At 32.6% G+C, this 140,256-nt stretch overlaps 18 protein-coding genes across 29 annotated transcripts in view; 8 read left to right on the forward strand and 10 right to left on the reverse strand.

The window, feature by feature from the left end:
* Positions 1-960: 960 nt before the first annotated feature.
* LOC101250586 (palmitoyl-monogalactosyldiacylglycerol delta-7 desaturase, chloroplastic) lies at positions 961-3,621 on the reverse strand. Its single transcript, XM_004235906.5, has 5 exons — positions 2,741-3,621; positions 2,514-2,654; positions 2,289-2,429; positions 1,389-1,495; positions 961-1,302 (listed from the first exon to the last, which is right to left on the reverse strand). The coding sequence occupies exons 1-5, from the start codon at positions 3,311-3,313 to the stop codon at positions 1,101-1,103; spliced, it is 1,164 nt and encodes a 387-aa protein (XP_004235954.1). The 5' UTR covers positions 3,314-3,621; the 3' UTR covers positions 961-1,100.
* Positions 3,622-8,907: 5,286 nt separating this feature from the next.
* On the reverse strand, positions 8,908-11,878 carry LOC101250289 (phosphatidylcholine:diacylglycerol cholinephosphotransferase 1). The gene is made up of 3 exons (XM_004235905.5): positions 11,060-11,878; positions 10,783-10,920; positions 8,908-9,460 (listed from the first exon to the last, which is right to left on the reverse strand). The coding sequence occupies exons 1-3, from the start codon at positions 11,444-11,446 to the stop codon at positions 9,104-9,106; spliced, it is 882 nt and encodes a 293-aa protein (XP_004235953.1). The 5' UTR covers positions 11,447-11,878; the 3' UTR covers positions 8,908-9,103.
* Positions 11,879-13,900: 2,022 nt separating this feature from the next.
* Positions 13,901-23,968, reverse strand: LOC101250003 (topless-related protein 4). Of its 4 annotated transcripts, none has more exons than XM_010320456.4 (26): positions 23,734-23,968; positions 23,466-23,621; positions 23,185-23,364; positions 22,944-23,057; positions 21,568-21,726; positions 21,269-21,446; positions 21,021-21,141; positions 20,752-20,867; positions 20,340-20,508; positions 20,130-20,239; positions 19,973-20,042; positions 19,427-19,500; positions 19,228-19,323; positions 19,046-19,141; positions 18,320-18,447; positions 18,002-18,236; positions 17,751-17,915; positions 17,578-17,676; positions 17,293-17,436; positions 16,684-16,794; positions 16,373-16,552; positions 16,141-16,269; positions 15,944-16,039; positions 14,976-15,164; positions 14,549-14,709; positions 13,901-14,411 (listed from the first exon to the last, which is right to left on the reverse strand). In XM_010320456.4, exons 2-26 carry the CDS (start codon positions 23,543-23,545, stop codon positions 14,219-14,221), a joined length of 3,393 nt encoding a protein of 1,130 aa, XP_010318758.1. In that variant the 5' UTR covers positions 23,546-23,621; positions 23,734-23,968; the 3' UTR covers positions 13,901-14,218. The 4 variants fall into 4 exon arrangements, with proteins under 4 accessions (XP_010318758.1, XP_004235952.1, XP_010318757.1 ...); XM_004235904.5 differs by having other exon boundaries at positions 13,901-14,417; XM_010320455.4 differs by having other exon boundaries at positions 13,901-14,417; positions 23,466-23,579; positions 23,734-23,950.
* Positions 23,969-30,541: 6,573 nt separating this feature from the next.
* Positions 30,542-35,423, reverse strand: LOC101249718 (PTI1-like tyrosine-protein kinase At3g15890). Its single transcript, XM_004235903.4, has 4 exons — positions 34,881-35,423; positions 34,468-34,615; positions 31,568-31,830; positions 30,542-31,429 (listed from the first exon to the last, which is right to left on the reverse strand). The coding sequence occupies exons 1-4, from the start codon at positions 34,922-34,924 to the stop codon at positions 30,781-30,783; spliced, it is 1,104 nt and encodes a 367-aa protein (XP_004235951.1). The 5' UTR covers positions 34,925-35,423; the 3' UTR covers positions 30,542-30,780.
* Positions 35,424-39,361: 3,938 nt separating this feature from the next.
* Positions 39,362-40,729, forward strand: LOC101256080 (uncharacterized). Of its 2 annotated transcripts, none has more exons than XM_010320453.4 (3): positions 39,362-39,521; positions 39,599-39,756; positions 39,901-40,729. In XM_010320453.4, exons 1-3 carry the CDS (start codon positions 39,493-39,495, stop codon positions 40,623-40,625), a joined length of 912 nt encoding a protein of 303 aa, XP_010318755.1. In that variant the 5' UTR covers positions 39,362-39,492; the 3' UTR covers positions 40,626-40,729. The 2 variants fall into 2 exon arrangements, with proteins under 2 accessions (XP_010318755.1, XP_004236461.1); XM_004236413.5 differs by having other exon boundaries at positions 39,366-39,521; positions 39,904-40,729.
* An 817-nt stretch (positions 40,730-41,546) lies between these two features.
* On the forward strand, positions 41,547-45,379 carry LOC101249446 (uncharacterized). The gene is made up of 5 exons (XM_004235902.5): positions 41,547-42,321; positions 42,460-42,580; positions 43,335-43,555; positions 43,850-44,023; positions 45,012-45,379. Exons 1-5 carry the CDS (start codon positions 42,142-42,144, stop codon positions 45,096-45,098), a joined length of 783 nt encoding a protein of 260 aa, XP_004235950.1. The 5' UTR covers positions 41,547-42,141; the 3' UTR covers positions 45,099-45,379.
* Positions 45,380-56,778, forward strand: LOC101249164 (uncharacterized). The gene is made up of 11 exons (XM_004235901.5): positions 45,380-46,267; positions 46,818-46,886; positions 47,265-47,357; positions 48,518-48,636; positions 49,397-49,592; positions 51,054-51,229; positions 52,691-52,820; positions 53,409-53,569; positions 54,701-54,792; positions 55,955-56,063; positions 56,437-56,778. The coding sequence occupies exons 1-11, from the start codon at positions 45,962-45,964 to the stop codon at positions 56,480-56,482; spliced, it is 1,497 nt and encodes a 498-aa protein (XP_004235949.1). The 5' UTR covers positions 45,380-45,961; the 3' UTR covers positions 56,483-56,778.
* Positions 56,779-57,075: 297 nt separating this feature from the next.
* On the reverse strand, positions 57,076-57,848 carry LOC101248862 (uncharacterized). Its single transcript, XM_004235900.5, has 2 exons — positions 57,500-57,848; positions 57,076-57,431 (listed from the first exon to the last, which is right to left on the reverse strand). Exons 1-2 carry the CDS (start codon positions 57,725-57,727, stop codon positions 57,237-57,239), a joined length of 423 nt encoding a protein of 140 aa, XP_004235948.1. The 5' UTR covers positions 57,728-57,848; the 3' UTR covers positions 57,076-57,236.
* LOC101255783 (PX domain-containing protein EREL1) lies at positions 57,715-73,328 on the reverse strand. 5 transcript variants are annotated; one of them, XM_069295609.1, is made up of 7 exons: positions 72,884-73,328; positions 72,218-72,328; positions 71,796-71,894; positions 71,542-71,628; positions 71,265-71,373; positions 70,451-71,106; positions 57,715-57,848 (listed from the first exon to the last, which is right to left on the reverse strand). In XM_069295609.1, the coding sequence occupies exons 1-7, from the start codon at positions 73,154-73,156 to the stop codon at positions 57,780-57,782; spliced, it is 1,404 nt and encodes a 467-aa protein (XP_069151710.1). In that variant the 5' UTR covers positions 73,157-73,328; the 3' UTR covers positions 57,715-57,779. The 5 variants fall into 5 exon arrangements, with proteins under 5 accessions (XP_069151710.1, XP_069151711.1, XP_069151712.1 ...); XM_069295610.1 differs by lacking the exon at positions 57,715-57,848 and adding an exon at positions 65,984-66,225; XM_069295611.1 differs by lacking the exon at positions 57,715-57,848 and adding an exon at positions 66,695-66,933.
* SRP54 (signal recognition particle protein 3) lies at positions 58,370-65,765 on the forward strand. Its single transcript, NM_001329960.1, has 9 exons — positions 58,370-58,691; positions 59,279-59,378; positions 59,552-59,705; positions 60,359-60,509; positions 60,573-60,721; positions 61,466-61,566; positions 61,665-61,822; positions 65,056-65,170; positions 65,272-65,765. The coding sequence occupies exons 1-9, from the start codon at positions 58,461-58,463 to the stop codon at positions 65,601-65,603; spliced, it is 1,491 nt and encodes a 496-aa protein (NP_001316889.1). The 5' UTR covers positions 58,370-58,460; the 3' UTR covers positions 65,604-65,765.
* A 1,352-nt stretch (positions 73,329-74,680) lies between the features above and the next one.
* On the forward strand, positions 74,681-78,510 carry LOC104646641 (zinc finger BED domain-containing protein DAYSLEEPER-like). The gene is made up of 2 exons (XM_019213104.3): positions 74,681-74,946; positions 76,341-78,510. Exon 2 carries the CDS (start codon positions 76,354-76,356, stop codon positions 78,385-78,387), a length of 2,034 nt encoding a protein of 677 aa, XP_019068649.1. The 5' UTR covers positions 74,681-74,946; positions 76,341-76,353; the 3' UTR covers positions 78,388-78,510.
* Positions 78,511-78,669: 159 nt separating this feature from the next.
* Positions 78,670-83,257, forward strand: LOC101254586 (putative pentatricopeptide repeat-containing protein At3g15930). Its single transcript, XM_004236410.5, has 3 exons — positions 78,670-81,223; positions 81,309-81,389; positions 81,548-83,257. The coding sequence occupies exon 1, from the start codon at positions 78,670-78,672 to the stop codon at positions 80,926-80,928; it is 2,259 nt and encodes a 752-aa protein (XP_004236458.1). The 3' UTR covers positions 80,929-81,223; positions 81,309-81,389; positions 81,548-83,257.
* LOC101248001 (putative cyclic nucleotide-gated ion channel 8) lies at positions 81,879-88,119 on the reverse strand. Of its 4 annotated transcripts, none has more exons than XM_019213102.3 (8): positions 87,856-88,119; positions 86,923-87,059; positions 86,012-86,579; positions 85,105-85,317; positions 84,096-84,397; positions 83,493-83,604; positions 82,869-83,105; positions 81,879-82,741 (listed from the first exon to the last, which is right to left on the reverse strand). In XM_019213102.3, exons 2-8 carry the CDS (start codon positions 86,976-86,978, stop codon positions 82,157-82,159), a joined length of 2,073 nt encoding a protein of 690 aa, XP_019068647.1. In that variant the 5' UTR covers positions 86,979-87,059; positions 87,856-88,119; the 3' UTR covers positions 81,879-82,156. The 4 variants fall into 4 exon arrangements, with proteins under 4 accessions (XP_019068647.1, XP_019068648.1, XP_019068645.1 ...); XM_019213103.2 differs by having other exon boundaries at positions 86,207-86,579; positions 86,923-87,064; XM_019213100.2 differs by having other exon boundaries at positions 86,923-87,064.
* Positions 88,120-91,274: 3,155 nt separating this feature from the next.
* LOC101247709 (probable N-acetyltransferase HLS1) lies at positions 91,275-93,315 on the reverse strand. The gene is made up of 3 exons (XM_004235896.5): positions 93,027-93,315; positions 92,791-92,939; positions 91,275-92,279 (listed from the first exon to the last, which is right to left on the reverse strand). Exons 1-3 carry the CDS (start codon positions 93,246-93,248, stop codon positions 91,418-91,420), a joined length of 1,233 nt encoding a protein of 410 aa, XP_004235944.1. The 5' UTR covers positions 93,249-93,315; the 3' UTR covers positions 91,275-91,417.
* Positions 93,316-98,999: 5,684 nt separating this feature from the next.
* Positions 99,000-101,750, reverse strand: LOC101247416 (photosynthetic NDH subunit of subcomplex B 1, chloroplastic). The gene is made up of 6 exons (XM_004235895.5): positions 101,042-101,750; positions 100,391-100,581; positions 99,995-100,252; positions 99,736-99,841; positions 99,396-99,481; positions 99,000-99,299 (listed from the first exon to the last, which is right to left on the reverse strand). Exons 1-6 carry the CDS (start codon positions 101,624-101,626, stop codon positions 99,134-99,136), a joined length of 1,392 nt encoding a protein of 463 aa, XP_004235943.1. The 5' UTR covers positions 101,627-101,750; the 3' UTR covers positions 99,000-99,133.
* A 2,795-nt stretch (positions 101,751-104,545) lies between these two features.
* On the forward strand, positions 104,546-111,290 carry LOC101247118 (uncharacterized). The gene is made up of 5 exons (XM_004235894.5): positions 104,546-105,389; positions 109,357-109,414; positions 109,508-109,591; positions 109,702-109,843; positions 110,768-111,290. Exons 1-5 carry the CDS (start codon positions 104,861-104,863, stop codon positions 111,140-111,142), a joined length of 1,188 nt encoding a protein of 395 aa, XP_004235942.1. The 5' UTR covers positions 104,546-104,860; the 3' UTR covers positions 111,143-111,290.
* Positions 111,291-112,240: 950 nt separating this feature from the next.
* On the reverse strand, positions 112,241-114,670 carry LOC101246812 (probable WRKY transcription factor 40). The gene is made up of 5 exons (NM_001316915.1): positions 114,519-114,670; positions 114,378-114,440; positions 113,910-114,278; positions 113,482-113,598; positions 112,241-112,973 (listed from the first exon to the last, which is right to left on the reverse strand). The coding sequence occupies exons 1-5, from the start codon at positions 114,591-114,593 to the stop codon at positions 112,545-112,547; spliced, it is 1,053 nt and encodes a 350-aa protein (NP_001303844.1). The 5' UTR covers positions 114,594-114,670; the 3' UTR covers positions 112,241-112,544.
* A 22,998-nt stretch (positions 114,671-137,668) lies between these two features.
* LOC101246519 (metal transporter Nramp1) overlaps positions 137,669-140,256 on the forward strand; it is a 9,019-nt gene continuing 6,431 nt past the window's right edge. The window contains exons 1-6 of the mRNA XM_004235892.5: positions 137,669-137,792; positions 138,169-138,291; positions 139,669-139,747; positions 139,832-139,872; positions 139,968-140,046; positions 140,133-140,237. Coding sequence (XP_004235940.2) covers positions 138,178-138,291; positions 139,669-139,747; positions 139,832-139,872; positions 139,968-140,046; positions 140,133-140,237 — 418 coding nt within the window. The 5' untranslated portion in view covers positions 137,669-137,792; positions 138,169-138,177. The remainder of the gene's footprint in view (positions 137,793-138,168; positions 138,292-139,668; positions 139,748-139,831; positions 139,873-139,967; positions 140,047-140,132; positions 140,238-140,256) is intronic.

A 140,256-nucleotide genomic window follows, 5' to 3' on the forward strand; every position in this document is an offset into this window, starting at 1 on the left:
GCATATGTTTTGTGATTGTCTCTTTGGTTTGTAGCCTATCATTATAACATATTATGATTTTCATTATATAGAAGGAAATAATCTTGAGTTTGATATTCTAATTCTATGAGAGAAATCAAGCATATGTTTTGTGATTGTCTCTTTGGTTTGTAGCCTATCATTATAATATATTATGATTTTTATCATATATATATATAAAGAAATAATCTTGAGTTTGATATTCTAATTACGTGGAAATAACTTCAATCACAACTAGTACATATATTGAAGAATTGAATTCTTACTTATTTTGAGTTTCAAAATAAAAACTCATACCTAATACAAATAGAAACTATTTGGAGCAACATCATAAGAAAAATAAATTTATCGGTTTGAAAATATTGAGATAGAAATAAAAAAAGTAATTTATGAATTTTGTCGTTCGATATATCTGTAGTTTGATTCCTTGCAGAGAGATATGTTTGGCTCAAAGTTTAAACAAAGCATCAGTTCAATCTGGTGAGAGTTTGTCTTGCAATTAATTTAAATGGGCCTATCTTCCAAGTTTGTTCTTCGTTTTAATTGGCTGAAATCAATTCTTTGTAAATAGGCCCAACCCTCATTCCATTGACTATATATATTTTTCATTGTTTTAGACTTGTCCACATTTAATGAGAAAAATATTTTTACACATTCTATGAAAAGTATATTCTTGCTCACATTTTATGACATGTACTACACTATATTTTTTCTCATTATTTGGGGAAAATAAATATATTTTTCAACTTGTTTGGACTTTTTGTATCATACGATAACAACAAACCTAGTTGGACATAAACTTACAATTCCTCTTTGTTTCGTGTCAATTTTCACCCATTTTCATTTATTTCCCCCCGTAACAAGAGCTAACAATTTGAATGCAGCAAGGCTTCAGTGTTGCAATAAGTTCAACGGAGAATCTATATGCAAAGTAGTAGCAAATTGAGCAAATGTAGCTTTCATTCCAAAGTAGTTACAAAATGGAGGAGCAGAAGAAAGAAGCTTCACCCGTGTGCTCGACGTAGTTACAACAATTAGTCACTCAAGAATCTAAATTTCTCGTGATACATATAGTGTTTACCCTAACTGTCAGCTAATGCCAGCCTCTGTTTATGAGTATCAGTTGGTAACTTGACATCAGTGGCCAATCCAATAGCTTGAAGAAATCGTACTACATACCAAGTCATGTCAAGTTGCCACCATTTTAATCCATGCCTGGCTGAATACTCAAACGCGTGGTGGTTGTTGTGCCAACCTTCTCCAAATGCAAGCAATGCCACCCACCTATATTATACAAAATTGAGTCCCCAAAAATGGACAAAAAGAAAAGAAGCAACAAGACAAATAAATTTTAAAACTTTTATACTTACCAGTTGTTCCTTGATAAGTCACCAGTATTCCACGCCTGCTTTCCCCATACATGGCATGCTGAATTTACTAGCCAAGTTATGTGGTATACCCACACAATTCTCACCCCCTGCACACGCAGTGAGTTTAGCAGTTGAATTTTCAGAATCTCATTGCACCAAATGCATAGAACTCAGAATTTTGCCTATGTTACTATCGGATAATCACCCAAATACTAGTTTTAAGTTTGATTTCTGATAGCCATGCTGATCAATTCCTTAAAAGGTACTAGAACTATTTCTTTTACCCTCGAAGGACATCACTATCATCAAACATCAATCAATTGCCAGTGAGATCCAAAGGACATGTTGTATGGAACAGCAACAAATTAGCACTTGATTTTGTCCAGTAGTTCGTTAAGAAAACAAAAGACCCTACCAACTGATAACACAACAACTTTCTTCCACAAAATTGGCTTACAACTTGAGTTAGGCCGGGAAAAAGATCCAAAACCATTAGGAGATTTGACACATGCAGAAACAGTAGTCTATAATGAGAGATGCAACTACAGTTTTCTTCCACAAAATTGATTCACAACTTGCCATTGGGAGATTTGACGCATAAAGAAAATACAATACACAAAATCGGGGCACAACTTGAGTTAAGAGGGTGGACATATACAAACACATTTGGAGATTTTAACAGATAACAAAGCTTGCTTAGTAATATCTTACATACCCAAGCTGTAAACTGTATTTCCTCATCTGTATACATGATATTTGAATCTTTATGGTAGTTTTACGTGGAAAAAATGTAATTTTTATCAACCAATTCTTCCTTTTACCCCAATTAATAGTTTTCCCAAAATGTTAAAAAGGGAAAATGAAAGCTTTCTCCATGAAACTAAGAAAAGTTCCACTTACCATGCCCCAAACAATGTAAGGGAATCCTCCCATTGCATACAACAGAGCTCCAAGGGCGACTGGATGGATCACATAAGTATCACGAATGAATTGATAGAAACCTTGCTTCTCCAAATCCCCCACATTATTGGGCTTCCCACACTACACATAAATAGAACATCAATACTCAAAAGAATTCTTTCCATTTCATAAGTAGGCAAATAGATTATAGAATGAAAGACATACCCTCTCAGTAAGGGTGTTGGTATCAAACATCCAACTCATATGACTGAACCAAAATCCTTCATAAGGACTGTGAGGGTCTTTCTCTGAATCACAAAACTGATGGTGGTACCTATGAGTACTCACCCAATCAATTGGATGTCCCTACAATAGACACATTGTAAATTCAAAAGCCAAATACAAGAAAATAAGAAAACAATACTTGTAATAATGGGGTTTTATTGAATTACCTGAAGTGCTTGGACACCACAATAGGCAAAAAAGTATTCAAGCCATTTGGGAAGTTTGAAACTTCTATGAGAGAGGTTTCTGTGAAAAGAAAGTGTAATACCGAGAAGTCCAGTGATTACATATAACCCAAATGCAATCCCAAGAGCAGCGTAATTGAAAGTAAAGGGTGCAAATAGACAGAGCAAATGCATAGACACCACCACCGCAGCTGAGGCCATATCCATTGAATTCCATTTCCTTCCCCAAAGCACATCCCTAGGCCGGGTCACGACTACATCAGAAAGAAGAATCCTCTTAAAGTTCGATTCTCTTTCATTTTCTGATACAGGCTGCGTCACTGCTGCATTCACGATTGGCATTAGCATTACTCTTCTGCTAAATCTAACTTTTCCTTCCAGTCCATAACAATTCCACTTGTTAACAACGCCAATTTTTGTTGTCATTGAAGTACAAGACAAGGAATTTACATTTTTCGTTGTTTGAGTGCTTCTCCCCTGTCTATGAACTGCTCGGGGAAGCGGCGAAAATGGGTAAGGCTTGGACTTAGAGGGCGGTGGTGATAAGAGGGCCATTGTTGGGCTTTTGGCAATTGTTTTGGTTTGTGGTTTGCTTGGTTTATAAAGTAAGATTGAGTTAATGGTGGAGATTTAACGTCAAGTAGAAGGGGGGTGGGGAGTCTAAGTTGGGCAAAGAAGGTGATAAGGCGGTGGGGCATTTGAAATTTGGGAATCGAGTTAGTGAGAGGCCCTGCTTTGGCTGTAGATTTTTTGGGACCAGGGCTTGACGCCTACCTGGCTACGTCTGTGAACTATGATTTTTTGGGCCATTTCCCCCCTCCTTTAATTTTGTCAGAGATTTTACGAACTGCAAAGCCAGAGTTGGTCTTTGCTTTGGGTTTGTGTGGTTCTGTTTTTATACACCTCTCACAGTGTCCTTATTCATTCTGAAGTCTCTCTCCATTTGAAGTTTGAACGAACTAGAACTGGCCAAAGTTATCGGATTCAAATTATTACAATCTGTTACTCGTTCTTATCTATTAGTAAGTAATAATGCCACATTAATATTTTATTTACTTTTCTTAATGATTTAATTCTAAAAATAAAAGTTTTTAAGGAATTTTCGTGATTTGTGTATGAATTAATGTACTTTCATATGGAATTCGTAGTAGCAGTTTACAGGAACGGATTATAGTTGCTTCAATACTGAATATCTAGGAATTAGTCACTTGTTTATGATGAGTGACTTTGATTTAATTAAAAGCATTTTAGGTATTTCTGAGGTTCAAAAAGTTTACGTAGGGGGAAAAGAAAAATTTTGATATAGATTATTTGAAAGTTCAAAGTTTAAAGGGTAAAAAATAAAAGTTAAAATTTTTAAAGAAGTACATTAATTATTTTTTTTTAACTAAAAGGGTGTTTTCATAGTATTAAGTCTGTTAATTGCTCAAAATAGCTGACCTAAATATCCTGCATGGGTAGCAAATCGCTTTAATTGCAACGTTTTTATTTAATTTTTTTTTAATATCAATGCCCAAACAGCGATTTAAGTGAAAAATTATTATAATTTTTAAATCACTGCAAAGCGTGAAATCTTGGTCTTTATTTAAATAAATTTTATTAAAATATTGTTGGCAATTATTTTTTAAAAATTCATTTTAAATGTTGGTAATCAATTTTAAAAAATAATTATATACATTTTTTAAAAAAAAATTGGCACTGATTTTTTTTTACCAAGCAGCGATTTTTTATTTAAAAAAAATCACAAAAATAGTTGCTCAGAAAAAAATTTCACTAAAACGCTAATTTTTATTATTTAAAAAAATATATAAATGCTGCATTGCAGTGATTTAAAAAAATGGATTTTTTATTAAAAAAATCATTTAGTGAAAACTTTACTAAAAATTGTAATGCATTTTTTATTTTGATAAATCAAAAAAGAAAAATCACTAAAATTAAAACGACTTTTTAAAAAATAATTGGCAACCATATTCTTAAAATTTTTTTTTACTAGAAGCGATTTTTAAATAAAAAGATTTTTTTTTTATAATAGAACTGCTGATTTTAATTATTTTTTAAAAAAATCATCAACATTAAATAATTTTTTCAAAAATAATTGGCAGCTATACTTTTTTTAAAATATCGTATTTTAATAGCTGCCAAAGGCAATGATCCAAAAAAAAATTCACATAAATCGCTGGCGAGGCAAAGAGAAAAAAATTCCACTAGAATTGGTAGCGATTTTATATAAATTAAAAAAAAAAGAAGAAAAAAGATATAAACAAAATCGCTGGTAGGACAGCGATTTGATTTGACGCCGTGAAAATAAAATTATTTTTGACACAGCGATTTAACTCTTTTGGTTAAAAAAAATTTAATATATCCCTTTGAATTGTTTATCAAATTGTTACTTCAAAAGTAAAATTACTTTTTTCTCTTCTTAAATATATTAAAATACTATTTAATATTAAGTGGGATCAACAAAATAAAAAAAATTATACTTTTAAATACTTATTATATAAGAAAATGTGACATTCTTTTTAAACTGATCAAAAATAAATGGTATCACACTCAGTTGACAGAAAAAGTACTTGTTTTGCATAGTTTCTGCCTAAGTTATTTTTACTCTTTTCAAAGTGATTCATAAATGCTGCACAATAAACATGGACGACTAATTGATGTATTTTACGTAATCTGATTGTTGTAAAATTATCAGTAAGTTAATTAAACTTTAACACTGATATAATTTAGCATAATACTCTGTATTTTGTGCTTCCGCCACGTGGCTAGGTGTTTAGTAGACACATCACAACAATTGTTGGTTGGGAATTTATTTAGTTGGTAGGTAAAATTAAATTAGTTGGGAACTTGTCATGTTGACGAACAAGTCAGTAATTTATAAAGTAATAAAAGGAAAAAACTAAAGGCAGAACCAATTGTCTCAATTTAGGATTACAAGGCACTTGTTTGTTTTGTAGTGTAGCTCTTAAATTGTTTTTTTCGTTAAATTATTAGGTTAAAAGTGTCATTCTTGTTAATGAAAGTTGTTAAATGTCATCTGAATATTACATTGCACGGTGATAGGATTTCATTGCCACATAAATAAAAAAATAAAATTAAAAATATTTTTTAAAAATAAGTTTTAAATTTAGTTTTGCAACAACAAATATGTAATTTGAACTTGGAGGAAAATGAGTTGATTTGGAAGGAAATCATTTTCTTTTAATTTTGAAAAAAATGACAGTTGATTTTGAAAATATATCCCAAAACTTTTAATCTAACCAAACATGAGAAAATTGAAGAATATCTTTTGAAAAATATTTTTCTTCTTACCAAAAACAACGTAAAGAAAGACTAATTTGTGAGAATAGTGTATCAATCCGTACCATTAAATGTTGGGCAACTTTCACATATAACAAATAAAAAATTCATATTTGTATGCTATAGCAAAATTTGAATAATTGCGCTCCATAGCAAACATAAAAACTGTATAATTCGCTATACATATACAACTGAAGCAAATTGTATAAAACGAAGTGTATAAAACAAGAAAGAGAAAGACACTTGGGCAGAGAACTGTATAAAAACGAATTGTATTATTATAAGTGTATAAAACGATTCATATACGATTTGAATTTGTATAAAATGAGAAAGAAAGAAAGACAAAAGAGGCTTGACAAGGAATATACAATTGAATCGAATTGTATAAAACGAGAAAGTGAGAAATTAGATACAATTTGAAAGTTGTATAAAACGAGAAAGAGAGAAAGACAAGAAACTGGGCAGAGAGTATTTTTATTGTATAATTATAGGTGTATAGAACGAAAATATATGTACTTGCATGTGTATACACAAACATAATTTATACATTTCGCTTTTGTTTGTATAAGTGAGAAAGGCGAGGGTGGCGAGCGAGATTTGGGAGAGTGGCGAGCGAAATCTGAAAGAGGGGAGAGAGGGAACAAAAATATATGTATTTATACAATTTTCTCTGCTTTATACAATTATAAACAATTTTCTATACACTTGTGTTTGTATAAAAAGTGAGGAAGCGAGCGAGAGATTGGAGGAAAGTGGTGAGCGAGATATTTGGGAGAGAGGCGCCTAGCAATATTTTGCCAACATTTACTATGGAGCACAATTAAATCAAACCCTAGCTACTCCATTTATTTTAGGTTATTAAATGTTTAAAGAATTAGTGATGATATGTTCTTGGACGGAGAAGACCTTATCAACCCATGCTAATAATGTGCTATTAATGTTGTTTGTGAACGCCGCAATCCACCTTAATTATTACTTTATGTATCATTCAAGGTCCATATCCATATCATGGGCTTCAAAGTCTTAATCCAACTATCAACAAATTTAAATGATTATGGAAAGAAGACTTCAATTCTTCAAAATCCATTAAAATGGACGTTTACAAAGAAAAGACCAAGATTCAAGATATCCAAAAGCTCAAAGTAAGTAAATTGGACGGTGGGTTGTGATTGAATAATTGAGATTTTTTCACTCTTGATAAGAGGTTTTAAATTTAAGAATTAGAAAAAGAAAAATATTCACAACTCTCAAAAAATGAACTCTGCAATATAAAAATTAAATTAAATATAAATATCAAACACCGAATGATGAAAAAAAAAAGCAAAGGAGAGACTTTAGCCGTGATTATAGTCCCAACTCGTGATGGTGAGATCAGTTGAGTCCACAAGAATCACGAGTGTGGTTCTTTTTTGCGATGGTAGAGTTGCCACATTTTATAATTCGGCCTAATCAATTTAATGAATAGTACGATGACTAATTATGTTTTGTATCATGACTTAATTGCTTATTTTTTTAGGATATTTTTAGTCCTAATCGTCTTTAATGCGTAGTTCAATAATTGAATTGCTAATGAGAAGATTACTTGAGTTGAGCAAGTGCTTATTCTAGTACATCATTTGGTACTACACATCTTTTTCTTTCCTTCTCCTTTTGCACTATTTTGGATTTATAAGACCTTAAATATTTTTAGGGTATATTATCCAGTCAAAATTTAAATAAATAATTACTTTAACTTATTCAAAGAAAATAGTCTTAAATAACAAAATATGGTGAAAGAGAGACCCAAGTCCAAACGCTTTCATAATTTCGATTTTCATACATGCTGCTAACGTGATTAAAAAGAGCAAGAAAAACACGCAACGTGTTTCCTTTTAATTATTTTTGGGTGGGCGGTGGCCGGTGGGTAAAGACTTATACATGTGTTATAACTTGGTTGTAACTTATATGGAAAATGTTCGAAGAATATTTTAATATTGATTAAAATTGTTATTACGATATTAAATAGTATATTTTGAAGGTATATATATATATATTTATGTGAATATATTATTATTTATAATTATATAATATTTATGATATCCACGTAGATACATATTTACCTTTAAGATACACTATTAAATAGTGTATGTGATAAAGGGTCATTTCCAAATTTAGTATTATTACAACAATTGGATCAAAGTTCAAATATATATTTTAGATCTTTTTCCCTAACTTATATGTCCTTGTAACTTAAGTCATATGTTCACTTGTTAAATATTTTTTAATTTAATTTATAGGTATATACTTATTATTTTTGATAAATGAAGAAAGCACAATTTTTCTTCTTCCTAAAATATCTCCAATTAAATTATATTGAGTTAATTTCTTTGAAAGTTATAATGAGTAAATACACGTGAGACCCCTATCATTAATAGAGATAAAATTGTAAACTTATTATATTGAATATTTTTTTCTTATTTATGCTTATTAATTTTTCTATTCCCCCTCTTCAATTTTACTTTCCTATTATTTTTAAAATAGATTTTTACTTTATCATTTTTAACATATTATTAAAAGCAAATAATAGATCATCTTTTTCACATATAATAATTTTAGCATTAATTAGTAAATGGTTATATCAATCATTATTATTTGTTAAAGTAGGTGGGAAATCAAGAGTTAGACGACTAAAAATGAAGAGAAAAGTAATTGAAATAAAGGTGTGCACAAAAGCCTCAGTTGCAATCGCAAAGAACCTAATTGAAATATAGGTGCTCGAAAAAACAACGACTTCACAAGCCAGAGTCGTCTTTAGTTACATGTCAAGATAAAATCCACCCTACATTAGGAGAATGAATAAAAAAGGGATCTAAAGAAAGCTGCTTACATTAAAATTAAAAGCATGGTGAGTTTGGTGGGGTGAGTGGGAAGCTGCAGTTGCAGTTTACAAAGTACCTAAATTGGAACAGAAGTGCACTAAGATAAAGACCCTACAATTGGACCAACCCAAACTTATCTTTACATTTCGACCTAAAATCCACCATCACACATTTGAGTGGATACATTTTAATCTGAAGATACACTTTGGTATTTCACTCCGTTTTCATGCTTAGGAGAGTATTCCACACCAATACCATTAGTGGCAGATAGTTTTGTCCTAGTCTCCACATAGTTTCCTGCCATAGAATCAAACAAAATGCCAGCGCCAATACCAACAGCCAAATCAATAGTGTAATGGCCCCTAGTGCTTAGTAACCTCACAACTTGCAATACATTCAATGCGTCAAATACTCTAGCCATTTCCCATCTCTGCATACGTTTCATATCCAGCGAAGCAATCACCGAGGCCGCAACATGCCCTGAATAAAACAAGAAAAACGACACATTCCCTACTGGGAAATCCACCCCTGACCCCAAGAAATCCTACAATTCAGAAAGCGATATATCACTGCATTTTTCGACATTTTGTATTGATACCATTAAATTGAATCATACATTCAAATAATTCAGAACATGGAGGTTTAATGGTAGAGAATGACACTCTACACTAGTCACTAGTCAGTTTCAAATGTGGGTGGTGCTTATGTAATACAAGCAGGAGGTTTTGACCAAACTAAGTCATTATATAAAGTCATTCACCAAAATAATATGTTTTTCTAAAATTTTATAAAACTAGTATAAACGTATTCCACTGTAACGTTTTAGGATATATTTTATTTTTTAAAAGTTGATAGCGTCAGATTGATATACGTTACTCACAGTAACATTTTACTCCTAAAACATTACTCATAGTAACGTTTTAGGAGTAAAACGTTACTGAAAATAATGTTTTAGGAGTAAAACGTTACTTACAGTAAAACGTACATCAACCTAATGCTGTTAGTTTTTAAAAAATAAAATATATCCTAAAACGTTACCGTGAAATACGTTTATACTAATTTTGTAAAATTTTAGAAAAATATATTATTTTGATAAATTGTTTTATATAATGGCTTAGTTTGGTTAAAAATTCATACAAGCAGTATTATAACATTTATCGCATTAAATTAGTTAGCTGGGACAAGTCCAAGCTATTTGTTAGACAGCTATTTATGCTAAAATATGCCCCCCAGCCCCCACTATGACTTGATGGAAAAAAAATTATAGTATTAAACAGCATTTATTCAACTTTAACATTTCTGTTATATTATATAGAATATTGATTGAAAGGCCGATTTTACTTGTCCATTTAGCAAATTAATTACTCATTTTCTTCCAATACTACTCAGATTAAATTAAATTTTCAAAGCTTATTTGTAAATATTTCTCATGTAAGTTAATACGTACCAAGTAAAATGACGGGGAGCCTTCTATGAGCACGAGGCTACACAAAAGTTTAAGATAGTCCCATCCATACAAGTATTTAAGTCAAATGAATGGTTAGCTTGTGATCTACGCGAATAAAGCGGAAATAACACATTTATATTTAAATTTGTGTAAAATAAAACAAATAAATACAAATGTCCAATATGAAAATTTGTGACAAGTAGAATTTGTGTATATTTATTTAATTTTATAAAAAAAAATAAAATTAAATAACATAATATAAAATAAGACTAAGTTAAAAAGGATATATTCATGTATTATATGAATTTGGTATTCAATAACTTTCTTTTAGAAGTTTTAAAAGCAAAAGGCATCTAGCTGTAAAGAAAGAGCTTGTATACAGGATGGATTATTAATAGAAAAAAGGGAAAGTAAAATACCTCCGGCAACGGCAATTGTGTAGCATACCCGAGAATCCCTCTGAATGTGAACATAAACAGCGCCGATATTGTCGCTCGAGGCCGTCCTTCAATTAGAAAAGTCCCCAAAATGTACGCCGTTTGCATCGCCACAAACACCTAAATTAAACTCAAATCGTGAAAAAAAATATTTGATTAATGCTAAAATTTATCGATAAAAACTGCAGATCCAGTTCATAACTAGATCGGGAACACCGACATGCACCGATTTGGTGATGTGCGTAGTAGCGTAGCGTACCGTGTTTAGGCCAGCAAAGAGAGTGTTGAGAGCGGGTTTAGCAGCAAGCAATCGATTAAGAGGAACTGTAACAATAAATCCGAGATCGAAAGGCGGAGCAGAAGCTGGAATCATATGAAGCGTATATTCCACTCCCATGAAAAACAACAGTGAAGCAGCGAAGATACACGGTATTGGATGGTACTTCACTACACCGAATACATCCTCCATCCTCCACTTCATGAAATACGCATTACCTAACCACCATCCATAACCACCAACCTCCGTTCCCGTTGCCGATGCCGATTTCTTCTTCATTTCTGTAACGTCAACTTTCCTTTCAGTGGTATTCCTTTTGCTGAGAGTAGAGGAAGAACTATTCCGACTATGAAATGTGTCTCCGTTCATTGTCGCCGGAAACGGAGAAAAACATGGTGAATGTGGATCTAGTGAATGTATATATATATATGTATAAGAGGATCAAGTGACGGATTTTACGAAGGTCGTTGTCGTTGATATTTAATTTGGGGATGATACGTATATCAGAGAAATCGTTTTCGTTTTAATTACAAGTGTTGAAAATGCAGGACAATCGGCATACCAACTTTTCGACTAAAGTGCCAAATAAAACAAACACTTTCCGGGTAGTTTGGTAATTTGCTATATAATAAACTACCGATTAATACTTTTTAAAAAATAAATAAAATAATCACAAGTTGAATAGATTAACGTGGATAACTTTCACATATAATAAATAAAAAATTAATATTTGTATGCTATAGCAAAATTAGCATAATTGTGCTCCATAGCAAATATATAACTGTATAATTCGCTATACATGTATAACTCTATAATTCGCTGGCCTAAATTGTATAATTCGTTGGTCTCACTATACATATATAATTGTATGTTTTGATGGCCTAAATTGTATAATTCGATGGCCTATTTCACTGCAATTATATAATGTGCAATTGTATAATTTGCTGGCCTATTTCACTGCAATTGTATAATGCGCAATTGTATAATTCACTGGCCTATTTCGCCGCAATTTGCTTTCCATACAATTGAATCGAGGTAAAATGTTTGTATATTGTATAATTATAAGTGTATAAGAAGAAGATATATATTTTTCTTTCGCTTTATACAAAAAACATAAACATAATTTATACACTTCTGTTGTATTATAAAGCAAGAAAAAATTGTATTTCACTGCAATTGTATAATTCGCTGGTCTTTTTCGCTGCAATATTTGTATAAAATTTGCATTTGTATATAATTGAATCAAAGTAAAATGTTTGTAAATTGTATAATTAAATGTATAGCACGAAGATATATATTTTTGCATGTGTATATACAATTTTCTCTCGCTTTATACTAAACAAAAACACAATTTATACATTTCTGTTGTATAAAGTGAGAGAAACTACCAGAGGAAGAGTGGCGAGCGAAAATAGGAAAGTGGCGAACGAGAGTTTCAGGAAAGAGGCGACTGTCGAACTTTGGCAAACGTTTGCTATGAAACGCAATTAAATTAAACAGTAATTATTTCATTTATTTTAGGTTATTAGTTGTGAGCTGTTTTAATATTCGTGGACTCTAAAGTAGGGATGAATATTTTAGTATACAGTATAACAAATTAATCTGATCCGACGCCTTTAATTTAATTTTAAATTCATCTAACACATTGTCCCCTACTCATAAAAAAATTCTTTAAGAAAAAATTGAAGAATATTCAAATATATATATATATATATATATATTATCACAATTTTGTCACAATCCCAAATAAATGAAGATTCGGCATATGAATGAAAATATATCAATCTAAAAATTCAGAGAAATAAAATTCTACTTTTTTACTCTTTTAAAGAAAGATATTACAGAGTCTTAGTCAAAAACTCGTTTGTATAAAATTTTATTCTTTCAATATCTCACTGTAAATGCAGGTTAAAAATTTGATAAATTACTTCTTGTTTTTCTAGAACACTTTTAAATAGATTACAATAGAAAACAACAAATATCTCGAACCAAATGAAATAGTAATTTTTTTTATTGATTATAAATATAAATTAATCTAGAGAGTAGACACTGAGGTCCCTAGCATTTATTAAAACAAGATGGAACACATTACTTGTAGTATATTATACCAAGGAATTAACTATACAATACCTTCGAACTTGATTGTTATTATTTAATTCGTTTCTACATTTTTGTCTCCAGTCTTTTTCCGATATGTTGGGCGTTGGCACAATGCATTAACAATCATGTGACCGTGAGGCATAACTAAGGGATTTCCTTTGAGTTTACGTGAACTCATGTTTTCCTCTCTAAATCAAATATAGTATTTTCATATTTGTAAAACTAAGATACTTAGATATAAGAGTAGTTAACCTACACTTTAAGTACACATTATATATGTGATGGTTAGGTGCCTCTTTTATGTGAGGCTAGAAAGTGTCCAACTAAGTTGATCCAAAAAGGCAAGGAGTAAATCATGTGGGGCGTTTCAATTTTTAACCAGCAGAACCATAGTTGCCCACTTTGAGATGTGGTGCTGAAACAGGCCAAGTAGAAAGGACACAAAATTAACAAGACATAAGTAGGCTCCATGAAAAACTTGTTAAATTCTAGACATATGATTTAATGCATTTGGGTAACTCGAGCATATATGCGTACATCTTACGATATGTATAAGAGTCGGAAGAACTTCTGCTCATAATTGTAAGGGTCATCTACTCATCTACAAGGAAGAACAAAAATACAGCCTATAAATAACAAGTCTCCCATTAGCTTTGATCAGATCATTGTTTCGTTAGCACGTGTGCGCGCTTGAGAGAGAGAGAGAGAGAAAGAGAGAGAGAGTAAAATCAACTGGCTTGCTTGAGCTTTCGATAATTACACTGCCATAGTTTAGTGCTTGGACAGAAACAACTTAAAACAGGCAAAATTTCTCAAGAGGTTGAACTGAATCCCTAATCTACCTATAATTATCAACATTTTGTCTTTTTCTTTGAATCCTTCCTTTAACTGAATAACTGATCTTCCATACCGTCTCAGCTTCCACAGGAGACACTGCCACTTCTTATCACTGACGTCAAGAGGTTGTATCCTAGATCTGAAAATCTACAGCTCCCCCGAAAATATAGCACAGGAGCATTTGCATCAGAGAGACCACTGCCGCTACCTTGATGCTTGATCAAGACCAGTGGCAGCAGAGCTCATGCCAGGGGCAACACCATTTTCATTTGGAGGTGGTGTGCCCCATTTACCTTCCGACTCTAGAGGCTCAAGCACATAAACTCCGCCATCAGTAAGTCCTACTGCGCATTGGTTTGATTCAGATGGATGAGCAGCAACGACAAGTGGATATACTCTGGAGCTGTCAAGTACATTGTCAGGCAACTAGGAGACAGACATGAGAGAATATGAAACTACACCTAGTTTTAGTCCCCTATTGTCCCTGATATGATTCATACCTTTGGAAAAAAATTAGAATACAAAGATGCATACCTTGGGTTAGAAGGCAAGTAGGCGGCAGGATTCACCCGACACCTCAGCTTGAGTGCTGCAGCGGTAAAGATACTCACACTTCCATCATCAAAACTTGCAAAAATTGATTGGCTATCACACGAATACGTCGCATCAGTAACTGCAAAATTTGGTGAAACCCACTGCAAGAAACCAAACTTTATGTGAGTTCAACAGCCTCCTTTCCTTCCCTTGATCAGACAAACATACAAAAGACTAAAAACAATATTTTTGACTAGTTTTAACAATAACTCCTAGTTTGTGTGATTTGGGGTCTATTTATATGAAAAATCAAAGTACCATCTCCCACCATGCAATAATATAATGCTTGCCAAATAAACACAGGACACAACATTATCGTAACCCACCAAGAGCAAAGCACCAGGTAAACAAGATATGTCTTACAAACCTGCTTCACGCATTCAAGCTTTGATGCTTCATATATTGCTATCTGTGTTTCATGAACAACCAACAAATGCGTCTGATCTTGATGGAACTGAACCCGTGTCTGAGCAAGAGGATTTATTGCTCTACCAGAGGGGATCTGCAAAAACTTGCTGGCTTTCTTCTCCCATCCATCCATGCTCCAAACACATAGCTGAAGAATGTAAATGGTAAGAAACCAAGATAAAGAGAGATACAGGATGGAAATTCTTTGGAGAATCAATGGAAACAATTTAAAAGGGAACTGTTGTGTTTTAACTTTCCTGCCATAGACAGGTAACAAGTGCAGTAGAAAGCAACTTGATAACAAGGTAGAAAGCTTTTTTGCTCTTTATAAGAAATTCTACACTCTTCACCCACTGAAATTTCTCAAGTGTCTACCAGAAAAGCATTGAGCAAGTCCCAACAGCTGGGCATAAACACCGAAACCGAAACACCGAACCGAACCGAATTTTTTCGGTATTTCGGTTCGGCATTCGGTATATGTTTTTGTTTTTTTCGGTATTTCGATATGTAATTTTGTGTTATTCGGTATTTCGGTTTACCGAAATATATTATATTATACTATATATTTATATTATATTAATTATTAATGTTAAATAGTAAATATTATAATTTAAAATAAAAAATTAAAAAGTAAAAGACACTTCTTTGATGTAGCTATTTTTAGCCCATTAAGCTGAAAAATCAAACAAAAAAATTGTAAATTTTTAAATTTTAAAAAATCCACCAAGCAGGCCCATTAAAAAACCGAAATGACAAAACCGAACCGAACCGAATTATTACGGTTCGGTGTTCGGTACACATTGAACAAGAATCGAAAACCGAAAAAACCGGGAAAAAAACCCAAAATCGAACCGAATTACCGAATGCCCACCCTGCCAACAGTGAATCTGGGTCCTGCAGATTTTCGAAGTATAACATGGTATTTACCTGAGCATCAGCACCAGATGATACCAGAACATTCAAAACGCTAGAGAAAGCCAAGCCAGTTACTCTCTTCTGATGACCTTTGAGTTTGCTTTTCACCTGTAGATTTGAAAAAGTAACTAAATCATTATGTTATGCACAGATCATATATCAATTATGATATCCTAATCTTAACATATAATCATAATTTATTTCAGGACCTCATCAACGCGAACATTATATATTTGTATAGAAGAGTCCTCCATTCCGATAGCAATAATGTTATTATCCTGTGGATGAAAAGCAAGAAAAGTTGCTGCAGGTGGAGGGGGCATGAAAGTTGTCATGGTCTGCAAGGCATTTAAGTGTATGTTAAGCCTCAGATTAAAACCGACCAATCACACTGATACACAAGCTATCGAACTAAGCCATACACATTTGAGTTATAAATACCTTAAAAGTCATCATGTTAAACAAAGAAATTTTTCCACCAGATGCGGACATAACATAAGAGTCATTCTTGGAAAGTGCAAAGCATGGAACAGCTTCTTCAGGGTTTGTGTCGCTTATATCATTTGTCATCAGAATTCCACTGGAAGGTTGCCATAATTGAGGGGGGACAGCAGTAGATGCCTGGAGAGATAAATCGGAACAGGTTATCAGAAAAGAAACATTAAAGATCAAGGTTATAGGGGAAAAAGAAAGATAATTCACTGCGGAATTTTTGGGAAGAGAAAAAAACTCAAAACAAAAAGTCCCAGTACCTTTCCTGTCACGTTCCTCTCGTTCCGTTGCCACTTCCAGAGTTTGTGTACGGCATTGTATGCCAAAGCCAGAATTGCACCTCCCGAATTTGTGTACATTAATCTAATGATCTGAATATAGCAAAATATAAAGAATTGATCAACAATAACTCAAGTTACATAAGATATCTGATACATAAACTCCTAATTTCAAAAACCACAATGAATTACCTATCTTTTCCTTACGGTAAATGAACAAACCAAGACAAACTTAAATGGATAGACTTGACAAAACTTATTCTGGAACAACTAGCTAATGGAGAACTCCTAGACACCTTGGTCCCCAAGCAGAAGAAATTAAACAGATAAGTAACAGATAGGTACATAAGATATCTGAAACATAAACTCCTAATTTTAAAAACCACAATGAATTACCTATCTTTTCCTTCCCTGTAAATGAACAAACCAGACAAAAACTTGAATGAATAGATTTAACAAAACTTGTTCTAGAACAATTAGCTAATGAATGCACTTGACAAAACTTGTTCTGGAACAGCTAGCTAATAGGGAACTCATAGACACCTTGGCCCCCAAGCAGAAGATATTACCAGATAGGTACCACATCCTTACCCTCACGGACAGTTGATTATCTGGAAGCCTCGAGGAACGAACTTGAGCAGGTTCACTAATTTCAGTCAATTTCCAAATTTTGGATTTCTCCAGCTCATCAGGAATCCTAGGCTTGGTATCTTGCAGGTTGCGGTTATCTCCATTCTGAAAGGTAGTTTTAGAAATAGTTAACAAAATATTCTATCAAGAGCGCAAATTGACAAACATACAATATCTTGCACATGTAAACATCAATTTTAGAGGCGTAAAGGAATCCAACTGCATGAACTAAGCATAAAAACCTACCAGTTGAACAATAGCCGTCACTGGCGCAGTTCTATCCGCAATACTGATGCTAGTTCCAGCAGTTGAACTAGAAGCACCATATGTGCTGATCATGGGTGCCTGCAACAATTGAAGAAAAATGAGATAATGGTCTAAGACTAATAATGAAGCCCCACCCCCAAAAGAAAATATACCTTGGCAACAGCACCAGGAGGACCTCTGGAGGGATCAAGAGCACGGCTTTCAAGAGCACGGATCAGCCGAACACCATCAGCATTTGCCAATATTTTAACCCCATTTTCACTGGTTGATACAGCTAAAAGTGTGCCTTCTTTACTAAATCGGATGCATGGAGATGCCTAAAGGTAAATTTGTATCTTTTTAGAAGTGCTCGACATTTTACAACAATAACCTTCAAAGCAGTAATAAGATTTTAACTACATACTGGTAATCCACCATCAGCATCTGCAGTAGTCAAGAGGTTTGTATTATCCATGTCCCAGAATTTGATTATGAACTCATCGCCAGCAGCCAAGAATCTGTTTTTAGTAGTATCAAATTGCACCACCCCAACAGATCTTTTCCCAAGGCCAACATAAGTACGTTTAACAGCACCTTCACTTTCATTCCACTCCACAAGGTATGATTCACCATCTTTACTGGTGCCACAAGAAAAGAGCCTACAGTTTTTTGACAAATAAAATATTTAGCCACTTTAATCTTTCACCATTTTCAATAACAGGTGGCTAAACTAGACTTTTACCTTGCTCCATCAGCACTGTAAGCCATTGTAGTACATGAGTGGCCTGGAGCATCATAATCAACCCTGGATCCCATGTTGTCATACAGCCAAGCCTTGATCTTCCCATCAACAGCAGTTGCAAAAATGAACTAATACAGAAAAGAAGACCTTGATTAGAAAGAAAGAAGTTCAAGACTGGGATAGAGAAAATCAATATAGGAACTCTCCATATGAAAAATACGCAAAATTTCCTTGTCTTTTAGAAAAAAAGATTAGATTGGAATAGGAGACGATCAATAGAGGAACTATAATACGCAAAATTTCCTGTCTTTATCAACATAACGTATCAGATAGTTGAAGCTACACAAACTTTTGTGTCCAATAAATTGTAGTCAGGAGATAACTACAAGATGCTTAAACAGTAAGCAGAAAGACAAGATCACAATAAAAAACACATCAAAATCCAGCATTAGTTAATGCAAGTTCGAAAGTATACAGTGGTCACAAAATGGTAAATAGAGATGGCCAAAAGAATGTATTAGCAAAAATAGGAAAAGTTTGCTGATGTAGCATTTTCTCTTATAATTATTGTCCACAATTTTTTTTTGGGGGGAGGGGATAAACTTGCATTGGTTGTCCACACATCACTTTCATACTCTCAAGTCAATTGACAAAAATTAAAAAATGCAACCAACAATCCATATGTCTCATTATACTGATTCTAGAGATGCACAAATTAGATGGTACCTGAATGCTTTCCTTATAGTGGGGACACACAGAATAGACAGGTGCTTCATGGCCCTCAAAAGTGTACAGCTTAGAGCCAGTGGCAGCATCCCACACCTAGTGGACACAAAAGGCTCCAAAATGAGACCTTCTGATAAATAAAATTCAGCTTTAGAAAACTGACAACTAACAACTATGCGTACCTTGATAGCCTTGTCCTCTCCACAAGTTATTATGCATAATTGTTTATTTGGATGAGAGAAAGCAAGATCACTAACATTGCCAACATGGGCATCAATCTAGAACAAAAATGAAGATCAGATCATAGTTGCTTCTAAGATAGTGACAAAGACATCAGACAAATATAGCTTAATATAACTGAAATCTGAAGGTTAAACACACCTCTAGGTGGTTCCTCAAATCATCACCACCATGGTATGAGTATAGATGAACTATGTGCTTAGAATATGCAACACCTGCATCAACGTAGATAATCAAGAAAATAGCATGATTGAATGACAGAAACCACTGACCTCATAAATTTCATTTATTTTATCACATAATAAAAGAAAAAATAGTGCTTAATCCACTATCACAAAATCTAATGCAGTGGAAATCAATACTTCTCACTAGAGGTATAGTGTACAAAGAAAACCAACAACACCCACCCAATAAACTGATTTGAACCGGGATAAAGAAACAACTAGTGGTTTGACAAGAAAAGAAGCAATCACACTTAGAGCTAACAAAATTCAATCATCTACAATTTCCTCTTAGCATCTGAAAATCAAATGAAATAGTAGAGAATTCTTAATATTTAAAAATGAGCTCAATCCATCAAAAATCTAAGACGACAAGTACTTTCTCCATAGCAGCACCCTTGTCAAAATGCTTCAATCCCAGGAAAATCCTCACTTCACATTACAAGAAGGGATGATTACTACATACCAAGAAGGTTCCCATCAGGACTCCACATCACACGGTTAACTGTTGCAGTGTATTCATTCGCTAAAGAAGCCTATAAGTAAGAAAGAGGAAATTAATATCTATCAAAACTGGAAGAAAGCCCATAAAAGGTTAAATACTCTATTAGAGACGCACTGACCTGCAAAGTCATTGAACAGTTACCTATCTCCCAAACTTTAAAATTTTTAAATGCAAGCCTTTCCCTGCCACCAATCTCCCATATAGCAATGTCACCAATGTTTGTTCCAACTGAAAAGGTAGACGAGCACAATCTTCAGAAAGATAACATCACACGCTTAGAGTGAAAAGCTGTATATATCTGAATAATTAAGCAACACCGAAAGCTGACCAAGAAGAAGAGTTTGTTGCACAGGATGGAAATCCATGCTCTTAACAGCAGACCCTTGATTCAAGTTCACCACAACAGTCTTGGGCAAGTCATCAGAAGAATGCAAGCTATGAGCATGGCTCTGTCCAGGATATGTGACGGGGAAAATGTTGACGGGGAGATTATTGACCTGCAGAAGTCCAATTAGATCAAGAGGTGAAGACTGGATATCCCTTGATAAAGCACAGTTCGACATTTTAAGCTAAGATGACATAAAAAGGAAACCTAAAGACTAGCAAGTATTGATAATTTCCTTAACCCCAACAAAAGTACCTCAACAATCAAGAGTCCAGAACTCCTAAACTAACCCACTCCCACAAACTCACATAAAACAAAACCAGAGAGAGAAGAGTGTAAATGGCATATTATGTACCTCCTCTGACATCCCAAAGGGTCTTGGCCTCTTCAGTACATGCTCTGAATCGGCTGTTTGGTAGTCCAACGCAGCATTGCTAGCAGGAGGAGTCCTAGGATGCTTTAGCATGGATGCTATCGTATAGCAACACATGAAAGAAGCCAAAAAAATTAGCCAGAGGGAAGAACAGGGGAATTAAAGAACATGAAATCAGATGTTAACAATGATACAGAAATAGTAAAAGGTAACAGTCAAATGACATTCATTAGTAGGAAAAACAAAATTACCAGCATTAGTAGGAGGGCTTAAGCCTATTGGTCCTCCTGAAATAGCTTGGTGTGGCATAGAGGGAGGATTGGTCATCCATCCTCCAAGCGAAGCAATAGGTGCTTGTGCTGGCTGGAATGGCTTTTCAGACAAAAAAAACAAGAGTAATTTGAACAACAAATTCAAATAATATACTCAGCGAGCTTACATTTACTTTTTAGAAAGGGAGAAACTAAGAAAGGAGGTAGTTGTTTCAAGGAACACATACTCCATGGGCGCCTATAGGTGGAAAACCACCTACTTTAGGCATAGAACCAATTATTGGATTAGCAACTGGCGAAGGAGCCCGAGCACCATTTGGTTGCCCACAAGCATGGTCAACAAAGAGTGTTTTTATATCAGGATTGGGCTTTGGGTTCTTGCATAGCTGATGCTGCCAATTTAAACTGCGAGATAATAGAATGGAATAATAATAATGAACATACAATGGTGTAAACAGAAAAAAGATTTAAACTCAGCCTGAAGAAAAAAAACATAAGAATATTAATAAAGCTGTTCCTTGGTCACCTCTGGTTTATCAATGTCCGCAGCCTTGAGTTCTTTAAGCTAGGAAACTGAAGCTTCTCGCGGAAAAGAGGATTGGCCTCGATCAATTTTTTTAACTCAACAAGCATTATCGCCCTAGCAGACTTGGTATCTCCATACTTTGAAAGCTGTTCATTCTCCCTAGCATTACATATTTTCCACCATAAATTTTTTTTTATGAAATGAACAAGATAGACTGGAATGAAAAGAACAAACCAACTGCTCACCAACAAAAGACTTCCTGCACCGCAGTAAACAAACTAAAGGCAGAGAGATACTAGAATATTAATATGGTAATCTTACAAATAAGAGAAAGAAGGAATATTTTCTCTTCCTAATTAGGCATCATGTTTTTGCTTATGCAACTTTGTCGAGCAAAAGTGCAAGCTCCGAAGAACGCCAGCATATATATCACAAGTAACAAAGTAATTTTGACAATCCATCCAAGCGAAAAATCACTTAATAGAAATAAACCTAGCAACATTTCATCTCAAGTCGGACGTAGGCGAAATTAGACCTCCCGTGCAAAACAAGAAATGAACTCCTTGTGTAATCCTTGTGAGTAGTTGATGAATAGTCTCTTTTCAGATTCAATTAAGCAAAGGGAAAACCCTTTGGCTTTAACGCAAATAAAAGAGGGACCAAATAAAGGAAATGATAGCCAGATCTTCTAAATTTATGTTGCACGGATCCTTCAAATTCCCTTGCAGCACCATGTCGATCCAACATGATGTTGGTGTGGGTATGGGATAAAACATTGGACTTGGTCAACATATCTTGGATGCTTTGACTACGATAAAGACCAAGAACCATAGGTTTGTTGGCCTTTTGGTTTCCATTTTAGGGTAAACATGTGAGACTATAAATATCACATAATATTTTGCTAATGTATGAGATATCTTAGTAGGTATTCAAGGAGAATGTAGTTATACTAGTCTTAGTTCAACAACTTCACTAATTATTGAATAAGACTTATCTATGTAGTACTATACATTTATAGCAAATCTTGAAAAGCAATACTTGCAATCTTTTGCATATCTAGAATCCTAAGATTCAGGTGATGACATATAGACTTATAGATCCGCATTCATATAGGGTATCAACTTCTGAGAGTTTTTTGCCGCAAGTGAAAAACTACTGATGTGCAGAGAATGTCCACTTAACAACGAAACTTGCTTGCCTACACAAAAGCAGACTACCTGGCAAACTGCAGCTCTGCATTCGTGCTAAAGACACAATTTTTCTCAAATACTACTAAATTTTTCAACCAAAGAAAAAAATACACAAAATCATGAATGCTAGCATATTCAATGTAACAACAACTACCCTCTAAATTAACCAACATACAAATTCTATACCTAAAATTCTGCAATGTCAAGAGGAGCGTTATCTCCTTGAACAACTCTTCATTAAATGTGGAAAACACTTTCAGATCTTTCACTAGAATCTCCACAGCCTTAGCCTGATCATGCCTGCAACAAAAAAGGAAGTACATAAAATCACCCAAATCAAACCAACCTAAACGGCTAAAAACCAAAATGGCAAATGAGGTCCCAAAATAATCAAAAAGAAGCACGGAAATGAAACTGCTTGTAGTACCTATCAAGTGCTTCCAGATACTTCTGTTTTCGGATCTCAAAAAATATTTTCATTGAGTACCGATTATCATCTACCTTAGTAAACCCAGATAAATACTTCTCCACCTCATCCCACTCTCCATTAGTAACCGAATCCTCAAAATACCTCATGTTGAAGAAGAAACCCGACTCCTTCTCCAACCTTCATCATCGATTAAACAAAAAAAAAAAGAAACATCAAACAAAAAACAATAAAATCACGAATACAAAAATCATTTTTTTTAAAAAAAAAAAAGCCTTTACTTGTGCACAGTTTCCTTGAACTTCTCTTCATCTAAGAACTGGAGTATCAAAAACACCAGCTCTCTGCTTAAAGAAGTCATCACGTTGACTGATCAAAACAGATCCACCACAATCCTACAATCGCCGACCTTAATTTAGGGTTTTCACAACCGATCGCTTCAAATCAAAAAAAAAAAAACATGCACTGAAATTAAACAATCAAAGCAACAGAAACATCAAAATTATACCTGAAAATTCAACAATAAAAACCTGGAGATCGGAAACTTACAGATGAACATAAACAACGAAGACGATGAAGAAGGTGAGGTCCTTTTGGGCTTTTGCGGTGGGCCTCCGTCTTTTTCCTTCCCCTCTGCTTTCTCTCTTTCTCTTTCTAATCTAATTTTGTGCTTCTTCTTTCACTCTCCCCACTGCATTTATTTATACAACCAAAAAAAGGAAAAAGAAAATGGAAAAAGCATGACGAGAATGTTCCTTACGCGCCTCCTTGAGTCGTGAACTACACGATCTCACTATAAATTTTGGTCCATTAAACGCGTCGACTTTTGATCAAATGCAACACATCGCCACGTCGCATTACGAAAGTGGTGATAAGTAGAGGAGTCATAATCATAATGATAAGTTAGTTGGCTTATCAGAATTGGATTCCATTATACGATAAGTGGATACTGATGATAAGTAATTCTACTTATCAGTTGTAAGTTTTGCGTGTTAGAGAGAAAGAATAAGGTACAGCGACCAAAGCACCATTCTTAAATGTGCTTTAATAATTCGATCTACTAATAAATAGGTGGTCCCTGCTTTTCTTCAATTATTAGCTTCTATTTAAGGATGATTTACTATGTATATAGACCATAGATTAACATACAAGTATTTGAATTATTATTTTTAAACAAATAAATGTTTTTTACATTATAGTTGGTAAAAGCAATAGTACATCTTGCGAGAAATCGAAATTTTAATTTTATGAGTTTTAAAATTTTAAAATAATAATTTCTAATTAGTTGAGGTTTATTGTACAATGTTTGTTATCTTGTTACAGTCCATACTTAATTTGAACGAGGTTTATTCTGAGAGTAGCGTTGTGATTACACCTAAAATAGGTTTGAAAAGGATAGGTGGTCGCTGTAAATATTATCTGATTTTTAAGTCTAGATTCGAGTTGAACAGAGAACTAAGAGTTAATTATGACTATTGAGTATCACTATAAAAATAGATTTGAACAATTATTTAATTTCATTATTGAATTTCTTAATTCTAACAAATATTGATTAAGCAATAAAAATTATCAACTAGTAAGAACGGGTTGACTTCAAGATTAAGGAGCCATAGAGTTGCGATTTCCTCAATTGTCAGATTCTATAATATCAACCATAAATTTCTTTCGATTAAGTGCAATAATTTTCTATCATTATTTTCTCGAATGAATTGTAGTTAGTCGATTAATCTATTCATTTAAACTGCATCAAAGTTTTGTTATCTGTAAATTTCACTTTCAAATCTCACCTTTTAATATGGTAATGCTTCGAAGGGACATTATTTAATTAAAAGGTAATTTCATAATCTCTCGAGAACAACAATGACATCGTTAATTGCTTGTCAGTCAATTAACTACAATCATTACGTCGTTCAACAATTAGAGATATAAGAATGACTCAGTTATGTAAAAAATTAACAAGAATTCATCTAATAAAAGGTTCCATCAAAACTCTAGATAGAAACTTAGCTACTTCGGGCATGACCAATTTTCTGGAAGCCACTATTTAATGATTTGCTTGGTCTCTTTCAAATGATGCGGACGAGCTCGGTAACACGATTGCTTTGTATTACATTAGTTCTTTCTACTCAACAACTATCAAATGCTTTTTTTATCATTTCAGTAGGGTTATACCCGAATATCGAAATTCATAACATGGCTATTTCCATGAACATATCTATTAACCTCTGACAAATTTGCTATACAAAAAAACACATGTAATAAGCATATAATAATTCTAATAATAATCAAGTGATGATGGTAAAATTACACGTATGAGGTCTAAATATATGTATTTTTTGACCCAGTAATTAGTACTCCCTGTTAAAGAATGATAAAAGTCCCACATCGGTGGTTATTGAGATGGGTGGACTCCTTATAAGGCTTGGACAATCCTCCTCCATTTGAGCTAGCTTTTGGGATGTGAGTTAGTCCTAAGACCTAATTTCATATGGTATCAGAGCAGGGTCCGTCTCACCCGATATTAGACCCCAAAAAATCAAAATTGCCCACACGCACTAGATGCTAAGCACTGAGTGTGAGGTGGGGTGTTAAAGAATGACAAAAGTGGTTACTCCGATGGGTGGATTCCTTATAAGGTTTGGGCAATCCTCCTCCCTTTGAGCTAGCTTATCCTCCTCCTTTGAGCTAGCTTTTAGGGTGTGAGTTAAGCCTAAGATCTAATTTCACACTCCCTCCGTTCCTTTTTGGCTTGTCAACTTTTGAATTGACATACCTATTAAGAAAATAATTAATGACGTAGTGAGTTTACCATTTTACTCGTATTAATTATGAAGTGGATGAAAAGATTTATATTTTTCAAGTAATTAATCATTTAATTGATGATATAATAGGTAAAAAAAATTGTCCTTTCTTGATTTGTCAAAATGAACAAGTAATTAGGGATAACTATAAAAGGAAAAGTGAACAAGTAAAAGGAGACGGAGAGAGTAATTACTAATTAGCACATGTATAAGATGTATAACACTACAAGAAAATTGTTAATTATATAGGGATTTTTCATGAGATTAGTATGAAAATTCGTAGGAAAATTATTTTCCTGCAAAATTTTATACGAATTATCAAAAAAATCCTCATGTAATTTCACAATTTTTTTATATTGTAATAGGTTCTCATAAATATGTGTGTGGGAGAGAATTAATTCTTATATATGTGTGTGTAAATATGTGTGTGAGAGAGAATTAATTCTTATATATGTGTGAGAGAGAATTAATTCTTCCTTATTTTAAATTCAGATATATTTTTTATAAGAAGAAGTTGCTCGAATCATAAACGTCCTTCATTTTCAATCTTAAGATTGTGAGTCCAAGTCATTAACAAAGCAAAGGTGAAAGCACTTGGAGGAGGGGTAAAGAGAGAAAAAAAAAGCTATTGATTAGGGCAGTACATGAAAAATTAAAATACATTTTTTGAAAATTATTAGTGGAGCAGGACAATGAATATCAAATGTAAATTAAAAATTTCTCAACCTGATATTATCAGTATTAAAAATTAAATTGTTACTAATAACAAATAAAATAAAATTTCATATTTAGAATAATAAAACATCAATAGCTTCGTAATCTTTATTTAAATGAGTTTATCATTGGCCAAGTGCTACTATTACTTGAAATTAAATTATTTCAATAATTTAATTAATCGTCTTAGTCAGATACTTGACTCTTTCTTCTCTGGCCAAAGTTTTGACTAAAAATATTGCAAGTTATTCTCTGCTATTAGTTCCAAATTAATTACTCATAAAAAGCCAAACAACGTAGAAATTAAATTTGTGTTTATTATTTTATATTAGGAACATCAAACTGTATTTTTTTTTTTGGTCACACTTATTTTAGTAGTAACAACACTAATTCAATGCATGATGACATGTTTAACAGCTTATACTTTTGAAGAAACATTAAATAATAGAAAAAACAAAAAATGTTAACTAGGCAAAATAGTGTAAAATTTTTTAGAAGTGCTAAAATATGACAAAATAGTGTAAATATTTTTAAGAAGTGCTAAAAGACGTGATACACTCAGTTTTTTCAATTATCTCTCGTAATATTTATCTAGATTTTATATATATATATATATATATATATATATATATATATATATATATTCTTAAAATAACATCTTCTTCTATATAATAGATATAGTTTCGATCATCTTTTCTTATCTGAATTATATATAAAAACTCACATACTTTTCCAGAAAGTATTTTCTAAGTTCTTACCGTGCATAGAAATCACGAAATAAAAAGAGTTTTTTCTTTACTAATTTACCATTTGATTTTAGTAATACATTCCATCAATATCAAGATTACAACAAAGGAATTAACCTTTTTTGAACTTGAGAATCTTTATATTTTATAAAAGATAAAAATTAGGGGTATATTGGAATATATTAAATTAATTTTATCTTGATTTGTAAATTGAAAAATAATTTAAAATAATTATTTTTAATTTTAATAATAAGAGAGTAATTCAATATTCTAGAAAAAATCATCAAAATCACTAATTCTATAATTTTTCTCAGTGTTATCTTTTAATTGGGGGAAAAAACAGTAAGATAAAAGAGCTAACCTTCAAAAAATCATCAAAATCACTAATTCTATATGTTTGACAAAATTATCTCTAAATATTGGGAATATCCACAAAGCCAATTCATTTTATGAATTTAATTTTCCCAAAAGAAGAAAAAAGTGGTAAACCCTAAAACTCTTTCTCCACATTTTATGTTAATTTGCCCCATTTCAGCTGATATATTTTTTTTTAAAGAAAAAATTGATTAGAGATATATTTTATCAAGCTAAACTTAGGTTAAATTATTTTTACTTTCATCAAACACTTTCAAAAACTAAAAATGATTAAAAAGTAAGTTTAATCAACTTTTTATCTAATCAAACAGGCTCTTACTAATAATGTGTTGTAATTCTAAATTTGACAAATAGTAATTTATATAATTTTAATATTAAAATAATATTTAAAATAATACTAAAATCCTCATAATTAACTAAAATAAAGAAATGAAAGAGTATTTATTTTTATTTTTATTTTTACTCCCTCCGTCCATTTTATATGTCATCCCTTTTATAAATAGTTGGTCTATAATAATTGTCATTTTATAAAATCAATTCATAAGTTATCATATTTTTCTTTTTTTACCGTTATGATTTATTAGGTTTGCAAATATATACTTGACCAACTTAGAAAAGCTAAGCAAATGACTCATATTCATTGGTTAAATTAATAATTAAAATAAATTAATTCATATTTATTGATTGAAAACTTGAGTTCAAAAAAATTAAACAAAAATAAACCAATAAAATTATATCATTTCTTAATATAATTACAGAATAATATAGTGACAAATATAATGGAACTGAGGAAGTAATAGTCAAAGTAAAATAAAATGAATGAAAGAACTTTTTAAATCCAAAGAATATTTGATTTGGGCGTTAGAAATTAAGAAAAGTGAGTTGCTTTAATGCAATTGCGTTAATCCACAAATGACACCCTGTCTAGAGAGAAATATAGCTAAATTAATAGCAATAATTGCGGGTCAAAGCAATAATTGATTTTTTAGGTCCATCTTTTAATTAAAAAAAAATTGAAAAAGTTTACATGCTTTTGTAATTCAAATTTAATTAACTCGAACCCGTGACCAACTCAGTACACCACCACACAGGCTGTTGTCTCTTATGCATGAAAAAAAAAAAATAGAAATATTTTTGAACTATCGTAAATGGAATGTAAATAATTTCTATCATATTTTTAGAATATTAATTGCATATGTAATTTTAGAAAAAGAGTATATATATCCTTTATACTGACGGACATATATGTGTCATAATCTTATTCATTGATCCGACATCTATCGACGGATAAGATTGCGTCATGTGTCCCTATTTAGTCTTCCTTAGAGTGAAGGACATATATGCTCCAGTTTATGAACGGCAGGAATATCAATGTCCCAAAAGTATGACGAAAGGTATTTGCATACCATTTATGATAGTTTGGGGTATTTTTGTCCTTTTTTCCAAAAAAATTAAAAAAATTTACAAATTTATTAATAAGATCGAAGTTGTTCAACGATAATATTATTGCTGATTAGCGATTTTAATATAGTTATGTATATTTAAAAGTTTGTAATCATAAGCATTTATTTATGAAAAGAACATAGAGTCATGCGTTTTATCAATGCAAATGGTTATTTGCTAAATTGTACAAATAATAATTTGAAAATTTTTGCTAATTTTCACAACTTATGGGATTTCATTAAATACTATATAAGAAATCAAACTCGCATGTTAATTTTTTAAAAAAAAATTCAATTCAATCTGACAAATCATATGTTCAGACGGGGTAGGATAAGAAATAAAGATGGATTATTTGATTTGCTCCTGCTTGATTTTGAAGTTTCAAACTTAAAAATTAAGTTATGAAGTTGTGATATTTGAAACATGAAGTTATGTTTGGGCATACATTTTATTTAAACAAAATTTAATGCTTTTGTGAGTGAAAATAAAATTTCTTCTAAAATATTTTGAACATCAATCTTCAAAATCAAATCAAAATTCATAGTAAAACAAATATTTGAAGATAATTTTTCAAAGTTTGATCCAAACTATTATGGTTTAAGTGCTAGCAAAGAATAAAAGAAATTTGAAAATTGTAAACTGTATTAGTTTTAAAAATGTGATTTATAAATTACGTCTTTTGAAATACTATTTGCAATTAAAGCTAATGTCATCTTTCAAACGATTTATTACCCAAGTAAGCAACTAGTTGGAAGTTGCACTTCCAACAACTTTATTTATGTTCCAAATTTCATTTCGTTCCTGTTTTTTTTTTAAAAAAAAAAATTCAATCGTTACTTTGATACTACTGCTAATTTAATCTCCTCAAGGGTAGTTAACTAAGTACTGATATGGAGAACTTATCGATGACAAAAAAGACGAGATGTATGTTGAAGATACCTAATGTCTCCGGTCAAACTGAATAAAAATACTTTTTAGACATTTCAAAATGATATTCGAAAGTGTCACTAGTTGGATCAATCACTTTACCTCCAAACACTTGATCAAATGCAAACATCATTTTGAAAAGAAAAAAAAATGAAACTTGATTCATGAAGATGGAAATCAATTGAATAGCTCAAATCCAACAAGCTTTGGCAAATTAAATTGCTCTAAGGAAATATTCACCATAACTTATCATTATAACAATGTGTGCATATTTGGACAGAGGCCAAAGTACAAAGTCCAAGCCAAATCAATGTACTAATTTCAACCTGAACTGAAAACTCAGAAACACCATTCAGCATATAAACAGTTTTCATTTCTTGTGTTCAACATATTACACGAGAAAATCACACGAAAGACGAGAATAACATCCATTCCTGCACAACCCAATGAAATGATACTTCCAATTCAAAAAAAAAAAAAAAAGTACCTGTTGTTCCAAGTAATGATTATCAGTATTTCTTCTCCAAAAAATACATTAAGTCCTACACAAATTCAATATGAACAAGCCACAATCAATTACCCACATTCTCTTAAGCTTGTACCTCTACCTTTTCAATTTCTGGTTTTGGTTCTTTTTCCTCTGAAGCAGTAGAGTCTGCATTGCCTTCTGTTCCTGACAAAACATCATCATCCACTACTGGAGGAATCTTGAACATATCATCATTTTCCAAAGCTGTGAATTTCTCTTTTGCTTCTCCTTTCAGTAGCTCGATAACGTCAAGCATTGTTGGTCTCTTCTCAGGTCGATTTTGAGCACAAACGAGAGCAACAAGAACCACTCTTTTGAATTCTTCCTCCACGTAGTTCCCACTCAACCTTGGGTCTGCAAGTTCACTCAACTTCCCTTCACACACAAGTGGTAGTGCCCAATCAGTGATTGTGCGTTTCACAGTTAGATTGACCTTCTCAATTGGTTTCTTGCCACTAGCAAGCTCTAGCAAAAGAATACCAAAGCTGTAAACATCACAGCTCTCCGATGCCTTCCCTAACATTGCATATTCTGGTGCAAGATAGCCTAGAGTGCCTTTTACTCTAGTGGTTACATGTGTTGCACCATCTGGGATGAACTTTGCAAATCCAAAATCAGCAACTTGGGCTTGGAAATCAGAATCGAGCAGCACGTTGCTTGCTTTGATGTCTCTGTGGATGATATGCGGGGTTGCATGGTGGTGCAGATAGCTGTCATACACATTAGAGGTAAGCAAATGAAGAGGAAACATAAGACCCTGTAACACCCTGGAGGCTCTAGAAGGATAGTGGGGTCAGGGGTGGGGGGAAGGGAGTCAGAAAGAGGGATCGAGGATGTTGAATACTTACGCAATTCCCTCAGCTGATCCAATTGCAACATTCATTCGGCGTTTCCAATCAAGAAGGCTTTCAGCAGAATGCTGGCCGTGAAGATGAGAAAGCAAGCTTAAATTAGGCATGTAGTCATATACGATCAGACGTTCCTGGCCTTCTGCACAGTAACCGCGTAAACTTAGAAGATTTTTGTGTCGTACTCTAGCCAGAATTTCAACTTCAACAGCAAATTCCATCTCAGCTTTGTTGCTCCACACCTTTAGCCTTTTGACTGCTATCTGAAAATTATGTATTCATTAAGAAAAGCACAACCCTATAATCAGTAGGTGAAGTTCTACAACTCACTGTAACACATTGTATGGAAGGACTCCAACTTCATTGGCATGTGATGTCTTTTCACTTTAAAGATATTTTGCCAGTCTTTCTTACTATCTTTTAGTTTTTATTATAGTTCCTCAGTAAAATATGTTAGTTCGAAAACTGAAATCTTTTGAAGAAAAGCAAGCAAAAGCACATAAATGAACATACAACTTGCACATATTCCTATTCACGGCCACTGTCAGCTTTCTTCTAAACATGCCTACATCATTGTCCACTAACTTTTTCCAACAGAAGCATTTCATATCATGGTTTCAGCAAATGTATCTTCTTTATTTTTTTCACTTTATCTTTTTCCCCCTTTGTTCTTGGGAGGAGGGTGGCGGGGGGGATTTGGCTCCTTCCTTTCAACAAAACCCAGGCATGTCCATTTACCCTAGGGTAATATTAGCATATATACATTTTTTTATCTCTAAAACACAGATGTCATGGATTCAACAGATAATTAAAAAAATTCTTCAAGCTTTAGAATGATATGCTCCATTTATAAAACATTTGTTACAGCAAAAAAATGGAAATTAGACTCAGTTTTGATATTAGTACATGCTGGAAGATAGATATAGCTTTAGAGAGTCTTAATAAAACAGTACCAACAAGAAACCAGAAAATCAGATTAGAGAAGTAGTGAGATAGGAAAGAGGTGAAACAGTGATGGACTTTTGCAGAGAAATCTGAAGAATCAATAGCCCTAAATGAGGAATATATGGCAAAGAAATATAAACTGATATTCCATTCAGAATTGCAAGTTAAAATCAAACTACAGTATGAAAGAATCATAACAGATCCCAAACCTATTTAAAAACTAAAAAGAGTTACTTAACCAAACAAAGTGGTCAAGAATAAGGCTCGGGGAAGGGAGAATCAGGCAGTGAAGACAATCTATAAAGCTTAGTTTTAAGAATGATTAGTGCCAGACAATGGATTTAAATTTTAATTTATGAACTAATACAACAACATACCCAGTGTAGTACCAAAAAGTGGGGTCGGGGAGGGTAGAGTGTACGATGTGCTTACCCCTATCTCAGAGGTAGAGAGCCAGAGAGGTTGTTTCTGACATAAAGTAATGTAAGCAAGAGAAAATTAGAACTTCCTAACACTGTCTCGCCTCCCCCACAAACCCCCACCCAAATGAAGGTATTGTCAAGGAAAGCACCTTAACTAATCCTCGGACACCTACACCTACTGCCTCCGACCAAGCTCAGGTATGTGGTAACTCCACCCACCCGGATTAGGCAAATGACAAGAATTCAACTAATCTTGCCATTATTAGGATGCGAACAATGGTATTACACATTTCACATAAACAAACCTTACACGTTAAGCTGAATTGGACTTCTTCTAGTCCAATTTGGACCAAACTATCAATCAACTAATCACCGCTCAATTGGATCACAGAAAAAAAATCTACATTTCAAAGACACAGTTAGATGTGTTTTATTATCTCTATAAGCAATCTTGATGCTACTTTTCCCTACATTATGAGAAGAGGCCAGTGAATCAAACAAAGAAGAGATCCATTTCCCTTTTGGTTTGAAGTAAGTACAAAAGGTAAAAAGAAGAAATCCTTCATATAAGTTTTCACAATGCAATGAAAAATCAGCATAATAGCTTACATGCAGCCTCCAACAAAAATGTGGTTTGAATCCCTATGGAGGCCATGCTCATGTATTCTTAAGCACCATTTATTGAAAATACAAGATTCTGAGTTGGTTAGAAGTGGAAATATGCTCTTATGCACACAATTCTTTTAGCTTAAGTTCTACGTTAAGTAAAAAATGTAAATTCCAGTCTAATCTCTTCTTCCTGTTCATTTGGGAGGGGCTCAAAACGCTGTAAGTAACTTTGAAGATGCCTGTCCATTAAGGCTGAGACTGTGCCCCATTTCAGAAAAGCTTGTTGTTGGATTGGAACTAACTATACAAAATATTATAGAGCTTTCCTACCAAAAAACCATTAAATGTTTTTTTTAAACCTCCTTTCAAAGTATCTACCATGGAATCAGAGACCTAAGGAATCTCTTAAAGAAGATCCAAACGATCATCAATATTCATCTCTTTACCAGCTAGGGCTTTGGAACCTATTATATCATTAACAGTCATAATTACTATCACAAATTCACAACCAACTACCTTGAAAAGCTTCCTCTGAGATCCCTAACTCCAAGTGAATGACAGAGATACAACACTTTATATGGGCAATCAATTCTGAATTTTTCAATAGCTATATGAATAGACTCAAGTATGTCAATAGTGTTCCAGCTCTACAGAATTTTTTATATAATTGCTCCAATCAGTTTACAAGGAGAATGGGTGCAACATAAGGTTGTCACCATGTGACCTATAGTCATGGGTTTGATCCGCGGAATGAGTCTTGAGTTAGGTAGACTGCCTACATCACGTCCCTTAAGGGTGTGACTTTTCCCTAGGTCTTGTGTAAAAAGGGATGCTTTGTGTGCCGCACTGCCCTTAGTTAACAAGTAGAAAACATATACTTTTTTAATCTAAAACAAAACGTTCAACATTGTAGATGTAAATTACCTGAGATCCATCCCAGAGCTGCCCCCAGTAAACACTTCCAAAACCACCTTCTCCAAGCTTGTTATCATAGTTAAAATTATTCGTAGCAGAGTGCAACTCCTTCAGAGAAAAAACCCTCCATGTTGGCTGCTTCTTCGCTTGCCCCTTTCTGTATCATTTCAAATCGAAAATCAATTCAAAAAAGGGGGAAAATAGGTTCCTGCACTTTGTTTATCAGCATTCCCCAAATTAACACAATTAGAAGTCTTCACAGCACGAAATTATTCAAATGCAACAGTGTCTAATCAGAATACTCTAGTAAAAAAACATGTACAAATAGCTAAACTCAAACCTTAATTAGAAACAAAACCAGGTGAAATTTACAAGAAGAGTAATTAAAGGTAATAGCTTTGAACAAATTAGCACACACATACCGATCTGAACCCTTGACACAGCAAAATATAGACGAAAAGTCCATAGCTTTTGAATTTTGAATATTGAAACAGCAAAAAACTCAACTTTCTCTTTCTTAACAGAAGAGTATATCAAATAAGTCGATCAAGAATCAATCTTTCAGAACCCCATAGCAGAAAAGAAGAAAAAGCCGTAAACTCCACTCAGCAATCACTTTATCTGACTGTTTTTCTCTGCTCAAAAAGAATAAAGCTCCCCCATTTCCGTTACAGCAAAGAAACTTCCTTCGAATCAAAGATTGCAAAAAAGCTACAGAGAGAGAGAGAGAGAGAAAACAGTGGATTCCAAATGGGGATGCTTTTAGTCAATCCAACTCTATCGAATTCTGCTTTCAGTTGAAACCGAAAGTGGTTTGGGGGGTGGGGGAGTGGGGGGGAGAAGGAAGAATGGGCGACTGTCGTGCAAAAGGAGATTATGACAATTTTTACCTTTGGACTAATGTTTTTGTTTTTCTTAGTTTTACGCAATAGCGCTCTATTTTTTCAAAACTTCCCTCGAAGCCTGGGCCCAAACGAAGGGTCTACTCTCATTAAATATAGTTATTTTATTTGAAAAAATATCAGTTTTGGTTAGTTCGCGTTTCAGATAAAAGAAAATTTATTATTAAAAAAGTAAATATAATCGTTTTTAAATTTACAAGAGTTTTTCTTAAAAAAAAAAGTTTTTTGTATTTCAATGAGTCCATATAGCTTAATGGGCAAGTTAAGCATTGGTTGAACTATCACTAATCTTTTTTATTACATCAAACAGTTAAATTTTAGATTTTATTTGATAACGTAACATCACTATTAGTAGCGTCCATTTATTAATTGTATCCAGCCACCATATCTCCATTAATCAAACTTAAATAATTGAGTGGCATATTCTATTTTTGATTGACAAAAGTGACAACTTTCGTAACAATTTATACATTAAAAAATGATACATAACCTTCTTAAAAAAAGTCAGTACCCTTCGTAAATTAGCAATGGTCTATTTTTAATTATAAACTTGAAGACTATTCTCGATGGGACTTATATATATATAATATTTACCGACTCAAAGAAGATTTAAAGGGAAGGCTCAAAATAGTCTTTTATTTTTGGGTTAAGACTCAAAATAATTTTTAAATTTTCATACGGAATATTAATAGTTCTTCATGTATACAATATTGATGCACTTTTGGTCCTCTTCTACAATTTGCTTATTTTTTAACATTAATTTTGTCCAAAATTTTATATAAGGAATGTCCAATCGTCTTTTTATATATTTAACAGAAATAATAACTTTATCTAAGAGAGATGATAAGAAAAACACCTTTTTTTTAGTTCACGAGAAATATTATTGTAGCTAAACTAAGAACATTTTAACATATGAATTTGCCGGAAAGGAAAAAATTGTACTATTACACGTGAAATTATCGTGATGAATATCTCGACTTTACATGCAATACGATTTCTACTAAACAAAACAAAGTGTTTTTCTTCTCACATTCTTTGATATGGAATTGTTATTTCTACTAAATATATAATATGACGATTGAACATTCCATACATAGGCTATGGATAAAATCAATGTAAAAAAGTAGATAAAATTTAAAGGACGACAAAAAATGTACCAATATTGTAAACAAGAGGGACTATTAGTACTCTATGTGAAAACTGAAGGATCACTTTGAGCTTTAGTCCAAAGAAGAGGGACTATTTTGATCCTTTCTTATAATGAGGTTTTAAAAAAAAATTATGAAAATGTTTGGAGACCGTAAGTATATATATGACATATATACTAAGACATGTAATGATATATACAATAAAATCAAGGTCTGACTGACAATAACAGAAAGAGACTCTAAACACTTCTTAATTAATGTAATTTATTTTTTTTGTATTATTATATTATTTTACTATCTTGTGATTAAAAATTTAAGATCTTATCCGTATTTAATTTGAAACTTACACTTCACCTTGTGTTAAGTAATACATCTTTCTATTCCGCCTCACAGTTCCTCCTTTCAAAACGGTGAAAACACTATTACATACTATAATTATATCTATTCTACAATTTTGAATTATTGTGAGAAAAGTTATGATTTTAAAAAATAAAATATATTAAGGACAGGATAACAAGTATCAATAATCTGAATGGGAATGGCATGGCATGTATGTCTTCTAGATAGTCATTATTCTAGTAACGCTAGAGAATAACAAGAAAATGTCAAGATTTTTAAAGTAGAAAAGCATATAATTAATTAAAATTACTTGTTGGTTTTGGTTTGATAAACAAATTATTGAAGAACACAAACTCTAAGCAACTTGGCCGCAGTCACGTGACTTGGGGACCCTAATTATGCAAAATGATAATGTATTGTATTTGTAGTTATAACCTTTTTTTTTTTACTTTGTAAACTGCACTTTGATATCCCAATTTGGCAGTTTTTGTATATCAACATCTGAGATCAGAATAAACATCCACAACAACAATATACGCAACGATCTCACAAGTTGAATCTAAGAAATAATTATGCCTAAGAAATAAAATTCATACGAACTAAAAAAACGTGTAACAAAAAATAAAACGAATGAAATAATAAAATTAATAGCCGACACTAAGGCAAAATATAGCTACTGTGTAATATTTCATTGTTTTCCATTTTATGGTCACCATTTTTTTAGTTGGTAGGTATGCCTACTAATCATTTATGTAAATCAAATTTGAAATACCAATGTAGTTCGTGTCCAAAGTTTAAAGGGTATAAAATATTAATAAAAATTTTAAAATGGTATATAAAATTTTATATTAATCAAAACGGCAAAATCGCTAGAATAACAGCGATTTTCTCTACCGGAAAAAACAAAATCGCTGCTACTGCAGCAATTTTGCAAAATGTGATTTTTTTTTAAAAGAAAATTCAAATCGCTACCTAGGCAGCGATTTTCATTTTTCATTTTTAATTTTTTTTTTAAAATGAAAATCGCTGCCTAGGCAGCGATTTTCTAAAAAAATTAAAAATTAAAATAAAATTGAAAATCGATGTCTAGATAGCTATTTGAATTTTTTCTTAAAAAATCACATTTTGCAAAATCGCTGCAATATCAGCGATTTTATTTTCGGTGGAGGAAATTGTTGTTGTTTTCAGCGATTTTACCGTTTTTATTAATATAAAAATTTATATATTTTTTAAAATTTTTATTAATATTTTATAAATTTAGCTCCGGACTCCTATATTACCTGCATCCACCAACTGTACTACAAGACAAATTTTATTCTCTGTTGACAATGACCCCCTTATAGTCCTATAATTAGGCAATCAATTGATATTATTGCTGTGAAAAATCTACTACAGAAAATAAATAAATTGTAACTGGTCCTACTTCTATATCCATTCCAGCAATTATGCATGTTCAACCAGTATGATAAGTTAGGTAACGTTCTATTATAAGAATTTTAGAAGTGGTTTATAATTATTTGTTTCATTAATATAATGATGACATAAGTTATTTCTTATATATAATTAAATAATTTATCTCGAAATTAACCAAATCAAGTCCTCAACGACCCCTAAGGTTGAGCTCTTTTTCCATCATGTCCATTAATTGCTAATTGTTGTCTAAAAGATATCACAGAGAGATTCACCGACGAGTTAGGAATTTCATAGATGGTGTTTAAAAAAAATGGAAAAAATAAAAATTGTTGTTAGTGAAATTTAACACGTGAGCTCTTTTAAAGCGTCTAAAATCAATGAGCTATAACATCTTATTATGTCAAACATGTTTAGAATATGTTATTGAATCAATATACGATATCATTTTCCGATAAAAATATTCAATTGGACGCTCCGACTATAACATATTAACATAGCTATGCCCTCTTGAGTAACCTAATGTTTCATTCGTCTTAATTTGTTTTAGTCATATATTTCCTTTTCAATTAGTTCATTTTTTTAAAAAAAAATTATCTCTTGATCATTATAATTTATGATCTCAAAAATAAAAGACATTTCAATACATTATATGAATATATAGTCTAAAACCACAAGCTTCAAAAAAAAAATTCCTCCTTTTTATCAAGTTTAAACAAACAAACGAATAAATAAATTAAACATAAATTGTCTTTGTTCTCTAACTCATAAAAATTTGTTCTCTAACTCATAACAATTTGATGTGGGGAAAAAACAGTTAACTAAAGCAGCCAATCATAAAATCCGAGAGTATATATAATATAATGTATATAAAATTTGCCAGGCTGCATGCGATAACCCAACACCTGTCATTCTCATCAGCAATTAAATCGGACTTACTAGTTAAAAATATATCGTCGCTAGATTTCACTTATAAAATATATGCGAAATAAAATAATGTTACCCTCGATTTTAATTTAGTCCCAAATATATTTTTATCGTTGCAGAAATCACACAAATTTGCCTTGGACTTCTTTTTTTTTTCAAAATCTTACGCGCACTCCTTCTTTAACGATCATAACCGACATTCCAACATAGTTATATTTAGTATATATACTCTTCTTGTACTCCACATGTAACTGAAATTTCACAATTTCGATTTCTCTTTGAGAGAAAAACAGAGCAAACGAAGAAAAATGAAGCGGCCTTCTTCTCTGCCCGTATTGTATGCTTCTTCTTAATTCTTTCCCTTCTTTTGCTTCACACTGATTACTCAATTTCACCTTTCTGTTACAATGGCAGGAAGCAACTCAAAGGAACTCATCACGTTGATGTCAATTCTAACAAAGGAAAATCTATACTCGAAGATGAAGACGAATACGATGAGATCATCGATTTCGAGAGAATCAGCACACCTGTAATTTGCAAAACAGTACAAAATTGGGAAGCCACCAGTCGAGGTAACTACACATTTCCATTCGATGCTCTGTTTTTCTCCATCAAGAAACTGGCATTTGGGTTTAAATAATCAATCTTTTCATGTTTTCTTGAAAAAATTCAGGACCCCATTAAAGTTCTTGTTTTTTATTTTTCGAATTTTTAAGCAGGGGAAGAGTTTTCTTGCGAAAAACAGGGGCTATGGAGGCGTGAGCAGACAAACAGAGCAACCAGGCTAGAGAAACAGCTAAAAGCAAGATGGGCAGTGGATGGACTTATCGAAGAAGAACTCAATCGCTTTCGAGCCCAATACAAAAGATCTATAGTTCCATCAAAGCTCAAAGATGTAGTTCAACTGATCACGCCTAAATGGACTCCATCGCCAGAGCTAGCCACATTAACTTGGTTAGGCGATTGGCGGCCTTCAACAATCCTGGATCTTCTTCAATACTTAGCCCATTCATCTGGGCTTTCAAAATCTCTACCAGATTCAGTGGCCATTGAAGTGGCATTGCCCCAATTGATCAACGAGTTACGAATCGAGGAGGCGGTGATCGATGAAGAAATGGCTGAGATTCAGTCCAATTGCATATTCTATCTCCCATTTGGCCCAAAGAAAGAGGCAAATAAAGGTAAGCCTGCAATGGCTTGTGTAGAATCTGAGTTTAAGAAGATTCATAGGGTTATTACTAAGGCCCAAAATTTGAGGTTAAAGGCCATGGAAATGGCAGTGAAGAAGGTGTTAAGCAGAACCGATGCAGCAGAGTTTTTGGTTGCTTTTGCTGGAATTCAAGATTTGGTTCATCAATGGGCTATGCAATACAAATTGCAAAAAGGCCCAGTTTCTATAAGTACTAAAGCCCTCAAGTCTGGTGGTAGCCCACTTAAGTAGGCCCATTGCTATTTCCATATTATTCTTCTAGTATTTCATATCTTGACACTTGAATTTTTTTGTATTCTAAAAATGATATACAGGTATTACTACCTTTAATTCTTCTTATCTTGTCCTTTTTCTTTTGATTGTTGAAAAGAGTAATAAGGATATAAATATAAATTTTATTAGGGAGGTAATAATTGATTTATATAATAAGCAAGAAAAGTAAGGTCAAAACAAAGAAGAAAATTGTAGAGAGGTTTGACACTTTGACTTGGTAAGTAACTGACTAGCTGGTACAAAGAAAAATATCTAATATTTCAAATATTTTGGTTGGTTAAAATATTTTTGGAATTTTTTCCTTTTAGGATAAATAGAATAACATTATCAATGTTATATCACAAATGTCTGAAAAGAGTAAGATATATGTAATCCTTATTTTTACTTTGTGGGTATAGAAATTGTTACGTGTTTACCGTTCGGCTTTAGAAAAGTAAGAACGTAATAAAGAAAAAGAGACAATAAACAATAGTAGCAATAAATATTAATACATATAATGTAGAGAAAATCACGTGAAACCTAAATCAGATTGGTAGAATCAGACAACACTCTACTATATATAATAATAATAGTAGCAAATAGGAGGGCATGGTCAAGAACTTAGATCTACAATCTGAAATTCACGGTCCGTCAGATTAATACTTTCATTGAAGAGCACTGACGTCAGAATTGTATTTTCCATGTTATCGATGGAAAGTTGCCGCTGGCACTTAAGGATAGTTGATACGCAGAACCAACAAGAAAGCCCTAGAGTAGTTGACTTTGTGACTCCAAGAGAGAGCTATATGTGATGAAAAGACAAGAAAAGAAAGAGCGCATCGAGGGGACGTTAGCCGAAGCAACTTTGGAATCAATTGACAAAGAGAAAGGGGTTGTCAAGAAGACACGCCCTAAGTAAACAAATTCCTTAACGTTATAGAAAATGACTTCCTCGATAAAAATATGATTTTTTTCTCTAAATAACTAACATTTCAAGTTTGTTATATTCTATATTTTCAAAGTCTTTTAGATTAAGAAATTCCACCATCTCTTTCAAATCATGAATAAATCTCCTTCGTGTTTGCTCGATCAAGATAGGCACCATCGATATCCTCCGTTACACATTGAAAGAAAATAAAATAATTTCCTTACCATAAAAGAAAAATATTTCTTATAATATTTTCAAATTTCAATATGCTTAGACAAACATTAGTTGCGGCAACATGACGGTGTACTTCCATAATCTCCACCATGAATTCCCGGAAGGACGTAACACTCTCCCCTTTAAGCGCGTGTTCGGGGACGCTCCTTCTCATCTCCACTATATAAAAAGAGGAACCTAACCCACCAAGGCAAAAATTGAGTGCACCTCAAGATAAAGCTTCGAATCCCCAAAACCTTTAGACTCGCAAAAAACCCTAATTCCAATTCCAATTTCATTTCATATTATCAGCAAAATTAGTTTGATCTGCCGAGAGGCAGACGGAGATTTACAATGTCTGCAATTGTCTGCGGCAAGAGATCTTTCTTCGAAGATTTACAATCGCCGTCGCCGACATCAGCGTCGCCGCCTGTTTCCAAGAAGATTCGTTGCTCTTCCTCTACTTCTCCGGTTCGGTTCCCGACCAGTTTGATCGATCAACTGAGAACTTTGTTTCCTGATATGGATAATCAGGTTTTTTCATTTTCTTTCTTGTTTTTAGTTATCTTTTTTAAATTCACAGTTTTGATGTTTTCCTTGTATAACAATATCTGATATATATATATATATATATATATATATATGTTTATCTTTTTATGATGTACTGTTTAGGTTGTTGAGAAGGCTTTGGAAGAGTCCGGCAATGACTTGGATGCTGCTATTAAGAGGTTACATGAGCTTCACCTTGTGTATGGCGATGCAAAGACAGTTGCTGATGGAGAGATGGATAATGGTATGTGTCCAATAATTACTTCCCCTATTTGCCTGATTCTTTTGATGCTCCAGGTTTTTAGCTGTCGCACTTGCTTATTATACATTGATATCCCATTTATGAGGTTGTAAAGAGATACATATATATGAGAATGTGATGTTTCTCTGGTGTTGAATAATTGTCGGGAGAAGTAGAACTCTCTGTCTTGCATCAACATAAGTAGATGGTTGGATGATCAATTTGTGCTGATTAATCATGTTGTTGAATCAATACTAATATTCCTAGAATGGTGTTTTTAGACTGCCTGATATGGGGACATCAAGTATTAGTTTTATTGTGCTTTGTAGTCTCTGAAAGAGACATTTAGACTTTTAATGGGAAGTTTCTAACCTTGTCAATCAACAATCAGTAGATGAAGTCTCAAACTGAGACTAGTTGGGGTGGCTATAAGAGTACTCTATATCTATTCAATTGTATTGCTGCCCATTTCATCCTTTATACATGAGAGCAAGAAGGTAATAATAAACTAGCATGAGATGTCAAGTGTTTTTATATCTACATAACTGCATGTCTTTTACGTGTATGTGTTTACTGTAGAGGTGTATGAAACTATTTATGTGAGCTCTCACGTGTTCTAGATAAGTAGCTCTCTGATGTATATCTATTATTATAAGGATGTTAAGACTACCTTTGTGCGTCCACCACTTTTTGGTCTGTAATGTTTACCATGCTACTTCTTGTGAATCACAAACCTAATCAATCAAGCCTCATGCAGGAGAAAAACCAACTAACGGGCCAGATGTTCAATCTGAAGGTCCTCCTCTCCAGAATAATCTTCCAGCTGATGGTGCAGAATGGGTGGAGTTGCTTGTCAGGGAAATGATGAGTGCTACAAGTGTAGATGATGCCAGGGCTAGGGCCACAAGGGTGTTGGAGAGCCTGGAGCGATCAATTAGTGTTCATGCTGGTGCTGCAGCAGCTGAAAATGTTCACAAGGTTGGTATTAGATGGTGTAGCCTTTGATGTCATTGTAGGACGAGAAATTGCTGGCATTCACACACTTATCTTTTTTCTGCTACATTTACGAAGCTTTCGACAAAAAAAAAGTGCTAACACCTATGTTGCTTCGTTTTTTGTGCAGTATGTCTTTTCTTTATTGAGGTAGTCTAGTGCTTCTTTGGTTGAAGTACGACAATGACACTCATGCTTTATAATTTATCACGTTGACCTAATTTTCTGAGGTTCACCTTCAATTCTTTAGATGTTGGCCTTATTACTTCTTTTTTTCAGGAAAATGTGATGCTGAAAGAGCAAATTGAAGTGTTCCTTAGAGAAAAGGCCATTTTTAAACGTGCTATTGCTATCCAACACGAAAGGCAAAAAGAGTATGATGATAGAAACCAGGAAGTGCAGCAATTGAAGCAGATGATTGCTCAATATCAGGAACAAATAAAAAATCTTGAGGTACAAACTGGAGCTTTAGAGGCCAACTTTTCCTGATGTGGTTTATCTTTTTAATCTGGGATTTTTAGTTTTATTTTTGTTTACGGGTAGTGGTCTTACTGTTTTTGGTTCTCATATTTTTTAATGAACACTTATTGTGATATTTTTTAGCTGCTTATACTGCCAAGTCTGTGTTACGGTAATATAGTTCCTCTGTGGCATGTCATGAACATAGGCACAGAGTCTAACTTATGCTGAATTTTGTGTTCTATTCGTAGTGGTTAAAAAAAATCATTTAATAGTTACTGATAAGTTAGTTTGATGGAGCGTATGTTTAATTTTTGAAGTTGTATTGATTGAAATCATATAATTGCAAATATTTATTTTGTTAGCTTACATGGTCTTAGTATAGTTTCTCTTTGTAAGCAACTTAATCTATGTCTTTTGCAACCTTTGCATCTATTTATGCTTTAAATGAATTTTACTTCATAAAAGAAATTGCAAATACTCTTACCGTACCAAATTGCAAAGATTATCATAAAATGGGATGCAGGGAGTATAATATATGTTATATACCCTAGACCTTCAAGAGTAACAATTCTACTTTAAGAATGTCTGCTGTACTTGTATATGTTGGAGGCAGTGCAGATCATCGTGAAAACTGCTAGTTAACTTTAATAAAATGATTGAAGCATACTTCTTTATTGCCTGGTAAAATATTCTGTAGGCATTAGTTCAAGCTAGTAGCACCTGTATTCTTAGGTAAAAGAAAATATTGGCATAAAGATGTCGCATTACTGCTATGCATGTTGCAGTTTACCTGTATTGTTCTTTTTCCTGTTCTTTATACTCTGAACGTGAGTAATTTTGTGAACAATTGCATAGTGCCCCATACGTAAGCAGATAGGAGAATAAAGTATTCTTCTGTTCCTTTTTCTGTGTTTTTAATGGAATGAATGCAAACAAGATTGTCTACTCATTATTCCTAACTTAATGGTCATGGTTGCAGGTGAATAATTATGCGTTGACAATGCATTTGCACCAGGCTCAGCAAAACAACTCTATTCCGGGACGCTTCCATCCAGACATCTTCTAGTGCGGAGGCTAGTCCAGTTAAAGCTGTGGAACATACAAAGAAACAAGCTTGTTGGCATCTTGTCAGCTGTGATATAGGATGTATTAATCAAATTATGAATCAATGTTGTTTTTATAATTAGATTGAGTAACGGTTTGCGTGTTGAGTTGAAGCCACTTTGGTGGATGACCCTGGTCAAGTAAGTAGTGTTGTACTGGACATCGTCCAAATGGTGAAGTCCTCAAACGTGCTAGTATTTAACTAATATCAGAAAACTGGCTATAAAACATACTTTGCTATAATTTTGCTTTCTGCTTCTCAGTTTGTTCTACAATTTTTTTGCTGTGATGAATGAAATGATTTCTGTGTCAATTTGTTTTCCTGCGTCTGAGGAGGGGCTTCGATTATGAGTAATGCCATTAGGTTGGCAATTGTTGGTTTACGCCGGGGTTTTGTTTCCTTTCAAAATTGCAATTCATGATTATTATTTTCCTATCAAGCTTAGACTATAGTGGTGTCCAAATATCTGGTGTTCTAATTATGTAAAAAAAAAAAACCGAGTACAATGATTTTTGCCAATTGGAATCAACAAATGCGGATATTGTTATAGTTTTATTATTACAGTATATAAATAGAATACATGGAACTTATAATATAGGTTATTTTTCTCATTAATTCCAAATTTTATTTTTTTTAGAAAGATAATAAGGGGTGACAATACGTTGCTATATTATTTCACATAAAACGTGTTGTTCTATATATGAATTGGCAATTGATTGAAGCGCGTAGTAATATCGCACCACATCTTCTTCTTCTTTCTTGTGAAAAAAAAGAAGCAAGCAAGCATCAAAACGCGGGACAGTTAACCAGTCTTCTGTAGTCCAATGAACTCGACGGCAATGGCCAGCACAGCATCTCTATCTCTCCGTCCTTCTTCTCTCATCTCCGACCGTTCCCATTCTCCCTGTCTTCCTCCTTCCTCCTCCTCTAGTTTCTTCTCCGGTGGGACCCGCTTGTGGGCCCATACGAAGTTTATATCCATTTCCTTTTCTTCATCTCAGAAGATTCCGGGACGACGTTTTGGGAGATTGGTGGTTGCTGCTGCTGCCGATTATTACTCTACACTTGGGGTCCCAAAATCTGCTAACAGTAAAGACATCAAGGCTGCTTATCGAAGGTTAGCTCGACAGGTACTGCAATCCTTTCTTTCTTATTCTTAATTCTAACTATTATTCACTGTCATTGTGAGAATCAATTTTTAAGAAAACAACCAAATGATGCTCCTTCGGAATTTTTGAGAAAACGGTTACACAAAATGATGATTTTCAAAATTGTGACTTAGGTTGGTCGTGCATTTGAGCTCCAAGAAAGTAATCTTGTGGCTGACCAGTGCATTTTCCTTTGGGATAACAGCACAAGTTGCTAATTATTAGTTTCCGTTCCTATTTCAATTATTTTATGCTACTGTTTGATCTCTTTATTTGTATGGTTGAGCTGCCTCTATTCCGGAAGCTGATGCGTTATGAATCATTGGTCTGCATGTGTTATCTTTTTCTTTGTGTTGTTGATTGTTTACTTTCTGTGCGTGTCCATATGATACATACTCTAGTAGGATAATGTTACCACTACATGCTAGACTTTCACCCAGTTCTTTGGGCCTTTACAATTAAGATAGTTCCACAGCAACACATTATTCTATTCTCCATTAATCCGTTTCTGACTTTTGATATTGTTTTATAGTATCACCCTGATGTCAACAAGGAACCTAATGCACCAGAAAAGTTTAAGGAGATTAAAGATGCTTATGAGGTAAATATGAAAATTTACTATTTTTAACATCTGAACCCTGGTAGTTTTCTTATTTCCTTCTGAAACTATTGACCTTTAGATATATGTGGCATTGCCATCTTTATGTCCCCTCCCCTCCCCTTTACGTGATGGAATTACTGTTTATCCACTTATTCAATCCGTTTCTTCATTCCTCTACCTTGGAAACTGCATTGGTTGTCTGTCTACTAAATCCAAAGTGTTCCATTTTCTCGTATATTTTGAAAGTTGTGTGCTTTTTAACTAAGGTAGACCTTAGAAATTCCTACTTTCAAACTTTGGAATCTTGGTGTTAGTATGTTTACATATTTCTCTTTTGTTTTTAACTCTTTGAATCAACTCTGAAGTTTCACTTTCCAGATACTATCAGATGACAAAAAAAGAGCACTATATGATCAATATGGTGAAGCCGGGGTGAAAAGTTCTGTAGGGGCCCAAGCCGGTGCTTACACGGTATGCCATAAATTCTTATTTTTTTTGTTTTCAGCGTGATATTATTGCTGTCATTCCAAAAGGGTAATCTTAATTTCCTTTAGTCCTTCCAAAATTAACATCCACTTTATTTAAAAGAGAAGTTTTAAGTCATGTTATAGAACACACATTGTATGCCCAACTTTTACTCTTCTTATGCAACTTCTATTATATTTGTCGATAACTTTTATGGCCCAGCATGTTATCCATACACAACTCATTTTCAACTTTTTTCTTAGTTCCCCTGCCAATTCCAAGTAGGACGATGAAATTGTGACTTGGAAGTACTATCATGGCTTATCAAAGAAAAGATACATATCATGATAAAATTTTCTCACGTAGTTACTTGGCTCCCTCTGATGTGAAGTCCTTATGTTGCTTTTGCTCATATCGTTTGTTTAATTCATGTTTTTCTCTAATTGGTGACTTTTAGGTGTGCCATCTATTTTAGATTACATACTCAATATAGTTCAGTTATGTTCTTGTACTATAGTTTACATACATAATATCTGCAAGTTTTTGGGAGTTCTAGGTTTCCAGTATTTGTCCCTCCAACCACTATAAGTGCTAATTCTTTTGCCTTCTATTGTTCCCATCCCCACTTGAAGAGGAATTGACAAGGTTCATAGAATTCTTTGTGGTCATTCAATTGTAAATGGGAAAAGAGTTCTTTTCACTTATGTTGAATGACACACCAGGGGTAATATCAGTTACTTTGCCATACCTCCTGGCTCATCCCACCACTTAAAAAGGAGTTAAATATTAGTTCAAGTAAGATTATGGATGAAAAGAATAGAATACTTCATGCCTATGTAGGTAAATGTATATCAATTTGCATATAGAATGCCAAATGAAAGAGTTGATGCACAACTTTGGTTTCTGTTTACATGCTGTCGTTTTGCATGCTAGCCAAAAAATTGGGTTTTGTTTGATGTAGGACTGAGAGTTGAGTCTAAGTAAATGTGTCAATGTGTGAAGGTTGCGTTCCTAGATGCTATTCTTCTAATTATTCACTTCCCAAAAAGGGTAAAATGAGTAGGTCGTAGAAGAAAGTGGGAAGTTACATAATAAGTGCATGGTCATATGGAAATTATCTTTAACCCTAGTCTGTTTCTCTTTCTTTTTGGTGAATTTTACTGCAGACAAATCCTTTTGATCTATTTGAGACATTCTTTGGACCTTCTATGGGTGGTTTTGGAATGGATGGAGCTGGATTTGGAACGCGTCGCCGCAGTACTGTTACCAAGGGTGAAGATCTACGGTAAGTCAGTAGCTGATTGGAATGATTTGACACTAACCATCTTTATTAGAATTCACGTGTGTACTTATAACAAAAAGGATTTTGTCATAAGTATACTTCGTTAACCATGAGAAGAAGCAGTTTCTGATAACTAATATGCAACATAGTATGACAGGTAAACTTAGGAGGAATATAGCCTCTAGTCGATTTTATAGCAGTGGTGAAGCATATAGTTCCCTTAGAATGATAATTTGTAGAATAAAGTAGACCTTCTCGAAATCATGGTCACAATTATTGCTAACCAAGAGGGGAAAGTTCATTCGGACAACTTTATAGGCTAACATAGTATGATTTGACATTTGGTAAAACATAAGAACCAACAAGTCCTAACACCATTCCAAAGTAGTGCTGGAGTCTTCATTAGGAATCAGTTACCAGTTTCATTTATATTCATGTTATCTGTACTTATAACCTGAAGAAAAAACTGAGTATGATATTCAGCATACTTTTGTGCTTGAAATGGTCTTTGCATGAATTACAATTTACAGGTATGCTTTTCTTTAACATATCAATCCTCTGACAGAAAGAACTATGCTAAGTTCAAACTGGACGGGCTAATTGTGTATACTTGCACCAGTGAAGCATAAAATTTATCCTAGGAACAATGCATACTTTAGAAGCATAAAAATAGAAATAGATAGACACTGTTTCATAAACACTAAGAGTTTGCAGATAAAATGATATGATGTCAAGCCTAATTTTGCACTTCAATGGCTTTCAGTTACGACATGACATTAGAATTTTCAGCGGCTATCTTTGGAGCTGAAAAAGATTTCGAGCTTTCACATCTTGAAACTTGTGAGGTCTGTGTGGGAACTGGGGCAAAGGTAGGCTCCAAAATGAGGATATGTTCAACTTGTGGTGGCCGAGGTCAAGTTATGAGGACCGAACAAACACCGTTTGGCATGTTTTCTCAGGTAATAGCGTATAAATCTATTTCTTTGGTGGTCGAGATAATTTAGATTGCATTTGTATATCAATTTGTTCAGATTTTATTCATTTGGTATTACAGTATGAGTCTATTTTCAGGACTCCTGAGTCATTTTTGAGAAAATCAATCTGTTTGCTATTGCATGTACAGAGGATCAGCTGCTAATTAGGGGTATCAGTTTTAATTAATGGAAGTATAACCTTCCTCAACCTGTCTAGTTGGGTTGCAATAAACTCATTGATAGGTCAATTTTGGGCTTAATTTAAATTAAATGTTGTCTAGTTCGTATTCATCCACTTACTTTCTCTACCAAGATAAGAAAATGATGTTTTAACTTCATTTGGTAACTAAACAAATTGTAAAACATACACACAAATAACAGATGAAACGTAATTCTGAATTAACCAGGTGGGGCCATGGCTATAAATGTTTCGGCTCAAATTAACCTACTCTTCATGACACAAGTAAACTCTGGGTGGTTTAGCATGGTCCATATATACTCAATCTATTTTAACCCACGGCTCAAATTTGGCCCAACTTGCCAATTTGACACTCCTACTACTAACCATGTAATTTTTGGAACACTGGGTTTTGCCTGAACACCATCTCCCTGATATTGCGTAGAAATAATTGCGAGGCAGTCCATACATGCTATAGAAGATCAGGTGGTTACTGGGTAGTGTTTAAAGCTCTCTATTTAAGGGATAGCTACATCTTCGATAAGGCTCAGAAAGTTCTTGGAAAGAATTTCAATGAAAAGATGATTCAATGAGGTTTGAACAGTTTGATCTAATAAAGTCTTTCCTACTCCTGTGGAACAATTAGGTAGGTAACACGAAGCGCTTCCGAACTGATGGTGCCGAAATTGTGCTTGAAATAAATACGCCGTACTTAACAATAGAAATAATTGTGGCTGAAATGAACTAAAATTCTTTAGCTTGCTTTGAACAGAGCATCTAGGATGTGGTAAAAGTTTCCATTATTGAAGAAATCAAGGGTAAGGATTAATTTGCATTTTTAGTTGATTGGAAAAGTAAATAGTCAAATATAATCTAAAACCATGTAGTAAAGTGATATGCATGACATGGCATGACTACTACAGACAAAAGAGCATAAGTCAGTCTTCCCTTGCACAAAGATGTCTTAATGGTTGAAGAATCTGTAGTCAAAATGTTTTCTATTTGAGAAGGTAACATGTATGTACATTAAAAAGATTGCTTGTTTTCCTGGAAATTGTTAATTTTTTACTGTTGCAGTTTCTTAACCGGTATGACATATTTATTTTGCTTTAATGTTTGGACTGATTGGTTGTCTATCTTATTTCTTTTGGCTAATTTCTTGTTTGGTCTCTCAGTTCTTACATTGCTGGGCTTTCTCATCTTTGTCACTCAAAGAGTATATGCTCATACTCATTGTTACATTTTCCATCTATTTGGATTAAGTGTAGGTTTCTGTCTGCCCAAACTGTGGTGGGGATGGTGAAATGATCTCTGAATATTGTCGTAAATGCTCAGGCGAGGGGCGGATACGAGTGAAGAAAGATATAAAAGTCAAGATACCCCCTGGAGTTAACAAGGGAAGTATCCTCAGAGTTGCTGGTGAGGGTGATGCAGGTCCTAGGGGGTATGTATTCAAGTTATATAGTTGCATTTCTGTAACAATAGTCTGCATAATTGTCCTGGGTTATGGTTCAGTAGAACATCTCTGGGATTCTTGTATGTTCAGTAAAACATAATATTGACAATTATTTGCGTAATTTTTTCTTCTTTAGTCTTTTAGGATCACTATAATGGTCTTGTTGATATATACAGGGAGGAGGACCCATTACACACAGCTCCACTGATATTCTTTCAGCCAACTGTAGCTGATTAACTGAGTCAGTTTTGACTATTGTCTTCCAAATGTGCTTTACTTACCCTGCAAAGAGAGAGTAAAAGGAAAAGCTGATGCCTTGCCTCCTTCAGAGAAATGTGCTCTTAGCTTACCTAATAACAACTAGACCTATGACAACACCTTAAAAAAATGAGAATCAACAACAACATGCCTAGTGTAATCCCACCTAATGAGAAGAAAAGTTCAAGCTATCCTTCTTAAGCTTATGCTCAAGATTTCCTTGTTCATACATTAAGTCATTAACCATGCCCATATATTTTCCAAATTTCATCTGTCAAATTGGTTTGAAAAAGGGTTGGTTCAGGTTGGACTAGGAGAAGATAGAAGATGAAGATCTTTAGTATGAGGCTTTTCATGACTGTTAAGATTATTTCAGATTAAGGCGGAGCATGCATGAAGAGTCAAAAATGCTTCTTCTATTCTTTTTCCTGTGCTGCTAGGGAGTATGTATTACTGCTTTTAATTTTAATTTTAAGTGATTTCACAATCTTGGGGAATGTAGGTGTTCCTTCTTGCTGTTTTTGACATATGGAGAATGCAAGTGACATTCTATGATTAAGACTAGCACATTTGGATGAGTAGTCAACAGATACTCCTTTAGTCCCTGACTATGTGCTCAGAACCTCAGAAAAATGTTATAACACCCACATCGGATCCTCAAAAATGCATTTTCTCTGGAGGTTTGAATGCGCGTGCAGTGACATTTTTGGAGGATTCAAGCAAGATAGGTCCTTGGTCAAAAAAAGAAAAGAAAAGAAATACTCCTTAGTCCTAAATTCCCTCTTGGATCTAAAATATAAATCGTCAGTTTAAATAGAGTACTAGCAACTATTGGACCTAAAGTAATTCAGCCAACATAACTCACTAGTTTGTAATTCCTATGATGGACCTTTTGCTTCCATTGCGTTTTATTGTTCTCTAATACATGCATGGCTTGATATTCTAGATCTTTGAGAAGATTTCTTATATGTGAGTTTAGGTTAACCCTGTCCAGTTTTAGCATCTTGAATCATCATTATATGAAATGAGCTTAAATGAAGGCAGAGATTCATTTAGCCGACCCCAATTCGTGGGATTGAGGATGACTTGTTGTTCTTGTTGTAGTCTATCACATGTTAGATGTTCACATACAAATTGAGATTGAGAACATATAGCTCAGTTTGTTAGTTCATTTTTGACAATGTTTTGCAGTGCCCCACCGGGAGATCTTTATGTCTATCTTGACATTGAAGAGATACCTGAGATCCAAAGAGATGGCATAAATCTGATTTCAACAGTTTCAGTCGGTTATCTAGATGCTATACTTGGGGCTGTTGTTAAGGTAATTTTACACGATATTTGTCTTGGCTCCTTCCATATTCTGATAAGAATGTGAAATAAGATAGTAATTCCCTACAGCCTGTATGCTGTATCGCTATTATAGTATTTTCAATGAAAAAGTTTTTGTTACTCTCAAAGATAGAGCCTGTGAAGTATTGTTTTTGGTGAGTCAGGAAAATAGACATTCAGACTTTTTAGTATGAGCCTAACTCATCGGAACCGGTTCTTTTTTCTCCTTTCAAATGAGCCTCTTTCGAGAAACATCCCCTATCAGATCGCAAGGTACATCTACTTGAATAATGAGAAATGAATACAAGACTCTGAAAGCTTCATAAATTTTTTAATTTCCTCATACAACAAATTCATGATAGTACTGTAATTTTCCTGCCATATGATGAGATCCTTCTATATTCCATATGTTTGTCCGTTTGTTGTTTAGTCTTTCTCCCTTGCTGGAAGAGGGGGATTAAAGGTGTGAGAGAAAGAGCCAAAGCCTGGCATCTGTCAAGGCACCTCATTTTGCCCTTCAATTGCCTTTATTGATATCATATTTCTCAGCCTAGTTCCTTCTCCCTGATGTTCTGGTCAGGTTAAAACAGTGGATGGTTTGACTGATCTCCAGATTCCTCCAGGCACTCAACCTGGGGATGTGCTTGTCTTGGCAAGGAAAGGAGCACCAAAGCTAAATAAGCCATCAATACGCGGTGATCACTTGTTCACGATTAAAGTTAGCATACCAAAACGCATCAGGTGCGCAAGTTGTAGATGATGAACTAATTATACATATCAGTTTTCTTACCTACTCGTGTCACTTTGCCTAATGATATTCCTGAAGAGTATGCCAGACACGTTTGGGAACTAATTTCCTGAATAACTATAGATATATTTTTCCTTGAATATGTCCAACAGTCCTCCTCTTTAAAAAATGGACTTATATATATATATGTGTGTGTGTGTGTGTGTGTGTCCAGTAGTCGTATCAGGGGTGGGCATCATTCCGTTATGAATAAACCGACCAAACCAAAATTTTCTGTTTCGGTTTAGTATTTTTGGTATTCAGTTTGATTTTTGCTTCTTTTAGAAAAAAATGGTTAGCCGAAAAATTGAAATTTTTAGTAGATGTGAAAACATTTTTTTCTCACATAACTTTACCTATCTGTTTCAATCTGAAAACTACCATGCCTGACTGAATCCAACTTCAAATGAGTTTGATCACCTCCTCCATCTGTATCATGAAGGCACATGAGGAAGTGAAAATACCAGTATTTGTTTGTTGTATACTCGATATATCTCCAAGACTTAATTGAAATGCATAATATACTTGCATGGCAAAGTGCATCATGATCTGGGTGATGCGAGTGGATTATCATACTTCGGGAAAATATTTTGTTTCTTTGTTGTTATTTTTGTGAATTTCCTCAAGCAAAATCTATTTTCAATAAGAGTTAGAAACTTATTCAAATTGTATCTTAACCCCAAAGTGAATGTAGTAATTAATGTATAGAATGTGTTAAATACTCTTGCACTCCTTTGCTCATTTGCCAGCCAGCCTAGTGGTCATATGTCCTGCTTCTGAAGTCAAAAAATATAAGGAAAAGGAACCATTACTCAGGCTACTGGTGAAAAATCAATATATTTCCACTCATCAGTAAACACCATCTAATTTTTTGGTTAGTAGTATCTTCAGCATACAAATTCCTATGAGCAAACAAATCCCCCTGGTCTTCTGAAAATGATGATATAAATGCATATAGGAAATGCTTTTCACATCTAATACAGATTTGATATTGTTACACAAGAATTTAGGGCTTGTATGCAAGTGCTCTCATAATTGCTCCTGTCTATGTATGGGGACTTCATTCATGGTTCTCTATTTTGTAGTGTGATGGAGCGTGAATTGCTTGAAGAACTTGCTTCTCTTACTAAGGGATCAAGCACTCGTACAAAAACTCGCCCGGCGGTTCAGCAAACGGGTATGATCACTTCTCGATTCATCATTTTCTCAATTCTCTATACGTGAATGACAGAGTTAATGACACTGGGTTGTGACATTAGTTAAACATGATGAGTTCCAGAGAATAGAAGGTAATGATCTGTCACTTGTGTGGCTGATTGTAATGGATATATCCTTCCTAATATTTACTTACTGTAAATGAATATATCATTCCAAATAAATGCTGCTCCTCTGGTCCAAAATGAAAGAATTTTTCAAAGTCAAAAGATGTATTAATTAATTTTTTCCAAAATGACCTTTCTCTTAAATGTTTTTTTCCCCAACTATCTCTAGTTTTAAGAAAAGTTCAGGAAGAAACAAAGGGTAATATTGACAAATTGCCATTTAATTTACTGACTTTCTTAAGGGGTGTGCCACACCCCAAAAATTCATTTATGTTGGAATGGAGGGAGTACATCTTATCTTGTTTGGAACTAGACCTGGGGTCATCAGCACTGAAATAGATGCTATTGATTATCAATAAAAAATAAAATGAAGATGAACCATTTGCGAGTTAAGTGATAGGTTTTGGCTACTGTATTTGGATAGTTACTTAAAAAACCCTAGATCAACCACTAAGTTTGACTTGGAAATTTGTGTGATGCGCATCAAGTAGTTAAAACTGATACAAAATACGGGAGAACAAAGAGGAATATATTGTTGCTCGTGAATTGAGAAATGAAGTTATTGATTCTAACCCATACTATATAAAAGCTCTGTTATTTTTCTCAACCTAGAATATCCCAGAAGAGAACATCCTACTAAAGTTGGAAATATTTTCAATGCAGTTTAGATAGAGCATGCAGCTCAGATAATCAGAGCACGTGATTAGAAAATACAGTCAAGTCCTAGGAGTACCTTATACAGTTGACCCAAAAAGGATATATTTTTTTGATGAATGTCCCAAAAAGGAAATACTTATCACTATGAGGATAGGAAAATTATTCTCTGAATTCACTCACAGTATCAAAAGTAAGAATTTCTCCTCACTCAAAAATAGGAACACATGTTGCTCCGAGTGTAGGAAACTTATGATCAGGTTAAGGCAAAATTCATGGTACTTGGATGTTGATAGAGTATCTCATTTACAGTCAGTACAATCCTTTGGCATAAAATTTTACCATCTTTTTTCTGCTTCGCAGCAAAAGTTACTGAAACTCCAGTAGGTTCAGATTCAAGTGCAGCAAAAACTGATGAGTCATCATCAGAAGATCGAGACGATCCATTGAAGAAGTTAGCAAATTTTGCTGGGTAAATTTCTTGATCATTATTCGTTAATTAGGAATTCTGTTGGAAAGTACTTAGTTCTTGGTAATTTAGTCTTGATTTGGGAGACGCTTATGTTGTTAGAACCACCGAACCACACAAGTCACCTATTTTTGGGGTCTAAAAACATGGTAGATCTTTTTAAGTGGTTTTGCTGTATGAATTCAGCAACCTTGCCAGAAAATAGACCCACATTCACAAAGCCGTGGTAGAATGACCCTTTACATTGGACTTCAGATTACCCATAAATCTTGCATCATTTATAGTGCCATATTTCTGCAATAGTTAATCTTAACCATGTTTAGTTTTATTCTGTTGCAAGTGTTTCTTCCTTCTAATTAAAGGTTTGTGATTGCAGGTCTGTCGTAAATGGTGCACTGAAATGGTTAAGAGACAACCTGTAGTACTTGGTGCTGGGATACTGCCTCAGCAATCTTCTTTTATACGACAATGGCATTGAATTTTATGTGCTTCAAAACAGCCATTATTGCATCTTGCGGCCTTTCATTTCTTAGAATAACTTTTTGGTGATTCTGCCTGTAAAATTGAATCCAGCCACCTTATTCTTTTAGGAAACCTAATCCTTCGCCTTTGTAAATTCTGACAAATATATTCTCCACCTCAAAGAAGTTGGTGAGATGGATTCTAACAGCTATTTTTGTATAAGAAATTTTGTATGTCAGCAAGCATTTAACAGAAACCCAGAAATATCCCAACATTGGTAGAGTTTCTTTTTTTTTTCTTCTTAATATTGTATTTTTCCAAAAGTCAAGCGCACTAAGCTCCCGTTATTCGTGGGGCTGGGAAGGTTGACATGAGGCTACTCCATATTTGTCCACCTTTGTATTTTCAGCATAATACTTCGTAAATATGGTTTTGAGCAATCAAAGATCACATTAGTCTAATCTACCATAATATTCTCTGCAATCGTTGCACATTGTTCAGGTCACCACCAGGCCGGAGCTAGAGTATTAGCTACCAATTTGGACTAGTCCAATAGATTGTACTTGGATCTTATATATATGTAATTTAAGGTTTTATTAAACATGTGTAAATATTTAATTGTGACACAGGAGCTACAAAATCCAGGAAAGAATGTATAAAAATCATCTGGTACAAATTTGAGATGTCCTTAGTACAGAAGAAGAAGAGCTTTGTTCACGCAGAAGTTGAATCTGTACGGCTTTGTAAGAATAATAGCACCACCGCAACAATCATCGGAGCTGTTATCATAAACAGAGCTAATGAAATGTTTGGTGTTGTTATCTCTGAGAAAATTACACTTCCGTACTTTATCGCTGCTCCTCCCGCCACTGAACCTACTCCCAGTTTCACCAAAAAATTCGAATCCTCCTGCAATTATCACAAAATTTCAACAAGAGAATATAAATGTGAATATAATGAAGTGGTGTGGGAGTAACCTGCGGTAGGAAAGGAAGGCCAGGTTCATCAGTGCTCGGACTTGCTTGGTCAGTTTTAGGGTCGGAAGCTCGGGCAATCATGAACGTCTTAAATGAGGAAGTCAATCGAACATATTTTGGAACGAGGAAGACAACTCCGGCAGCAGACGGCGGCTGAAGAAATGACACCGGCGTTGAGCAGTTCACCAGAAGCTTGGCAGCGTTTGGTCGCATTGCGGTAGCTTCCATGTTCTCAGAAGAAAACGGGTCAGTTTGCCAGCCACAGATTTTTATTTCTTCGTCATCCAATAATGGCCAAAATAGCTGGCTTTGTCCTTTTTCTCTCTCTTCTTTTACCTCTCAATAAAAACTAATAGACAAGTTGAAATTTTATAGTACGAGTAAAATTTATTTTATGAAATATAAGACCCAATAGGCAATAATTTTCGTCAGGTAATTTAAAATTACACTATAATTTCTTTTTTCATTTTAATAAAATTGTTCAAGATGATATGCACAAATAACTCAGTTGGCAAAGGTAAAAGATTGACTGAATAATTTAAAAAGAAATAAAAGCAGGTAAATGAACTATTATTTGGAAGAAAAGATTAAACATGACGTGATGTAGATTACAAAAAATTGAATATTCGTAAATTTCTGTAACTCCTTGTTTCGAATATATCGGGGACAATCTCTATATTTAATTGATTATTTATTTATTTATTTATTTTTAATACTGGTATATATTTTTAGAGGAGAAAATAGAAGCTCCCGGCCCATGAAAAGACAAGAGGGGTCGGGTTGAAGTCAGAGACCCGAGTCCACCAGCAGAGACTTGCTTTTTTCCCCCAAAATTATCCTTATAAGACAAATCACTGAACAAAGATTTCGTTCCCAAATCTTAAAGCCTAATCGATTGGCATTCACAAACATTGAAGTTCCTTCATAATCCTGTTGATTTCGTTAATCGATCTCCGTCAAGATGGTGTTAGCACAATTAGGGGGGAGCATCTCGCGTGCTCTCCAGCAGATGAGCAATGCCACAATCATCGATGAAAAGGTCCTCAACGAGTGCCTCAATGAGATCACCCGTGCTCTTCTACAGGCCGATGTTCAATTTAAGCTAGTTCGTGATATGTCAACAAATATCAAGAAGATTGTCAATCTTGAAGATCTTGCCGCTGGACACAACAAGCGTAGGATTATTCAACAGGTTTGTATTCTTTTCGCCGGAAATTTTACCTCGTTATGTTGATATGCATGTAAAGATTATCTTAGATGAACTGTTGAGAATTTGATATACACAGAGTAATGCCTAAAAGAGGCTGAAAGATTTTCAGGGACATATTTGTAGGCGTCTATATCAATTTCTTTGCAGGTTGGAGGGGAACTGTTCCCTTTTTCTTTCAGTATCTAGTAATTTAGATAAACAATGGAGACATCTTTTTACCGCTCAATACGTCTCTTAAGTGGTGAGACTGGTACACAAGCCTCCTCCAATGTTGTTAGCTTACGGAGCTGGGAAGGCATCAAAAGCTCCAATTTTGTTAGCTTATGGTGCTGGAAAGGCATCAAACAAGAAAGGAACACTAGTACTTAATTAAAAAAACCAAGAAAAGAAAGCAACTGAAATTATAGGCCATCTATCATGATATCTCTTCACTTGTTTCTTCCTTCTGGTTTTCTTTTGTGTCCAGTTTGGGTTTCATTGTTTTTTTCTATTTTCTTCATCATTTTATACTTATGTTTTCCGCACTATCTTCTTGTATTGACTTGAGATAGTTTCTTTCATTTGTGTAGGCTGTGTATAATGAGCTCTGCAAGATATTGGATCCTGGGAAACCTGCATTTACACTTAAAAAAGGGAAACCTAGTGTTGTAATGTTTGTTGGTTTGCAAGGTGTGTTAATTTATTTTTCTACCTTAGGGTATGTTCTGTAACAAGTTTATATGTGAGCTAGCATTAACTATCTGAGCAGTAAGCATTATTTGGCGCAATTATTATAATGCACACCAAGAGCTTTTCCTCTTCAATTACTAGATGGTATCCTTATGTCTTGTAATTTCACACAGGGTCTGGAAAAACTACAACGTGTACAAAATATGCTTACCACCACCAGAAAAGGGGTTGGAAGCCGGCTCTAGTCTGTGCAGATACCTTCAGAGCTGGTGCTTTCGATCAATTGAAGCAGAATGCTACAAAAGCTAAAATTCCTTTTTATGGAAGGCATATCCTATTCTTAATCTATTATTGTTTTTGATATTTGATTATTATTGTTATCTCCACACATTTAGATGCTTGATGCTCATCATACTATCTGATGAGGGTCTATATTCTTCCGTTCTTCTTCCTGACAGAAGAAGCCGAAACTCATCATTTGTGTTTGTTTAATCCAATCAATATACAATGTCATAGGTCCATAAGCATTGATAAATTTGAAGTGCATTTAGATAAGGGAAGTGGAGAATGAAATCTAAAAAACATTGCATGGTGTATGAAAAAGTGAATGGTTCTTTGCTAAGAAATGTCTCAAGATTAAGTTGATTAGCTGCCTGCTGCCTAAAAGTCATCATCTGCACTATCAGTAAAAGCCAATCTGTTAGAGTAATTAAGCTTTCTCAGTGTTTTCCTTTAAAATTCTTTTGAGCCAATTTTTCATCCAAACGGGAAAAGGAAGAAAAGAAAGAGAGCTATTCTTGTTGCTGCTAGGTTAAAGAATATACAGAGCTTACCTGTTTGGATGGAATTTACTATTGTTGTGTATCTTTCTGCATAGGACTGAACCTGCAATTAGCAATCTGGTCATTTTAAACTGCATCACTGTTGTAATCAACACCTCAGGCCATTTTGTTTTAATTGAATGAGTGTTTCTGCAACAGCTATACAGAATCAGATCCAGTGAAAATAGCCGTGGACGGTGTAGAAACATTTAAGAAGGAAAATTGTGATCTAATAATTGTGGATACCAGTGGGCGCCACAAACAAGAAGCAGCTCTTTTTGAAGAAATGCGACAAGTTTCTGAAGCAACGGTATGTTCTACTGTGATCTATATTTTCCCTTTAATTAGATCCTCATCTTATTGTTTTCCGCAGAAACCGGATCTCGTGATTTTTGTTATGGATAGTAGTATTGGACAAGCTGCTTTTGATCAAGCTCAAGCATTTCGACAAAGTGTTGCGGTTGGAGCCGTGATTGTTACTAAGATGGATGGCCATGCAAAAGGAGGTGGTGCCCTAAGTGCGTAAGTTTTTAATCGTTTGGCTGTAGCCTTAAAGAAACTTCTTAAAGTTTCCGGTACTCTTAATTAACTACAAAGCATATGTTTAAGTTCATGGTATCAGCTTTTAACATTTGAAATTCTAGCCTTGGTAGCTCAAAGCTGCTGGCTGCTGCTGTTATTTCTTTTTTCTTGTTTTTGGTGATACAACCTGTTAGTCTGCTTTTTCTGGCTAAGAGAAATGCTTGTTGGTTACCTATTTCTGTCGCATAGCAAACCATTAAGATATTCCTGCAGAAAATGTTTATTCTTTATCCAACGAGATTTAGAAATTGATGCTGAACAGTTTATGCAAAAGTAGAATGGTAAAACTTGGAACTACTGTCTTTTGGCTCCAAAAAGCTCAAAACATACTGCCTCTATTGTAGATATATCCGTCTTTTGTTTACAAGGATTTTTCATATTGGTGGTGTTCACCCCAACTTGTGGTCTTTTGCGGGCACATGTTGTCAAGGTAGTCTTGCTTGCAAAGGCTGGAGAAAATTAGCTCCATTGCGTGTATTAACTGGGATGAAGATTTGGGATCTCCAGGTTGTTAATCTATCACAGCCACTAGGACATTCCCTTGGGGACTTCACAAGGATTTTGTTATTGATTTTACAAATTATAAGTTGGATCAAGTTTTGTCTGAATATTCTGCTGAATATTTATTGTCCGTTTCTTTGGATTAAAAAAGATTTATTTGTTCTTTTGCTCTTCCATCTGCAGAGTTGCTGCAACTAAAAGTCCAGTCATATTTATTGGAACTGGTGAACACATGGACGAGTTTGAAGTTTTTGATGTTAAACCATTTGTCAGCCGTCTTTTAGGTTTGCATCCTTCTGTTGAATACTTGATATTGCAACTTTGCTTGGACCTATGTTCCTATTCCACTGCCATTGATTTTGTTCTGCTGAACTATCTCTAGGCATGGGTGACTTGTCTGGATTGGTGAACAAGATACAAGATGTGGTCCCAATGGATCAACAGCCTGAGCTTCTTCAGAAGTTATCAGAAGGACATTTTACCTTGAGGATCATGTACGAGCAATTTCAGAGCATGCTTAAAATGGGTCCCCTTGGACAGGTTTGCCACTCACTTAAATTCATCTGATCATCCTTCATCCCTTCTCTCTCGCTTTCTCCCACTCCTTTTGGAATTTGGCAGACTTCTTCTGAATGTTGTATCATTGATAATTTATTTTTTGGAGACAGTAACAACTTGTATTCTATTCCAAAACAAAAACCAGAACCTGCCACAATAAGTTACAGATTCCTAATTACAATTGTGGAGAGTACCAGGAAGATCTTTAATCCTATAGCAAATTTACAAGGAACCTAAAACATCTTCAATTGATTCTAGATCTACCATGTTCTCCTGTTTACACCAAAAAAGAAACAAAACTAAGCAGTTCATCTTAATCTTCTGGATGGAATTGCCCTTGTTTTGGAAGCATCTGAGATTTCTTTCTTTCCACACGGACCACTAAATGCAAGCTGAAATAATTTTCCATCTTTCTTTATGCCTGGAAATGCTTGCATAACTGCTTCATAACTTCAGGGTTTGCGTAACTTTCCTAGGCATAACCCATTCCACAAAATGTTGGTTATTCTATAGTACAGGAAGAGATGGTTGACAGTCTCTACTTCTTCTTCACCACATAGAAGGCAATTATGACTCAGTTGAATATTTCTTTTCATGAGATTTTCCTGGGTCAAAACTGCCTGCTTAGCAAGGAGCCAAGTAAAACAAGACACCTTGTAGGGGTTTTTAGTTTTCTATATCAACTTCCATGGCCATCCATTCCCTTGACTGTTACAAGGATTAAATTTTTTATACGCTCTTCTAACACTGAAATTGTCCCGGTTGTGATCCTGTCATACCATACTATCTTGTGCATCAATAGTTCCTTTGAACTGCCCTAAAACCTTGTAAAACTCCACCAACCTTTGGATCTCCCAGTCATTTAGAGGTCTTCTAAAGCTCAGATTCCACCCTTGGTTTGACCACATCTCTGCTACAGTGGCTCTTTGCTGCTGGTTTAAGGTGAAAATATCCGGGAACAAGGTTTTTAAAGATCCTTGCTCTATCCATCTATCTTCCCAAAAAGAAGTTTTCCTTCCATTTCCCAATTTAATACTGCAGTTTTCTCTGAGCTTTGGCCAGTGGTTTCTGATGGCTCTCCAATGGCTTGATCCATAAGTGCTAGTGACCGTCTTAGTTATCCAGAGATCCTCCATTTCATATGTAGCCTGTATTACGTCTTTCCACAGAGCTTGCTCACTGGAAGCAAATCTCCATAGCCACTTCATCATAAGCCACTGGTTTTGAATTTTAAATTCGGTATCCCCATCCCCCCCTGCCTGTTTACTCTTAATCAGAGTATCCCACTTGACCAAGTGAATTTCTTGGTTTCACTATTTCCTTTCCACAGGAAATTCCTCCTCAAAGCATTAAGTCTGTCAATAACACCATCAGGAATAGGGAAAAGTGACATCATATATGCAGGCATAGAATCTAAAACACTATTGATGAGTGTTAATCTTCCTCCTAAAGAAAGGTACTGGCTCTTCCAATTCACCAACCTTTTTTCACATTTTCAATCACCCCATTTCAAATGCCTATAGATTTGCTTTTGGCTCCCAACGGCATTCCCAAATATGTAGTTGGTAGAACTCCCGTCCTTCCGCCCAAAATCCTAGCCAGAGAGTGTAAATCAGGAACTTCATTTACTGGATACAAGAAACTCTTGTTCCAATTGATGTGAAGCCCAGAGTCAGATCAGGTTTTTCTAGTTTCTAAAATTTTGTTTTCAGCCGCCATTTTCTTCATCAAGGTCCCACATTTCTTGATTTTTTTTTTTACTTTACCGCTTTTTGAACTTTATGAGAGAACATTCGGGTCCCTCCTTTCCCAACTGCTGCTCCTCAAACCCCCCCTGCTTTTTTCTCTTTTGGTTTCTTTCTTTCTTCCTTTTCTTTTTCTTCTTTTGCCTTTAACCATTTCAAAAGAAAATCTAGTTGCATGTACAAATGTTTTTTGCTGTTTCTGAAATCTGTAACCATATGAAATAAGTTACTATTGTTAGGGATTCAGTGATATGTTTTCGCAAGTTCAAATCTGATAAAACTTCTTTTTTCCAATACTAAATCAAAACACAGTTGTTTCCGAAAGCTCAATTAAAATATGTTTTTTTTTTTCAAAACAAATTCCCAACCAAATCAAAAGAAGAATTTTGGTTTGGAGAATTTTCATCATTTGTTTAATTCTTTCGAAAAGAAGTAGCTTTCATATAGTATATCCCAAAAGCTTATGATTTCATTTTTGTTAGTTCTTCTAGAAAATCTCTTAGGATTGTTTCTATTTTCCATCTGTTCTTAATCTTCAGGTTTATAAATTTAAAGATACTGGTCTAGTATCTTAAGCAAGTTGTTGAAGACCATTTGGAGCCTGCTGTTTCATTTAGGCTTTATTTGGATTGGTAGATTTTAAATCCTTCCAAGAATTTAAAATTGTTAGTAGGCAACTCAATTGTTTATTTGTTAACTTTCCATAATAAACATTTTTATTTCCTATATTGCTATCCATTGCTCAAACTGCAATGATTTCAAAATGGCATTAGTGTTGGAAAAAATTGAAATCCACTAAAGATAGTTAGAAAATACTTGGGGGTTTGGACAATATTTGGTTGGAGAAAAGAAAGGAGTTTTGAAGTAGACTTGGAAAAAGGTAATTGAATTCAAATTGTATTTGGACAATAACTGGTTGATGTTGGAATAAAAGAGTATTTGAAGTTGAAGTGGAAGAAATGTATGTGGAAGTTAATTGTGTTTGAACATGAATTTCACTTGGAATGAGTTCTCTGAGCACTCAAATTATCAAATTAAATATGGATCCCACATTAGGTGGCTTGTGGCGACTTGGCAAATTGATAGTTGATGCTATTCGTGGAAATGTTTAAAGCATCTTTATGCGTTTTCATCCAAATAGATCTATGGATTTCAAATCACTTGAGTCTCATTTGAGCATTAATTTTTCCTACCAGAAGTTTTTTTAACACATGAACATTAGTTTGATTGGATGGGAATTTTTCTGCTCTTCTTCTAATCCCCCCCCCCCCCCCCCTCTTCTTTTGTTTTGGTTCCCCCTCTTTGATTCCTTCTTTATTTTACGTGACTACTTCTTTTGTTTTGGTTCCCCCTCTTTGATTCCTTCTTTATTTTACGAAGTCACGCTTGTGCCTGTTTAGCTTTTCGTTCTGGAGGTTGATTGATATCATTCTGGTTGCACGTCATTGATGTTCTTTTTGGTTTGTGTAGGTTTTTTCAATGCTTCCTGGATTTAGTGCAGAGATGATGCCACAAGGTCGTGAAAAGGAAAGTCAAGCAAAGTTTAAAAGGTATATGACAATGATGGACTCCATGACTGATGAAGGCAAGTGAGCTACATTATATGTTCTGTTTAAGCTATATTTGTACACCGTATTTTAGAATATTATTTAACCTTTTGATTTGAAATTGATAACATAATTGCAGAATTGGACAGTACCAATCCAAAGATTTTGACTGAATCTCGGATCATGCGTATAGCTAGGGGATCTGGCCGCCTCGTGCATGAGGTGATGGAGATGTTGGAAGAATACAAACGACTTGCCAAAATATTCAGCAAGATGAAGGGTCTTAAGATTCCAAAGAAGGGAGATATGAGCTCCCTGTCGAGAAACATGAATGCACAAAACATGAGCAAAGTCCTCCCCCCTCAGATGTTGAAGCAGATCGGTGGAATGGGTGGTTTGCAGAACTTAATGAAGCAAATGGGTTCCGCCAAGGACATGATGGGTATGTTTGGTGGTGGTGGTGGAGAGTAATAATGGAATCACAATTGAACTACAGTTTACGTCGTCAATTCATAGTTGGTGGAAATAGCATGTAACCAAATCTCTGTCACTCCCTATCTTTCAAATTTTGAATCTGATGCATTTGGTAAATTTATTTGATTCAGAATGAAACACTGTATGGTTTTGATGCTCCACTTCATGCTATGCTTGTATGACATGATCTCTTCATACGCTGCTTGTAAATTTATCTGTTTACTGGATGTGACTAATGAGCAGCCAAGTTGCTATTTTAACCTTTGCCGATATAATTGCACAAATTCTCAATTGCACAAATTTTCAATTGCACATTGTATTGAAGCACCTATGAGTTGGTCTTTCATCAATGGTGTCTGGTTCTCTGCGGTTTCAGGTTATATAGCAGTACAATGGAAAGCTTTATTTCAAACTTAATCTTCAATGACAATTTTCCAATTTGTCACTACTATTACATAATGGAGATGAAATAAGACACGTACATAAACTACAAGTTGTTAGGACTGGTTTGCTGGGTCATTCTTCTAACCAATTCTTCTGGAAATCTCACAAACGGAAGCCCAGTGCACTAAGCTCCCACTATGTGCAGGGTCCGCGGAAGGGCCAGAATATTCCAATTCTGATATAAGTAAAGGCAACAAAGGACATTACACGATGCATCAATGCAGCAAGCAAAAGAGAATTCTGCTTTGTAATGTACAAAAATAGACAGGTGGCATCTGCCATTATCCAAATTAACACGTGTATTTCGTACGAAGGAAAATGTTTTCCACTGAAAATGATTTCCCGGAAAACAAGTGGTTTCTTACTTATTTTCTAGTGTTTAGCAAGTAAATATTATCCCAAGAGCATTTATAAGTAATCTAGCAAAACACTATGGAGGTGGGATGGGGAGTGGGAGTTCAGGGGTGTTGGGGGTGGGGGTATTGGGTGGGTGGGTGGAAGGAGATGATAAACTTAGAATGCCACTTATGCAACTTGTTTTCCCTACTTCCATTGGGAAAGTCATTTTCTTCATTTTTATGGAACTTGTTTTCCTAGAGAAACTATTTTCCAAACGTTTTGACAACCAAAACAACATAGGAAAATTGGAAAACTGTAACGATTCAAAATTTTTTTTTTATATAAATAAGAATAAATAAGTATTTAAAGGGCGTAATTGTCCTTTCACGTTTTAAATGAATAAATAAATAAATAAATCAAAAACAGATTTGTATTTATTTATTATTTGACTGATTTTTGAATTAGTCTCCTAATCCAAATAGTCCTCTCTCTCTCACGCTCCTTAACTCTCTTTCTCACGTTCTCCATCTTCATCACATTATTTCTGCCAAAAATATCAACAGTTTTCATGCTTGAAAAACTCACAAAAAATTTTCAAGTAAAAGAAAATAAGTAATCAAAACGTCAAGGCTAAGAGAGGTTCGTCGAGAGAGGTGTGCGTTGAAGTGAATTGGGAGTGGTTTGGAGGAGTTTTCCGGGCAGCAACATTAAAGTTTGAACATCGATTAAGGTATGGGTTTCTTCTCTCTTGGCTCCTTTCCCAAGAGGCCCCTTACGATTCAAGTTATTCATCTCGAAACTAAGGCTGTTTCCCGTTGCATGCCCCTGTCACTAGCTCCCAATGAATTTTAGGTTGGGTATGATTGCTGGTAGATTTAGGTGTATATTATGTTTTCGCGATGAATATGATTATGTTTGTGTACTTGGAATCGTATGAAAGGCAACCATGTTTTTCTTGAAATTATGTGTAAGTAAGTATGTTACAGTGAATGAGGTTCTTTATGTAATGCTCCAAAAGTTTAATGTAATATGATTGTATATTTTTCGTGAATAAAATGGGGTAAGACGTGAAGTTCATATGAAATGTTAGGTGGCTTGATTGAGGGAGTAATTCTTGGTTAGACGAATCTATAAAAAAAAAATATAATGTGTAATTAAAACATTATGAATGAACCATGAAATTTCCCTAAGAATTAATGTTAAACTTGATGAAAAAGTGAAGAAAAATCGTAGAATAAATTTCCAGAACTTGAAAACAGACTTTAAAAGAATCTGGAAATTTTTTTGAACATCAAAAGAATTAAAAAAAAAAGTTTTGAGGCCTGCAGGGATCGAACCCAGGACCTCCCTGCAGCATGCCTTAATTAAAAAAAAAAATGGGGCTGGCAGGGATCGAACTCGCGACCCCAGCCACGCGCAAAAAAAAAAAAAAAAAGATTTAAAAGGGAATGCTGGGGGCGGGGATCGAACCCACGACCCCCAGTTCGCGAAAAAAAAAAAGGAATAAAAAGGGATGTGAGGCGTGGGGATCGAACCCACGACCTCAGAGTTGAAGGGAGGGGTACAAATATTAAGGAAATAAAGGTGAGGCTGTGGGGGTTCGAACCCACCACCTCACAGCCTCCATTTCCAGCGAAAATAAGAGAAAAATAAAGGGGGCTGTGGGGGTTCGAACCCACAACCTCCCTATTCAAGCGAATGTAATTAAAAATAATAATAATAATAAATTAAAATTCTAATTAAAGTTAAAAAAATTAATTCTCTTATGTAAACATTGAGATTTAATTTAGAATTTTAATTAAAAATAGAATATTAATTCTTTTATGTAAATATTGAGATTTAAATTGGAATTCTAATTAAATTAGAAAATTATTCTTTCATCTAAATGATTGAAATTTAATTTAGAATTCTAATTAAAATAAAACAATTTATTATTTCACGAAAATGTTGAGACTTAACTTAGAGTTCTAAATTTATGAATATTAGAACAAAAAATCAATGAAAAATATAAATGATATCCAAATAATTCAAAATTTGGGTTCTCGTGCCCAAACCTCCGTATTGATACATAAGTCATACGTGAGTAAAATATTCAAGAATAATGTAATCTACTTTGATCAAAAATCAAGATCTTGGTATATATACAAGATACATAAGTCTTGTAATACATAATCTTAGGAAAATAAGAATCACTTAACGAACTATAAACGAAGCCCCATGGCTTGTATGTATAGACACATAAGTTTAACATACGTTCAAAAAAATAAGTGAACCTAAGATGTACGTAATGAAATGAAGAATGTGGTGACAATCATGATGTGAGGCTAATGTATATGGAGAGAGCAATCTCAAACGAGCCTAAGTAAATGTTACCAATACGTATTCATCAATGAGGGTGTAAGATAATGAAGAGACCAGTCTCTATAAATACTTTAATGAAAAATATTGAGTTTAAAACACTTAATACTAATAATGAGATGAGAAATCATCTATTGAGCTATGATGCCCTCATACTAGAAGACAACTTCCATGATGTATGAGTTGGATGTAATGGAACTTTATACTGAGCACCGATAGGCTAGCTATGAGCGGTGATGCCTTCTTTCGGGAAGGGCGGAGGCTCACGTAACTCTCATGAGATGAGACTGTCCGGCTTGCCGGGTATGGGTCTCCATACATCTCCTAGTCTTTGAACCTATATTGCCACTATAGGGATCTGGCGGGGTTAAATTCCCATATACGCTAGCATGTTATTGAATCGCTTTGGCCGGTGATTCCACCTCTTTTCGGTGTGGGGAAGACACTGGATTTCATGATGCTCACATGATCTATGTCGGTTAAAGTTAAAGTTCCCAATGAATGAATGAGGCCAGCCTCAAATGAATCATATAAAGAAATGAATGATACCGAAGGTGTTAGGATAGGATAATCAAGAGGTGAGCTAGATTTAGGTAATGACATTAGGTCATTCCTGATCATTGCACAGCAAACCCAATGGAAGTCTTAAACTACATCCTAGGTATAGCTGGTGTTCGCACTGGCCTATGAATGAATTGAAATGAAATACGAACGAATGAATGAAGCAGGCTCTGTGTTTGCTGAAGAAGGCTCCCTAGTTGAGGTCCCATATGTTGAGCCCTCATTTTGGGAAGTCTTAAGGTTAAGTCTATGATAGTAAGGTCTCATGGTATATGAATGAACAATATGAAAGAAACTATGTGCTATATGTTATGTGTTATATGAAGATATTATGTGTTGTGTGCCATACAATAACTATAATGATGCATGTCACTCTCGTGGCATAACCTTCCTAATCTCATTTTAGCAAGTCCACCGACTTGACTTCCAAAAATCATGTTGTTAGGAAAGAGCTATTCTTTCTCATGCATGTCCCTGGTGTGTGCTTGCATATACCCATACTTAGTACAAGTGTGTACTAATTCCATACAAACATCTACTTTTAGGTGCAGGCACAGGTGTACGGTAGAGCTACAAGTTCTTTGTTGCAGCTATCTGGACGTCAGCATTCATCCGGAGTTTGGTAGGTCCTTATGCCTTCGAGGATGCTACTGTTTTACATTCTAGCGTAGTTTTAGAGTTGAGCTAGTGGGGCATGTTCCACTAGCGTTTCTTTCCTGTTTTGGTTCAGACTTTGTATTGGTGCTATTTTGGCCGATATACAATTAATATTTAATGAATTATTTCTTTCAGTTGCTTATCTCTTAAAGGTTAGATGGTTGATGATGAACGATTACGAAATGTTAAGAATGTTCAGCAAGTATGATTAAAGAATCAAAAATTCCAAATTTTCCGCTAAAATTAATCTATGTAAAGTAAGAATGACGTAAGTAGGCTTGTCTGCGACCTCTGAGAGGTCAACGACGCCGGTCTCGTCTGGGGTCTAGATTCCGGTCGTGACAAAAACATTTTCTGGAAAATGTTTTTCGCCATACCAAACACACCCTAATCTCAATTTTACATACTGCAAGGTTTGCGCAGCTCTGAAGAAATAAATGTACCAATGCACGTTTAAATTGCATAATTTGAACTAGGATCCATACCTTTGTGGCAAGGTACTGTTTCACAGTAAGCTCTTGATTTAATCTCGACAGGAGATCCTCAATGTCAGTTTTTGCTGTGGCCAGCCTCAGTTGCATAGTACTGAGAATTCTATTCAATTTGTTTTGTCCATCCAATTGAATAACAACTTGTAAATCAGCACCTTCAGCATGGTCTTGTGAGGTGTTCCTCAATGGTTCAAGCTTCAACAAATTTGAAATGTCCGAGATTAATTCAGTAGAAATATCAGGTTCAAGAGTCCATTTGACATGAACACTTTCTGTGACTCTCTTGGTGGAAACATCAATCTCACTTCCTGTGGAGGGCATTTTCAAATGATTTTCCTGGTTCCCTTGTTCAGAATCCTTCATTGGCTTGCTGTCACGATGTTTCATCCCGGCATCCTCAGAAATTACTTCCTCTGAATGGGTGAAGCCCTGGTAAATTGCTGCATTGTCACGTTCATGGAACTGGCTCATGCCCTCCATTGGAGATCCCAGCTCAGGGGTTCCATAAGCAGAATCATTGCCGCAATCAGAAGCAATTGATGATGAACCAGCAAGTAAAGAAACATCTGAACTATTTAAGAATTGAATAGATGGAGCTACACTGATGGATGAATGCACATCTGCAACGTTCTGATTCAATTCATAGAATGCTGAAAAGTTCATAAAAGGGAAAAAAGGTTTAGACTAATTCAACTAAGCTTTGCTTGATAAATCATAGCATACTGGGTTGATAAGACCACTTTCAAGTGTTTGGTGAAAGTACAAGGAAAAAGCACAAGAATTCATCAAGCAGCAAGGAGACACCTACATGACCTTGCAGCTGCTTCAAGTTCAAGAAAGATCCCTATGGAGGCACTTCTTGATAACTCGATGTCAGACAATACTTTCATCATCCAATCCTCCAATAAACACCTACGCTGAGATGAAATCAACTTGAGCACATAGCAAAGATCAAGTTCATAGTAAAGAACTATCACAGACCTATTATACCAGTGCATTCCTCAATTAAAAATTTCAGGTTATGATGCCATCATGCAATTATAATTGAAATAAAAGAAAACAATAGAAATAGAATGCCTACTAACTTCTTCCAAAAGTTCATGGCTTTGCATTCTCAGAAGTTCCTTTGAAGGAGCAGGGGGCAACTTTTTCTTTGGAAATTCTTTCTTCAGCTGCAACAAACGAAAGGTGTGAAGTTATCATATGGATCAACTTATACCATACATTGTACGTATGAAGATTCAGTCCAAGAACCGATCAGTTTACTGAATCCATAGAAGAAATATTGCCCTACTTGTTACAATATGGCCTATGCATGATCTCAAAGAAACTAGCTTACCTTTGAAGATAGCTTTAAGAAATCACTAAATCTTCGTAGTATCTCTCGCGTGGTTGTGAACCCATCAGGTGATCGTAAACCAATTTGAACCCTATAAAACTGTTCCAGTACGAATGTCAATAACTCAAGCAAGAAATAACAAGTCATCCAAGTTAGCTTCTTTTTGTTCCTGAAAGAAAATAGACTATAGTAATCTCCACTGGACCAGGTACAGCTCACCATTAAAAAGGAGGAAAAAACACCTAAAGATTGTAAAGGGAAACTTCAATCATGGTTGGAAATAACAGCCCATTTCAACGCGAATATAGCTTTTTCCTTTTTTAAAAATAAAAATAAAAATTGGTATTGTTAAATATAGCTTATTCCTTTTACTGTGCTCAATGCATTAAAGGATCCTGACTCAAAAATTCACAGGGAAATACCACTACAGTAGCTGAACCTCTGGGGCGTAAAGAGATAGTCCAAGAAGGAATAGTGGCACAGTAAATCCATCCTGTATGAGAATCATGTGGCCAAATGGTATCATGTCCATCCTGTGTAAAATAAGGGAGAGCTCATCTGAACATGCACTGGAAGATCTTGTAACAAAAGATTAAAGTCTAGATAATCTCTTCAAGCTTTTCTTCACGACTAATCATGGACCCATATGTATTAGTAACAGATTAGACATACTGCAAATCAGATTAAACTGCCAATAGAATCTTCAAATATAACAGATCAAACTAAAAATAGTTTGTCCAGGTTTCCGTAAGATTTTAGCATTGAACTACTGTTTCGAAAACCAGGATTTAGATTGGTACTGCTAATCAAGATAAAGTGAAATGTCCATGTTATCAGTCAAGTAACAGCTACATAGTATATGATGACAACATAAACCCGTGTATGCACACAAACATAATCTATAATTTTTCAAGTGTGCTACAAACGGTGATGCATCATTATCATTTATATACATGAATATTGGTATAATTCAAACTGACTGATACTGATTGAGTACTATTTAATCATCAAATAGCACAAAGAAAATGAATTCAGTCACAAAGTAAGTAACAATTGAAAAAACACAGCTGTCAAATGACTATTTTTACCCATACGCGAGGGGAAGGACTCCAATCCATCCCTAAAGGAAGCGGCGAGGTCCCGTCGTGCCGGTGCTTTGGTGGACTCTTTCGACCTTTGCTAGCTTTGTCAGCCGATGAAGAAATCATCTCCGGTAGCAAATCATCGTTGACGATTGACGAAGTGTGAGAAAGCGAAAGGGATTCGATGAAAGAGGGATCGTTAAATCCCGAATCCAGATATGAGTAATTACCGTAGAGGTTCATCTCAGGTAACAAAGGGTCCATTTTATATTTGTACATTTCAAACCTTACTGTCTGCTCCGGCAGCTCTCTCGCCGGTCCGTCACGGCCTCTCGTCGTGTTAATTTTCTAACTTCAACTGGCGAACTAACGGTCCTGATTCTGTCGATGAACCGTACCTACTACCTAATCGTGTCTTTTATACGACCGAAATTGTTTTATACATTTTAATGAAAAATAATGATTCTGTGCAAAAATATTTTATACATTTTAATGAAAAATAATTTTCACTTTTTTATTGATAAATAGAAAATATTCTCTAAGAAAAATACGTTAACAACTAATAAATAATAATAATATTAGAGATATAGAAAGTATTTGGATGAAAATTCGGTATTAAAAGTAATATTAATGATATTTAACTGTTAATTCAAGCAAACAATATATAATTGTAATTGTGACTAATTTTTCACTTTCAATTAATTTTTTCGTAAAATACTTGTTACTATCAAACATTTTTTAAAAAAAAAAAAAGAATCACAAATCACAAACCTATAGCAAATTGAAATTATTTTTGATCGAAATTATCGTGTATATTTCATACATATTTGTCACATAAAATTAGATAGTCTATGGACCTTGCCCATTTTATAAGTATTTTATTTTTTGATTCGATAGAATTTTTTTATTGCGAGCTCATGTGTTTTCAATTCTTTGTATAGTCTATTTTCTGAATGATCAACGATCAATTTTTTTAATGAGTGATTCATTATAAGTGTCGTAGACAATCGACTCCAAGATCACACAACCGTGCTCGAGCCTCGTACAATTAGAATATATACACAAATGACCTTCTTCGAGATGAACAATTTTTATGCGTTCAATACGATAAAGCCCAGATATCTTCATTAATTGTGTTTTGTGGATAAGGCTAAGAGTCTACTCAATGTTTTTGCGACACTTTTTCTTTCGATTGATTTGTTTGTTTTTATTAGTGTATAATACATTGTCTATGTCCTAATTTTTACGGTAATTTTTTCTCTCTCTACATCTATTACTTGCAATTAGACTTGACGTATTTATATTTTTTTGAATTTCATATCTAAACAATCAGATAAGCGAGTGAGATTCATATCTAAACAATTAAATACGTGAATGAGATTCATATCTAAACAATTAAATACGCGAATGAGATTCATATCTGAACAATTAGATACGCGAATGAGTTTCATATCTGAACAATTGAGTGAGTTTTCTACCTAAACTATTACTGAATATTTATTAAAACACACCTATGTTATTTTCATTCAAAAGTCGATCCAAGAAAAGGAAAAAAAGTACTTGCAATCACCTATTTTCTTCAAATAGCAATACTGTAAGTTAAGGTTTGTTGTTCCACAAAAAAGAACAATAAATAAAAGTAGTAACCAAAAATAGTGAAACAAATAAAATATGTAGCTGACTAGGAAAAAGAAAACGTGGGTCCCAACAAAAAATACAGGGTTCTGATTGGCTGAAACGCGGCGGGCGGCGTATACACACCAAAAAAAACAAAAACAAGAGAATATATAATGGACCTTAAAACCTCAACAAAGCTCACAATCCACTGTTCGTAGGCCTAAAACCTTGTAGCGGCAAGCGTAAAAAGGCCATTAGGGTTTTGAGCTTTGAACATCAAAAGTTCAAGGCTTTCAAGCCCACCCTGTTCTTCGTCATCGTCTTCTCCCTCCAGAAAATTTTCTTGAATTTACGATTAAAAAAGTAATCATAAACGATAAACGATAAACCCTAAACCCTGCGAGTACAAACAGAGGTTTTTGATTCAGCATTCGTTTGCGAAGTTGTTTAAAGTAAGTTTTTTGTTTAGTTTTGATTGTGGAATTAGTTAGTTTCCTCTATGTATGTGTTGTTTATCCGATTTTTATGTGTGTATAATTCGAAAGATACAAGATTTTCATGTTGTTTATTCATTCATTCCAATGTATCTTTTCTCTGCATTCCGATCGTTTTGGAGTTCACTTTTTTTATTTCTTTTTGATTCTGGGAAGCTTGTTTTGTGCTCCTGAAAAACCATGATGTAAATTGGGGGTTTCCGTTCCTTTCTGTAAAGGAGCATTCGGGGCTAGAAGACAATGAATTATGCTAGAAAAAAGAAGTATGCTTTCATCATATGATCTTGTTCTTTTTTTTTTTAAAAAAAAAATGGTGTCTTTGTGTGTGTTCTTCTTCAAGAGAAGGATCCTAATATTTTAATTTTATACTTTTCTTAGGGCTTTAGAATTGTTTTTTCTCATGTACTTAAGAGAAGTTTGTATCACGGGTATTGAGTTTTGTATCATGGGTATTGAGTACCATTGTAAGTAAGACCATGGCCACCAAGTCCATGTAAGGGTGTAATGTTGAGAATTCCTAAAGGAACTTGATATATCTGGGCACCCAAGGGTGTGGCCACAAGGTCTTAGGTTCAAATCTCAGCAGAGACATTGGGATTTTCCTCTACAACAAAGGTTCTGTTTTCCAAAGTGGGAATACTCTATATAACTCATAAATAGCGACGAAAAGCACTTCCCCCCTCCCCCCACAGAAAGAGAGAAAAACAGTTGTTTGCTACTTGTCAATCACACGATTGAGCATGCTTGTCCCTCCTCCCCTACCCGACTTCTTCTTTCTCCTTTCTTTTGGAGAGGAGGAACCTGTAGATCCAATTATAGAAATGCATCTTCAGCCTTACTTTTTAATCATCTCTGTAATTCGGCATGTTGTTGAATTTGCCTTGTAATTAACTAGCTTATTGTGTTTGGTAATAAATAATTGTTGGATAAACTTCAATGCATGACTTATCGTCCATCCTTTCATATTCAGTAATATTCATCTTATGCCTGAGAAAGACTTGTCTAAATCCTTGAAACATATTGCATCACTGCTGTGTTGGTTCATTTACATTGTTGAATTCAATACTGTTGCATTGTTTATGCGTGAGGAAAGACTTGCATATATTGAAGTATTGCTTCCTTTATTCATGTATTCTAAAACATTTGTTGTATGCCCTGAAAGGCTCTGAACTTTCTTACCTTATTTTTTTATATTATCCTTGTATAACTGGTGAGTAACTTCAATGATAATGTACCATAAAAACTCAAAGAGAAGGCGGCATTTAAGACATTTTCTAGTCGCGCAATTCGATTAATGAACTTATTTAAACTGATGATAAAGTATCTTCATAGATATTTTGTTTGCTTTGCAGGCAGGGAGTTACTATGGATACCCTAACTACTCTCAATGAGATAGCTGATTCGGAGGCACAACCGAATAAGTTTAGGCGGAAGAAGTCCATAGTTTGGGAGCATTTCACAATCGAAAGAATCGGTGCAGACTGTACCAGGGCCTGTTGTAAGAAGTGCAAGAAGTCATTTGCCTATATTAGTGGTTCAAAGTTAGCAGGCACCAGCCACCTCAAGCGGCATATCGCCTTGGGTATTTGCCCGGTGGGTCGGACGAACCAGGACAAGAATCAATTAACCTCATTTAACTCTGCTGCGCCAACTAATGGTTCTGCTGGGGCTACTGGTAAGTCAAGAAAGCGGTACAGAGCTAATCCTGGACCAACAAGTGTCCCATTTGATCAAGCCCGTTGCTACCATGATATTGCAAAAATGATAATTCAGCATGACTATCCACTTGAGATGGTGGAGCACTCGGGTTTTAATAAGTTTGTGCAAAATCTTCAGCCTTTGTTTAGTTCAGTGAGTGTTGATACCATACAAGAGCATATTTTTAACATTTACCTGGGAGAAAAGCAAAACCTTTTGAACATTATTGGTGCAATTCCTGGACGTGTTAGTCTGACACTCAATTTGAGAACTTCAGATCAAAACTTAGGTTATGTCTTCATAACAGGATACTTTGTTGACAGTGATTGGAAATTGCGGTGCCGACTTCTCAATGTTATCATGGTGCCTTTTCCTGATTCAGACGTTGCCTTCAATCATGCTGTTGCCGCATGTTTGACAGATTGGTGTTTAGAGACGAAGCTATTCACGCTAACTCTTGATCAATCTGTTGCAAATGTCAATGTCAGAAAAAACCTGGGACATCTACTATCGATCAAGGGAGTAAATATTCTCAACGGTCAGCTAATTATTGGTAGTTGTTGTGCTCGTGTTCTGAGCGATCTTGCACAGTATGCATTACATTACATGAGAGCAATTGTTGAGAAGGTCCGCCAAAGTGTTAAGTTCGTTAAAACAGCAGATGCCCATGAAGAAAAGTTTTTGGAGCTCAAGAGACAACTTCAAGTTCCCAGTGCAAAGGAGCTCATTGTGGATGACCAAACCAAATGGGATACCACATATCAAATGCTGATGACTGCGTCTGAGCTGAAAGAAGTATTTTCTTGCTTGGATACTTCTGATCCTGATTATAAGGTGACGCCTACAATGGATGAGTGGAAACAGGCCGAAATTCTCTGTGAATACCTGAAGCTTTTCTTTGATGCAGCCAACCTCTTAACTTCCCCGACGTACTCAACGGCCGATGTGTTATTTCATGAAGTGTGGAAAATCCAGCTTGACCTGATGCAGGCAGCCCGTAGCCAGGATCGTTTCATAAGAGATTTGACTAGACCATTGCAGGAGAAGTTTAATGAATACTGGAATGATTGCAACCTGGTTTTAGCAGTTGCTGTTGTTATGGATCCTAGGTTCAAGATGAAGTTAGTTGAATTCACTTTTAACAAGATCTACGGTGAAGAAGCTGAAACTTGGATCAAGATTGTCGATGAGGGAGTGCATGAAGTTTTTTGTGATTACATTGTGCAATCACTTCCTCCGCCTCCGGCTAGTTTTGTAGAAGAAGCAAATGACAATTTTGTAATAAAATCAGAATTCTCTCAGGAAGATAGTTTCCTTGCTACTAATGGTGACGCATTTCCAGATTTTGAGGTCTATCTTGACATTATTAACAATCAGCAGATGAAAACAGAGTTAGATCAGTATCTTGAAGAATCTCTGATGCCTCGCTCACAAGATTTTGATGTTTTGGGTTGGTGGAGAATTAACAGATGCAAGTACCCTACTCTCTCCAAAATGGCATCTGATATTTTATCCATCCCAGTCTGCACTGTCACTCCGGATTCTGTGTTTGACACTGTATCGCGAGATTTGGATAGACACCGAAGTTCATTGAGACCCATAACTATTGAGGCTCTCAGTTGTTCCAAGGATTGGCTTCAATATGAATCTTGGGAACCCCCATATGGAACTCCAGACGCTACAGTCAAAGTGGAGTATTAGATTTATTAGTAAAGATTTATTGGTGTAGTTGCTTCTTTATTTTCTTTCGATTACCCCTTTATAGCAAACAGTTTTGTGCACACAAAGGCGTATAGATCAATGAAATTCATATTCTTTCACAAACTTTATACATAGCAAAATTCACTTTTAACATCTCTTGCGTTGCTTTTTTAGAAAAGTAGGAAAATACATAAAAGCTAGTGATTGAAGGAAAAAAAAAACAATCTGTTTTGATTGTAAAAAATGAATAAAAATCTATTTATGTGATAGTGAAATCAGAATATGAATATGATGTTAAGCTCTCTCAGGGGACTCTCTAACTTGACATATACTTTCCATGGAAAAGGTGTCTTCTTATTAGCTTCACAATGTCCAAATCAAGTTTTCCAGCTTGCTCATCTTCATTTGTCTCCAGAAATCCATTTACCCTTGCAGAGTCTCATAGAGAAGTGCAAATCCATGGACCAACTTAGACAGATTCAGTCGGTAATAATCCAAAAAGGCCTTATTTCTGATCCTAAACTCTGCTCCAATATGATAACCTTTTGTTCTAACAATGAATCAGGTGACATGAAATATGCTCGTTCTGTGTTTGACATAATGCCTGAACGAGGAGTGTTCATTTGGAATACAATGATCAAGGGCTATTCAAGAGAAAATATTCCCCATGATGGAGTGTCAATTTACAGAGAGATGTTAAATAACAATGTAAAACCAGATAATTATACGTTTCCTTTCTTGCTCAAGGGTTTTACTCGTGAAGTATCGTTGAAATTAGGGAGAAGTGTGCATGCTCATATATGTAAATTCGGGTTTGAGTTAAATGAGTTTGTTCATCATGCTTTGATTCATGTGTACTGTTTGTGTGGGCAAGTTGATATGGCTCGTGGGGTATTTGATTTGAGTGCTAAAAGTGATATACTTATTTGGAATTCTATGATTTCGGGGTACAACAGGTCCAAGCAATTCGGAGAGTCAAGGAAACTCTTCTATGCAATGGAGGAGAAGCAATTGCAGCCTACTTCGGTAACTCTCATCTCAGTGATATCAGCTCTTTCACAGCTTAAGGATTTAGATACTGGCAACCGAGTTCATCAATATGTTAAGGACTATAAGGTACAGTCTAGTTTAGTGTTGGACAATGCTATAGTTGACCTGTATGCGAGTTCTGGAAAGATGGACGTTGCACTTGGCCTATTTCAGAGCATGAAGCATAAAGATGTTATATCATGGACCACAATTGTCAAAGGTTTCGTGTATATTGGACAAGTTGATGTGGCTCGGATATATTTTGATCAGATGCCAAAGAGGGATAATATTTCTTGGACAGCGATGATGGATGGATATGTCAAAGAAAACCGATTTAAAGATGTGTTGATGCTCTTCCGTGAAATGCAAGCAGCAAAGATACGACCAGATGAGTTCACTATGGTTAGCATCCTTACCACCTGTGCACATCTTGGGGCTCTTGAACTTGGAGAGTGGATCAAGACTTACATTGACAAGCACAAAATTTATGTTGACATACACCTCGGTAATGCTGTCATAGACATGTACTTTAAGTGTGGGAGTGTGGAGAAGGCATTGGTGATGTTTACTCAAATGCCTAGTAGGGACAAATTCACGTGGACGGCCATGATTATCGGTCTTGCATCTAATGGGCATGAGAGAGAAGCTCTAGATATGTTCTTTGAGATGCTGAGAGCTTCAGAAACACCGGATGACGTGACTTACATTGGTGTTCTTAGTGCTTGTACTCATATGGGTCTGGTAGAAGAAGGAAAAAGCTTCTTTGCTAACATGGCCTCTCAGCATGGCATTCAACCTAATGTTATACATTATGGCTGTCTGGTTGATCTTCTTGGTCGAGCAGGGCGTTTGGAGGGAGCTTATGAAGTTATAATGAGAATGCCAGTGAAACCAAATTCAATTGTTTGGGGAGCTCTTCTTGGTGCTTGCAGAATTCACAAGGATGTTCAAATGGCTGAAATTGCAGCTCAACAACTTCTTCAGCTAGAGCCTGGAAACGGGGCTGTCTATGTTCTATTGTGTAATATATATGCAGCTTGCAAAAAATGGGATAACTTGCGGGAAACAAGAAGAATAATGACAGATCGCGGGATCAAGAAGACACCAGGTTGTAGTCTGATAGAGATGCATGGAATTGTTCATGAATTCGTTGCAGGGGATCAGTCTCATCCTCAATCTAAAAGCATATATTCGAAGTTGGCTGAGTTGATTGGAGAACTAAAATTTTCCGGTTATGTTCCCGATACTTCAGAGGTTTCTCTTGACATAGGAGAAGAGGAGAAAGAGAACTCCATTAATCGACACAGTGAGAAGTTGGCGATTGCATTTGCTCTAATCAATTCTGAACCTGGATTTACTATTAGGATAGTGAAAAACCTTAGAATATGTACAGATTGCCACCATGTAGCAAAGTTAATATCAAAACGTTACAATCGAAAACTAATTATTAGAGACAGGACCAGATTCCACCATTTTGTACAAGGTTCATGCTCTTGTAAAGATTATTGGTGATCCTCTATCATTTTTGTTTTACATTTTTTCATAATTGTTTATTCTTCCCAAGAAAATGCCTTGTACTCAAATCGAGTCTGTTATACCTCCATTGTATTTGTCCCTCCAAAAACAGACATCAGCCAGCCATTGTGTCATGGCTGTATACAGGCAGCCTTGTCACTGCGGCAAGCTCATCCCTCTTCATTGGCACCACCCTTCTCCAGGCGAGACCCATATTTATAGTCCTTTCTAGTTGCAGATGGTTCTTTTTCTTGTATAGCAGAGAGTGCCATTCGCTTCACCCTGGGAGAAGGTAATGCATCTGTCATATGCTCTTTGGTCTTTCAAGTTTCTTATAAATTTAATGGTTGCTAAGAAGCTATTATTCTTTGAGTCAGACTAAGGAAGAACTATTGAGAGAACTAGGACTTCAGGGGAAGAAAGGAAGTTCAGTTGAATTTCTCAGAAGAGGCTACGAGGTCACCTCCTTAGTTTACTACTTTAATAGTCTGAATTATATCTGTGATTAGCCCCATTATTCAAATGACATATAATTTGAAGAAATATGAAATAGATCAGTCAACTTCTCCTATTGAATCATTTCTCATTAGACTAATACCTTGTTCCCTTACTGCAGACACCAACTTGGTTCGAAGAAGATTTGATTTAGAAGCATCTTCTGCATGGCGTAGTTAAGCAGTAGAACTGAGCTACAAGAAAAAGTTGGTTACAGAAAGAAGAGGATGGCGGTGGAAGCTTACAGATACATACCCCCGTGGTGGAGAAATTAGGTACGGAATAACCCAACTCGTTGAATCAACAATATTCTTTAATATAATGCTTCCCCAGCCTTATAAGAGAAAAAGTTCCAGTCATCAGCTATCCACAAAATAGTTTCAGATCCAGTCAAATAACACATATCAAAGCAGTTAGAAAAAGAAAATATACAAGTAAAGAAGACATAGCAATTGCCTTTTCCATAGGGAACACGTTCCCGTTGGACAAGAAAATAATATAATTTAGTTGTGTTAACTGTTTCTTTACAAAATTGAGATACTTTGAATACACAAAACTAAATCTCTTACAGCAATCCCAAAACAATTCTCTAATATTTAAAATTCAAACACTCGAAACAAAAAATGTCATCTTGACTTAGTCTGGATTATGGACACTAAAGCCAGTCCCAAAACCTCTAGAACTTGAGCTCTAATGCCTGTGAACTCGAAACAGCAAAAATGTGAAGAGACTAATATGGTCTCTCCAGAGATTTGTGCAGCATTGGAGTAAACTCAGTTTCTCCATCATCGTTCTCATTAAATCCGTCCTCTTCCATTTCCTCAATTTGACGAAGTTCTGCAATTTTCCTCCTTGTATGCCGGCGCCATGCAGCTTGTATGAAGCTGGCAGCCCAGGTTCTCCATTGCTGCGAGTAAAACCTAAAAGTGTGCTGTACCTGTCGACTCTGCAACCGCCTGAACTGTGATGTAATGTACTTCACTTCTTCTGCCTCTAAGGCAAATGCCTCTACTTCTGTCAAAGCCTTGACTGTCCTAGTTGATGGCGGCAAGTTAGACCCGGATTTTGGATCCAATGCCCATGTTAGCAGCTCCTCACCACAGAAGTCATTTTCTTTCAAGATACCTCTGTTGAAGAATCCACTTCTCCCTCCATCAGTTGTTACACTTTCTAGGCGACCACGGATTATAAACATCATTTCACCAACTGGATCTCCTTCTCTAACTATATATGTTCTTTCGGTGCATAAACTTGGTTTCAATCTCTCACATATGGCGTCAAGCATTCTCTCATCCATGTTCTCAAACAAGGGCACCTGCAAAATGTATCATTCACAATATTTTTACATCAAATTTCACATCAAGGTTTCGAACATATAAAAAGTACTTTACATCATGCCCAACAATGTGAACTTGAGCTATCAACAAGATAAGAGTACTTACCCTTCTAACCAAATTCAGACAGAGATGCCGCTTAATATCTCTCCTAAGATCTTTGGGCAGATTTTGCACCAAACTCTCTTCATCTACTCCTCGAGTTTCCAACCATTTGTACTGATCGTAACGTCGAACTCTCTCCCTTAGCTCAGGAGGAAGTACTCTGTGATGCATCCACTGCTCTGAGTCACGCCTTTTGACCCTCATCTCCTCAAGTCGTACTGTTAGAGACTGAAGATAGGTCTGTAGGGTACACAAAGCCAAAGTATAAGCACAATTATAATGTATGAACTTAAATACTTCTCTAACCTAACAAGCACTACCTGTACTTGTTAAAGAATTTACATGTTCCTGGAGCTTAATATATACAAGCATTTCCTTAATCAAGCAATCAATAGGTTGTGATAAATCATTTCTTCCATTTGTTTAGCAAGTAACACGCTCAATTATGAGAGCCCTCCATTTTTATTGTTTGAACCAGTCTGAATTAGAAAAAATATGGGAGGGAAAATACCAAATTTTATCTTATATACTATTCTGCATCATCTTCTACAGAATCTGGCAACATTAACCTTAAGAAAAAAGTTGCCAAAAAAGAAAACGTAAAGAGGGCGTCTTTAATCTACTCACCTGCATGTTTCCAATGAGAAGAGCAAATAGTAAGAGTCCAGAAATGGCCAATATTATTGAAAAGAGATTTTCCTTCGTATAGGTACTGGTCTCAAGCCCCTGACCAAGTGTGCTGTAAAAAATGAAATTTAAACAAGTTAAAGGTCACAAAGGCATTATCCAAAGGGTGATTTTCTGACTCTCGTGAACACCCCCATCAGAACAGGGAAAATCACGATTCCAAGAGCATCAATAAAACCCTGTTCTAGGACAAATCAAAAGCTACCTCAATAAAGGAAAGCAACAGAACATCATTTCGTCATGAATTATAGACAGCGGACTTCCTCATAAACCTCTTGCTTTCTAACCATACTATTGCCACTCAATGGAGTAGTAAACTAAGAAAACAAACTTTGATGACACCTCGATAGCTTTCAAATTTTTACCTTTTGTTGAACTAAAAGTGGACAGTTAGTTTGTGTTTCAATGTGGAGTAACATAATTTTCACACAGAAATCGGGAAGATCTTTGAGGCAGACAAATATTATTAACCAAAGACAGAGTGTAAAAAAGGAGGGAAAATGGAACAATATGATTAGGTGCATCATATAGCTGAAGTTTTACCTCAAATTCTGCAAGCCCCACCACAAACAGAAACAATATTTGATCACGAAATCTTCAGTGTCAAGAACATTAGTTGTTACAGCTCTTGCATATATTCCATATGAAAATTTCTCCTCCTCAGCACATTTTTCATCAAGAACACTCTTGCCAATGTTTTGCCATTCTGTCAAATTGAAGTTTCCTTCACGTGAACAATACAGATAAGATAATTTATCTTTGCACTGGTCATTTTCGGTACATGCTTCATTCCAACATGTATCTTTGCGTTCGACAGCTAACAGGTACCATATGGCCCCAAATATCTACATATCACAAACAACAGACTTTAAGCATTTCTGGTTTCTGGCCTTCTGATCATGTTTGAGACTCGTTGATTATTTAACCGGAGTTACCTTAGCTTCTCTTATTACCATAAATAATCAAATGCCAATAACTGATGAAATTCTAGCTAACAGCTCAGATTATAAAACAAAGATGCTGAAAGGAAAAGGAAATAAAAAAATCCAGTCTACCCATTGAAGTGGGGGAATAGGTAAGAGTGATGTACTACTCATGGTCATTGAGGAGATGAAAAGATTGCCGTGCAGTGGCCCAAATGATGTCCTATAACAAATACTATCTGTACGAGACAGAAAGCTATTTAAACTATGAAATCTAGAAAAGGGAAGGGTGTATTGTGAATGATCATTTTTTAGATACCATATACAATTGTCGCTGAATTTTCATATTCTAGGCAAGGGACCATAAAAGAGCAGAGTGGAAAATCAACTACCACTAAATGGTCTTTTAATAAGAATTTTGACTAAAATCTAAGCTTCACTAAATATTAATGGGTTCCTTTAGAATTTGTTAGCAGGATGTTTCATCTTGCTACTATAACGTTCTTACCGTATGTAACGACTGGTCATTTTATGTCAAAACCTTATCGGACAAATATGAAGAGAAATTTGCGAAAGCACAAAAGAGTACTATTAAATGCATTAATGAACAAACTTGAAAAGTTACTTACATGACTAGCTAGAACAAACCACAACAGATAATATGCAGCACCAGCCCAAGCAGTTTCTGCAAACACCCCTGCAGTCTTTTTCAAATCCGAACTTAATGGAATAAACCGCAAAAATCTAGGAATATATTGAATGAGGATGATGTACGATAATAATGTCTTTGTAATCAATACATCCGAACCTCTTGATCCACCAAGATATCTCCATATCACAATCTGAAGAAGAAAATGGACTAGAAGGCATAAATCAAACAAATACCACTTTTGTAGAAAGAAACAATCGTAAAATTATAGTTGAAGCTTTCATTAAGAGATCAAGATGTTTCTTTTTTCTTAATTTTAATTAGATAAAAAATAACAATGGGAAATGGTCTTATGTGATTTTAGAAAGAGGGCATTAGCATTCAAACGAAGAAACAAAAGGTGCATGGAGAAGAATAGATATTATCTGTCTACTGTGACTGCCAGTACTTATATGCATGTCCCCCTCTAAACTTTCTATTTGTGTGTGTCTCTATTGCTGGAATAAAAGGTGCATAGGGAAAAATAGGTATTATGTATATACTGCTGTAACAATTGCTAAAATAATTTCTATGCATATTTGCCTCACTATCTGCATGTGTGTGTAAGCCTGTCACTGTATGTATATAGCAAAACCTGGTGCACTGTGGGATCCGGGGAAGGGCCGTACCACAAGGGTCTATTATACGCAACTTTATCCTGCATTTTTGCAAGAGGTTGTTTCCACAGCTCGAACCCGTGACCTTTTGGTCACATGGTAGCAATTTTACTATAGTTATGCCAAGGCTCCCCTTAAAGAGAGCTCCAAAGAGAAAACTGTTTACCCAAATGGTTGCTGAATGTTGAATAAGCACATGAGTTGTTACATAGTCAGAGGTATAGTAGGAACCTGCGGTGCAGGAAGAATGGAAAAGAAATCCACTACAAAGTAACGGCTGAGGTATCTGGTTGCTATTTGCTTGGGATCTATTACAAGTTCACCTCGCCCAAAAACACGGGAAGATGGAGCAATAAAAGCTGTTCGAAATTGGAGAACCATGCGGATAAGGTAAAAGAGATCAACTGCTGTCCGCATCCAACTTACTATCTTTGCTAAACTTTCATCTATGTGGAGACACTTCCCTTCATCCTTAAAAACAGGAAGGTAGAGAAATAGAGGATCAATGGATACTGCCAAAATACATGATATGACCAATAGCCTATTCCAGAACAGGAGAGACTTGTCTTGAGGATCAAATATCCTTTTATCTGAAACTCTCAAATCTTCTGGAAAAACTGCTCGGGTAACGCCAGATTTCAGTGTTCTACCAAATGTCACTAGTCCCTCAGATCCTCTTTTTACACCCAGTTTTATTGACTTGGATGGGTTGGTTGCATGACCCTCTATATTAAATCCATACTTTGTCCTTCCAGCCATATCAGACTTAAACGATATGTCAGAGTTTGCGTCCTCTAACCTGCAAGAAACAAGGAAATCTTTTTCTGACTTACAATAGACAACTAGTTCATTTCAGGAATTTAATCAGGGGTGTAGAGGCTGTCTCAAAACCATATGACTATAAAACAATTGAAGTGATAATACTACATCCATTAATTACTTTAACATTCTTCAAAGTATCAGTATCCAATATGTGTTTTAAAGACAAGAAAACACATATAGAATACACTAGCTGCCTAGTGCAGCAATTTACAGCACTGAAAGTGAAAAGTCGAAGCAACTTGGGTTAAAAACCCTCATCTACATTATTGGACTGAACAGAGATGAAATATGTGAATGTCACAGAGATTTTGAAAGCATACCTTACAAACTTTTCTTTTTGTCCTCCAATAATCTGCGACTTGTAATTACCAAACATTGTATAAAATCTCTTGCATAGAGAGTGAAGGAGTTCATCAAAACATCAGGCATATGGCCACATCAAATACGTAAGTTTTGACTGCACTTTAATTTGATACAAAACAAGGTGTCAGTAGATTCAGGTGGAGGATTCAGAATTTTCATTAAGGAGGTTCAACTACAAAAGAAATAAATGTACGACGAAACCAAGAGAATTTATCTAATGTAGATACTCTTTATCTTATCAATATAGTGTAGTTTTCCGTCAAATAGGGTGTGACTGAACCCCTTGCCTCTACCTGGCTCCGTCCCTTAGTAGAATACCGTTAACAACAACTAAATAACCATCCATAACAGACCAATTCCAATAGTTCCAACACAAATTCTTACGTCTTTCTTTCATCCTCTCTGTCTATAGCCTATGTCAATTGGTTTTTATGTTGATGAATTGCATTTCGTTAATAAAAAACAAAACAAAAAATAAAATGAAACACAACACCTATAAATTTCAGAATTTCGTTTTTTTTTTCCTTTCGGAATCCACTATTTTCCATTTCCTCAACAACCAAAAAAAAAATGTGAACAGGAAGAAACAGATATATAGCTATAGCTAGATGATTAATGACACTGAGAAAAGAAAGTCTCAAAATTCGTTATGCATGCATGCATACGTAACAAGAAAAAACAAACAATTTAATAAAACAGTACAATTTCTTATAATTATATCTTCTTTTAAACAATTGTCCGACTAAAAAATTTGTGTTTGTGTATGAAAAGTAGAAAAATAAAATTATTTAAATTTCCCCCTCTCAAATAGAAACAAGATCATCATCACCAAATTCAAGCCAAAAAATTTAAAAAATTTGGAGGGAGAAGGGTAAAATAATGGAACTTACTTGAAAGTTGACGATTTTAATTTACAAAATGAATAAAAAAAATGCAGGAGAATATTTAGAAAAGAAGTTTTTTTTTTTTTTTTTTTGGAGGTTGGAAGAAAAGTGAAAAGGAGAAAGAGAGGAAGGGAATAAAAAAGGGAAGAAATGAAAAGGAATTTTTGTTATAACGAATTATTTTAAACAACGTTCCGCTTTCTTCTTGAAATTAAGGCCGGAAAATTTTTGGACTCGACTCCTCTCCATTACATTTTTCCTCCATTTCAACGAAATTTAGAAGGAAAAAAAATCCCTTTATTAATTAATAAATATGAAAGAAAAAAAATAATTTGAAACACTACACATGGTCAAACCCCAATTGACACATTTGATGCCACTCATGTTCTGTGTCTTAGATTTTTCTTATGAGAGGATAAAACATTTATCACAATTAAATTTTTTTTTATCTTCTAGAGTAAAGAATTTAAATCAACCATAATTATTGGAGTTTTGAAAATAAGATTTAGAGGGTGGTTGGATTAACTTAAAAATTGGTTAAATCTATTTTTTTAAGTCGGTTTTTATTTTGGAAAGTGTTTAATAAATATAAAAATAACTTCAAAGGTCAAAAAAATGACTTAAAATAAGTTAGAAAATATTTGATAAGATGAAAACAACTTAAAATAAGTTAAAAAATCAAAAGTAAGCCTTCTCTACTGATTTTTTTTTTACTTAAAAGTCATTTAAGTTTGAATTTTTATTATAATTTACATAAATTTCATAGTTTTAAATGCTAGTTATATTATTTCTCTACTATTTTCCAAATAACAAGTATCCATTAAAATTTATGGATTCCAGATACTAGACTTCTGGATGCATCAGCAGACATCCAGATACATAGAAGAGGGATATGTCCATAGGAAATGATGAATCAGAGAGGGGTAGATCATCCGGATACATAAGGAATGGATGTATCAGAGAGGGGATGGATGTATTAAAGAGAGAAGGTATATTTCCGAGAGAAAGATATTGATGTATCAGCGAGAAGGGAATGATATATCCGAGAGGAAGACATAGATGTATGACATAAATGTTTAAGTAATTTATTCTTTTATTTTTGACTTAAAATCTACTTTTTTAAGTCAATTCAAAAGAAAACGATACTACGATTTTATGAGATAGAAGTATCGCCAAGCCCAGAGAGCAGTGCAATACTGCAATATAGGACGATGCGCAAGAGTTAATGTGGCAAGTTATCTTAACTAATTTGGATAGCGTGTTATAGGCAGTGATTTCTAACACAATTTTTTTCATAAATTTTCAGCGTTGGCACTCAATATCTCTGATTAAAAATAGAAAAATATATGTAACTAAATTACTGCAATCCATGTTGATAGGAATGAGATCTTATTTGTTAACATGATATGATATGGAGTTCGAAGTCAAAAGGATAAAAAAAAATTATCAAAAATTTCAAAGGGGTTCATCAATTTATTTTTTTAAATCAAAAGGGCAAAATCACTCTCAACGTAGCGATTTTATTCTAACAAAATTGACGTGTTAATTTTTTTTAAAGAACACTAAATTCGCTGCTATTTCGTCCAAAAAATTATTATTTTTTAAAATCACTACGATAACAGCGATTTTGTCAAAAAAAAAAATTTTACAAAGAGGCAAACAAAGCTGGCTCTATTGCTAGCTTGCCGCAAAGACAGGAAAAAGATAGCAGCGATTTCAATATATTTAGTTTTTTTATAAAAAAAACCGCTTGCACATGAAGCGATATTTAAAAAAAATGGATAAAATCGCTTCGTGAGAAGCGATTTTGTCCTTTTAGTCAAAAAAGAATAAATTGATATCCCCTTTTAAAAATTTTGACAATTTCTTTTTTACTTTTTTAGCTCCGAACTCACGTAATATGACATGTAATTTTAATAAAATACTGTAACAGTTTTTATAACACAATTTTAAAAGTACTTATTTAAGAGTATATGTAAAACTAATACTACTAAAAGATAGCTATAGACTTAACAGAAAAGCCAAATATTTAATCGTCATTTAGCTATAGTAGTCATATAAAAGTAGTTGATAATTAGCTAGTACAACTATCAACTGGCGTAATTAAATCACATTTAAATAGTAGTCATATAAATACACATTTCATATACTATATGATACCATGCACACTGTACACTACGTGTATATGTATGAAATTTACGTTTTATGCACTACTAAGTCCTGAGCATATCTATATTTTTCATCACTAGATATTTATTACAACAACAATAATAAATTCAGTATAATTTTATATGCAAAATATATTGTATGTATATAAATCTCACCCTTTTATTGTGATGATAATAAATATGTAAAATTATTTTTGATAGAATATAATCTTAAACTTAAGAAGAGGTAAAAAGGGAAGAAATTGTAGTAACATGATGAGTTAATTATAAGTAAGTGGGTAGAACGTGGTTATCATTATTAATTGTAGATTAGTGCTAAATGGTTGATCAGTTGTTAAGCTAGAAAGGGTTTTAATTTGATGATTATATGCGATGATAAAATTAAAGTTCTAAAGCTAACGCGTGGCTAGATTCCTGCAGTCATTAGTATAATTTTGTTGTTTAATTAATAATTAATTAATCCCAGCGCCGTTTGGTCTTTACTCTTTAAGCCGAAAGTTTTAAAAATGCTAATCTCTTTAGTCTTTAGGGACCATTAGTTATTCCATATTATTCCCATATTTTTTTTATCTCCACAATTTTAACCATAACATCAAAATAATTCTTTTATTTGATCCTCTTTAACTAAATTTTAATTTTGGATTCTTGAGATATTTGACTAAAGGTATTTGATCTTTAGTAGTTGACTGATATGTGTGTTTTTTATCCTTTTATATAAAAAAGAATATATCATGTTTAATTATATTATTTTAGAGCTATGTTAAACCACATAAATTTATCACATTAAACAGTTTTAGTAGTTATAGTTCATTTGATTTTACGAGCAAGAGAGATTAAAATTCAAAAGTCAAAAGTCAGAATCAAAGCCAGCTTGATCAATAGAAAATAAAATTATTTACATATAATTAAAATATTTTTAAATCTATTTCGACTAGTTCATGTATTTAACTTTTTATATGTTGAAACGATCATTCAGATTCCACTAACTATCAAAAAAAAAAGTGCACATTAATTTACAATCAGAATACAACATTTAAAAGACTTAAAAGCACAATTTTCCCTTAGAAAAGATAAAAAGAAAAAAAAAAGGTTTTCTTTTAGTTACTACATTTCAATTTATACGGCATAAATAAGGAATTTTGAGGGAATTTTTTCTTTTTTGCATTTCTAGATTGAAATATGTCATGAGATTTTCACAAACATGTCATTCAAGATATTAAACTAAAAAGATTTTTCTAAATATAAAAAAAAAGGACATTCTAATAAGAAAATAGTATCATATAATCGACTCTGAGTTGTTTTGAAAACTAAGAGGTAGTCCTTGTTTTGTTGGTTGGAATATACAATTGCTCATTCTATATAAGCTTATCTAAAAACTCCATGCAACCCTAATAAAGTGATTAAAAGTCACGTGGATCAACGAAAATAACTGATGAAGAGTTCGAAACTTGGGACTCCATCCAATTATCATCCTCCTTAGATAATAATTCATCAACATCAAGTTTCTTCATACACCATAAATCTCCCCATGAAAACTTGTTCCATCGTGGTATAGCCTCTTTAACAGGATCATCAAAACCAACTTCAGACACCAACAAACGACACTCTTTATCATTCCTCCCCATATTATGGGCGAACGCGTAAAGCGACTTCATAAGTCTTGGACCATCTTTACCTTCCATATGAATTCCATACAACAAATAAAAACCAAACATTTTAAATATATTAGGTATCGATGGAACCCTTAACCATGGCATCCATGAGTCCAAAACCCTAGTTCCTAAGCAACAAGCATATTTCAACGACGATACGCCTCTTACTTGTAACTTATAAACTTCCTTAGTATTCCACACACTTAGTATAGCAAAAGTTTGTGGGAAAGATCCACTTTTTGGATCCCAATTAAAGAGTGTTTTTTTGGGTACAGCCATGAAAGTACCAAAATTAAGCTTGTTGTCTAGTATATGATCAATATCTTTAGGGAAAAACTCCGAATTCGCGAAAATACGTCGATAGAATGACTCAGAGAGTTGTGGTGAGACTCGTACGATAGCAATGTCTGATGCAACCGGCTTGTAATGAGCATGAACTGGTTGAACCAACACAGAAGGAGTGCGAAATTTCGCGTAGTTGCATTTCGATACGAATAATTTTATCGATGCTTCGTTGTTACTATCAGTAGCCATATAAGCATATTTTGCTCCATTGATTTTGCTCCATTCTTCTAAGTTTTCAACTAGTTTTGTTCCAATGCCAAGTCTCCTAAATTTTTGAGATAACAAAAAAATAAAAAAGATAAATCAATATATTTGAATATACACTATAGTTTAGAAAAAAAAGGTGTGATGGAAAATAAAACATGTCAAGACGACGACTTTGTATATATAATTAAATTAAAGTCTAAAAAAAAGGTAGGAGACATTTATTTTTTTGCATTGTTCTAGTCATTTTGGGAGTCTCCTATTGATGTTTGTAAAAGCTAAATTAAAGGTACTTTAATTTGGCCCATGCATATTTTAACTTATTCAAATATGAATATGTTCTGATAACGACGTAATTTCTCATTAAATACTGTTAAAAAGAGCATCATTTTTGCGTAGATTATGAAGTTAATTGGATAAATAGTTGGAAAGCATATCATTTTTCGTTGTTGTTTTCACATTTGTATGTGCGATCCTTTAAGATTTATAGTATAGATTCTAATATTCCAAACGATATTTGAGTGACCTAATAGTATAAAATAATATTTTTACTTTTAACGATAGACTCGTACCTGTGGTGAGATGAAACACGCAGTCCAAGAATATAAGCAATTTTTACATAAACTGGACATGGTGTTGAGCCTTTATTTCCTCTAGTCACAGTCTTTATACAACCTCGAATTACCCCAACAATTTCTCCATTGTTGCCATATTCAGCTACCTGAATCGTAACAAAGTCTAAGAGAAATTAAACGAATCATCATGACACATGACATAAATTGAAACAGATAAATTAATAACAACGTACCAACATAACATGTAAAGGGAGATTGCGAATACGACTAATGGGGTCACCCATGAGATCAGTAAACAACGATGGCTGCCCTCGTTGTCCAAAATCACACTGTCCTTCCAATTCTTCCACAGCCAACTTATCCTTCTCTTCATCATATTGCCTTACAACAATTTCTGTTTTTTTATTGGTATTATCATAAGCTGATAAATTCTCTTGTGAGATATTTAGAGACATTCACCTAATAATATAGCTAGAGTGAAGAAATGTTTGTTATCTATAATATGGATTGATCTGCTAATAAAATTTGATCTTATATCATCCTATATATATATACCTAAAGCTTGTACTATATTTTGGTCCTTTAATTATTTCATGTTAATTAAAGTAAGTGGGACCTAATAACTCATGACATGGCAACATCACCGGTTTTGGAGGAACTTTTGTTGGATTGAATAAATTCTTTGGGAATTTTAGTAAAAGTTTATTTTTAAATATTTGTTTGACAATAGATTTTAGATTAGATTTTTTTTACAAAAAAAGTTATTTTTATATATTTATCTGATTGTAAATTTTAAAAAAGAAAAATTTTATTTGATCATAGATTTTTGGATCAGATTTTATAAAGCGGTGTGTTCGAAAGGTTTTTGAAGAGCCAAACTAGAGGTAAATATATAATACTCTAGTTGTATCATATTTTAAAAGATTTCTAATAAAAAAATCTTCTTAATGCCAAAGGTAAAGAGGTGCATGTATCTATGCTATAGCTAATACTTTATTATCCAATGGATGGGGATTGTTAATGTTAAAGCTAGTGAATTGTGTTCCAATAATTGTTTCTCCATGAGATTGTCATCTTGCGCTTCATGCATGATGGTGGCAATGAGTATAATTAGACTCCCACATTGGTTTATCGGATTTTATTTTTTCAAATAAGCGTTTTTTACTATGGAAACTAATTTTTAAGATCAAGTTATATTCAGCATTTTTTTCAAGTCAGAAATATCAGGTTTTAATTAGATTCAAGCATCTGTTCTTATCAAACATGATAGGATATGAGATCTTTGTATCAAACGTGATAAGATCTTTCTGTCCTTAGCTAAAGGTGTCTGATTCGAATGATAATGCATTTTGTTAAAGAATACACTTTCATTAATTCCAAGTTTTGGAAGGAAGATTCGTTATGAAGAAATTCAGATTCATATCTTGAATTGTACCTTCATTTGTTAAGTACTCATAAAATAAATATTTTAAAGTTAATTAAGGAAAAAGGGAATAGCATGAGAGAAAAGCAAGGAGGAAAAAGGAAAGGGGGTACCACTAATTATGATTAATTTATATAAAAACAATGGTTAATTTAGTTAAAAAGTTATTGTTAGTTCTAGGATGTACCTTCTTATTGGATGTGGAGATAAAAGTAGTTTCTTGGATCAATAATTGGGTTGGGTTGGTGAGAATCGTGGCCAAATAGAGAGGGGGTTTATTGGCTAACATGTGGAGGGGGGCTTATTAGGTGATAATTAAATCACATGATATTTAATTTATAATTAATCCATTTGCACTTCCCATTTGCTTTTGTGCCCAAAAATAATGGCTAATGACATGACGAAAAGGAGACAAGTGTTGGATGGATGAGAACGCACCACCCTCTCTTTTTTCCTTTTCTTTTAGAGAAAAAAATATATTTAATATTTGAAATTTATCGATATCGATTAGTTTAGAGATGTATCACATGATATAACCCATTTAAAGAGAAGTGCTTTTTATTTGAATAATATTCTTTCTATTTTCTATACTCAAATCTACTCATTTTAAGGAAAGAACTTTTTGTTAAAATAATATCCTCTTAATTATTTTCAACAATCGAAAATGAATTCTTATTTAATTATGAAGATGGAAAAATTTTATCTATCGATTGATTCAGATTTGCATCATATATGACACGATTCATTTAAGGAGTTAAAGCTATGGTACTGAAGTATGTCAAAGCCAAAATTTCAACTAAAAAAAGTAAGCATAAGGAGAAAAGAAGCTAAACAAATCTAAAATCTACGAATCAATTAATTTAGATTCGATTTATCTAACCAATTATATCTTTCTATAGTTATATTTTCTGTGTTCGAATTCAAAATCTTTTAATATCGTAACGCATATCAATCTCGCTTCTTAATGGCCTATAAAATTATTGCTCCATGTGTCAAATCTTAACCTTTGGATTATTGATTGATAACCCGCCGCCTAGCTATAGAAAACAAAGATTTTCTCCACATGAAATCTAAACCTACATGGATTAATTAGTAGCTAGGGTAGTTTACCAATATGGAGATCTTCCTTTTAATTGGATACTAATCTAATCTAACTCTAATTAATAGTCCTCCAACATTAATTATATATGTGATTAAGGCAAGTAGCCTAAAAATAGAAGGCTATATATATATATATATATATATATATATATATATATAAGTTTATAATAGCCTCTAAACGATATCTAATTAATTACTAGTAAATTAAAGCTCTTTTCTTGATCTCATTAGGTATTTTTTAAAAAATTTAATCCTTCACGTTGGAGCACGAGCACACTTTTATTTATGAATTAAAATTATATAAACTTTATGTATAATGTAGAATTATTTAAATAATTAGGTCGCTTATTAAGTAATCATAGGTTAATTTTTTATTAAGTATTAGTTATTGGTAATGTGGTAACTTATAACGTGGTATATAACACATATTATTAAACTTCTCTACTTGCATTTTAAAAAGAAAAAACCTTTAGGTACACTTATTAAAATGAATTTGATTATTACATATATAGATAGTGTACGTAAAGATTTTTGATATGTGATATCACATTAGTTACCTTTTTACCACATCATCAACTATAATAATATATTTAATAAAATTCACAAGTTGAATTTATATCCAGTGAAATTCACAAGTCGAGTTTGGGTAGGGTAGAATGTATGCAGACCTAACAACTACCTCGTGGAGATAGAGAAGTTGTTTTTGAAGACCTTCGATTCAAGCGCAACAAATTTAGGTACAAAAAAGAAGACAGTAAAGAAAATATAACAGATAACAAGATCGCAAGACCAATTAATAATAAGTAACCTAGTTAATAAAATATTTCTTCATTAGAAGTGCATATAATTTTAATTACAAGTGTTTGATTAACAATGTAAAAATAACTAGAATGAAGAGAGAAGACAAGATGGACCTATTTTTACTTTTAGCAACTATATACTAAGTAGCACATATAAATTAACCAGGATAAGAACTCAAAGTTATAGTAAATAAATAAATAAAACAGAAGCTGAATTAAAATATTATAAAGAGTATATATTATGCACGTGATGATGAGGATAATAGGACTAGGTCCTATATATTCCAATTTTTTTTTTTTTTGAAGGAAAAAAAAAGATGATGATGATATAACTAATTAATGTATATTATTGCTTAATTCTATATTAAGTTCTTCCTTATCTTAAAAGCATGTTCTAAGTTGAATGCATATATATATCATAATAACCATTTGTCTTAAAATTGATTCTCTAAACAACGAGAAGAAAAAAGTTGGAATTTCTAATTAATGAACAATTCTTTTTTGAAAGACAGGATCAAGAAATGATATGATAAGGTAAAATATACAAAATATTCATTAGCATTAAAGCATATTCTTTTTCAATGTATTTCTAATGTTCAAAGGAGAATATATATGTTGGAAAACTTTAATTAATTTGTGTGGTATATATGATTAATGTAATCTTCTTCTTAATTACTTTCCCAGATTTCTTCTAATTTTCATCCTTTTTCTGTAACGTCCAAGTTAGGTCATAGGTACAACTTGTAACTTTAATTTATTTAATATTATATATAGTTGAATATGAATTAATTCCATACTATGACCTCATTGCCATCGTCTTAATTTATAATATAATGCTTATGGTGGCTGAATCTTATCATTGTAGTAAAGTAACAAAGCTACTTTTTTTAATATTAACTATTAAGATTATTGAATCATGTTTTGAAATATTGCTTAAAGAATAAAAATGAGAACACAGAATATGTGCCACCCCGTTCATATTGTCAGTCCCTAAAACAATCTTTATAGAATACAAATTTTATTTAAAATAAAAATAAAAATTTATATCCGATTAACCGTAAAAATTTTTAATAATTTGACTCTAAAAGATGATTTTCCCTATGGCTTTTTCCTATCTTGCTCAGGAGTTAATTGAGTTTTCATTCAGTATAATAATGCTACTAATAGAAAAACAGAAGAATAATTAAAAGTTCAAGCCCTTTAATTTGTTATTAGCCACTCCACCTTTTTTAATTCCTAATCATGGTTTGTAAACTTTTTGCAAGAGTTTTCTATTAATATTTTATTTTATATACTATGATTATTTTTAGAAGGGAGTTTCGGAGTAATAATAAAGTATTATTTTTGTATATTAGTCTTTATTTCGAATTTTTGAAATAGTTTATCATTAATATTTGCATTAAAATAGACTGTCTACATCACACACCTTATGATACGACCTCGTGTGCATCGTATTTTTTTATAAAATATAATATGATTACTTAGTCCCAACGTATGATAATGATTTATGGATAGTACTATCTCACGATGTTTTTTGTTTTGTTTAATTTTGGTTACTTAGTCCCAACGGATGATAATGATTGATAGATAGCAAGTGTTTAATGATGTTTTGATTTTATTTATTTATTTATTTATTTATTTATTTATTTATTTCCTATATGTCTTTGCTTTTCTATTAAAAAGTTGATCCCACTTGCAAATTTTAGCTTGATGATAAATAAAAGTAGTGACTTGCTGACACTAAACTTTACAAGATTATTCCAATTTCATGTAATATAAAATTTTCATTCATGGAATAAAACAACTTTATTTGATTTTGTTGTTTAGTATCCTATTATCTAAAACTTAGATTTTTCTTACTTTTACTAGTAAGTACTTATGAGTAGAGTTTCTCTATGGCATCTTATATTCAATTATCACTTTTCCTTTTAATCACCCAATACTCTATCTAATATCATTGGTTTGATAAAATTATATTCACGCATCATAAAGATTCACTAAAAAATAATCAAACTCACCTAACAAGAACTTTTCATTTCCAAAACACGGGGTCAAGATTTTTAATTAGGAGTGGAGGAATTTCATGAATTTTTCGCGGTGCAGAATAGTAAATATTTAAACGATATTAAATGTTATAGACTTATAGTTATTGTTTTGAAAAAAATGTGATCTGTAGCCATAAATCTCCCCAAATCTTGCTATACACCTAAATTGTATAATTCTCCTGATTGTATAAAATTAAAATTTTTGTATAATTCGGTTCATGATTGTATAAATTCCAAATTTGGATAGTTTACCCTTAGCGATTTGTATACGATTAATGAAAAATTCATAATAGAATTACCCTCTTTGTTTATTGACAAGCAAAATATACGAAAAATGTTCTGAAAAATTCATATGAGGAAAGAATTTGTAGATGATTATCCTATTTATATATTCGTAAGTGAAATACAAAGCACAGCCTCTATAGCAAACATAAATATAGATATAAAGCGTATTTATCAAAACTATAGTTATATAGCCCATTGTTGTGTTTTGCCATTTGTGAAATTTTCTCAAAATTGAAACATTGAGCACAAATTGGGCCAATGATATGGACCCGATTCCACATTTTCGTGGCCCATCCGTCTGCTGAGTCTTTTTACTATTGTTTGCATATATAATACAAAATCATGATTCATAATCAGATTGATTTTGAAGTTAGAAATTCCTTTTAGATATGTCATTTAGATTTTTTTAAGTTTGTGTTTTTCTTAGAAACATGAAAATCGCAAATTGTGAAAACTATCATATTTCTTTATATTTATACAATCTTGCAAAACTTTATAGATATCAGAATGTCCTAAAGTGTCACATTGATAAATAACATATCTCCATATTCCTTTTCTGTTGAGAAAAAAGAACGAATATATATATTTCCGCTTCTATTAATTACAATTGAGAAGAAAATGGAACTAGTAACAATTACAGGAATACTTAATTACTATATGTAAGAGAACTGGAGGATGTATAATATTTAGAAGATTGCTAGGGGCATGGTGAAAATTTGAACAGCACTCTTCACAGCTTCAACATCAATATCAACCAATTTTCCAGTATTTGATGAAATAGTTGCACATTTCTTTGCTTCTGCATTGGGAACAAAACTTCTGGCCTTATCCTCAGAGCAGAATAGCCCAATACTGTACAGACAAAACCAAGATATATCAACCTCCCCACAAAGACAGCAGAAGGTGCAAAAAATTTCCGCGTCTACAGCTTGTAGTAGATGACATTACCTTGGTTTTCCACGTGCGTGAGCAAGTTGTATCGCAGCTGTATTTGTAGCTATCACTCCAGCAGAGTCATCAACAAGAGCAGCAAGCTAAGGCAGAGAAATATGCAGGGACTGTTAGTTTTCTAGTGCTCATCCCGCGGTATATAGACTATAGTTAAAGCTGCCACTAAACATGCAACAGAAGCAAACTACTTTCATTTGATTATACCCTCCTTGAATATGACTGTAAATTGTTGCCATTATATCTGTGACTCCAACCAATTTCTTCTTTTATGGTTGTTCAACTAAACACTGGTTGATCATCGGTCATTGATATTGTGAAAGTGGTTGAGAAAACAAACCTGTCCAGGGGTGGTTATGAACACTATACTAGCATCGTAACCAACTGCATCTTCCACATTTTCTCTTTCTTTTTCGTGTGGAATGACAAAAACTGGCTTGACTCCCCTGATCAAATGATAGTTTACAAACCATTAGTATAGCTCACAAATTTTCTTGCATTTGATGAAAAAAGGCTAATCAGCTAATTCGAGAACTAAAAATGACCATGTAGTCGAGTCGGCCCTTTTTCCGACAGAGAATAAAATACTGACATTATACCTTATCTCCTCTGCTATCTCAGCCCAAATCTCAATAGGGAGCAAGCTATCAATATCACCCCTTGACTGCATAGAAGCTTTTGAATCTGATTTAATCCCATGAATCACAATATATTTGCCTTTCTGTGCACCAACATTCTTATATTTTGCCTCTACAACCTCCCTAACCTTTCTTGAGATTGAAACTTTAAGTGGGGGTAAAGGTTGTCGAGGTACTTTACGAGCTGGTCTGCCCAACCAATCAACCATCTGACGGTACCTATTTCAAAAAAGTGTATGTAAACATGTTTATACAAACTTTGACGAAGTACAACTGTTGCACTTTTCAAACTCCCTATTTTGAAATGAATATTCAGTAGTCAAAAAGATCAAGTTATCAGTTGGAACATCTACTTACATATGATATCCGCCCTCGGAGAGGTTCATGCTTTCTGGTGTAAAAGTTTCTGACAGAAACAATCCTGCTCCTGCAGAATTCACATTTGGGTAAATGTAGCTAACTCTGTCACGAGCAGTCGACATAAACAAAAATACTGCATGTCCAATCCCTGCCAGTTTGGTTGACAAGATCATATCATAGTACCTACTCTGCAACAAACCATGCATTAAAGCAAATAACTTAGCCCAAAAAATGACTATAACTCTCTATTCATAATGCAGGAAGCAAATTCTTTTATCTCTATCTGACTAAACAAGACGAACAGCATCTTGAAGCTAATCTAAGCGATTCTTTTTCCAAACGTAGTCTGCTCAACTTTTGAATTATCTGCAAACTCATAAGATAACCATAGTTAAATCTTCGTATTTAACTAAGTTTCCATATAATGTTTGTTACTTTCTCTAATTTTAGGTGCTAATACATCAAGGCACGACAAGAATCATACTTCAAATGAAACAACTTGCTTAAACCTATGTTGCTCGTAGATTAATGTGTGTCGGATACTTCCAAAAGTAATGCACTTTAAAATCAACATTTTTGAAGAGTCCAAGCAACGTAGAATTTAAATAATTATGAATCGATGTTAATGTTAATGGAACGGCATGAAACCTTAAGAATTCCAAGCATATCCGTATACTCAGCTGGTTCAGGAAAATCATCATCCAGATCATAGGCATTAGCCCACCTCACATTTTTATTCATCTCAAATGTCTGTTTTCCCCTGGCTGTTGCAAGTATATCCACTTGAACACCAGGGTACCTATCCTTAATCATCTGAATTACTGGAAAGAACAGCAAATTCTCATAAACCCCACCATCAATAACACAACAACATCTCCGAACATCACCTCTAATTTTCAAACCCAACGAAGCAATCTCAACAGAGTATCCCATTGGGAATTTGAGAAATCCATATGGGTTATCAGGATTATCAGGTGGCCTTGGATCTTCATCTTGTTTCCCTTCAGAAAAAAGTGAACCATATTCCATTTCAGGATCATCACCATAGTCAAAAGGGTCAAGCCATGGATTTTTTTTCTTGGCATTGAGGCAAAAATTCCCTGATTTTCTGGCGGGAAAAGATGGATTGTGGTTCAAGAAAGGTACATTTGTGACATGGGTTACAGGAAAATTAGGTGGATTAGCAAAGAAAGGAGAAATGGAGTTAGATAGTAGAGTAGTAGAGGCAGCCATTTGAGTGTTATCATAAAATTCTGCAACTTTTTTTGGGGATAGCTAAAAACTATAGCAGAAGGTGACGTTGGATTTCAATGTGTGAAGGTAGTGAGATAAGTAGGTCCCCATTGTTGTCACTATGTTCCTGCCTCGTCATTAGCGATTTTTTGTCTCAATTTATGTCTATCATTTGTATTTTATATTAAATTAAATAATATCATATAAATTATGACGAATGAAAAAGTATTTTTTGTTTTTGTTTTCAATCGAGTGTATGGTAGCCATATTGATAATCTAACTAATTTAAATTGCATAAATTTGATTTTAAAGAGAAAATAATTTTTACTAGAATTTCTTTCGTATTCTGAATCAATATTTTAAAAAGTGAGGTGATTTATATCGTATAGGGCGAGGAGTAAATCCCTGAACACGGGGCGTAAGCCCCATGGGTCTACTAGGCTTAGTCTCATGTATATTTAATATTATAATTTTATTACTAATAAAATAAATAAAAATAAATCTTTCAATGATTATAATTCTTATTTGCAATAAATATTAATAATCAATAATGAAGAAAAATATATTATAATTACTATTTGAAAAATATTATTACACCAATAGTAAAAATATAATTTAAAGTAAAAAAAGTTTTAAATAATAAATTAAAACGTCACTATATACGTTTTACGCCCAGAACTTACGTTTTTTATGCTCAAGACTTACACCTTATGAATTTACTTCTTTCATTTACGCCCTGGAGCATTTTCGATATGGCCCTCCCTGAAACTCGCCCCAAAACGTTTTCAAAAACATCGCCCTGAATTAGCTTTTTGAATTGAGTTAGGTTTAATATATATATATATATATATATATATATTACATATTGATATTCCTTAGCTTTTACATAATTTTATTTTTTTAGATTTTGACACCCCTTAGATAAAATTTTAGCTCCATTACTGTCTGAGACGGAGAAATCCTATCTATGTTGTCAGAATCGTGAGTTATACTACTTGTGTTAATTAAAATACAAAGTGCTAGCAAATAACAAATTATGTATATTGTTGTTCCATCATAGGGAGAATCAAGTACAGTTATCCTAAAAACGATTGCTTAATATGCAATCAAGAAGAAAAAAAGATGCATGAAAAAGGAAAGGAACTTCACAAAATTGTGTAACAATTAAGTCAAAAAAGTAAAGATTATAAACAGAGTCAATTAATGAGATCAAAAGGAAAAAACAAAATATTATTATATATAGAAAAAGAGATAATGAGATCATAAAAGAGAAAAAAAAAGTAAATTCTTAGGCTTTGTTTTATTCACTAAACTAGCTTTGATATGTCACTAATATTTTGACTTATAAGGTAACCTCTTTTATAAAACAGGCTACACTTTTTCTTTTCCTTTCCTTTTTATGATCTTTATCAAAATATGTGAAGATGTTCATGAAACAAAAATTGTACTTGAAAATTCATTTATTAATCTAAAATAATAATAATCTAGAAAACAATTGATAAAATCAAACGTACTAAAAAATAATAAATGAAACTTTAAATTTCTAAATTTTGCTTAAAAATAAATAGATGTAGATTCCACTCCATAATCAAGTACCCATCACAAATTGAAAAGCTATCTTCAATCTAGAGGATTTATATTCCATAATCAATTTGCACAGTAATAGATGAACAATAATTAAGCTCTATAATTAGATTCTTGCTTATCCTGAATTAAATTGTGTTTTAAGTTGGCAATTTCCCTTTTCCCATTTATTTTTTTATTTCCAAATTTGGTCCAATTACGTGGGTGTTTTCAATTATTAAAGAAGACATTTTTAGGGTTAGTAGGTAACATATCCTTTTTTATTCTAAATTTAGTCAAATAAAATTTATATTATTCCAAAGTACATTTCAAAAAAAGTAATAATTTGCCCTTCAATCAAGTATAACAACAGCTACTTTCAAAAAATAAAATACAAAATAAATTGAGAAATAATAATTCATGGAGATGAAAGAGCAGACAAAAAGCTTTTTACTTATTTATTTAAACAAATTAAAAAAAATAATCTCTTCATTTAAAAACAAGCATCTTCCTAAAAATTTTATGCAAAAATAAATATCTTTTCAAACTATATCCTTATATTAAAAATTTATTTCTGTGCAACTAGTGTTCAATTCACAAGAAAACATATATTTGTCATTTTTAATACATTATTTTAAAAAGACAGTGGTTGTTTTTCATGTGTTTACCCTCGACATTAACTATTGGATAAATAACATAAATTTTACCTTCAAGTTCTTTTATTATAATTATCTTTTTTAGTTTTATAAATTTTTGAAATTCTTCATTTTCACGCATTAAATTAATGTATCAGTACATTAAATTAATATACCTTACGCACAAATTAGTGTATCATGTATATTAAATTAGTGTATCATGTATAACAAATAATGTATCTCGCGCATCAGATTAATATATCAACACTTATATTATTGTATCAGTTTGAGGAATTTTCATAATTATAAACTTAGCCTTAAAAGTAAGTGATTTTTTTCCTTTACGTTTATTCTTTTATCAAATTATTTCTCGAAGATCTAAAGCTATACATCAATTCATATAAATATTGTGAAAAATACTCATATTAATTCTTGTATTTCTAGGGAGAACTAAGAAAATCTTTATTATTTTTCCTAATTAGCATGAAGTTAGTTAAAGTGACACTTATTTTAAGACAGAGAGCGAATCAACTTTTTTCTTATTTTTTTATCATCATTAACATAAATCTAAATAACTGAACTTAAAAAAAGCTGTTTTGTGCACTAAATCTCTCGCTATGTCTGGGTTTTGAAAATGATATTAATAAAGTTAATTTTTGATAAAAATAAATCACACAGTGTAAGGTTAATATTACGTGGCAAAATATAATTGGTTAGTTTCGATGATCACGCTAAAATGCAAGTGAAGAGAGAGAGAGGCGTATTATAATTCTCTCTCTAGAAACATCCTTAAAGAAGTCGCCGTTGGTTTCCCAGATCGGACAGTCACCATTTTCTCAATAAATTCTTCTCGCCGATAATGTATCTGCTCTCTCACTCCTTAGGGTTTTAATTCTCTACTTTCCGGTCCATACAATTACAATGCACCTTCTTTTTCCCTTCACTGTCTTGCTCTTCAACCCTAGCTAAGCACAGTTGAAGAAAATTCATGCTAAGTTCAACGAATTTCTAGTTACTAGGAGTTGTAATTGTTTCAATGTCTGGAGGACCTAGGGTTAAATTGATGAACAATGCTGATTCTGAAGTCCGATCAGTGCTCGGGCCGGCGGGTAACAAGGCTAGATCCGTTGAATTACGAAAGCCCGTTGAAAAGCCTGTTAAGAAGGCTGCTGAAAGTGAAGAGTCTAAGGGTAAGAAATTTGAGGGAACGGATTCCGTGCCGCAATCACGGGCGAGGAAATGTGGAGGAGCTGTGCCGTCTATTTTGAGACAGCAACAGGACCATAGGTCATTGATGATGAGGCCTAATTTGTCGCTGAATGCATCTTGTTCGTCGGATGCTTCGACGGATTCTTCTCATAGCCGAGCATCGACGACAGGGAAAATGAGCCGTGGTAGTGTGACGCCGACGGCTGGAAGAAGGAAGCAATGTAGTAGTCCGAAAGTGGTGAAGTCTGAGAAAATTGGAAAAACTGTTGGCGAAGGTGAGAGCTTGGCTTCAAGTCCCACTCCGGATGATGCTTCGGTGATGAAGAAAAGGTGTGCTTGGGTGACCCCAAATACTGGTATGTTTAATTCTGTAATGTTGCATTTCATTTGTTGTATATGTACAGTTACTGTGTTTTGATAAGGCAAAGGCGTTGTTAAATTTGTTACATAACTGTGGGGATTGGTTCATTTGTTGGTCCTTCTAGTTAATCCACTAGCAGTGGAGAAAAATTGGGATATGTAGGTCTTTGCTAGAATACCAATATGTCAAAATGTAGGTAGGACTTCGATTTCCCAGTTCATTAGGGCAACAAACGGTGGACTGAGCTAGTTCTGCATTCAGCTGAGTTAGGGGGAATGATTCCAGTTCCTAGTATTAGCTAACTGGTTGGTTTCATTTTGAAAATCCTTGTCTCCAAGCTGTCATCATTCAGGCCTGCCACCATCTGATATATACTGCTGGGCTGTGTTGGATACGAGCTTGATTGCTTGTCCATCTTTGCTATATGAAACAATGTTCCGTGTTGTTGGCATGCACACACACACACACACATATATTTCCCTCGACTAATCTAGTATTAATGCTATTAATTTTGATTGTGAACTACTTCGTGGTTAATAATTGGAGATCATTTTTTGGGGATAAACTTTTTCTTCTTTGGTTAAGTTGTAATGGACGTCTATTCCATTAAGCTGATTTTAATGTGAGTTGAATCCCTAATTATATGTCATTCCTATCTCTTGTAATGGATAAGTTTTTTATAGGTTCACTAGTCTAATGGTTGGTTTAAGGTATGAGCAATCTGGTTACTAATTGACAGTTTAGTGGGGTAAATCCCCACAAGTCAACCCAAACACCATTGTCATTCCATGTACTAGCAAAATGTAAAAAGTAGAGAACCTACAAAAAAATATGGTTCTCTATGAAACTCTCAATCTTCTATACAAATAGGGTTATCATGGATGCACTAAAGAGAAACTAGAGATTACAGATTTGCTAATTGACGTTCACATTCTTTCCTCTTCTTCCATGCTCAAGTTAATCTGAGAAAATATGCTCATCTTTGACAGTTCATACTAAGAATTTGTAATTTACCATCCTTTTCCTTGTATTTCTGAACTTGGTATTTGATTGCATTCCCTTTTTCAACTTTCTCTTTTTTCTTGAGTTCATGAAGTTAGAATTTGATTCCATTCGCGGTGTTGCTTGAGGGAATGAAGAAAAGCTACTTGACCTAGTATGGGAAAAGGTGAAATCAATTTGAAATTAATAGCATACTGTTCAGGCCCTCAAGAAGTCACTTAAGTTTCAATTTGTTTGATGAAATATATGAGGATGCGTGGTGAAATAGTGTTTTTGTGTGATGAACAGACAATGTGGAAAATGGTGAAATAGAGGGGATTTTCTCCTTCATCAATTGGAAGGTCATCGGCATTTGTACATGTCATTATCTAAGATGCCATATATGCCTAATGAGAGTGTCTGAACTGTAAACTTGATTTCCTTAGGCATTAAAAGAGTTTCCTCTGGTAAAGATCAAGCTGTCAATCAGTTTGTAGCCATGATATAACATGCATGCATGCTTCTTTAAGTACCCCCACATGGCTCATCGTGTCATACCAGTCTTTACTTGAACTGACCACTGGCTTCATGAATTTCTTTTGAACTGATTAGTGGTGAGTTTGCTAGGTCTGATGTGTGTCTTTTGCAATTTTTTTTGAAAAAACTGGTAACTATGTTTCCTCAGCATTAAGGGTATGCTGTCCACCTCTAACAGCTTACATTTACTGGAAGTAATCACAGAAGTCCTAGAAAGCGCACTAACTAAACATCCTCTTCTATATATTGCTCTTTACATAAAATAATATAAAGTAGTGATAACCTCCACTTGATCTTATTTCTAATCATTACATAGACTAGCTAGCAGCTGGCTGGAGGACAGGTATGAACACATTGCTGGTTTTGTGAGGTTCTATGGAAATGTTTGAGGAGAATTCACCTTTCCTGTGATGTATTCGGGGAAAGTGTAAACCCTGGGAAACGCATTATTGATCCATGCACGTTAAGCACTTTGACCATTTGGTTTTAGATCTCATATTCTTCTTTTATGGACTTTGCACATATTTTATGTCTCAGACCCAAATAAAGAAAAAGGGATGTAATAGGTTGAAGATCCGTCTACATGAATCATTATAGTACTGAATATGCTTTTTAAGTCCAATATTTTCTTTGAGGCATTTGAGTCTGTTTAGAATTATATATGAGCACGAAAAGAAAGAACTTTTGATGTTAAAGAATCTCAATTTATTGAGTAATTAAATGAAATGGGTCAAGATCAAAGAAGATAATAGATGTGATGAAATGAATCTACACTAATGTGTTATTTCAAAGAAGATAATAGATGTGATGAAATGAATCTACACTAATGTGTTTTCAAAGAAGATAATAGATGCGATGAAATGAATCTACACTAATGTGTTATTTATTTCTCTTATTTAACCTTATTAGTATGTGTATTGTGTTTTTATGATAAATATTTGTAGAGATGGTTGCATAATTTTTATATTCGCAACCTTCTATTGAAACACATAACCTGCACCCATTTAACGTTCGTTTCCCTTCGCTTATTTTTTATTCCTCTTTATCTTCTGTTTTGTTAAAACATGGTCAGTGGAGTGATGGAATCATATGCTTGACATTTGGAGATTAAGGTTATTGATTATGCATGGCCTTTTAGAAATTCCAGTCTGTCCTGCTCATGTTGCTCAGACTTTTCAGAAATGTCATGGGGTGCATGTCGGATCCTTCAAAAGTAGTGCATTTTTGGAGGATCTAACACAGGTGCGACAATATTTTTTGGAGAGTCCAAACAACTTGCCGCTCTAATACATAACTATTTCCAAGTATTATGGAGCCATTATTGGAGATGCACTCTCTATATCAGTGTTTGTGGCATTCTTACCTACTTTCTGGCCCCTATGTTAAGAATGAGAATTTGCCACTTCTCCCGTGGTTTTTGAGTCTAGGACTTGTTATGAGATGAACACGTTGTTTCTAAACCTTGTTATTAGGGGTTCTCTTTTGATCAAGTAAGGTAAGCTTTCCTTCGATCATCAAGAGGATACAAGGGGTAGAAAAACTATGTTAGGATCAGGGAAGGGAAATTAAATCCGCTATTAATTGTATTCTGTTAAGGGGAAGAATCATTATAGAATCATCTTATTTCCTTTTGGGCAGGAAAGCTAATGATTATAATCAAGAAAGGTCAAAGTGTTACCGTGTTAAGCATCATTCCTAATACTAGAACACTTACATAAGCACCCCCAAGGGACTTCTGTTGAAGTGGTGGGAGAATCATGAGTTTCAGGTTCGAATTCCCATGGAAATCACTAGTTGACTTCTGTCTAAGCCTTGTGGACAGTGCTATCCAATAATGTCCTGGTGGAAGGAAGTAGGTACCCGGTGGAATAGTCGGAGATGTGCGCAAGTTGGCCTAGACACTATCATTGAAAAAGAAAAAAAGGAATCCTTATATAGAGGATAACTAAATGTGTGTCCACAACTCTATTCTTGTCTAACATGTATAATGTCCTGTAATCTAGCTCTCGAACTCCAGTTTCTAGTCCTACATCATGAAACAAGTTGTACATCTTCCAACAAGGTGATCATGGTGATTTTTCCATGTGTGTAATTGATTCTAAGCACAAACGGATTCATATAGGTTTATTGTTTGTCAGGAGTCCTATTCTGGTAGTATGTGTCCTTGTATGGGTAAGTGTGAGATTAATAGAATCTCTACTTTTGGGGAAACCATAGTTCGAACTAAGCGGGAAAAGGTACAGAAGACTCATTTAGCAAGTCCTAGTAAGTCTGCTACCGGGGGTTTATCCATTGTTTGTAATAGATTCTTTTATTCATCCAGTTTTTGCATTTTCCATCATATTGGTCCATGGTCATCCCTTTTGCAGGATATATTATTGTAATGCTGTAGATAATATGTTCTTATCAGTTCCTCCTGCTAATTGGTTTTGTTTTGCCAAAAGATCCATCCTATGCTGCTTTTCATGACGAGGAATGGGGAGTTTCAGTCCACGATGACAAGTGCGTAATTCCTACTTTATATTTTCTCATTATTTTGCGGCTTTAGGCAATTAAATGTGATGATTTTCTCAGTCTGGTTACTTCTATTTGCAGGAAGCTCTTTGAACTTCTCAGTTTATGCACTGCATTAGCTGAACTCTCATGGCCGGCAATTCTCAGTAAAAGACATATGTTTAGGTACATTACGCTCTGCACCAGTGTTTTGGAGTACCAAACAATGGGTTATCATTTCATATCTGGTTGCCTTTCAAAAGCTGCTGCTTCAATTTGAACTATTTGTTATGCAGAGAAGTCTTTCAAAATTTTGACCCAGTTGCAGTCTCAAAACTAAATGAGAAGAAGATAGCACCACCAGGAAGTCCTGCCAGCACTCTTTTATCAGAGGTAAAGCTACGGGCAGTTATTGAAAATGCACGCCAAACGTGTAAGGTACGTGAAAGTTTTATGTCTTGTTGAGTTGTCCTCGTCTTAAAGAAGAAAATTCTTCTTGTACAGCTAGGAGAAATTATATTGTATTGGTTAGGATAAAATTTTTGAAGCTTTCTTAGTTCTTGGCTCTTGAACCTTCTTCAGATTTTCACAGTCAAAATGTCGGTTCTTAAATATTCCACCAAAATAACTGTCTACCTTACATAAAGTAAAAAAAGGCTCTTGGACCTTTTTTAGGTAATGAAAGAAGATTGCAACGGGAAATTGCTTCTTAACCACAGATTATTTCAAGCTCAAAAGTTTTCGGTTTAATCGGTCGGCATTTAATGTATCAGCTGTCTTGAGCTGAAAGTCTTGCTGTTGTTAAATATGTTGCCCTGGAAACTGATGATTTCTGTACTGGGTGCAAAATTTTCTAAATACTCGGCAGCTGCATATGAGATTTTTTTCAAAAGTCAGAAACTACAGTCTATAGATATGATGTGCTTATGAAATACTTGTGGCTTTAATAGGTATGTCATTCTAGAGAGTAGGCATATTAAATGTAAAAAAGAGCTTCTAGATAAACAAGATTTTTATTAGTATACACCTCATTTCAAATTTAGAAAGTGTATATACCCGCAATTATGGGGGTCAAAATATCTAATAATTTTTTGTAAATTTTGGGTAGGAGTTTTTTACACCTTTTGAAATAGAATCTACATATTCAGAAACTACATTATAGTATTAAATCTTTTTCTTTTTCTTAATTAAAATATGAAAAAAAAATTAGGTTGTCATCAAAGAGAAAGCCATGATTGGCTTCTTAATAGTGTCAAACAGAAGTCCTGAACTGGCTTCTTAATAGTAACTGTCAGTGAGTAGCAATTTTAGGGTTGTTACTTGAGAACCATTTTTGATGTCATGCTCTTGTTATCCTCTCAGATCATCGATGAACTTGGATCCTTCGACAAATACATATGGGGTTTTGTGAATAACAAACCTATAGTTAGTCAATTCCGATATGCAAGGCAGGTGCCAATGAAGACATCGAAAGCTGAAGGGATAAGTAAAGACCTAGTTAAAAGAGGATTCAGAGGAGTTGGACCTACTGTTGTGTACTCATTCATGCAAGTAGCTGGTATCACAAACGACCATCTCATCAGTTGCTTCAGATTTCATGATTGTGTAGCTGCAACCGATGGAACGGATAAAGATGATGGCCTTGCAGCCAAGACAGAAGTGAAGCAACTACAACTCAAGGATGAAACTGAGATGGGTCTTATAAGAGCTATTGACGACTTCAATTTATCGACATAGTGAAATGTGTTCAGAGTAGTAGTTCAATGTAATTTATACTCCTAGTAGATTTGGTAGCTTTGCGCCCTTGGTTGCGATACAGTTGAAAGGGCGGCAAGTGCTTGTGTACAAATGACCTTGCTTATTATTATTTTACCATTGCTGTGTACATCTGATCTAGCTATATCTATTAGGGATTGCGATGGGACGGGGAGGAAAAAGATAAAAGTTTAGCACTCAAGGTACAACCTTGTCGTAAATAAATTGGTTGAGAACCTTGAGGTCTCATGTTCAAATTCAACGGAGACAAAAAAACACTCGAGGATTTTCCCCGTCTATCTAGTCTTGATGTATAGAGTTACTTGGTATCTACTGTTGGTAGGAGATGACAGGTATCAAGTGGAATTAGTTGAGGTACGTGAAAGTTGACCCGAATACGACAATCATTAGATGATTAGGCCAAATGGACAAGGTGGAATAGGTTTTAAGGGTAAGAAATTAAGTTGAAGATTAGCTTAGGGAATTGTCATTGACTAATACTTTATGTTACGTGTGGTCTCTAGCTTATTTTGTCACTACAAACTACTCCTATTTTCTAAGTAACCTTTTATATACACTCCATTTTAAAAATGTATCTGTGAAATTGTACTAAACATGTTGTATTACTTTTTTATTCCACCGCTAGAAAAAATTACGTCCAAGTCTTTTCAGTGGGATATAAAAAGGAGTACTGAAACAATGACATCAACTGGATGATGTTAACATTTAGAAACCAATATCTATTTCAATTTATAGTCTCAAAATGCCCCTTAATTATTTTAATGCTTAGCTCAAGAAATTTATTCTTCTATAATCCGGGTCAAGTAAATTCTCCCTTCTTCAATGAACCAAAAATTCAGTCTCACGTGTGCTCTTTTCTTCTATTGACTTCAACGTGGCCTCCATTTTTTAACTCTAGTCGATTAGAGTCGAAACCAATAAGAAAAAACACAGTAGTAAACAAGCTTGTCGTGTTAAAACAGTTTTAAAATATTTTTAACATGATATGATATTATCCATTTTTGTTCATTTCAACAGTTAAAATAGACTTCATTTGTATACACAAACGGAAAGGTCTATAAATCAAATTATAAAAATATTTATTTGAGCAAATCCAACACTTTAATTTCAAGGGCCACCAAAAGTCTCAATCTTGTGAGACTGAAAAGGAGCAAACTGAGACCTAACTAATATAGGCTGCTATAGAAAATTAGCCCATCCCATTTTCACGTGCACTTACTAGTCCTACCTACTGGCTACTGTTCTCCCAAAAAAAAAGAAGACAAATATAGTAAACAATATATACAATTTATAACGACATGTCCTAGTGGCTGCCTGTCTTTCTCTGGAACATTTCAATGTGTCAACATAATTTTCGTTTTAATTATTTATCCTTAGTGTTACTATTATTTTGCAAGAATTTTCCTGATATGGCGGCTGCTAAGGCTGCTTGAAAACTTGGATCTTTAGTCAATGATGAAGCCATTTGTTCTATCAAGAAATGTTGAAACTCTGGTCTATTTTGCTGTTGTTGATCAGTTCCTGGTGATTTACGCTTCTGACCACTTGCACTACTTGTACTTGTAATGCTATGAACTTTTTTGATATCATTTTGTAATGTTTTTGGTTCTGCCAAATCAAGAGTTAAGGTTTGTCTTGGCATTACCGCAGCAGCATAAGTATTATTTTTCGGGTTAAATCGGCTAGACGGGGAAGTTGTTGTAACAGGGCCTGCGGTATCCACTTTAGAATGGTTGTGTTCTCCTTCATAGGTTGCTACTAGAATCGATTGGTCTTCCACGCTTCTTTGAACCTGACAAAAATATCACGTAGTTCATTGTTAGAAAATGCATATAACTGTGGGGAAAAAAAAGACAAATTCGCGATCTAGAACATGTATTGAATTCAAAATAAGTGAAATTTTATCTATTTTTTCAGTTTTAACCCTTGCTAGTAAAGGGGATAATAGTACTCTACAACTAGTTCAAGTTGAAAATAATAATTAAGTTCAGTTTAATCTAATAAAAATGTGGCTGTGAATTCTGGCCACCAAATACATAAAATATCTGGAAGCTGCAACTACTAGAACTAAGTAACTTCAACGAAAGTTGGGTTACCTAATTATTAAATTACTTCTACTTGTTGAGTTGTTTCCTAATCGAAAATGACTTGGGATATTTCATACTTTTTAGTATACACCGTCTGTTACACTATGAGAGCGTAAAATTGTTTATTAGGCTCTAAAATTACACCGTCTCGTTACACTATGGAAGCGTAAAAACTGTTCATTATGCTCTAAAAGTTGTACGAATTAGTAGTACCTTTTTCTTAACGGGACAGGTAGGAGCAAAAGAGCATTTGAAATAAGCTCTTGGAGATGGATTGTCTCTTGTTACTTTCTGTCCATATTTCCTCCACTGGTATCCATCTTTCACTATCTGCAACAACATTAACATATCCTCGTTATAAAAATTACACATACATACTCTTACCGTTACATATATGATTTATATATATCTCGTGATGAAAAAAAAATTCCCTTTTAATTTGTCTGTTTTATTTTTGATTTAAAAAAAAGTTGTAAAATGCACTAAAAAGTGATTTAATCTTATGGTATTAAATACGTGTATGTAGAAAGTTATAATTGATCACAAAAGGGGAAGAGATGTTTTTCGAACGAGCTATAAAATTAAAAAAGAAAAAGTAAGATGAATAAATTGAAACGGAGGAGAGTATTTGGGTAACTTACAAGAGAAGTATCAGATGGTTCAGTTCTCATATAAACTCTTGAAGTCTTAGTTTTAATGTGTTCTTCTCTTGGTTTCTTTGTAGATGAATCTTCATCACTTGAGCTGCTCTCTGAATTCAACACTTGAACTGACGATTTCACAATTTCATTATTATTATTATTATTGTTGTTGTTTTCAATTTTAATTTTCTTCGATCCATCGCTGTTCTGATCCTGATCAGCTCCACTAGTACTACTATTCTGCTTGCTCATATATTCCGTCAATTGGTTCCTCAATGAATTGTAATTCTGGCACATAACTGTTAACATCTCCGTCAATTTCTTATTTTCAGCATTTACTCTATTTAGTTCCTCTATTAAATTACTTGCCTGCACAAAACAACACAATACAATCGTATAAACTTCAAATTCTGGATCTGACATTGTTATCAACGAACACAAATCGGAGAAGATGAAGATTTTACCAACCTCATCTTTTACAGGTACCAGATCTCTTCCAAGTCCTATGAAATTACTCTCAACTTCCTGTTTCTGCAACGAAAAATCAAATCATCACATCAAAATAATTATATTGAGAACAAAAAAAAAATTATATCGCTTTCCACATACTGGTAATTCATCGGAAACTCGAAGAGGTCTAAAGTTCAAATCCAGAGAAGTATCAACTAAACTTGTGAACTCCATTTTGCTTTGATTTTTGTTCTTCAAAATTGATTAAAATTTTTGTTATAGAGAATTGGAAAATTGGGGGGGAATTGAAGTTTGGAAGCTGAAGCTCTTTGCCTATTTTTCACAGCTTATTTATAGTTGTGAAAAAACGTGATGATGGGATGTTAAATTGGTACATTCAGAAAAATACTTTAATTAAAAAGTAGTAATTAATTGAGTGAGTTTGCTTTTCTTGTCGGCCCATATCTTGTTGGTTTGAATTTCTTGCTTACTAGTCAAAGTCAAGCCAGCGCCAACGAAACTAGAAAGAAACACATTGTATAAGACAAAACACATGAAATTAATTCTTTTATTATCCTTACCGAGTACGTGACCCTTGATAGAGAATTAAAATAATTATTAATAAATAGGTAGAAGCATTTTTTTTTCGTTTTTCAGTATTAATATTATGTGTTGTGTTAACTCGTTCATTTTTTTTTATAATTATAATATTTGAGTTGAATTCGACATATCTTGATTAGTTTTATGGAACACCTAACCTCAAGATGCTCGATTCATATTATTGATCACTAGACCATACGCTTAAGTTAGGGGATGACTGAGCCCTATCACAAAATGAGCGAGTTGGCGATTTATCAAAGCTTGGTAGAAAAAAAAAATTGTCGAAAAAATAATATTTTACAGCGAGAGTCTCGTCTAGATGGCCGGTTCAGTCATTTTTGATAACTCAGATTGACGGATAGTGAAATAGGGTTACCCATATGACTGATTTATACATAGCATTTGACTCTCCAGATTTCTATTATTAGCTATTTGTAATCATATTAAATGAAAATTAACCTGAATATCACAATAATTTAGAAAAGAACGTTAATTTGTTGTGTATAATATGAAATGACTTAAATTCATATGGTATGGGCAGGGGATGGAGGATGAGATAATAGTCTTCATAAATAAATAAATAGAATTTTGGTTTTGGTTCAATTTTCTTATCTAATTTTTGTCACGTCAGCCGACATACCTGTATATAAATTAATAAAAATAAAATATGATAGAGTTGTACTGTTGATTTATTTATTATTTTCTTTATAAGTGGGGTAACGTGATTTCTTTCCAATCACGTTTCCAATAATATTTTCCACGTTATCTCTAATATTATTTAATTCCCCGGCAAGGTCTGAACTTTATGACTTACCAATTTAAAAAAAATAAAAATTACATCGAAAAACAGGAATACTAATTCATATTAATTGTGATGTACAATACGCGTTCTGCAAGTGTATTTCACGTGAATTTGAGTTATATACAAATAATTTTCGTATTTGTTATCACAGATTATTCCTTTTATTTTAAGATTATTATAGCACACTTACTATAAAATAATAATAATAATAATTGTTATGAGTGAACTTAAAAGATGGTACAAACCGTGTGAATGAGATTATTTTAATCTTATATAATTTGATAAATTATCGATATTGTTAAAACGTGCTTGACAAAACTTAATTCTAACTAAGGAGAGAGATTGATTAAATTTTTCTTGATTTAAGTTTGAAAGTTTAAGAGGAATTAGTTATTTCTTTTTGACTATCAATTAATTAATCTGTATGTAATTGTATTTAAATTCAAAATGTCACGTCGATTAAGAAAATCTAGACTTTATAAGGAGAAATTAATATTTTTTTCATAAACATTTAATTTTCCAGACTAGATAGAGAAAATTCATAATACATGGACGGCATGATAGACTATGAGCAAGAGTTGAATCTACACTTGAGAATGATAAGGGGAAGAAAAAAAAAAAGAACCCTATAAAATTGTCAATACAATTCATACTATAAGACTTTTCTAAGATAGCTTCAAAATAGTAGTTACTTTTAGTTATTAATTTTGTAATAAAGTTTTATAATTACTCCCTCGGTTTTTAATTATATCTCCACTTTTGAATTGATAAATAAAAAAATAATGATTGATATATTGAGTTTATTATTTTATTCCTATTAAGTATAAAGTGGTTGAATTCAAATTTAAGATTTTCAACAAGTTGTAACTACTTGTTTACTTTTAAAATGACACACCTATTAAGAAAACAATTATTGACATAATAAGTTTATCTTTTTATCCCTATTAATTATGAAGTGGGTGAATAAATTTTTAACATTATCAAGACGTTATATTTTTTTCAAAACAATTAATAAAAAGTATAATGAGTAAAATGGACAAGTAATTAGGCATAATTAAAAAGAAAAAAACAAACAAATAATTAAAAACAACTAAAAAAATAGACAAATAATTAAGAAAGAAGAAAATAGTAATTATTATAGAAATAAATTAGTATTAGATAATAGAATAATAGTGCTGAAATTAAGATCATCCTTAAGTCCCCCAAACCCTTTTTCTATTATTGGTTGGGTTCTGTTGGGGTTTCATAAACAAATAATTTTTCTTAAAAAGATTATGGAATGCATGTTATATATATTTAATATAAAAAATTAATTTCAATATAGTTAATCTTTAATGTCATAAATTAGATCTCATATATGAATTACTACATAACATTACAATATTTCGAACATCATTTGATTTTTTCAAAGCTAGAGTTGAAAATCAAATTGGTTATGGTTTTGGTAATAATATTTGATTATTTGAATGCACTTCTCTAAAAAAAAAAACATGAAATAAAATTTAAATGAGGTTAACGAAAAATATTATAAAAATGAAAAAAAGAAGAAGATAGATTTCCAAATCCATAGCATGGACAAATGAGTTATATTATTGGACAATAGAAAAAGGCTAAATACAGATTAAGAGTACAATAGTACTTAATTAGTCGTATTTTCATCAAATAGCAAAATGCTTTTTTATTTCAAAAAAAACGTGAGGGAAAAAAAACACATTCATGAATTTCATAGTCATATGGATTAACTTGATTTCTACGTTAATGCAGTAATAGGGGAAAAAATTAACAAAATGAGAAAATTAATTGAGGTCAGATGCAATGGACGTAAAGATCGTATCAAAAGTTATTACTCCTTCCGTCTATAATTGTTTGTCATTTTAAGGTCATGCACACCCCTCAAGAAAAATTTAATACAATGTGTAATTTGACTAATATAACCTTATTAAAAATATTAAAAGTCTACTTAACTTTCCGATAGAACTACATTATCTTTAAGGGCAAATTTGGAAAAAAAATGACTAATTGTTTCTTAATTATTTAAATTGACAATTAACCTTGAACATCTATTTTTAGTATACCTGACAAACAATTGTGGACGGAGGAAGTAATTAGAAAAAGAAATTAATTATGATAAGTACAAATTAAGTCTTTTAACTATGTGCGGTTAGTAGTTAAATTAAAGTACATTTTAGTTAGACAATGGATTAATGCCAGATTAATAAGTAGCTTTACTATACATAGTATATGATTGCTAATTAGTTTTTTCAACTTCAAAATTGACTTGGACATTGACAAAATGTCTAATTGGCTTCCACTTGTTTCACATTTTATTTACTTTTATTCATTAAAAAAAAATCACTTAAACGTCTTTTTCACTTTATTAATAAAGATTAATTCTTTAGTTTTTCTCTTTTCAAATATATTATGTAAAATATTAATTGACTCTTACCAAAACTTGTGGATTTGTTCCATAACCTCTCAAAGTCTTAACTGATTTTTAACTTACCTTTTACTTCTTCCGTTTCTTCGTGGATTTTTAACTTACTTTTAAAAGTTAGTAAATCTATTACATTTTATTTTATTATCACAAAAATAACTTTTAACGGCATTAAATATTAACAATAATAAAAAGTGTTATAGTATTTACCGATTTTAGTTAAGTATCATGAGAACCGATGTCGCTAAAGTCTTTAGGGACATATACAAAGAGTGTCAATTGCCCAAAAAAATTAACATATTTAGCGACAATTATGAATTAATTATCGCTAATGATCATTTTTGTTGTAGTGTTTAGATCATTGTTTGTTGTTGTTTAATAATATTTTAATTGTTTTGTTTGATTGTATCGTAGTGTATTGTAATTTATAAATTTACTAAAATATCTTTAATTATTCTAGGGTAAGAAGTTTGACTAGATTTAAACAAGGGAATAATTAAGATAAAGGGTAAAATAGTATTTTGAAATATTATGTAAATATATAATTGGAAAAAGAAATTAAGTAATAATGGAAACACACCAAATTGGTTGTTCCATAAAATAGGAGTTTTCATTGTTACGTAATAACGAAATTTAACAATACAATGCAATAAATTTTAAATAACAATCAAAACAAATATTATAGATATAATAACGACACAATACAATACAATGGATAACAGTGACCCAAACATAGTGTTAGGGGTTTATTAATTATGAAAAAAAAAATTGAACAAAATTTGACCCATTTGATATTTTACTTATTTTATTTTATCTTTAAAATATTTTATTCTTTTAATTTCATTATCTTTTTTAATTTAAAAATGAGAAAAGATCAATATATTTTAAAATTAAAAAAAATTATAGATATTTTAAATTTCTAATTAAATTCTGACAAAATATCTATTACATGACAAGGGTAGTATAGTATTGAATTTTTCTTGATTTGTTAAAATAAACAAACAAAAAAATAGAATATATAAGAGTCAAAAAAAAAATTGAAAAATATGTATATTTTTTTTTCTCCAATTAAACGACATATGCATATATTAATATCATATACATATTATTTATATAGACCAAGAATTGAAAAAACATAAAATGAATTTAAAACGGACCTAAAAGAAAACATAATAATAATAATAATATAAATGGATAATTAATTAGGTAGTTTTTTTTTAGAACAAAAATGTAATTTCACGGTTCATAATAGGGAATAGACTTTGATTTTTTTGACCTTTAAAAAAAGTCTCCTACGTAATGAGAAATGCATTGAGAACTCTCTTAACTCCATATTTAGGGCTGCAACGATAGAAGACTTTCGACCTTTTTTTCATTATTATTTTTTTCAAAGTAATTACGTTTTTATACTTTTTTTTTTATTTATGACTATTATAATCAAATAAATTTAATCGATTTTATTTTAATTGATTTAACGATGAATATTAAATTTTTTTACTGCGCTACTATTGTTACAGTAAAAAATAATATCAAACTTGGAGTATGTTGTATGGGGATGTGTCATAATAATTGTGAGGTCATGAACTAATGACGGTGAAATTAAAAAAATAATGAAGTTAAACCTAGGTTCAGTCGAAGACTTTATTTTATATTTTAATATAAAAATAAAGTAATAATAATAATAATAATTTATGATGATGCACCTGCAGGAACCATGACTTAGTCAGCCAGCCACTTAAAAAATAAGTTGGTGAACATTCATTGAATCGAAGGGTCATATAAAACATATGGGTTACGTACATAGAATTCTTTTAATTTTCTACGTGTGTTCACACAATTATTCAACATTCATGAACTAGCCTTAACTAAATTATTTTGTCGTCCACATCCATTTTACACTAAATATTGTACACAAAGACTTGTCCAATTTTTCAAATGTTTAGAATAATTAACAAGACTAGAAAATATACATTTTGATTAAATTCAATTCAACCAAGCGTGCGTGCGTACGTCTAGTCTTTTACTTATATTTTCCAAAACATAGGTCTTATTATTATTATTAATTATAATTGTTAGATTCTGGTGATTAATCTTTTAGCAAGCAAATGGGTTGTTGAATAATATATGACCTTTATTTTTATATATATATTTTTTTGGTAGGTCCCTTTCATTCCCACTTGAATGTTCTTGTCTTATATCATTTGTTTCTAATTCTTATATTTCACTTTTTATAATTCAATTCAGTAGTTGGACTTAAAAAAAAAATCACTAAAAAAAATAAAAATAAAAGATATAAGTAAACAGAAATCAAAGAGAAACTTTCTTGGTTCTATCTAACTAGGTGACTCCACTCTTGATTGTATCAATAAGTTCTTTTGCTATTCTAAATATGTTATATATTAATAACATAATTCATAAAATATTCATTAGATGGGTTTTTATATAATACCAATAATAGATGTGGAGTGCTTTTTTAAAGAAAACTATAAATGGCAAGTTCCTCGATCATCATTACCGCTAATTTCTATCAGAATAAAAGTTCTTTTATAAATTTTAAATTCGCCTCTAACTTTATCGATAGCCAAAAAAAAATAATCTCAAAGAGTGTCTAAATTAGTTGTAAGAAAAGTAGTGGCATAACATTGTCTGTGATGCATAGTCGACAAAAGTTGGTAATTTCTGCACCGAAAGCAGCACAAGTTTGACACGCTTTTCCCCTAGTTTGTCTCACTCTCATCGTTTTAATTTATTTGTCGTATTAGCTTTTTTTTAAAAAAATAAATATATTTAATTTATCTTTAGTTTAGTATTACTATTTTTATTTTTTTTTTAAATTTTGAATGATGATATAATTAAACAAACATATTAAAACAAATGGATCAATATAATAATATATATAATAATATCTTTAAATTATACGTAATATTTTTGAGGTTCAAAGTCATGCAGGACCTTAAATTAACTTTTGTGTGGTCACTGGTCACAGTCTTCTTCTTCACCAGTTACATCCCAACATTCTAAGGCTCTTCCAATTTTATTTTTTAGCTTTTTTCCAAGTCGATGGGGTCGCCTTATTAAAAATATAAAATAAAAATATAGACATCAATGTTTTGGTTTTACGTGCAATTTAATAATAATAATAATATTATTAATAATAATAATAAATAATAATAATAATGGCCATTTAATTTATTAATTTATTTATTTATTGAGATGTTTAGCTCACGTACGTGAGGAAATACGTGGGGCAAATTAAAGTGAGTTCGGAGATAAAAGGGAAATAAAATTTGTCAAAAATTTTTAAAAAGATATATTATTTTTTTTAATCAAAAGGATAAAATTGCTCCTGATGGAGCGATTTTGTTATAACAAAGTTGATACGATAATTTTATTTTTTAATATCATTGCGCATACAGCGTTTTTAAAAAAAAAGGTTAAACTGAAATCAGCAGCGATTTCCTTTCCCTTAAAAAAATTTGATCTTCTCCTCTTTGCAGCAAGCCAACAATGGAGGCAGGGGCTGCTCTATTAAAAAGAAATTGACAAAATCGTTGTCATAGTAGCGATTTTAAGAAAAAAGAATTTTTTTAGATGAAATCGCTGACACAACAGTAATTTTTGTATTTTTAAAAAATATTAACACGTTAATTTTTTGTCAGAATAAAATCGCTTCATCAGCAGCAATTTTGCTCTTTTGATTTAAAAAAATATTGATATACCCTTTTAAAATTTATGACCATTCTTTTATCCTTTTAGCTTCGGACTCAAATTAAAGGCTCGAAAATGAGTTCTTTGTATTTGTCCAAAATAAAGTGTAGAAAAGTATTACTACTACATTTTCTCATTAAATCGTTTTTCTTTATTAAGATACTTGTTTTACTGATTTTTATTTTAAAAAATTAAAAATATGTGTTATTTTCTAAGTATTGAGGATTATGTCAACGGTTGACATAAATAAATTAGATTTTTTAAAAAAATGTCATGTACGTATTGTTCAATCTTGTTGAAGCATATAAGTAGAATAAATTATATCAACTTGAATAACACGATTAAGTGATTTAATAAGATTATAAAAACCATAAATTAATTAAGTAGTAGAAGTCAAATAATACATGCATTTATTAGTTTGGTGAATAGCTCAAGATTCATAAGAGATTTTCGAATTATTTTCTAATTTCGAAGAAAAGAAATACTCCCTTCGTCTACTTTTAATCATCATGTTATATTTTTTAAAAGTCAATTTGACTAATTTTTAAAGTGAAATGAAATTATCCTAATTTGCTATTTAGAGCAAAAAAAAAATTAGATATTCAAAAACTATAAAAAAAATATATTAAAAATTTGCAACTCTTTGCATATAACATGATGATAAATACATCATAAAATACAAACCAAAATATTATTTAACTTTAAAATAAAAAAACTATAACAATTAAAAATTTACAAAAATACTACTACTAAATACCAAATTAAAAAAATTATGGATTGTTGAATGTTGACTACATACAAAGAAAAGTAGGTAGATGTGGCCTTGAACAGAAACACAAAGTTATCCGACAATGTATTCTAACTGTAGGGTCCTGCCTATTGAGACACCAAGTTTAAGAAAATAAAAATAAAATAAAATGATATAATTTTAAATTAAAAATATATAAAATATGTTAAAATGTTTTTTGTAATCTTAAATATATATCGAAAAAAGTTAATAATTGGAGATGTGACATTTCTTATAAATCAGTTAAAAAAAAATAGTAGAACAAACAAAATTGTAAAAGGAAAGTCCTATAGAAGAATCCAATTTGTATATATTTGCATCGTTGTCCGTACACCTAATAATAAGCTTAATATTTTGATTTTTTTTCTTAATCAATTTTTAATTTTACTCATAAAAAAACCATAGTGCCAAAGAGACTGGAGAATTTAATCCACTTGTATTGGCTGTGATGGCATCGATGATATCATATAATAATAAATAATATATAGTCTCCTCCCATTTATTTTTCTTTTGTCAAAACCCAACTCAAAGAATCAACAGCTTACGTCGATTGTGATTTTATTTTTCCTTCAAAGTCGTCCAGATTCATAATGTAATAGTAGTAGTACTATTTTTTATAAATATATTTGGACCAGACAAATATCAGATCTAAATATGAACAACTTGGCATCATAATATTTATATAAAGAAATTAAATCTCAATATCATATGAAAAACTTGGTAGAAAGCCAATTTGAAGACAACGACTAACGTTTTATATTTATTTATATGATAGGAGGCAGCTTGGATATATGGCATGCATGCACTAAGCTGAATTCTATGTAAAGAATAAAATTAAATGACTTTTATAGCGAACAATATAATTTTCATAAATTATAGCATGTATAATATATATATTTGGGCTGTCTTGTTTAAATTTAATTTTCTTATTTTTGAACGAATTCGAGACTTGATGAATGAATTTCGATCATTCCATTAGAACTCATCTGATGTATTCATGATAGTACTGCAAAACAAAAGTATATACATTAAAAACATAAATGAAATTATACTCATATATTACGATTATTTATAAGATACTAATATTTTATCTATTTTATTTAAGTACCACATAACACCTATATGTTAAACTTTGTACATGACATTTCAGTTGTTTTTGTTAGAGTTATATAATTCATACATTATCGTAATGTTTTACGTATGTTGTTTGAATTATTTACATGGTATTGAAAAAAAATATTTAATAAGTTTGCATTAAAGTAGACGATCTAATTTATTCACATACATGTACTATTCTAAATTGTGTTACACGTGTGCTTGTGCTTACGGAATTAATAATAACCCTTGTATAATTTGAAATATGCTTGCACTTGTGTTGGAAATAAATACGTAGGTACATGTATTGAAATTAAATACTTCTGTATCTAATAAAAATAATAATGACAGTTAAAAATAATATTGTAAACGAGACGCATTTTTTTTCCCCAACTATATGAAGATGACAAGTTAAAAAATTTCACTGACCTTTTTTATTTGTACGCTTTTAAATTATCATATCTATTAATAAAATAATTAATGACATAGTAAATTTATTAGTTTACCTTTTTTAATTATGAAGTGAATGAAAAATTGTACATTTTTTAATATAATTAGTTATTTAATTGAGAATTAGATAAAAAAAATTGTCTTTTCTTGATTTGTCAAAATAGACAAATAATTAGAAATAATTATAAAAAAAATGCAGAAATAATTAGGGACTGAAGGAGTAATATATTCGGACTTTTTCCCATTTTTAAATTATGAGCCTGTTTGAATTGGCTTAGAAAAATAATTTTTGGGTAAAAATAAAAAGTCTTTTAAATCAAAAAAAATAAAAGTTGGGAGAAATTTATTTTTGATTTTGATTTATTTTAAGTCATTTTTTAAACTTAATTTAAGTCATTTTTCTACCTATTTTAAGTGATTTTTTATATTTGTCAAACACTTTTAAAAGCAAAAGACTAACTTAAAAACATATTTGGAGAAGCGCTTATATTTTTTTCAAATAAAATAACTATATTTTTATCCGGGACAAAATCTAAATATAATACGTAGAAAAGAAAATCTTAGACGATTTTCCTAAATTCAAATTATAATTAAATTGTAATTAAGGGTAACGTTCACTAATTTTTCTTCACTTTGTCATGCTAGTGTATATTTTCTAAAAATAGTACAGCAAATTATTCCAGACATTTTTTTCAGATCTATTTATTTGATTGTTAAAAAAAGAACAAAAAAACACAATGCATCTCCTTTTTCATATGTCGAGAAAATGTCGTTCTGAGCTAAAAAAATACTTTAAAGCTAATCAGTCAAATCATATATTCAATTACTTATTAATCCACCGTCCAAAATAATTGTCACGTAATCACATTTTGGTTTTCTAGACTTATAATTTTGATAAAGTTTCACAACTTTATTTAATTATACTATTTAAAATAATTTATATATTTTTTAAAATTATGTGAAAAATTGTATAATTAGTAATTTCCTTCGTATCAATATGATTTTAAAAAATTAAAATATTAATTTAACTTTATATAATTTAACTCTTGAATAAAATGAGATTCAACGAGCATTTCTAAATAACGAAACACGATAAAAATGAATTATAGAGCCGAATTAGGAACAGTAGGTCAGGTGTCACGTTGGTTGTTACATAATTGTAAAGAAAAACACGAAATATACACTGTAAAGCATTGACATAAGGAAGAATTCAACTTTGTCGATAACACTTTTGGTCATGGTGTACACGTGGAACCACGTGGATATGCCCACGTTTTCATATCATCAACTGTCCTACTAGACTAAGTCAATTACGACTTATCTTTCACACTTTAATTATTAGAAATATCAAATTCCTGAAATACGAATAAATAAATTGAGATTTCGTATGAATTTCGAATATAAAATGAAAAATTATAAAAATAAAAAGATATTATATGGTTATTTCAAACACATGGGAAAATATATAGGAGGTCTATTTAGCCCATAGGCCATAGCACTCATAAAGATTCTTGATTTTGATTTGGCACCTAAGTTGACAAAAAATAATTAGTAGCTAGGATATGTGTGTTTTTGTGCACGTTTTAGTGAAGGAGATTTTAGCATATGATTATTTGTTTTTTTGGTTGAGCTGTTGGGTGATGATGAAAGCTTTTTATTTAAAAAAAAAAAACACAATATTGTTGAGTGATTGTAGCAACTTACTTTTGATGATTTAATGTATCACTACTTATTAAGTGTGAATTGTGTGGTTCTTGTCTTGTCTTTATTTATTTATATTGATGATTGCAGAAACTCCTCATCATTTGATACATAATTTGATTAAGTGGAGATTAGTTTACTTTATTACTATAAAGGAAAAGGTTAAAGGAGTAATGTCTCTATGTTAACTTATTAATACAAACATACTTTATGCATTGTGTTAGATTACAACTCGCCAAACTAATCAATAATAAACAAAATTTAGATAATTTACCCCCATCTTACCTTATTTTTCTTAATTTTACAAAGACTCTTGATTTCGAGTGAGTACCTTGCTACAAAGATAATTAGGATACTACTTATTTTAAAACGTTAGAAAAATTCTCCTTATTTGAGTTTACTTTTAAGGTATGAATTAAACCTAATGTCCATTTGGATACTTCTTTGACATGTTTGGTAGTTAACGTTTAATAATTAAAAAACACATTTTTAAATATTTTTTAGATCAGTAGGATTGAATTTTGGATACTCTTTTTCGATAGAAACAAAAAATATAATAGAAAATACAAAAAAGAAATGGTCCAATACACACGTTTTTTAATGTTGATCACTTAAAAATTAATTAACGTGATGTGGTTTGCACGTTGTCGATGTGGATAGTCACTAAAAAATAAATAGAGGTGCCAAGCAAACATTTGTTTAAATTTTTATTATTAAAAAATGTGTGTTTTCAAACATATTTAGTAAAAGTAGTAGTTTCTAGCTAGGTATATTTTTTTTTTTAAAATCAAATGCCTTATATAAATTCATTGGATTAATTAATGAGCATAGAGTATATCGACATAGTACCATGGTCCCATTTAATTATCTCCATGAGAACACATACTTTTCCAACTAGTACACTTGAAATTTTGCAATAAAGAGAGTGTGAACAAAGTATTTATATTTTTTGAGTAAGTATTAAATGAATAGGTCAAATAAATGAGTTACATTAGAAGCGTAGCATCAAATGTGTGGGTTGTAGTACCAATTAAGGAAATTTTGAAATTATATTAGACCAAGTCAATAGATGAGTTATAATGTGATCTATCTATAAAGTTTATTTGAATTCAAATAAGTTTGTGTTATAGAATTGGGCAACTTTCATATACAGCAAATAAAAAATTTATATTTGTATGCTATAGCAAAGTTTGCAGTATTGCGAAACTGTATAATTCGATATACATATACAGTTGAAACAAATTGTATAAAACAAGAAAGAGAAAGACACTTGGGCAGAGAACTGTATAAAAATGAAGTGTATAAAACGAATTGTATTATTATAAGTGTATGGAACGATTATATACAATATGACTTTGTATAAAATGACAAAGAGAGAAAGACAAAAGAGACTTGACAAGGAATATACAATTGAATCGAATTGTATAAAACGAGAAAGAGAGAAATTAGATACAATTTGGAAATTGTATAAAACGCGAAAGAGAGAAAGGCAAAAGAAACTGGGCAAGGGAGTATTTTTATTGTATAATTGTAAGTGTATAGGACGAAAATATATGTATTTGTATGTGTATATACAATTTTCTCACACTTTATTTGGCGAGGGTGGCGAGTGAGATTTGGGAGAGTGGCGAGCGAGATCTGGAAGAGGGGAGAGAGGGGAACAAAAATATATGTATTTATACAATTTTCTCTGCTTTATACAATTAGAAATAATTTTTATACACTTGTATTTGTATAAAAAGTGAGGAAGCGAGCGAGAGATTGGAGGAAAGTGACGAGCGAGATATTTGGGAGAGAGGCGCCTGACAATTTTTTGCAAATGTCTATTATGGAGCACAATTAAATTAAATCCTAACTACTTCATTTATTTTAGTTTATTAGTTTGCTATTATATACAATTTTCCCTATAGAATTAGCATGATCTAAAAATTGATCAATGAAAGAAGCTTTCACTTTTTTTTCTCCTTTAATGACTCTAACTCGCAATCTTAAAGTTTGATATTGCAGGATGCTTACCTCACCATCCAAATAACTCGCTCTTGTCTTGGACCTTCACATACATGCCTTGGATGGGCTTTGACCCAAAAGTTATGATGGACTTTATAGTGTGTAAACTCAGAACCATGCATTATGGGCCTATATTTTTATTAGTAGGTGTAGTTGATGAGCATTTTCGAGAAATTCTCACAGATGGTAAATTTCATCGACTTTCTTGAACATTGTATAAGATCTTAACAGAAAATATTTATAAAGATTCTAAAAAACATAAAATATTGTTGAATCGTGTTGTGGGAGAGTAATTGTGGATCTTGAATTTTGGGTGTTGGGGGAAGAAAGTGTTCTGATCTTGTATAGGTTGCGAGGCGTGAGGTGTGGGTGATGAGTGAGGCGTGTTGAGGAAGAACTGCTATTGATCATGTATAGGCTGTGATGAGGGTGAATTTGTATTGGGTAACGGTAAAGTGGTAACTGTAAAAATAAAAATAAAAATATTAATTAGTATTTAAATTAGCTTATCGTTTATTTTTAATTAAATATATTTTTAATTGATATGATATAACTCGAAAATAATTTGCTATAAGTAATTATTTTTAAATAGTATATTTATAACTCGATATATATAGTCTTAAATGTGCATAGAGTGTTATTTATATTATTTTAGTAAACGGTCTTTTAAAAAAAATTCTTATAATTAATGGACTTTATAGACCTTCACGATCTAGAGATTTCGTTTTATCAAAAGGAAATTCATATGAGAAAATGTTAGACTATGGTCTGAAATTGTATAAGTTATTCCTATATTAGATGGCATTACAATATTTTATCTGCAAGATTAGAAGTCTAAAAATATTTAAAAGGGTATATTTTTTTCAAGGTCTATATGTACATAACTTTTAGAAATAGAAACAAAATCTAATTGGTAGTCTAAAAAAAGAGAGTTTTCAAAAAGCCTTTTTGTACTTAAGCCCATTGAAAATCAAAAACATTAAAAGTACTCTTTAAGAGGCTCATTGGGCCTTTTCCCCTATCTTAACTATTTCTGAGCAACAATTGAGTTGATTTTTCATAGGGCTAACTTTCACACATAGCAAACAAAAAATTCGTATTTATATGCTATAGTAAAGTTTATATAATTGTGCTCCATATCAAACATAAAACTGTATAATTCGCTATGCATATACAATTGTATAATTCGTTGATTTCAATTGCATAATTCGCTGCAATTATATAATTCGCTAACCTATTTCACTGCGATTGTATAATGCACAATTGTATAATTCGTTGCCTATTTCGCTACAATATTTTTATAAAATTTGTTTTGCATACAGTTGAATCGAATTAAAATGTATGTATATTGCATAATTATAAGTGTATAGCGAGAAGATATATGTTTTTCTCTCGCTTTATATAAAAACAGAAACACAATATATACACTTCTGTTGTATAAATTGTATGTACACATGCAAAAATATATATATCTTCGTGTTTGTAAAATTGTATAATTAAGTGTATAACACGAAGATATATATTTTTGCATGTGTATATACAATTTTCTCTCGCTTTATACAAAACAGAAACAGAATTTATACACCTCTGTGTATAAAGCGAGAGAGGCGAGCGAGATTTTTGGGAGAGAGACGCCTGGCAAACTTTAGCTAACGTTTGCTATGGAGCACAATTAAATCAAACCCTAGCTACTCAATTTATTTTAGGTTATTAGTTTGCTATTATATACAATTTTTCTTTTTTCATATGATTATTTAGTAAATAAATTTTATTTTATAAAATTATTTTTTTTATTTAAAGTTATAACAAATAAAAGAATTTTAATTTTCTAAGACAATAGCACCAATCATCTAAGAAATCAAACACCAAATCACTTTATTAGTCCTTCTCTTCACTTGTATTTTTAGCCAAATAAAAAGTTCGATTTCGATATCTATCGAAGTATGTGGTCCACACGTTAAGCCCACTTTGTGGGACAGTGAGCATGCACTTGAATTTTCGATATTATTCTCCACATGCCTTCTTGTGCATAAATTTCAATGGCCATGGCATCTTCTAGCTTGTTTATAATTATGAAGTATATATTTGAAATGGATTTCATTTTCAAAGAGTGTTAAAAACATTATCTCATTTTCCTATCATATTAAAAATTACAACGGAATCATGCGTATTAGGGGGTAAAAGTCAAATGGAGAACGGATTGAGTTTAAATTAGAGATATTAAAATGGAAAAGTTACGTAGTTAAGCAAATTTATATTACTTAATTATTTATTTATAGCTATAGTTTGCTTTAATTACCACTTGCAACTAATATTATACATTACTTATGTGAACTGACTTCGAGTTTATATAATTAGTCAGGTTTGAATATGTATAATTCGCTAGAATATATACAAATACATAGATATATATATATATATATATATATATTAAACAATTATATAACTGATATACATTTACAATTCACCTCTCGTTCTCCCTCTCTACTCTCTCTCCAATCTCGCTCGCCTCTCTCCTTCCCTGTAAATATAGCTACGAATTGTAATTATCAAACTATAGTTATGGAAAGTAATTAAGCTATGTGAAAGTTTCTCTATGATAAAATGTGTTGGAAAATAAAAATTAGGGTGGGTCCTGACCTGTCCAAATTTATTATGGGCTCAAATGAGCTTTAAAATTGGTTCGGTCTTGACCCGCCTAATTTGATCCGCTTAATCTCAATAAATATATTCTTATTAAGTTTTATGTCCACAATTTAAATTTCAACTAATGAAAAATTTAAAAGAGAAATTACTAATGGATAAACAAATTATAAAAGATATAAAATAGATAGTAATTCATACATTCACTATAGACATTAATTCAAATAAAGAAACTCAAAACGGATTTAAATTGAACAAAATCGGGTATCTCTTAAAATGAACTAAAACTTTAATGAGTTGAAATCTCATTTTTTACAGCACTTAATAGAAAGGCATCAAATTCATTGGCTATGCTGCTTAATACGTGAAATGGATAAGAGATTCTCCGTTTAATTTCTTAACTTAAAGCAAATGATGAGATTTTCGATGATTTAGTCGAATTTCTTGTATCTTTCACTATATAAACAATGGAGATTTCGATAAATTAATTATTATTGTCTCATCGGTATCTATTAAAAGTATTGATTCAATTTGACAAAATAGTAAAATAAAGTATAAAAAATATTATGGCAAGTTAAATAATAATATCCCTTTTGATATGTAAAATGTATATTTTCCATACATAAGTTAAATCCTCTTCATATTTTGGATTTCACCCTTTTAAAATTTTGAGAAAAAAAATAATTTTGCAAACCCTTCCACTATGTAAATTATGGCTACTGAAGTTTAGTATAAGAAAATTTTAACCCAAGTCAAGTACATATGTCTTTTTTTCTCAAAATTATATAATATAATGTTTCTGGACTAATTCCACTATACTTTTGTTTTTATATTTTTTTAATTTCTTAAAGTATACTTTTGTCGTGGTCCCTTAATTCAGTGCAAATTAATTAAAATTTTAGATTCCCCCACAATAAGTGGCTCTCATTTTCTCAACATACCTTTTTATTTTAAAAAAACATAAAATTCCATCATGAATGGTTTTTATTAGCTTAGGAAACAAAAATACTTTGCTTATCTTGTATGCTTCTTTATAGTAGCTGTGAATATAATTTATCTCATATTATGATCAAAGTCACATATCGATTTAAATAAAATTAAACTAAATGTGCCAATTAATCCACAGTTGCTTTTGATTTTTAAAGACCGATGTGCTTTAATAGATAAATTTTTTAATTGAACGCTGCCTTGTTACTTTAACTTGGTTCTACTTTTTTATTTTGAGTCTTGCACATTTATTAAAAAAATAACGATTATATAAGATTAAGGGTACAAAATGAAAAAAAAAGAAGAGCTTGGATTAGGGGCATAATTGACCCCTTTTGTTATGGGTCGGATAGGTTTAAAAGAGCTCCGAATAGTTTAGGGGCATAATTGACCCCTCTTTTAATATAAAAGTGATGTGATGTTTACATTTTATATTTAAAAAAATGTAAGTAATCTGGATATTTCTAGCAGACCAACTAAGGCCTATGTGAAAAGTTGGACAACAATGACATCAGTCAACCAAACTTTAAACGGATGTATATCTAGACGTCTTCGAATAGTTTAGGGGCATATTTGACCATTTTCCCTTATATTAAATAGTCACTTTGTTCCATTTTAAGTTGCACCTTTTCTATTTGACACAGTGCTGAAGAAATTTTATTTTTTTTGAAACTTATAATCTAAAACAATTCTTAGTCATTTACGGAATTGTAAATTGTTTTATTAGATAAAAAATAAATTTAAATTATTCTTAATTTTTAAATCAAGTTTTTGTGGGGGTGGTGGTGGGGTGGGGGAATCCCTATTGTATCTCATTTGTCCCTCCCTAAAAGGAAGTTGACTAGACAAGAATTGAATAGTAGTAGCAACATTTATTTGGGCTTCATTGTCATCAAATCCAATTTGGGCTTTTATTATTATATTCTCTTCTTAATGTACAAAAAGGCAAAAAGTTAGGCCCTTTAAAAGTCAAGGTGATGGGGCCCACTAAAAGTTGGACCATTCAATGTGGGCTTGGAATAATCAACAAGGATCCATTCTGAAACAATAGCCTTTCTGTGGACAAATCGCCACATAAGACAACATGGGTCCCACAATATTCATCAACAATTATTTTTTCCACATACATAATAAAGAAAAAAAATATCATTTTTTTATTTATTGAGTAGAAATAAATAAACTATAATTATATATTATGCAATTTACGATGGACGTGAAAAGAGCTTGAATGAATCAATTAAAATGAGAAAAAGTAACTAACTCCTAATTAATATCACGCTTGTTTGTCTCAATTTTAATTTTTAAGTGATATATTACTTTTGAAAAAATGTAAAAATATCTCGTTAATATATGTTCAAAATCCTAGAGACACACTTATATTATACTAAAGTCCTATTACCCATGAACTTATTTTATAAGTAATTTTCTACCCCTTTTCAGTTTACGTGACACTAGTTGAAAAAAAAGTCAATCAACATTGAGTCTACAAGATAGTGCTAAGTAGGCCGAAAAGGGTAAAAAAGGGATACTTGTATTATCTCATTACTTTTCAGTAATATGATTTATAATCATTTTAAATAATTGTGATTTTGTTTTAAATGAAAATTTAAATTTAAATTTAAATTTTAAACTTTATATCCATTATAACATAGACATATAAATTAAAACTAAAACCACAAAACCTATGATCCGTCGAATAAGCATAGAAACTAAGGAATATATATATATATATATATATATAATGTGCGATTCTTCTATATGGCAATAAGGAAAGAGTAGGTACAACTTTGATTTTATTTAATTTTCTTTTATTGTAAATATTATCGTGTTCGAAACTGTTTCACATATATTTAATCTTAAAAATAATAAAGTTAAAATAATATTTATAAATATTCCTACAAATTTATGACAAAGTAATCATAATAATATTTATTACAATTTATAATCAACTTTGTTTATTAATTTAACTAATACGAATTCATATGAAAAGAATACTAAAAGGGCAAAATGTTTCTATTAATGATCTATAGTTAACTAAACAACTTTTAGTTAAGATAGAAATCATATTACCCTTTTTTTCTTAAAAATCATATTATCCTTCTACATCCATCAAATATTTTTATCACTTAATTAATTGTGTTTTATTAAATCAAGATTATTTTTTCACCATTTATAGACTATTTTGTCAAAGAGAAGTGGGTACCAAGATGAGAAAAGTATTTGTCTTCTCATTTAATCGATTGTGTTGTATTAGATCACAATGAATATGTCATCGGAATGAACATATTAAAGTTTAGAATTAAAAAGGAGAAAAAATTGTCAAAAATTTCAAAAAAGTATATTAATATTTTTTTTTAATTGAAAGAGTAAAATTGCTTTTGACAAAGCGATTTCATTCTGACAAAATTGATGAGGTTACATAAAAATTACCGCTCCAACAATAATTTTATCAATTTTTTTCTTTTAAACATCGCTGCCTCTGCCGCATTTTTCAACAACTAAAAAATGTGACTTTTTTTTATATCGCTAGCCAGGCAGTAATAATCTTAACTTTTTTTACCCTTTTTTTAAAAAATTTTTTTTTGAACATGTTGCTGCCTTGAAGAAAGCAGCAATCTTTAAAAAAAATCAGCAATTTTAAAGTAAAAAGAAATCAATTTGGATGAAAACGCTGTAAGTGCAGCAATTTTCATGTTTTTTAGTTAAGTAATGGAGTTGACTTTATTTAAAGAAAATTGTTCATAACGAAGCATTATAAAAAATTGATGTATTCTTCTGATTTTTTTTCCCCTTTTAACTCCGATTATAACTTCTTAATTTCATATAAGAAGCCAATCTATCTTAAGTAAATACTATGATTAAAAAATAATTTATAATCAATTATTCATAAATACTTATTAATTTTAAAATAGATATTAATGGCTTAGGATCAAATTATGAACATAAAAAACTTTTAAATCCGCTGTCATTCAATGTGTTTTATCGAGTTAAGCCATGTGTTAGCGATCTCGTACATGAAAATGTTGAATTTTTCAATTATTATATTTTCAATTAATTAATTTTGAAAAAGGTAAAAGTTCTTAAAAATTTTAAATTATTAATTCACTTACTTCATAATTAATAAGGATATAATAATAAATTATTACGTTAATCATTATTTTCTTAATAAATCTATCCATTTAAAAGCGGACAAATTATTTTTAACATAGAATGTACGAATCATGATTAAATTAGTAAATTGAGCCCGTACTTAGTGGCAAGATTATACTCAATCCCGTCCACTTTTTACGATTTCTTTTTTAGAATTAAACGATTAAAATTTTGACTTATATTTTGTGATGTATATTTTATCATATTGATATGCAAAAAAATTATAATTTGTATTTTTAGTATAATTTTGAATATAAACAATTAAATAAATATAATATAATATAATTTTTAAAATTAATCAAATTAACTTTTTCAAAATATAATATGAAAATCAAAAGCGAATAATAAAAGTAGTTAAGATTTTGAATTTTTAACGTCGTCTGTGTTGCGCTGTGTGCTTCATAATTTTGGCTTCATCTGAATATTACATAAGCCAAAAATTGACATAATGCATTTAACGGTTATAGACTATAGTCTCTAGTCAAATATATTACTATTCTTTTTTATTATTATTTCTGTACTTGTCTATATTTGACTAAGAACATGTCTTAAAGATATATAATTATTTTGTTATATTATTTTTAATTATTATAAACTATATTAAAAAAGAATAATACTACTAATAATTAAAAAACAATAATTTGTTTCTTGACTTAAAAAAAATTAAATATTCATCTCTTGTATGATGAAGTAAAGGTGGACCAGACATAAATACAGAGTGACTAAAATAACTTCACTTTATATTTGTCATTCGTACTCTTTTAAGAAAAATATCAATTAATTTAATGTTATTGACAAAGTAAAATGAATTGAAGGATTTATTAAGGTATTTTATAAAATTATTTTATTTTATATTTATGGATAACTTATTTCATACTATTTATATTGAAATAATAGAATAAAATAACTATGAAACAAACTCAAAAATAGAAAAAATATATTTCGTTCATTTTGAATTGTCATAATTTTCTTTTATAGAGTCAAACAGTACTCGCTCTGTTTAATTGTCATGCATTCTATTTTTAAAGTCGAACTATAAAAACTTAACTAATATTTTAGTATATATTTTTTCACCATATTGACATTGTAAAAAATTACAATAAATAGTACTTTTCATATAGTTTTTAAATAACTAAATTTTTGTTTAAAAATCGAATTAATGTAATCTAATATAACTTTAAAAATAAGTCAAATTGACTTTCGAAAAGCATAACATGACAAATAAAAGTGAATAACGAGAGTAATAGTTTTGCTAACATTTAATTAGGTATTTTTTCATCATATTATTCTAAAACTATAATACTTTTCACATAATATTTGAATTTTAATTATTTTTCATTTAAAATATCATAAATGATATAATCTAAGTTAATCAAAGCGACTTTTAAAAAAACGCAACATAATATAAAATATTTCAAAATTATTATTTTCATTCCGCGAATCAAATAAAGGATTAATTACCAACAGGCAAGAGTTTTTGATCAAAATGAGCTATTTTAAAAATCAATTTACCTAATTAATATATTTTTAATTTTTTTTACAAAAATAGTATAAACGTACTTTATGATAACGTTTTAGGATATTTTCATTATAAAAATTCAACGGACAAAAAGTTAATGGGTTGACGACGTTAAACGCATAAACGTAACTGTGAGTAACGTTTTAGGTGTAAAACGTTACTCAAGAGTACGTTTTTGGAGAATCCAATCACGGGCCACTGACTCCAATCTTGCAAAGGCGGAGTCAAATTATTCAACTGCAAAACGTTACTATGAGTAACGTTTTGCACCTAAAATGTTACTTTGACTTCCGTTTCTTAAGAATCTAATCACGGGCCTTCGACTTCTGCAAATGTAGAATATATTTAGCTATAAAACGTTACTCACAGTGACATTTTACCTTAAAAACGTTGCTTTCAATTACAACACTCCGTTAAAGTCATATTCCTCAATTTTTTAAACTGACCAAAGTGATTATAAATAAATGTTGTTGTAATATTTTGCATGTTCAAATATAATTTAGCAAAAATTTTCGTTGTGTGGTTCATTTTAAAAATAATATTCACAAAATTTCATCGAGTATGATACATTTAAATGTCTGTCATATTGATGTTAATCCAATTAATATTTTTATATAACATTATAAATCATATAAATAAAATCAAAGATTTTCATAATACCAATTGCATGTAAATTGAACTGTTGAAAGTATATATATAGGTACGCGTTTCATAATACCAATTGCATGTAAATCAAAGGTTGTGAATATTATTTTTAAAATGGACCACACAAGGAAAAATTTTGTTGAATTATATTTGAACATGCAAAATATTACAACAACATTTATTTATAATCATTTTGATCAGTTTGAAAAATTGAGGAATATGACTTTAACAGAGTGTTGTAATTGAAAGCAACGTTTTTAAGGTAAAACGTCACTGTGAGAAACGTTTTATAGCTAAATATATTCTACATTTGCAGAAGTCGAAGGCCCTTGATTAGATTCTTAAGAAACGGGAGTCAAAGTAACATTTTAGGTGTAAAACGTTACTTGTAGTAACGTTTTACAGTTGAATGATTTGACTCCACCTTTGCAGGATTGGAGTCAGTGGCCCATGATTGGATTCTCCAAAAACGTACTCTTGAGTAACGTTTTACACCTAAAACGTTACTCATAGGTACGTTTATGTATTTAACGTCGTCAACCCGTTAGCTTTTTGTCTGTTGAATTTTTATAATGAAAATATTCTAAAACGTTATCATAAAGTACGTTTATACTAATTTTGTAAAAAAAATTAAAAACATATTATTTTAGTGAATTGATTTTTAAAATAGCTTATTTTGGTCAAAAACTCAACAGCCAACAACCAACCGAGTAGAGAGAGAGAGGAAGAATCTAATCTTCTAACAAGTCTTAATTTAACAAAAAAAAAAAAGAGTATTAAAAGACTTTTCACTTTCTTTTATATTTATAAATAAAGATGGCGAAGAATTTAGGACAAAAAATAAACTGAAGCTCACAAAAAAAACTAAAACTCGCGTTTTCTTTCTCTCCTCTCTGCAGCATCAGGTATTTTTTCATTACATTCATCTCTCAAATTGGTGTTTTTTTGCTCATTCTCAGTCATTTTTCAGTTTCGATTTCTCATTGGATCTGAAATTCCCCTATTTACAGCCTATTATTAGTATTTTTTAGTAGTTTATAATCCGGTTTTTTCTCGTTCATACGTGAACCCATGCTCCTTTCTCTACGCCATATATTGTAGTAATGTGTTGTTTTTTTTTATATAAATAAAATACTTAATTATAAATGAGTGAGGATCTATAAATTTAACTTTATATGTTAAATCCATTTTTTTTGGTAATAGTACATTCATTCGGTTGAAATTGTATATATACTTTATAGCAGTTGAATATTTTTGTAATAGATGATTTTTACTGTGAAGGGTGAGAAGATGGCGGCGAACTCGTCCCCACAACCGCAGTTTATGACAAGCCCTGCAAATAAGAACCATTCGAATCAGCCATTAATTGATGATATTGAATATGATCAAATTGTTGTACCCGATGTCAGTTTTCTCTCCATCTTTTTTCTCACTCGCACTGTATTTTGTGTCCTTTTCTGCTTTTTTCTTTTTTGTCTTATGTTAATTTAACTTTTTTATTATTATTTTATTTGATATAATAAGCTAGTGTATTTTGTTCGGCTAAATCTGTCCCACAACTTCAAGTTTATGAAATCACAATTTTTTTAAAAATTGTTTCAAACTAGAGCTAAATATGTTTAATTCTTCGAATTAATAAATCTGTCATATACTACTGTCAACTAGAGCTATGAACATGTAATGTTTATTAGAGAAAATCGAGTTATTATTACTTTTTTTTTAATATAGATATATTTTTTTATTTTATTTTTGTATTGTGAGTTTAATTTTTGACTTCAGATGTTGGATATTTCCTTTAATTTTTTAGTTTGCTTAGTTTTGAGAAAAATTGTGAGACTGGTAGATGAAAAATTGGATCTAATTTTAAGTTGGAAAGTTTGGGTTTCGTGATTTTCTTTTAAGTACCTGTGTGTGTTCTCGTGGATCCAACAATTAGGTTCGTAGATTTGTGGTTCTTGCCTAAAGCAACTATCTTTGGTGTATATATAAGATTTCGAAACCACTTTTGTTATATTATTTCTGAGTTAGCCATTTATTTTTATCTGTTTGTTACTCTGTTTTAGCTATTAGTCAATTACCAGCTCCAAAAGGTTTTACAGTTATCTGACTTCTCTCTCCTATATTTTTTTTTAAATGATACTTTACTTCCATAATTCATGTGTTATTTTGTAGCTACTAACGGTTCGTAGTTATTTATTACTTAGTCGAGGCGGATGAGTTCATTTTTTTTTAAAGATTCTTAGTATTTACTTGATATGATTATAAAAGTTTTGAGTTCACATCTATTATTTGTTTATAATTTTATTGAATTTTTATTCAAATTTATGCTCCGATTTCAAAGTATTGGGTTTAGTTGAACCTGGTACCGCAAGGGTGGATGTACCCATGCTACTGAACTCACTGATAAAGGACCTCTCAATTTGAAGATGAGCATGTACAAAATCTGGTTCATTGTGACAATGTGTGGCTAGATTTTACTGGAGTATCTGTCATAATTCGTTTGAGCTCGTTTTGAATGTGGAACTTCTGACTTTACTACCCGCCAATGTGATGAGTAATCGGTTGAGTGATTTTGTTTCTTATATAACGGAGAATGAAAGCTGGTAATACTAACTTCTGTAACACGTTGTCTCCCCTCATAACATGTCTAGCTCTTCAAAGTATCTGTGCTACTATTATTCATCAGTTACAGCTGGAATACAGTTCTTTATTTTAGTTGGAGTAAGTTTTTATGTGAAATTCCTGGTGTGAATTGATTAATGTATGTTCTTATATTTGCAGAAGAAAAGCTGGAAGAACATATTCTCATATATTGGCCCTGGTTTCCTTGTTTCTATTGCCTATATCGATCCTGGAAATTGTAAGTCTTGGTAATGAATTGGATTTACTGATCACATTTACTTGTGCGTGTAACTGTTTTATCTCTGAACAATGTGTCTTGCAGTTCAAACTGATTTACAAGCTGGGGCTCAGTACAAATATGGGGTGTGTATCTGCTTTGCTCTGTTCTTCTTAATCTAGTATGCATGTGTCTAGAGTAAATTTGCAATTATCTAACAAAACTTGTACATGTTCCACAGTTGCTTTGGATAATTTTACTGGCGTCCTTTGCCGCTCTTGTGATCCAATCCCTGGCAGCAAATCTTGGGGTTGTTACAGGTTCATGATTTTTGATTATTCGATCTTCTTATCATTCTAAAAAGCATAAGAGTGATGATATCGATGTACTCCTGGCTTCATTGCAGGAAAGCATCTAGCGGAGCATTGTAGAAAGGAGTATGCAAAGGTGCCAAATTTCATCTTATGGGTCATAGCTGAAATTGCTATTGTGGCGTGTGATATTCCTGAGGGTAAGTCATAAGTGTTCCT

This window comes from Solanum lycopersicum, chromosome 3, assembly GCF_036512215.1.
Source record: "Solanum lycopersicum chromosome 3, SLM_r2.1".
Lineage (NCBI taxonomy): Eukaryota > Viridiplantae > Streptophyta > Magnoliopsida > Solanales > Solanaceae > Solanum > Solanum lycopersicum.

Coding starts and splice junctions, on each gene's coding strand:
- LOC101250586 (XM_004235906.5), bottom strand. CDS start 3,313: ATGGCCCTCTTATCACCACCGCCCTCTAAGTCCAAGCCTTACCCATTT. Junction 2,655..2,740: donor GTGGTGTCCAAGCACTTCAG/GTAATTCAATAA, acceptor TGTCTATTGTAG/GGACATCCAATTGATTGGGT. Junction 1,496..2,288: donor CTTACATTGTTTGGGGCATG/GTAAGTGGAACT, acceptor CTGCGTGTGCAG/GGGGTGAGAATTGTGTGGGT.
- LOC101250289 (XM_004235905.5), bottom strand. CDS start 11,446: ATGAACGGAGACACATTTCATAGTCGGAATAGTTCTTCCTCTACTCTC. Junction 10,921..11,059: donor TCTTTGCTGGCCTAAACACG/GTACGCTACGCT, acceptor AGTTTAATTTAG/GTGTTTGTGGCGATGCAAAC. Junction 9,461..10,782: donor CACAATTGCCGTTGCCGGAG/GTATTTTACTTT, acceptor TCTGAATTGTAG/GATTTCTTGGGGTCAGGGGT.
- LOC101250003 (XM_004235904.5), bottom strand. CDS start 23,545: ATGACTTCTTTAAGCAGAGAGCTGGTGTTTTTGATACTCCAGTTCTTA. Junction 19,142..19,227: donor GAGAGGACAAGGCTATCAAG/GTACGCATAGTT, acceptor TGTGTCCACTAG/GTGTGGGATGCTGCCACTGG. Junction 17,437..17,577: donor TGACGGCTATTGTTCAACTG/GTAGGTTTTTAT, acceptor ACTACCTTTCAG/AATGGAGATAACCGCAACCT.
- LOC101249718 (XM_004235903.4), bottom strand. CDS start 34,924: ATGGACTTTTCGTCTATATTTTGCTGTGTCAAGGGTTCAGATCG. Junction 34,616..34,880: donor TGTGTCAAGGGTTCAGATCG/GTATGTGTGTGC, acceptor GAAATGATACAG/AAAGGGGCAAGCGAAGAAGC. Junction 31,430..31,567: donor GGATCAGCTGAGGGAATTGC/GTAAGTATTCAA, acceptor TGTGTATGACAG/CTATCTGCACCACCATGCAA.
- LOC101256080 (XM_010320453.4), top strand. CDS start 39,493: ATGAAGCGGCCTTCTTCTCTGCCCGTATT. Junction 39,522..39,598: donor CCTTCTTCTCTGCCCGTATT/GTATGCTTCTTC, acceptor TTACAATGGCAG/GAAGCAACTCAAAGGAACTC. Junction 39,757..39,900: donor TTGGGAAGCCACCAGTCGAG/GTAACTACACAT, acceptor CGAATTTTTAAG/CAGGGGAAGAGTTTTCTTGC.
- LOC101249446 (XM_004235902.5), top strand. CDS start 42,142: ATGTCTGCAATTGTCTGCGGCAAGAGATCTTTCTTCGAAGATTTACAA. Junction 42,581..43,334: donor TGATGGAGAGATGGATAATG/GTATGTGTCCAA, acceptor AGCCTCATGCAG/GAGAAAAACCAACTAACGGG. Junction 43,556..43,849: donor CAGCTGAAAATGTTCACAAG/GTTGGTATTAGA, acceptor TCTTTTTTTCAG/GAAAATGTGATGCTGAAAGA.
- LOC101249164 (XM_004235901.5), top strand. CDS start 45,962: ATGAACTCGACGGCAATGGCCAGCACAGCATCTCTATCTCTCCGTCCT. Junction 46,887..47,264: donor AGATTAAAGATGCTTATGAG/GTAAATATGAAA, acceptor TTCACTTTCCAG/ATACTATCAGATGACAAAAA. Junction 52,821..53,408: donor TACTTGGGGCTGTTGTTAAG/GTAATTTTACAC, acceptor TGTTCTGGTCAG/GTTAAAACAGTGGATGGTTT.
- LOC101248862 (XM_004235900.5), bottom strand. CDS start 57,727: ATGGAAGCTACCGCAATGCGACCAAACGCTGCCAAGCTTCTGGTGAAC. Junction 57,432..57,499: donor GCCTTCCTTTCCTACCGCAG/GTTACTCCCACA, acceptor TGATAATTGCAG/GAGGATTCGAATTTTTTGGT.
- SRP54 (NM_001329960.1), top strand. CDS start 58,461: ATGGTGTTAGCACAATTAGGGGGGAGCATCTCGCGTGCTCTCCAGCAG. Junction 58,692..59,278: donor AGCGTAGGATTATTCAACAG/GTTTGTATTCTT, acceptor TCATTTGTGTAG/GCTGTGTATAATGAGCTCTG. Junction 60,510..60,572: donor GACAAGTTTCTGAAGCAACG/GTATGTTCTACT, acceptor TGTTTTCCGCAG/AAACCGGATCTCGTGATTTT.
- LOC101255783 (XM_069295607.1), bottom strand. CDS start 73,156: ATGTACAAATATAAAATGGACCCTTTGTTACCTGAGATGAACCTCTAC. Junction 72,329..72,883: donor GTCCTTCCCCTCGCGTATGG/GTAAAAATAGTC, acceptor TATTTTACACAG/GATGGACATGATACCATTTG. Junction 71,895..72,217: donor GAGGTTCAGCTACTGTAGTG/GTATTTCCCTGT, acceptor GTACTGGAACAG/TTTTATAGGGTTCAAATTGG.
- LOC104646641 (XM_019213104.3), top strand. CDS start 76,354: ATGGATACCCTAACTACTCTCAATGAGATAGCTGATTCGGAGGCACAA.
- LOC101254586 (XM_004236410.5), top strand. CDS start 78,670: ATGAATATGATGTTAAGCTCTCTCAGGGGACTCTCTAACTTGACATAT.
- LOC101248001 (XM_019213102.3), bottom strand. CDS start 86,978: ATGTTTGGTAATTACAAGTCGCAGATTATTGGAGGACAAAAAGAAAAG. Junction 86,580..86,922: donor CAAAAAGAAAAGTTTGTAAG/GTATGCTTTCAA, acceptor TGTTTCTTGCAG/GTTAGAGGACGCAAACTCTG. Junction 83,106..83,492: donor TTCTCATTGGAAACATGCAG/GTGAGTAGATTA, acceptor TGTACCCTACAG/ACCTATCTTCAGTCTCTAAC.
- LOC101247709 (XM_004235896.5), bottom strand. CDS start 93,248: ATGTCTCTAAATATCTCACAAGAGAATTTATCAGCTTATGATAATACC. Junction 92,940..93,026: donor TCCCTTTACATGTTATGTTG/GTACGTTGTTAT, acceptor GTTACGATTCAG/GTAGCTGAATATGGCAACAA. Junction 92,280..92,790: donor CGTGTTTCATCTCACCACAG/GTACGAGTCTAT, acceptor TCAAAAATTTAG/GAGACTTGGCATTGGAACAA.
- LOC101247416 (XM_004235895.5), bottom strand. CDS start 101,626: ATGGCTGCCTCTACTACTCTACTATCTAACTCCATTTCTCCTTTCTTT. Junction 99,842..99,994: donor GAGATAGCAGAGGAGATAAG/GTATAATGTCAG, acceptor TCATTTGATCAG/GGGAGTCAAGCCAGTTTTTG. Junction 99,300..99,395: donor CACGCACGTGGAAAACCAAG/GTAATGTCATCT, acceptor TTGTCTGTACAG/TATTGGGCTATTCTGCTCTG.
- LOC101247118 (XM_004235894.5), top strand. CDS start 104,861: ATGTCTGGAGGACCTAGGGTTAAATTGATGAACAATGCTGATTCTGAA. Junction 109,415..109,507: donor GTTTCAGTCCACGATGACAA/GTGCGTAATTCC, acceptor TTCTATTTGCAG/GAAGCTCTTTGAACTTCTCA. Junction 109,592..109,701: donor AGTAAAAGACATATGTTTAG/GTACATTACGCT, acceptor TTTGTTATGCAG/AGAAGTCTTTCAAAATTTTG.
- LOC101246812 (NM_001316915.1), bottom strand. CDS start 114,593: ATGGAGTTCACAAGTTTAGTTGATACTTCTCTGGATTTGAACTTTAGA. Junction 113,599..113,909: donor AACCATCTGATACTTCTCTT/GTAAGTTACCCA, acceptor ATGTTGTTGCAG/ATAGTGAAAGATGGATACCA. Junction 112,974..113,481: donor CCTGTCCCGTTAAGAAAAAG/GTACTACTAATT, acceptor TATTTTTGTCAG/GTTCAAAGAAGCGTGGAAGA.